The 114,625-nt window shown below is 42.8% G+C and overlaps 1 protein-coding gene and 1 non-coding gene across 4 annotated transcripts; one reads left to right on the top strand and one right to left on the bottom strand.

Annotated features, from left to right (window-relative positions):
- Nucleotides 1-3,796: 3,796 nt before the first annotated feature.
- Nucleotides 3,797-101,945, bottom strand: LOC128892553 (basal cell adhesion molecule-like). 3 transcript variants are annotated; one of them, XM_054153083.1, is made up of 9 exons: nucleotides 101,633-101,934; nucleotides 95,496-95,706; nucleotides 56,273-56,348; nucleotides 43,913-44,039; nucleotides 28,169-28,304; nucleotides 22,470-22,603; nucleotides 13,618-13,730; nucleotides 13,416-13,489; nucleotides 3,797-8,380 (listed from the first exon to the last, which is right to left on the bottom strand). In XM_054153083.1, the coding sequence occupies exons 2-9, from the start codon at nucleotides 95,539-95,541 to the stop codon at nucleotides 8,295-8,297; spliced, it is 792 nt and encodes a 263-aa protein (XP_054009058.1). In that variant the 5' UTR covers nucleotides 95,542-95,706; nucleotides 101,633-101,934; the 3' UTR covers nucleotides 3,797-8,294. The 3 variants fall into 3 exon arrangements, with proteins under 3 accessions (XP_054009058.1, XP_054009057.1, XP_054009059.1); XM_054153082.1 differs by lacking the exon at nucleotides 13,416-13,489 and having other exon boundaries at nucleotides 101,633-101,938; XM_054153084.1 differs by lacking the exons at nucleotides 3,797-8,380; nucleotides 13,416-13,489; nucleotides 13,618-13,730 and adding an exon at nucleotides 22,149-22,383 and having other exon boundaries at nucleotides 101,633-101,945.
- Nucleotides 101,946-111,934: 9,989 nt separating this feature from the next.
- LOC128892572 (U6 spliceosomal RNA) lies at nucleotides 111,935-112,040 on the top strand. Its single transcript, XR_008461101.1, has one exon. It is a non-coding gene; the product is annotated as a U6 spliceosomal RNA (small nuclear RNA).
- The last annotated feature ends 2,585 nt before the right edge of the window (nucleotides 112,041-114,625 follow it).

Genomic DNA, 114,625 nt, shown 5'->3' on the forward strand with positions numbered 1-114,625 from the left:
GTACGATACGCGTAGTGTGTCTGACCATTATCTCATTCTCCTTCAGCTCATTGCACGGAGCGCAACGCATAGGATTTTTGTTTCTTTTAAATTATTTAACCATGTTCCAGGACTCCGATCGTTCTAAAACTTTTGCATGTGTCAGCTAAATAACCGATCGTCATTCCTGATTTTTTTGGTAGCTGTCACTCACAGAGTTGTTTGCAATTACCACTCGCAAAAAATAAATTGTTTCATTTCTATCCTTAATAAATAAAAAAAATACCCTAAAAAAATATACGAGATGCAGTTATAAGTATAAACCGCGTATTACACGGGTAGCTTCTGTCGTGATTCCCATAAACACTCGCTCTTGATAGTATTCTCACGACAAAGAAAAGTCGCAGACAAGTACACGATTTCCTTATCTTTTGTTTTTACAAATGTATTTCTCTAACAGCTCTCTGAGTTTGTACATACAGTTTGAAACGTGTGTCATTATTTTCGTATGCCATAATAGTTAATAGTTGCTACGTTTTCCGACTTTCCATTTGCAAGCTATCTAAAATTGTCGGAAACCGAAAGTTGAATTGGAGCGTTCAGGGACTGAATAATGTAGCAACCAAATTACATTCCTGACATGCATGTTCTGATGTGGATGTGTTGTAACAAAACTTCATTTCTGTATATCAATATTGGATAGAGACTACTCAAGTATTCCAACATGATTATCTTGTAAGTTAACATTCATATCCTCAGGAGTTAGAGGAAGTGTCTCGGGTTGACAGTCATTTATCCAAGTATTCAAGCCATTTCTCAGATTGGAATATTTTTTCGCGTGATAAATATAAAATATTTCTCTCTTTGAATTCTTTATAAATATACATTTCTGCAAGGTCTAATTATATTGGAATATATTTGAGAATTATTTAGAACAAGTAACGAGTGGTTTGATACAACTTCGCTCAGAGTTATAACACGTCCCAGTTTCTATATTGAGCACGTATACTCTAAAATTGAATGCCAATGTGTTCTGTGGTTGGCCTAATGCCTTTAGCGTGTTGACATGCATTTGAACCTTCTCGGAGAAAGCCCCCAGGTTAGAGAGAGAATCGCGTCTAACTCTGCGGAAGCATCGGAGGCAGCTTTAAATGCGCTTGTACTGTTCGGTTACTTTCGTACTACCACGGTTTTATGTATCGCCTTTGAAATTCATCCCAAGCCGCGGCGCAATTGTGTTCCGATGCGTTGACGGATGCAATTACCAATGCAAGCTCACCGTGTAGCAAATTTGTAAGAAAATGGAATTTCTTAACCGCAAGGCAGATCTTTGCTATCGCGCATCAGAAATGGGAGAAAGGTTACTCGAATTAGGTCTGAGATAAAAGTTATTCCATTCTGTGGTCCAATTAACACGACTATACTTACCCTGTATAATGATTTTCGGGAGGCCGAGCACTCGACACGCATTGTACTCTCTTCGTAAGATCGTAAGTTTTAATTATTGCTATTCCAGAGAGATTATCAAGCGCTCGGGTATTCCGCGAGGAATCTCATCTAGGTTCGCAAATATTTATTATTCGTTAGCTATATTTCCAAAGTTATTTTGAACAATGACTTGCTGCTGTGCGCAGTCGAAATTCATCGTACCGTCGAGAGAGTGAAACATGCAGATCTATTACCATTGTAGTTTGATAGGCTCACCTTTCCACGTACAAAGAGCAAGTTGTGTTTTAATGTTTCCAAGTGTCGTTCATTTTTAATCGACGACATGTTGCGATGGATATCTGGGATTTTTGTGAAATTGAAACATGATATTGCCATAATTTTAGTGGGATTAAATTCGTTGAAAGGAAAATACAGGACGATCGATTGTAGTAATTTTTCGTTAAAATTTTTCGAACGAACGCGGGATTGAACAAACAAATTAAAACCGTATTAAATTTAAAGGAAAAACAGATTGTACAAATGAATTTAATATGATTTTAATCCATTCGTACATCACGTTTTCGTTCAAATGTCATTTTGCAGGTTTATTTAAAACGTATGGTATGTTGAATTTTGTGATGTTTGACTATTTGAACGTAAAGGGGTATGTACAAATGAATTAAATTCGAATTAAATTCTCGTATCTTCGTTCAAATACACTCGCAACATTCAACGTTCCATGATTCCGAATTAAACACGAAACCAGCAAAATAACGACTTAAACACCTGCTAACTTCACCGTATTGCAATTTCAACAAAATCTTTGATACGTACCGCAAAACACGATCGATATGGCGTGGAATGACCCAATTGTAACGTGGTTCTATTATGTAGCGTCCGGTATTACGTGCATTACGCGAAGCCCACGATGGAGAAAGTCTAATGCAAATTTCTTCGTATTGTTTTCCATAGTACCAACCCAGCTGTGTCTGTTTACTGCCATAACTGTGGTCCCATGCAGCCAGTGCTCGGATTATCGACTCTCGAGCGACGTCGCGCGACAGTTGACCTACTCTTTGTTCATACACAAAACTAATCTATCGGCTGATTATCTGCCCTGATATTCCGCACGAAACGAGCGTTCGTGTTTCTAGCTGAAATTTAAGGAAATTCAATGGGTTAGATCGAATGTTAGGAACGCTCCTTCATTCCGCGACTTTTCTTCTAGTGTAGTTCTCCGCGGCATTGGAACAGAAGGTACCTGGATCTCGTCGATGGAAACGACAAGATCTCTTGTGACGAAAGAGATTCGTCATCTGATTTTTTCATTTCAAGTGACTATACGCACGATTATAATTAGATAGATGATGTCTTTTCCTCTTTGTTTGACTGATTCAGATAATGTAGTTGCGTGGATTGCGGAACAATTAAAAGGGATACGAAAAAAACATAGCCACATCGAAAGGGATATTCTTTGATAGAACAGTGGGCAGAGCAGAGCCAAGACGGGCCGTCTGGCACGGGCCATTAGCATCGATCGGCTTCCGGGACTCTGTCCGCTTAGACTAGCCGTTTATTCGCTCCAGAATTTCCCTCGTATCGGGTAAAGGAAGAAGCTCCATCGACGAGCCGCGACCCGTATTGTCTCGTGTCACGAACGATCGTTAATTAATTCTTTCCTGACCGCTGGAGACGCGGCATGTTGGAACTAATCCCTCGTGGCCAGCCAACGGAAAACTATCGTCCGGCGAGGCATTCTGGAGCGGCTAGATTCACTTGTCTCTTTCGCGAAGCGGTTAGAAAAGGGACTTTAATCCTAACGACATCATTCTTTACGCTTAATTACGATCACGTGTACTTTGGTTTGAAAATAAAAAAAGTAGCACAGGAAATGGAGTAAACCCAAGAGTTGAAAAGCGATTACGTTTGCAAGCTGGTATTTAACGGACCAGTTAGGTCATCGTACACCAGACGCCCATAATCAATTAACCATCCGCTAGACACGTGACCATTTGTCACGTGTTCGAGGCACACGGCTTATAATCGTAGCACGATACAAAATTGTTGCGATACCTCAGGATTTCTAGCTTTAGAAAATATCATATTTTGCCGCGGATACGCAACTGGTGTGTACTCGCTATAATTAGTTACAGTAAAAGCTGATAAAGCCCATCGCAGGGCGAGTACAGCAGGGTAAGCTACTGACCTGTAGTCCACGCTCTCGGTCGAGGGTTGAACGGAGAACCGGAGCACTAACCAGTTGCGCACGCTTACGAAGAGTTTCGTGAGAAAGGGAGGCGAAGAGGGATTCCCTTTAAGGACGAAACGGGACAAAACTGGAGTTGGAACACGGGCCGGGGTGCGTGTATCGAAGAAACGCCTGTAATGAAATACGATTTATTTACTAAATATGCGAAATATATACATTAGGCCATACACACAAGTACGTAATCTTTCCGATGGGTTTCGGGATGTCGACGAGTGGCGACTGCTTGAAGATCGTAGATCGGAATTCGGCGTCGCGATCGTTTCAGCTCACGGCGAGCACGAGAACTTGTCGAGCCGCTAGCTGAAGCGGTCGTGGCGTCCATTTCTGCAATAGAAGTTCGCGTTTTTCATCCAAAGACTGGACGACGCTCGCCGAACGCGATCAGAACGAATTCTCGATTTTTCCGATCGATTCGACGATCGTGTCAACGTTTAGGAAATGATCGTAATCGAATCTTAATAGACGCCACCGGTCGTTGCCTATACTACGGAAAGCGCGATAAACTTCGCTTCGATGCGATCTTCGGATTCTTTTCTTCTAATCGGTAAGGTACGTCGATACGACAGGTATAACACGCGCGTCGCAAGTATGTACAAAGTATACACGCACACACACGCACGCACACATGCACGCACAGGGTGGCACTCCGGGGAGGAGGAAGAGCCGCGAGCGGAGATGGGCAAAATTCTCGAATAACGATCCATTACACGTTGACCTTTTCACCGTTAAATTAATGAGCGTCGGGAAAACCTCTGGGCTGAATCGATCTCGAAATTTATTTTCCAATAAATCAATTTATAACTCGAGTTAAACGTTTGAAATGCTACTTTAACGAGATTGAAATATGGCAATTGCTCGCTAGAATTTCGAAATCAATTCTTTAGAGTTATTACAGCACCTGGCGTTTCTGGAAATTTACACTTTGTTATTAATAAACATGACAAGTACGACGGTACCGTGATCTATTGGCGAAAGGTTGAACAGTAATTAGTAAGAAATTAATAGTAACGGAAATCGTTCGATCGCATAAAGGTCCCATGAATGTATCGATGCACGTTGGTTTCGTCGGTTATCTATCATTCGAATCGAATGTTGTCAATCTCCAGTCGCGTGGAAGGCGAATCGGTCGACGGCGGGCGCGGTGCGGAATCCGGAAGCGGTCGGTCGGCTGGTCGCGCGAACGAGACGCGCAATTGCGACTACGAGCTAGAAGAGTGGCGGCGCGAGGAGGTAGAGCGCGCGTCGTTTCGGAAGTACAAGTACCGGGGAATGGAAGCTTCGAAGCCGTAAACGGGGACAACACGCGTGTACGCGAGAGCGCGTAATGCGGGGGCGCGTAATGCGAGAGAGCGTAAATGCGAGAGAGACGGCGGAATATGGCGGCGGAACATCGAGACGCTTCGCTCGCGACCCTCGCTACAGGTGCGTGTTCACGTGACATTAAGGGTGCACGTGCATGCGATCCAGAAGGCCGATGCTTGTAATTTCTTTTTTCTAAGAAAATTAACGAGCGAACAATTAAATTTATAAAATCAGGATCGCGCCCATTCGAGCGCTTTAAAGCGGCCGTTTGACATTGATGGAAACAAGGGGGAGATTAATGGATCTCCTTCGAGTTACCTCTTATTACGACGCGAATGGGAAACCACTTAAAGTACGGTTTTTCGAACTTATAGAGCCATTTGTCGAGTCATGAAATGTTTCCGAAGAATTCCCGCGAAGTAAATCCAACAATAAATTCGCGAAGATCGTAAATTCGCAACGATTGTCGTTCCATTACCCGTTTAAACTTGACAGGGTTCGATGATTCGTGTCGACGGAAACGGGGTCAGAATAATGTTAACGGTTCGATTAAACGAAACTTTTCCACCGCACATGCGGAATGATTTTTGCCGAAATAACATGGGCATTTTTTTTTCCACTGGTTAAAACTAAACCGTGTATAAAAGGTATCGCGTAAATCGAGTGATTGTTGATCGCGCGAAACAAAAGCCACGTATAACAAGTGCCGTGTAAACTGAGGGACCAGTGTATACAATTTCACATACGGGCAGTATATACAATACTGTTGAAAAAATATATCTACAATGTATGGATTGTTTCCAGGGGTTGCGAGACGGAAATATTGGAACAGAGTGAAGCCAGGCGTTTACTATCGTGGCATTAAAATTAAAAGTCTTGGTTTTACGTTCGGTGGAAACGAACCTTCGATGGCGCGTGAACTCGCAACTTACGACCGACTCTTCCGTCGCGCGGAAACGAACTACGACGAGATTTGCGTGGACCGGTCAGGATCGTCGACGATCGGTCGGAAGGATCGCCCGTTTCCGTACAATTTCAACAAATGTTTGCCCCAGCCGTGCACGTCGAATTTTACAAATTAATCGGCTTATAGTCTCGTAAATCGTACTTTCGAGTCGCGTGCCGCAAAACGAGACGATAATCCGCGTTGGGCCGGTCCAGCGCTCGGCTGCGCTCACGGATCGCGTATCGATGCTCGCGCGCGCTATGGCGCGATTTCAACGCTCTCGCTAGCTTGTAATGGAAGCAGGGTTGGGCGTTATTCGAATAAAACGTCGAACACACTTTCTCAAATAAATTCTGCTTTAGATAGCATTCGATTAGAAGTCGCAAAAAAAATGAAGTCATTCGAGAACGACGAGTGATTCTTTTATTCGAATAAAATGTTGAACGAAAAATTAGGAAGAATCGATGTGAGAAACCGTTGATCTACTGCGTCGCGCTGCAATATGTGATGTACAATAGACGACGGCGACTTAACGAAGACGCTTACTCGTCGTTGAGGCCGTTCGAATAACGAATAAACTCTCGGTGAAATAAATCTGTTTCAAACAACGCTACAGATTTATGCGCGAACAGTCGTTTTTCGTCGAATGAAATCGTTGCTCATGGATGAGTCTTTTGAGTCTTTATTCGTTAGTTGAAATAATAACTCTAAGGGAAAGATTGCCTAAATCATACGAACGCTTTGAAATTGATTGAACGAACGTTGAAAATGAAAGTAATGCCGTAATTAAACCGACCAAATTGGAGCAACCAAGTGTAATTCAATTTAAAAAAACTCGACCATCGTGGAGTTTCTACCTCGTGCGCCACTTTATTTAGCCCAAAGATCTTTTCATTAGTATGCTACAGAGTGGACCGAAAGATCTGTTACGATTACGATTATAGTCGTTGCTTTTATCTTTTGCATTATTAGCAATTTTTGATTTTAGTTTTGTATAATTTATCGATCCGAAAATTACTTGGAATTTTGAGTCTAATTGCTATCGTTAAACGCTCTCGGTAGAGAATGAACGTTTTCGCGTTTATTTATAAGTATACTTTGCTGCAAGCTCTCATCGACTCTCGGTGGAAAATTTGAAAAAGTTATGATAGATCGTACAGTTCTAACGGAACTTTCGGGCTACCCTGTATAAAGTTATCATACTATATCATAAATATATAGAATATTAAAATATATTACCTTCGGGGTTGTAAACTTACCAGCTGCGTGGCTCTGATATTACATCAAACTCCTCGAAATTAGATTTTACCGCGTAACAAATCAAGTGGTGCACTTTCCAACACGAAAATCGGCCATGTACAGTAATATGGGCATAACCTTGTAAGCAAACGCGATAAGTGACGTTATCGTACTAATTTCAATTATTTAACAACGCGGTCTAAGCGAGGCAAACTTTCCCTACGCGTCTGGAATGCATGCATCCGGACATCGCGACTCGGAAACAGGAGTGCCGCGTAAAACATTCGCGCTCGATAGATAGTACCCTGTCATTGAAAGCGTTTTCTCGCACCTGTCGTCTCCAAATTCCCGGCTAGGGTCGCCGACTAGAGATAGGCAAAATTCTTATTTTATTCGTTACTCTTACAGGGTTACGAACGATTGGATAGTCTAATCTAAAGGGAGGCTCGATTCTACGATTTGTTTTTAGTTCGAACTACCCGTTCTCTTTTGAATCCTCGCACACTAGTGGAAAGCACAAATAGAAGACAGTGACGACACGCTCTGAATTATTTAATAATCTTTATTTTTATCTAGTATACATACGAACTGTACTTTCCACTAGTGTAAAAGTAGCTTTAAAAAAAATAATACTCCCGCTACATAGACCCGTAAAATCGAGCCCTCTCGTTCAATGTCCTACCGCGCGTAATCCTGCGGATAAAAATTAAAATCTGTACTGTACATCGAAGTATTTCACAACGCGCAAAGCAAAATCGAGTTGCTCGATCGAACAAACGCCACGAATAAATTGCTACACGTTAGTTTATTCGTTACTTGCTATTCTCTAAGATAGAATCGAACCGTGCCCATCTCAGTCGCCGACCATTCGAGCGAAGCGGGCGGTAACGACCATGTTTTGTTTCGATTTCGCGACTGATCGTTTTCCTGTTGCTAAACGTCCGCCGCGATACCATCCCTGGTCTCCTGTCGGTGTCTTCCCGTTCCTCCATCTCCATCGCCATCCGCTTCAGCTTCTCCTTGGCCATCCGGTTCGGCTAGTTGCCGCGAGTCCAGTCGCTATCGCGAACGCCAGCGCGAGCGAGACGCGGCGGGTCGATAGGTCGATTCGCTGGTCCGCCGGTAGATTCTCTAAACGGGTGGCAGTAGTCGCAGCATCAGCGCGCTCGCCACTGTCAGGCACACGGAGGGCGTCGCGACGCTCGCATGACCCTCCACTGAAACATCCAAGAGAACCGTGCTTCGTTGACTGCCCTGTCATGGGCACGATTGGCTCCCAAACGCCGGAAAAGTGACGCGATATCAGGTCTCTCTTTGAAAAATTCTTTCTTTTCCTCATCATCTAGCACTGGCGAGAAACATCAACCGCTACGCCGATTTTAATGAAACTTGGTACACGTGTCGAACATTGAAAAATATTAAACACGTATTCTTTTATATCGGATGGTATTCGTGTTCAAGGGGTAAAGTTGTGATTGTAGTTTGTTTTTCATCATTCATACAGGGTGAGTCTTATAAGGTGACGACCTCAAATAAATCGTAAGATATTTGTTGTACGACAAAATGTTTCAAACAAAAGTTGTATCTAGGGGGACATACAGTGCTGTAATCTGTTTTTCATTACCTTACTTTTTTATTCAAATATTAAGGTTATCTTCATTTTTTTAAATGTTATGTCTAACGAGTTATTTGAGGTCGTCACGTTATAAGACTCACCATGTATATGAATGTATGAACAATCGCACCCAATTCCTGTTTCAAATTTATTATTCTATTTATGTTGCATCACTTATAATACAATCAGTCTTATGAGTATTCGTACCCTTCATATCTAGTGACGAAATTTGTCTAAGTTAAATCGTAGGTTTCATGTTCTTAAGTCAATTTTCCATTATAAATATGTACATGAATAAATTTCACACATGTATATATTCATAACAACAAATTTATTTGGATTATAGAGGGTACGAATACTTATGGGACTGACTGTATATATACATTGGGTATTCGAGAAAGTTCGTGGCGTTTCTCAACCATTTGCATGATTTCATCACAGCGTTCTGTGATTGGTCGACCACAGCGTGATGCTTTTTTGACATCCAAATTTTGATAGAGCATTTAGTGCGTAAAAACCACACATTTTTTCACAAGCCTGGGTAGCATTCTCGCCTTGATCGAGCGACAAGACGCCACGAACTTTTTCGAATACCCATTACATGTGCATTAATAGAAAGCCAATTCAAAATTAAAATAAATCCAAGCAATAGTAATACCCCTAGCGAAAATTACTTTTGAAGTTGTAAACGAGATCCCTATTTAATTACATTCCTGAGAAACCAATACAGAATATTTAAATTTAACATTTGATCTGCCTGTGTATCAAATTTCATCGAAATCCGAATGTTAAATTCGGTTGATGTTCCTTTCGAGCTTTCAGAATTTTTATTGTTTTATCTAGTATTTTATTTCGTCTTATTTTCACGGTTTAATTGCAAATCTCTTTTGAAAAAAACCCTCGCAATCTCACCAGTGTGGAGCCGTTTCACGTCGAATCTGATTATCTACCACTTTTCAGGTGTACGGTCTTCGCGACACCGATGGCTCGCGCCCGCGACCCGCGCGACGGACGAGAGCATCGTTCGAAATTTTCGCGACAATTTGAAGCTTCTTAGCCGAGGCAGACAAAACTTTGCGTCCCGTCGCTTCGTAACTTTGCACTTCGGTTGAGCGACGTTTATCCTCGATCCTTGCCGCCAGTCGGCCGTGAAAGCGACGTCGACTCGCTGGTGAGAAAGGAACGAGCAAGAGGGTGCAGGAGGCTCGACGTCGACGGGCAAGCGGGGGTGGCACGATGGAAAGTTTCGACGTACGAAATTTGGCCGCGGATCTATTCGAAGCGAGCCGATGTCGGGGGGGGGGGGGGCGTCGGTGGTTACGGCGCGTCGCGACGTACGACCGCGTCGCTTCCAAGAACGATTCCGACTAACGAGAAAATCGAGGATCGTTAAGAGCAATTTTGTCGAGACGTTCGGGCGTTCCTTCTCTTCCCTTCTTCGTCTTGGTCGCTAGTTTTTCAATCCCCTCGGCGATTTTGTAACCACCACGACTAGTGACAGGGAACCTGTGGCCTGTAGAATGCGGACTTTCGATGCTTGTTACGTCATTTGTGCACGGTTAGATGATCTTGATAAAAGTTGCAAAACGAATTGGCAAAATTCAAATGAAACTCCATTAAAAATTTGAAATAATATAGTCCGTCGCAACGAAATATGAACAGAAATAATCGACAGTTCCAGTTATAAGATCTAAAGCAGACATGAGCAGACATTTTTATCTCGTAGGAGGGAATATTTTAATCACATTTTGAATTTATGTTCGAGACAATTCCAAAACTCGAGGGGATGGTAATGTATATTATGACTCGAAATTGATAAATGGACCGTAAAATATTAAGGGTGAATTGATTTATCGAAGTAGCAAACTGATTAATCATAACAAATAATGATCGTTTGTTCGCTATTTTTATTTTAGAAAATCTTGCCGCGTTGCTGGCGCGGTTCGAGCGTAATTTGTTTATTGTCTTAAAGTTTGTACACAGTGCGCGAGATGATTAAGTTAATGGTTTTTACCCGAGCCGTCGTAATAATGAAACGTACAAAGAGGCTGAAAATTTTCATTTTCATTATGCCATAATGTACGTTAATCAATTTTTACCTTTAGAAATGTGTCAACCTTTGAACGAAAGAAGCCTGCGCGATGCGCGGACGTGCGCGGACAAAGAAAAAGTAATTAGTAATTAGCTATTAGTCACGTTACTGCAGCTTATACAGCGGCAAACCTTTACAAAGGGGCTCATTTTTTTTGAGAATAATGATGTTCTTAATTCGGTGGAGCTGGAATTGCTAAAATAACACACCGGCCGACGGTTTCACGCGGCTCGGAGCGGTTAGTTTGGACACAATCGCATCGTTACGCGCGGATCCGGTGGACCGTTGCTTTCTGCGCTCGTATTCGCGAGATACGTGCCTTGGCATAACTAACTAACGAATTCCGCGATTCGATCGCTCCGATCCCGCGCATCAGGCGTGGGTGGTTGACTCCCTTCCCCATTTTTCCGTCCTGTTCTTTAAACGGGAACACCAGCCAAAAGAGTGCCGATATTTGGGAACTTTTGCTTCGACCATTCGCTTCGAATATTTTTGAGATAATCTTGTCCTCCGCTGGGTCCAGAGAGACCCAAATTAAGCCATTCGAAGATGTAGCCGCGGGAAGGTCGACGCGAAGGGTTGGGAAAGGTAAACGAGGGTAAATTATTGTTTTAATTTCGATGGATCGCGATGTGGTCTCGAGGGGGACCGCGGAGCCGACTTCTGCGGCCGTCGAAGGCAGAATAGCCAAGGCCTCCGTTTCACAGGAACGGGCGAATGGCGATCGTAAAGCATCCTTAATTCGTCGGAGCGCACAGGCGATGCTTAATTTCCTGCGAAAGTGACTCGTCGCGTTCTCTCGCTCGTTCCGCGCCTCTTTCGCTCGGAAATAACGAGGTAATCGTTTCTCGTGCCGTCAGGTTCGCGTTAATTAACGCGTCCGTCGCTTTACTGCGTTTTACCAACCCCACTCTACCGTTTTTGCGACGAAGAAAGAAAAGCGGGGTACGAAGAGAGATGGAACGGAGGTAGTGGCGCACCCAGGGGGTCGGCAAGGGAGCAGTCGCGCACCTCCTCCGATATCTATTTTTTTCGAACGGTAGAATTTTTGTTTAGGCGAGCGTGAGTCTTTGGGGAGGTTCCAAGATGTCGATCGTCGCGATAGTTGAAAAAAAAAATTCGTAAAAGGTGTTCCAATCGACTGTACAAAGAGCTTCTGCTGGCATTTTCGTGAAAAATATCGAGTCATTGCGTGAGAATTGCACGTCTCGGGAATGTTTGCTCAATCCTCGGTCTTGCCAAATGCACAAGATGCTTCGGAGAGCCTGCACGTCGTAAATAATTCTTAATTAGCTTAACTTTGCTAAATGACCTCTCTCGAGAAGCTACTGTTGCTGGAATTAATAATAGTGTTTTCGAGCCAACACAAGCATTTGGAAACGGGTCACCAAGTCTATATTCTGTTAACAAGTTCAGCGGTTCTAATAGCTTTACCGTGTATTTACGAAATGTACTTCGCGCGACGAGGCCGAGTGTCGCGATTCTTCTCAAAAATTGCCACCATTAAGGTCAGGGACCTTATTATCTTCATAAAGTTAAATGGAGTAAATGTAACGCTATTTAAGAGGTGACTCGTACTAATGCTGCGGTGAAAGTAACGACATTTTTTATATCTTTACGCTTTCTAACACAAAATCCTTTCATGGATAAAAATGGCTACCTCCTGTGTTTCTTCTATCCTTATATATACAGGGTGTTCAAAAAAAGCATTCAATATTTATATGGTGTATAGGGCACACTGTACTGAGTACAAAAGCTTTAGTAAAAACATAGGTCTAAAGTTCAACCGTTTCTGAGATATAAACATTTTTGCTTGCTAGTATCATGATTGACTTACTTGCTTTCATTGCATGCGATGTCTATGTCAGTGTTTATAAATTGCGTTTTGAATGTTTCCATTCAAGAACCAGTTGCATGGCTTCCTCGATCCCTCGATTGAAATCCTTTGGACTTTTTTTTATGGGGATATTTAAAAGGCCAAGTGTATTCCAGCCCGATAAACGACTTAGAAGAACTACGTAACCGAATCCACCATGCTTGTCAAATAATTCGACAGAAATATGGGATTTTCGAGAGAGTTCGCGACTCTGTACGAAGAAGATTCCAAGCGTGTACAGAAATGAGCGGTGGACACGTGGAAAATCTTCTATAAATATCGAAAACCTAGTAGTAAATCAATCATGATAATAGCAAACAAAAACGTTTATATCTCAGAAATAGTTGACCTTTAGAGCTATGTTTTTACTAAAGCTTTTGTACTCAGTACAGTGTGTTTCTATACACCATATAAATATTAAATGCTTTTTTTTGAACATCTTGTATATTCGTAATTCGCAAGAATTTCAAAAAATGTTGCAAACAAATCTCAAAAGGAATTAAATTCTACGCAAAAAAGTTTAACAAACTTCGTCTCTATCTACTTCGGTAACGTTTCCGTAAAGTATCGAAAAGTAACGCGGCGTGTTAGGCTCCCTTGTTAAAAGTCTGAGTGCGCCACCGAACGGAGGAGTGGGGAAAGGGTGCGCTGAATCGCGCTCAGGCTTACCGAAAACTTCCGTGGTGCGCGTCTCGACGAGCGGCGCGTCCGAGTTTGAATCCAATTCCACGGTCGCCTCGCATCTTCGACAAAATTTATAGAGACGCATTAATCGTCGAGAGCTGGACGAAGACGATGGTGGCGTGGTTGTGATGGTGGTGATGGTGGTCGTGCTTTTGTCGGGAGAGGTGATTGTCCAGGGCGAAATTACCTGACGTTTATTTTGTCGCCTGCGATGTGATCCGATTCCAACTGGAGCCGTAAACTGGATATCACCGAGTAGAGTCCGTGATGGTCGTACACCGTCCTCGAGTCGGGCATCACCTGAAACGGACCAGCGACGAAACGTGTTCTTCGAGTTCTATCGAGATCGTGACTACGATCGGGGCTTTGGAAAGGGGCAGAGGTGCTTAAAGAGACCGGTCAATGAAATTACTCCGAAACAAAGTTCTCTTTGAAAATTAATTTCCGAGGAAGTGAATACTTATCGCGAGTTTTCCTTTCGAGTCGTTTTCACGGGGATCTTAAAGACTGGGAAAGTATTTTCTTTTAAAGTGTCGAATTCATCATTCTCGCAACGGTGTCGTCGTTATGAATTTCCTGAAATTTCGCAAGAGTCGCGGAGCCTTAGCGTTGCGCGATCGCGATCGTGTTCAACCGCGGCAAACTTTCGGCCGAATTTACAGCTCGGAGCGGACCGAAACGAGTTACGGATTATCGCGACCGCGTATGGAAATTGTCGGGAATATTTCCCGACGCGTAACGCGACGCGACTCGCTGGAACGACGACGATACGACTGGTTGCAATTCAAGGTAATGGGCTGCAGCCGAGCTGGGCGGTCGCAGGCTTCGAGACGTCGCGACGTCGAGATTTCCTCGGAGAGCGAATGATTCGCCGCGGGCTAACCACGGATCCGAACGTTTCTCTGCGCGCGAACGCGTTTACCGAGAAAAGATCCTTATTCAAAATAGACGAAATCCTTCGCATACGAATTCGCCTCGAATTCTGCATATTCGCGGATCTACGCGGTCGTCATCAATTCCCTTTTTCAATTTCCTCTGAGTTAATAATAATCGCTCATTAATATGACAAATTCCAATCGTCAAATCAAGCATCGCTCATGTATATGTAGTTTATCCACACGTTTTGACTATTACACGAGTAATCACGTTGTTAAAGGTGAAAGAACAAATCTTAATTTAGATATGAACAGGTTATTTAATTCACCGTCAAGGGATATTCTGATGTGAATAGTTCTCATTAGGAGAACTAATAAATATAGAAGGTACAATTAAAAAGGTAGACTATAAGCAGACACTCGAGCAATACGCCGTGCCATCGTTGCCGGTTAATAGGCAGAAATTCTATTACGCAGCATGATAACGACCCTAAGCACTCGTCTAAATTGCATAAAGGGTTCTTATTACGGAAGGAAACGGAGGGGTGCCCGAGGAATATGACATGACCAGCACGGTCGCCATACTTGAACCCAATCGAGCTCTTGCGGGAGGAGCTCGATCGGAATATTCAGTTGCACTGTTCAACGTCAAAACGACGTCTTTGTTAATTATCATAAGGGGATGAAAAATGTAAAATTACACAATTGAATAGCTTTCGAACCATGTTTAATTCTCTCGTCCCGCGAAAGTTTCTGCTGTTTTATTTGCACGCTTTTAATTGTATTTTTCAATATGAGGATGCAAAAGAAATTCACTCTCGCGTTAGTCCGTGTTTCTTCCGTTTCGTCTCGCTTCGCGAAGTTTCCGCTATCGCTAAGAACTCAGTCATCAGTCTGGAAGAGCCGTGTTTATCTGAAGTTACGATAGAAGTTCTATATACAAACGGAATGAAAGAAAGTAAACAGAAAATATACGCTGGTGTCGAAGCTGGACTTTGCCTCTAGATATATCGTACGAAGAAGTTGGACTATTAACGTAAAAGCACTTATCTGTCTTATCTTTCATTTCACTTTTGAGGTAACAGTGAAAAGCGCTTCTCGAAATCTTAATTTATTCGAAAGCTATGGTGAATTACGTAATGTATAATTTATGTTAATAGATGCCACAGTCGAAAAGTAGGTTGAGAGCTATCATATGTATTATTTGTCGATACTCGAACTTGCAGTTGACATGTTATATGTGCTTCTGCCTTACTTTACGTTTTATACGTTGTCGACACAACAACTTCATAAATCTTATTCTCCATTTCATATAAATATACAGGGTGTTCAAAAAGAAAAAGCATTCAATATTTATATGGTGTATAGGGCACACTGTACTGAGTGAAAAAGCTTTAGTAAACAAGGTTTGCTAGTATCATGATTGACTTACTTGCTTCCATCGCATGCGATGTTTATGTCAGTGTTTATAAATTGCGTTCTGAATGTTCCTATTCAAGTGCCGACGATTTCGTCAATTTCATTTTTTCAATTTCGTGTACAGAAATAAGCGGTGGACACGTGGAAAATCTTCTATAAATATCGAAAACCCAGTAGTAAATCAATCATGATACTAGCAAACAGAAACGTTTATATACCAGAAACGGTTAACCTTTGGACCTATATTTACTAAAGCTTTTTTACTCAGTACAGCGTGCCCTATACACCATATAAATATTGAATGCTTTTTTTTCAACACCCTATATTCAATTTTCTCCTTTACGTTCTCAAACCTAAAATAGTTACCATCTACTCATTCGGTGATCCAAAAATGTTCGGAAACCGTTGATCCATCGCATCCGAGATCGTTGACGCTCTGGCTCCAACGTTCGTGATAGTTCTTTCTGAATCTCCATTAGCGGCGGTTAGGGGAGCGGCGAGAAGGGCCGCAGAGATAAACGAGTCTCGAAATTAAATCATTTTTAAGCCATACTCGTCTACTCGCAGAGTATCTTTCCCTTTAATCGCGACCGCCCTACTTTTGTCCTCTGTTGTCCGCTTCGCTAAACCGCTTCTCGCTTTCTCAAACGTCTGCCTCTGCTCCCTGGGCTCGAATTCCTCCTTCCGCCGCAATGCCCCGACCCCTATCCGTCATCCGATTCTTTAGAAGCTTCAACGGGGCTCGCGCGCGTTTTGCGATGGGCAATAGCTATCGATTCGCGTGGGAGGGGGGCGCGAGCTCGTCGAGGGGCTTCGCTCGCTCGCGCGGAGCCGAGTAATTGAAAGTGAATCGAAGATTAACCCTAGGAAGACTAGAGGGCCATGCCGAGTCCCACTGTCGGAAAACATTAAAATTACAACTGTTTAGGAATTAGTCGCACACGAAATTTGACTTTCATACACTGATCTCTCTTCCTGGTTAAAAACTAAACTCTTGCAATCTTCCAGTCGCGTCTTCTTCTTACCCTTATACATAGACAACACACGCTCTCTTATCATTCGTTCCCAAACCGACGCCTAGCACTCGCTCCCTTAACTTAAACATTCGCTCGATTCCATGCGCTTTTATCCATGCACACTTCAAACTGTCGAATTCGTTCTCACACTCTACACCCAATCACCCTGATTTGACATTTGAGCCGTTCACTGCACATATCGATTAATTCTACTTTTCGAAAATTTTTAAATTCATGTGTCAAAGCACTTGGTATAGTCATAACCTTTCATATTTATAATAACTTTCCTGAATAATAAAGATTAACACCATTCAACAAGAAAATTTTGTTGGCCATTGAATGATAAATAATTTATTTCAGAGGCCATTTTGACCGCATTTCTCAACTTTCTGTTTTATAAAGTTAATCAATTCGTGTAATGAACGAATCGTTTGGCTTCGAATCTCTTTAAAATCGTACCCTACAATAGTATAATAGTAGATAGCTTAATTGTGCACGCGACTCGTTGCACTTACAAACGAACCACGAAGTCTCCTATTTCTTCTGATATGAACCAAAAAGCAAACATAACATGTTCCCCTGTTTATTGCAAATTGTCTATTTTCTGATAGGCAAAAGTGCCCTTTGGAGCGAAGCATTCCACGGAAGAGCATCTTCGGACCTCCAGATTGGTCCCTCCCAAGTATCGTAAAATGTTAAGGCGTGGGTCATAGGCCCTTATCAGTCTTTCCATAGTTAATAGAGACGCTAGAGGCGAAACGACCGATCGTTCGTCTCCAGGGGCTGTCGAGACGCCGGATGAAAGCCGAGGCGAGACCTCGCTCTAGGCGCGAGCCTCTCGGAATCTTCCGAGACTCGCGACACGGAGAACGTTTTCGAAACAATATTGCTCGCGTTAAGTGCCGCGCTAAACTCGCTCAACTCTTAATGGACATCGTCGACAACGTCGCCAACTTTCCAACGAGGAAGCTCGCGCAGCGCGAAAAAGAGGGACGGCTTGGGGATAAGAGGAAACTTTTCGAGCCGGCGGGCTCGATTCGTCGCGAAGCCCTAAAGGAGCGCAGGCGTTCATCGGCGCAGTCTTTAAGCCCGTATAGTTGCGCGACGGCTCGCACCACCCGCGTGTACGCGCGCTTCCGGCATCAACTGCCTCCACTTTGCGGATTATATTTAAATCCGTTCGCCGATGGGACCAGGGTTGTCACGTATTAAACGCCAATCTCGGAAGAACAAACGAGTTTTCGCTCGTTTCACTTAACGACAGTATTTGCTGAATTCGGTCTTGCTCTATTGGTAGATCTGCATTTAGTGTCACGTTGATCTTTCAACGTGAGAAAATGGATCGAAAACGTAGAGTGAAATTTTTTTGCGCGGGGCTTTGCTCTCGAGAAAATTGACATCGAACATTCCTGAGCTGCGCGACTTGTCTGTCGCGTCTGACCATTGTTGGCTTTTTCTACTTGAATCGGTGTTTGGTGGCACTGACGACGCTGCAGCGTTGTCTGTTTCGATTGGGCGTAACTACTTACAAATCCAGAAGGTTAAGGGAACATGAATAGTAATAAAAATATGCGGGAGAATATTTAAACAAATTAAAAAATAATAAAATATAGGTGCAACCTGTCTTTTGCAAAAAGTAGGATAAGGCAGACCAAAAGTAACTTACTGTTCAACGTGTTGATTTATGATGAGAAACTTTAAATAATCTTTAATATAATCTATTCTTGTGAATAATAAAGGCACTTGGAATATAAACGTATTCTTTATTAAATGGCGGGAGTGAGTATGACTCTTTTTGGGTGGAACCAAGATGTTAGTCCCAGAAAGGGTCATAGCCGAGTAAGTGGTCCACCTCCTAGTGGTTCCCGCCGTGAGTACCCCTGGAGACATGTTTGGAAACGTGTAACATATTTCCAGGGGGAAACAAAGAGCCACCTCTGCGCGTAAGAGTATAAAGTACACCCAAGGTGTTTTATACGCACCATCTCGGTCGTTGCTTACAGATATCCAATTTAACAGGGTGTCTCATTATAATCTTTCCACGCGATTACCTCGCAAAATATTCACCATTCGAAAAAAAATGTTTAAACGTAACATGCTCCATCTGAAGGGGGACATTCAATGTTGTACATTGTTTTTTTCTAGGTGGACGCGCCTCCGAGATTTGAAGGTCACCTTTGTTTTTTTTTAATGGAAACGTAGTTTCTTTTCACGCTAGACACATAGCTTATCTCAAGACGAATTCATTGATCTGTATTATGTTGACCTTGAAATGCCATTCAAGGTCATTCCCTTGGCTCAAAGTTTTCCTCTTCACTGCACGTTATCTTCTAAATTCAAAAGTACAACCTTGAACATTTATGCAGCACCTGATTCTATCCCTAAACGACAGGTCAACTTGGTCTAAAGTTTCGCTAGCAATTTGTCTGCAAGCATTTATTATTCGAGCCTTCATATCTTCGGCTGTTGTTGGCTGCTGCATGTAAACTTTATCTTTTGAAAGGTATTGGACTTCCTCTACCTATCCATCGTCTAGGAAACATTTCATTTAAAGTTTGTCGAACGCGGCGATCCTAATGAGTTGGAGCACCGTCATGCTGGAACCACATCCGCACTCTGGTGGCCAGTGGAATGTCTTCTAAAAGGATTTGCAACTCACTACGAAGAAAATTATTGTATCGTTCTCCAGAAAGTATGAAGGCTCGAATAATAAATGCTTGCAGACGAATTGCTAGCGAAACTTTAGAACAAGTTGACCTGTTATTTAGGGATAGAATCAGGTGCTGCATAAATGTTCAAGGTCGTACTTTTGAATTTAGAAGATAAGAAACATTTTCTGGACGTGCAGTGAAGAAGAAAACTTTAAGCCGTAGAAATGACCTTGAATGACATTTTAAGGTCAACATAATACAGATCAATAAATTCGTCTTGAGATAATCTATGTGTCTAGCGTGAAAAAAAACTACGTTTTCATTTAAAAAAATAAAGGTAATCTTCAAATCTCGGAGGCGCGTCCACCTAGAAAAAAACAGTCTGCAACATTGAATGTCCCCCTTCAGATAGAGCATGTTAAGTTTAAACATTTTTTTCGAATGATGAATATTTTGCGAGATAATCGCGTGGAAAGATTATAACGAGACACCCTGTATATACTCATTTTTATAACTTCCAAATTTCGTGTCGAGTACGAATTTGATTAAATAATACGAGATGTATAACGCGTCACTGCGGAACGGCGCAGAATCCGTCAGCCAAGAGAGGTTGCCACGCGACAACGAGTCACCGATCTCGCTGCGAACTCGTACGGCCTTCTTCGAAGCCAAATTGGATTCCTTTCGTCTACGCGACGCAGCCTGCATAATTAGCAATTAACAGAGTTGGCCGAGTTTCGGCATTTCGCAGACTACCGTCGCTCTACTCCACCCGGCTCCCACCGTTTCTTTTGTTCATGCAAACGTTTGACTTTTTTCTACCCGCGTTTCGCCTGGTCGAAACTCCGGGTTATGGACACTCGACTCCTGACGGAGGTCCGATGAATGGGGAAAAGAAGTTGCGCGGGGGTGATTCGGGGTGCCGCGAGACGAAAACCTGACTTTTCGGTGCCAGTGGTTATTCCCTCGATGCTGGGCAGGCTACGAAGTTGATATTAGAAATGTCGACGCGATTTAGCTTGCGTTTTCAACGTGACCGTTAGAGTATTTAGTAGCACGGTTCGATAAGGAAAATACCGAAAAGGATGTAGAAATAGGAATATATAATTGCATATAAATGCAATCGTTTAACTTTTCTCTAATTATATTTCTTCTAATGGAGGTTCAATGAACAAAGAAAAGGGGTTGCGTTGGGGTGGTTCGGGGTGCCGCGAGACCAAAAACTGACATTTCGGTGCCAGTGGCTGTTCCCTCGATGCTGGGCAGGCTGCGAAGTTGATATTAGAAATGTCGACGCGATTTAGCTTGCGTTTTCAACGTGACCATTAGAGTATTTAGTAGCACGGTTCGATGAAGAAAATACCGAAAAGGATGTAGAAATAGGAATATATAATTGCATATAAATGCAATCGTTTAGCTTTTCTCTAATTATTTTTCATCTAATGGAGGTTCAATGAACAAAGAGAAGGGGTTGCGTTGGGGTAATTTGGGGTGCTGTGAAACGAAAAACCCCTTTTGGTGGTTCCCACGACGATGGCTTCTCTGCGAAGCCAAGGGTTAAGGCGCTCTGGCGTGCGTTTCGGTGCCGCTCGTTAATTGGGGCTTTGGCTCATCAAGTATCGCGACGGTAGACCCGTCTCAGTAGTTGCGATGAAGGTAAGCCCGTTCGCTCTCGCCTTCCCTCTCGTTTAACGATCCTTGCATCCTTGCCGATGCTAACTCCGGCTACCTGTACCGCCTGGGCTCGAAATTGTATCCATATTTTCGATCGCGGCTTGCCTGGACTAAACACAGCCGTGGATCCAGAAGGAACTTAACACTTTGCACTCGAGAGGTGACTCTCAGTCACCATTAGATTTCACGGAGCAAATCTACAACACCCAAAGTTTTTAGGTTCAATTTCTTCGGAGCTCGACGTATCAATAAAATGATTGTCGGCGAGGTAAAGGTGCCCTTATTCTCAAATCTCGATAGCTTAGAACTCATAGCAATAGAATGTTAAGAAACATCTCAAGTTGCTGGTAGATACTAGAAAAAAAGGCCTCGAGTGCAAAGAATTAATATTGTCTGGGATACAATGCAACTCATTCATGTCTGACCATTCTCGCCAATTCTACTTACGGAGTTCGTTAACCCTTTGTACTCGAGAGGTGACTCTCAGTCACCATTAGGTTTCACGCAGCAAATCTACAATACCTAATGTTTCCTTAGGATTAATTTTGGAGCTTTATGGGCTTTAGGAGCTTTAGGAGTTCGAAGTGTCAATAAAATGATTGTCGGTGAGGTAAAGGTACCCTTATTCTCAAATCTCGATAGCTTGGAACTCATAGCAATAGAATGTTAAGAAACATCTCGAGTTTCTGACAGATAGCAGAAAAAAAGGCCTCGAATGTAAAGGGTTAATATTTGGCAATACATTCTTATCCTCACTTTTTTTCTAAAAATAAATCCTTGAGATCTTTAAAGTAAAGTCTACTGTAGCGATGAATTCCAAAAATCGTAAAGAGTAAAAAGATTTATAAAATATTTGTAAAACGCTATTCTGGCTGTAATTTTGGTTCGAATCTGTAAGTCATATTGTAAAAGCAGCATTTTTTAAAACGGAAAGTAAGACAGTCTTCTTTTCCATGATAAACGAAGCTTTTCCACCTTGTAGTCGTCGCTTTAATCATTTTCGTTTCATTTCTTTTTTCACGGGTTCAGCCTGAAATTACGAGATTCCGGAATAACCATCCCCCAAGGAAATTTCGTTATCTTTAATTAAAGTTCAGATCACTGCAGAACCGACAAAACTTCTTAAGGATGGCTCGTTAATGAACCACTTGTAGCGTTATTTTTATGTGTATACAACAGTGACCAACGAAATGATATCCGAAAAGAACGTTCCCAGTAAATTTCTAAAGAAGATTTTCATTTTGGAGCAATTTTGCCACTCGGATGTTGATTCGATCGAACATTTAAATTCGTGTTCGCTGTACTCCATTCGATATATCTGTATTATCAGGGACGAATGACTGAACAGAGAGTGGAATAAGGGGGATAGGGCCGAAGCGAAAAAATACGAGGAGTTTCACTCACCTCCGCGCCATTGATGAACCACTTGAGTTTCGCGGCTGGATGAGACTTGTCGCTGGTGCAATTTAGGCCAAGGACGTCGCCGGTGGCGTAAATCTTCTCCTCCCCGGTTATCGTCGGTCCGTCTTGTGGAAGAACTGCAACAACAGAGGGACCATTTACGCGCGATCGCATTCCTTTTAATACACTTTGAGTCGCAGCCGAGTGGGGCGTTTTAATAAACGGTTCCTTTTATAACGCGATTTACACGAGGGGGAGAGGGAAGCGTCGAGGGCTTGCTCGTTAACGACAAACTTTACCGACGTTAAACGCTTTCGTCGACCCTCGTCCGACTCCGCCACGCTTCGAACTCGAGACTCGAGACATCCCTTCGCACCGAGACGGATCGTGTTTCTATTCCGCAAACTCGTAACGTCGTCGTGTTCGAGTTCGCACACGATTAGACGACGGATATCCTAGTCTCGAGCGTCTTTGTGAGACCCGCCGTGTCCCCGTTCAGAGATTTACAGGGTAATTCGAGCATTTCTGACGACTCTGAAAGGATCTGGTAGCTTTTGTTTGGGCACTGGTTTTACGCAGTCCCGATTGCTCGCGTTTACTTTAGCATAAAGGGAGACTCGAATTGTGGGTTGTAGATTATTCAAATTTCCACGTTTTCGCGTAATCTTTACTAGTGGATTAATTAATACTTAATTTGTAACCCTCGTAATCGAAACGCTGTTTTATTTATTAAGATATAAGAGCGTTAAATCTAATCGAGTTAGTGAAATAATTTTCTTCTACATTTCCATACAAATACTCTGTTGTGATAGCGACGGTGTATAGACTCGCACCGGTTACGTTGAATGGAAAATTTCTACGCCCTGAACCTTTTGGTTAGCAGAAAAATCGTTCGTTGATTCACTCTCGAGAATGAGATCGCGATAAAAGTTCATTCCCTCACGGAAGCCTGCGAAGCTGTCGCAACGCTTTGCTTAGGATCGATCTTTCGAGGCGCGCGAAGATACACGGTTCGGATTACCACGGTACAACGAACCCCTCTCTTTCCTATTGTTTTCTAGAAAGATCTAGGATGGAGATCGAAATTGACGCGAATCATGGCGCACTAGTACCTTACTTCGACGTTTCTCGGCTTTTTTGGCTCGTAGCCCCCATTCAAATTTTATTAATATAAGATCTGCTTCGGTTACCTCCTGTAGTTTTTATTAATTATTGAAGATGGTATAACATACTTCAAGAGTTGTTATTAGAGGGACCAGAATGTAATTTCACTTTTACGATTGCCAATACTTGTTTATCATTTATCAGCTCGTTGTGTACCAATTGATTCTTATCGATCAAGTATTGAAAATTTGCACGCTAGATACCAAAAGGTTGCTGATAACGAGGACGAACACATAATTAATTAAAAGTAAAAACTTGTAATAAATTTATTTGTTTGAATTTAATATACAAGAAACAACATAACTTTCTGGTGCCTCTACTATTTTGTCTTGTTAATATACCGCGTACAAAACTATACGTTGCTTCAACTGGCATAAATCCTAACGCATCTGTATCTATTTAGAGCAAACTCAGTGCTGTTTCGACCTTGTCGCAGTCAGATGTTCCTTCTCATTTCTCAGTGAACAGACGGTAACAAATGTATTACCGCAACATGACCACTATTCAGCGGGATCCTTGCGTTTCATGCAAACTAGCAAGCTCTTGAATATTTGGTTCAAGCTTTGCCACGTATAAACAAAGTTCCCATCTTCGCGATGCCAAGATGGTTACGAATTTCCACTAACGGATGAAGAACTAGTCTAAAGTCAGGTTCCATCGAATACCTAGCGGGTAGTCGAAATAATTTCACTGTCGATCCAGGAACTCTCTTCAGCGCGTTTAAACGTATCTTGACCTATCAAGATGCACCGTAATCGAATCAGAGACTCTTGTTACGAGATGTCATCGTCAATTGCGTTTGCCTCGAATGAATTCCATCATCCAATTAAGAATACCCTGACTGGTCGAAGAATCCGAAATTTTATACAGGATGCCCCGGATTTTAATGGACAAACTTGGGGGCATATCCTAAAATGTTATTTGAAGGTTGCTCAGGAACGCTTTATTACAACGTTATAAGCAAATAAAGTTAGAATTGATGACGATGAATTTTACTTTGCCGAACATTGAAAGATCGAACGTGTCTATCTTATTTGTGTATTCATGTTACGTTTACTATTTTGATATGATTTCCTGTTAGCGTTAACGACCAGTTAGATCAAGAATACGTGGTGAAAATGGCTGGAGTGTTTTCGAACGAGGTATACAGTGGGTGTAGAATGTATTCGTACACCGATCAATTTCCCCAAAAAAACTTTTGTGTGAAATTGTAGTTTCTTAACTTTTTTTTTTATAATCAATGATATTTTGCATATTCTTGGGAGTCTCTAAGATAGATATAGTATTAGCAATATAGTAGAAGCAATAAGTATTTGTACGATTCTTATGACGAACCATTTACAGTAGAGTTTGTAACGTAAACACATTAGTTTATTGCTCCGATACGAATTAGAAAACATCAAATTTCCAGTAAAGTATTAGGTTGTCCCGAAAGTTTCTTTCGTTTTATTAATAATTAATATATACATAATATTTTATGTTTTATGTAACATTACTGAATTGTGTACGATTCATTTCGCTTCATTACTGTTACAGCATCAATGTCTAAGAAATTAGATTGTCTATTTATATAAACACTACCATAGAAAATAATTGAATGCAACTCACGAAAGAAACTGTTGGAACAATCTAATACTTATAACAATCGCTCTAATAGAGGAATGGAAGAAGATCCCACTTTGAATAACTAATAATTTAGTTAATTTAACGCTTAGAAGAGTTGCAATAATTATAAAATCAAAAGGAAATCCCACGAAGTGTTATATACTTGTAAATTAATGTAAATTTCTTTTTTTTGAATGAAGTTTAAAAAATTAAACAGTTGTACGAATACTTATTGCTTCGATGTTTCTATCGATTAATTCCTTTTTTTCTTGTTAATTTCGCAACTTACATAAATAGCTATTTTTTTGTAATCTATTTATTCTAGAGATTTCCGAGAATATATAGAATGTCATTGTTTATGAAAAATAAGTTAATAAATTACAATTTTACATAGTTTTTTTGGAAATTGATCAGTGTACGAATACATTCTACACCCACTGTACCCTGATATTTTTATTTATGGGGAACTTTAAAAGATAGAGTTTACAGTGCAGAAGTTACTTTGTGTGAAGAATTAGAGCAACGGATAAATATCTCCGTTGCTGAAATGCAACACAATAAGAAAGAGATTTATTCTATAATGAGCTCCATAAAAAATCGTGTTTGTCCCCAAGGATGACATTTTGAAATAATCCGATAAACACGTTCGACCTATAAATGTTAAGTAGAGTAAAATCCGCCGTCATCAATTCTAACTTTGTAATAAAGCGTTTTTAAGCGAACTTCAAATAACATTTCTTTCTTATTTCCACTTGTAAGATATGCTCCCCGAATTTGTCCATTAAAACCTTGGACACCCTGTATAGCTACGATTTTTCTCAATGATAAACCTTTTTACAAAGATCACCAATCAATTCTATATCAAAGGTACACAGTGATGGAAATTGGACCGACCCGCGACGACCTGAATTAATTCAGTATAGATTCGCTGTACCGAGTAAAGCGGTAATAGCCTCTTTGAGAAGTATAAAATTACAATTGCTTCCTTGTTCGCTCGACAGGCTCGGTGTCTCAAATATATCGAATAAATCGGATACTCCGCACCATCAGATTAGGGAGTCTTTCATAGTCTTCGTTTCGTAGATAAAATTACTGTGACAAGGGATCTCGAATTCTTCCACAACATCTCTCATGAATTCCCTCGAAAATTAAACGAACCAAGGGTGGAGTCGAGGGTCCAGCGCGACATCCCTTTCACCCCCGTCGCGTGGCTTCTTTTAAACAGGCTCGTGACTCCGATGGGCACGTTCGAACAGACCCAGATCCATGACGAGGGAAAACGAGGATCGTGGAACGTTAAATTTTAGGATCGCGTAAAGACGACTCGAAACGCGCGATAAATATTACGACATCGTAAGTCTTGGGTCGTAACGGGAGCTGCAGACGCATGAACGGTTAGATGAACGCAGGTTAGGCGATGGCAGAAGGAGGACGAAAAGGAAAGGCCTCCGCGGCCGTAAAAGCGTCGACTCGGCTGGAGAAGCATCGACGAGCCATCGGTCTCCCTCATCGAAATTCGTCGCATCTTGGATTGCGACGAAAATTTCCTTTCTCCGTCTTTCTACTCTCCGTAGTCTAACCGCGCTACCCTATGCACGATCGATAGTCTACCAGGTGCCCCGCCATTACCGTATCTTTACCGAGCTCGTAGAAAATTTTGTACGCGACAAATAACCCCACGGGCATCGCGTGTCGGCCGAATCTCGTATCGTCCCTTCTCTCCTCTGGCCATTTCTGTTCTCCTCCTTCTCCCGTTAATCCCCCGGATCCTGCCCGTGTCCTTTTTCTCGCGGAGGTATTTGTCAAAACTAGCGCGAAAAGAAACGCCGCGTTAAGGTGTGAGTTACGTTGCAGAAATATGGCCACTCCGCTTAACACATAGTTGACCGACAATTTTACACAGAAGCGACTTCGTGTCACCGGCTATTATTTCGTAATTGAATGTGATATAGACGTAAATAATGGGGAAAGTGTATTCTACTGTTAAAAAAAGAAGACTAAGCACGATGAGCGAAGCTTTTGCAATATTCTATATCGCCCTGGGTTTCGTGAATTGAAATGGATAATGCAAGTGCAAACATGAGTTTACTCGTGACCGGTCAACACTGTGTCAATGGCGCAGTAATGTCACGGTTATGGATCAAATTCGTTCTTTGGATTCGGAAGAGAGATCCTTTTTTTTTATACTAGACTAATTGGATATCGTTGGGAACTCCTACGGAACACTACCAGCCACCCTCGCCCTTGACTTTGTGGGTCCCATACCCGGGGGGAGAGAAGCCCCCCCGCAAATGACTTAAACACCCGGAAAAGAGATCCTGGACTCTGTTTGTATCTTGTATACTCACGATTGAATAGCCATTTTCTTGAAAACGTGGCGGGAATGTTTGATTCCAGACACAGAGTATGTTCTGGTAACTGATTAAACTGAAATAGGCTGCACTTAGAGGCCATTGAATAGGGTGTAACGTTGATCCTCGAACCGTATGTTAATTAGTAAGTCGAACCTCGGCATAAACTCCATCTACGGGACCTAGATGCGTGAAAAGCTGGTCGAGTCGATTTGGACCCGTCTATCTCAGGATCATTTACCTGTTTATCCCCCTTCGGAATTTACTAAAATCGTAATCCCATTCGCAAAGAGATTCGGTAACCGAAGGAAATCGTTTGGTCGAGTTGTCACGGTGCTAGTCGTCGGTTCGACGATCGTTTTCCTTCGTTTGGCTCGACCGGAGGGTTCACCGAAACTCACAAATGGCGACGGCTTTGCTCGAATTACGGGGTTCGATGGCCGCGTTCAAAGGATCATTAATTAGCGGAATGGAATGGGATGTGGGACGTGGATGGGCGACGAGGAGGGCAGAGGTGGACGGGGATGCGAACGAGATGGGGGAGGGATGGTAAGAGAAGCGGAGGAGCATCGGTTCGCTCACCTACGACTTCCATGCTGGCTTCGGCGCTGACCGAATTGAAGTTTGGCGCCTCGCCGCTCACCTCGCACTTGTACTGTCCGCTGCTGTGTAGGCTCACATCCTGCAGCAGGACTTGCTGATGATCGGACCGTCGATGCTGGAACAAAGTTGCAATGGATTCGTCGGTTGGTGCAAAGAAATATACAGGGTGTCTACGTATACGTTCGGACATACGCAGGGTGTCAATTCTACAACAAATTTCCAACAAAAAATTACTCCTAAAAATTTTCTTTGTGTCGTCTTATTCTCGAGTATTTTCGCTTTTAATATGTTTTCTGCGTTTTCGACTTGACACTCTTTAACCACTTAACCTATAAGTACGTGCGGGACTCGTAGTCTTGTATTTGGGCCAATTGTAATTATTACGGGCTTGGCCCGTAATACATCGGTTGCGATTTGTAACGTGATCACAATCAGTTACATGTTATTCTTCGTCGCTAATTTTTTATTATTGATTTTTGTATAAATGCTAATTGTATTTTTGATTTTTGTTATATTTTATTAATTGATTATAGACCTTTTGTAGTATTATATCTACCACAATTATTATTATACATCAGGTTGTAATTACTTATCAAATATTTCACAAAATTAAACAAATTGTATATTACACATACAGTAGTGCGTTGTTGGTGCAACTTAGGTCCGATTTGCCGAACCGCGGAGTGGCTCGAAGGCTGAGCGATCTTGTTTACGTTTTGGGCCCAGACTGTTGGAACGTAAATCGTAGGTCAAGGGGTTAAACGGCCATAACTCCACCAAATTACAGTCCAAACTTAAAACTAAGTATACCATTCGAAAGAGCGTTAAATATCCCATCTCTCTGGTGCCAAACTAAAATTTATTACGTACATTTAACAAGTGAAAAATTAGGTCATACTTTACATTGTGGAAATTTAAAACAATTTTACTTTTTCTGTATTTATTTTTCGGTTCAAAGACATAGTTGTGTGGCGGGCACTCTTCGGGAAAAACTTCCTCGAAATCTTAGATTTTAAATGGTATTGTCAACAAAAATTGTACGGTGATATTTTCCAGAGAAAATGACGTTTAAATGCAGAAAAGCGTGAATTTTTAGGTGAAAATCGATATTTTCCAACGAGAATCGACTTGACACTTTAAAATTAACTTGACATCGGGTTTGATGTATTTTTTAGTGACACTCCTGAGCCTTCTTGATTAGTAAAAAAACCGATTTGTTGACACCTCAAGCCTCTCCCACCCATGTGTATAACCTGAGTGCGAGGTGAATAATAATTGTTTTTGAACGTATATCCATAGAATTTTCGTTACATAGAGTTTTTAGAGACTATTTAATCAAAATCAACCTCGGTGTACCAATAAATGATATGGAGATTGATACAGAATCGATTTCACAAAGTAAAAAGTCGATGTTTTCGGCACAGGAGAACCGATCGGTTTTGATTTAGTAGGCGGGCATTTTGAACGTTTTTCTGCATTTAAACGTAATTTTCTTCCTAAAATACCACCGTACAATTTTTTTTGACAATACCGTTCAAAAGCTGAGACTTCGAGGAAGTTTTTCCCGAAGAGTGCCTGCCAAACAACTATGTATTTGAAACCGGAAAACGGATAGAGAAAAAGTCAAATTTTTTTAAATTTTCACAATGTACATTTTACTTAATTTTTCACTTGTTAAATCTTCGTAATAAATTTTGCTTTGACATCAGAGAGATGGGATATTTAACGCTCTTTCGAATGGTATACTTACTTTTAAGTTTGCACTGTAATGTGGTGGAGTTATGGTCGTTTAAGGAATGTCAAGTCGAAAACACAGAAAAAATATTAAAAGTGAAAATTCTCGAGAATAAGGCGACACGAAGAAAACGTCTACGAGTAATTTTTTGTTAGAAATTTCTTGTAGAATTGACACCCTGCATCCGAACTTATACGTAGACACCCTGTACAGTGGTACCACGTTAACCCTTTCAGACTTGAATTATCTCTTTTTTCTTTAAGAAAATAACAAAATAATCCTAATAGTGTTGTTTTCGAGGAAAATTGGGCTTTCTTCGTGTGCACAAATGAGGACATTCGTCCTAAACGATAGTGTCGGTAATTTTTAAATTTTCCGTCCTCATTTGTGGGCGCCAGGTCTGAAGGAGTTGAACTATCGCCAAATCAGATTCGCTTAAACTGTCAAATGTCGTAGCGATCAAGCTACTTAAGTTTTCGTGATGTTGCGACATCCGACTGATATGCATCGGGTGGAGCGGGCAATCCGATCCCTTCCAGTTTGTAGACACTCGACAACTTATGGTGGTACCGCTATATATAGAGAAACCTAAGCGACCGAGTCAATCCTAACAGAAATACCACCCGTTATGGAACGGAAGGGCGGAAAAACTTTTCCTTCTGTGGCCAGAAAGGCGCGGAAAATCAACATTACTAGAGTCACGGGACAAAATATTCGATACTATCGTTTTTCATTTTTGTTATTTGTTTATTTATTTATTTATTTGTTTATTTAGCTTTACTCTTATTCTTTTTATATTTTATTTTTGGTGGAGCCTGGATCCAATCCATGAGAAGTTTGATCGAACATAACTCCCATTGGTAAACAAAAGATCTATACTAACCCATGACTACTCTCGACCATGCATCTCGCACATGACTGCTCCTAAACCGAGCTGGATTACGGACCTTTGGTTAACTCCCCGTGCTGTAGAATATTTTTCAAAAAATTTAACTACCGCACGGAGACTACTTTCTTAGAATTTCCCGCGTTCTCGAAGACGCAGCTCGCTCGAAATTATTCTTCCTCGACAGAATATTACACTATTAGGCTGGTAAGAGGCTTACACGCTTATATCGATTTATTGCCGTGGCCGGTAACCACTACCGAAAGTTATTTCGGCGAGACGGATGGTCGAGCGAGCTTGTTTAGGCTGTAAGTAGAAAGGGTACAGCGTTGATCCGACTTGGCTCGAAGGAGCGACCGTTAGATTGGCTCATAGACCCACGGACGTGAAAAACGGTCTATAACGGACATGTTTACACTCATTTTAGCTAATTTGCACCTTGATATCGTGGTGTAATCTCCAAGTGTGTAATTATAATATTTTAGAAGAGCGAAAGGGAAAATACAGTAGAGACTCCCATATCTGAACTATTAGGAAGACAAAAGTGGCCAGATAGGGAAATTTTCGGATAATAGCACAATTACTTTCTTTTGCATCAAACATTATTTATTCAAGTAGAAATAAACAAAATTAAGCTTCTTTCAACATCTAAAGGTCTCATATCGTTTTAGCCGCTGTCAAATACTATGACGTGCTTTTAATAACCAACCATTACTAGCTTTAAATGAGTTTCCCTTTAATCTGTCGTTGAACTCTAGAGTTTTTTCACGTAGTATCGGTCCAGATATCGGTATGCCTTTGTCTCTTTGTTTACGAAATTATTGGAAGGCAGCATCATCTACACTTTTATTTTTTAGATTCGTTAAACTTTTCCCACTGGTACTAGCATCCGTGGAATCTACATTCTGTATATAATTTTCAATATTGAGTTTCAATTTTTAATATCTGTGATCGTGGATTTCCCAATACCATACATTCTCGATAATTTCTTTGCACTTTCACCACTTTCAAGATCTTTAATTATTTCATATCCCTTGAATAATTAAAACTACACATTTTCGCTTACTTGCCATTATGATACTGTTCTCTGCTTCGGACTGAATTGATATGATTACATTTAACCGGCCGAATACAGAACAAGTACTTTTTGCATAGTTACCACCTAGACAGTTAATTAGTTTTAAATGTAATTCAACACATTTAAATGAAAACATTTGAAAAAAATCGGTCAAAGCGTTTTCAGGAATTGACGGGGTTAAACAAATTTTTTCAATAGACATAGAGGGCACGAATATTTATGGGACCGACTGTAAAAATAGCAGGGCTCAGTCTATGACAGAATCTAGAAATGGCACCACTAGTTCGCGTGCTCGCCGCGATCTCGGAGCCAATCTCTGCTCCAGACTATTCTGCGGGCCTTTAGGCAGACCGAGCTGACTCACAGTCTGGTTTTCACGCGCCATGGAACACCCAGCAGACGATTGATCGTCTCGAAAGATCCGAGACGCGACGAACCGTGAAACGGAGGTGATCCGCTGTTACTTCCGAACATAGCAACGAGATTACACGTTTAGCGAGTTAATAAGGAAAGACAAAGCGAAGGCAGTCACTCGCGATCTCTCAGCGGAAATTCAGTATCCGGTCTGGATTTGCCAAGGCTTTGTCGCTTCAACATCGGAGAAAAAGAGAGACCAGGGGGGGGGGAAACAGGGAAAGCACGAAGCGAGAGAAAGAAGACCCGCAATAGATGGAATCGCGACGCTGATAATCCATTTAGCCCGCCGCGTGCGGGTCTTTTCACTTTTGCGTCACGAATATTTCGCTCCGTGCGTTCTAGTTTCTTTCTATCTCGCTTTTTCATTTTACACGGCTCGGTGATCGTCTCCAATTTCTTTTCGTGATAAAACGAGAGCCGGCCCCACTGGAACGACGCATGGACGGATCCGCGAAGGCGACTGCGAAAGCCCGGGAACCTTTCTCCTCTCGGACACGGTCGAGGAAAATTTTCATCTACGGTAAATTTCGAATAACGAAGAAAATAGCGAGCGAAATATTCGACGGTAAAGTTACCGAATCAATTCCCGAATTCGTTAGGGGATGGTCGAGCCCTGAGTATCGCACTGCGTGCCATCTAATCACTATGTTCAAGGACCACCCAAGTTGTACGGCTGGGACCGTGTATAAACTCGGACACGTGAAGATGTTACTTAAATTAACTATATTTATTGCGTTGTGGTGTGAATGTGTAAGCTATCTGAACTGTGTACGAATAATGACTGTTTGACTGAAAGATGTCTAACTTGACTCTACCACGCTGTGTGCTGATCTGCTGGCCTTTTCTCAGTTCGTCGCTGTCCAAGGCCCGTGTCCTCCCTTCCCTTATACCTTTAGCGTGATACCTTGAGGAAGGGAAACAGAGCCTCCCGCATAATGGGCCTGACGGAGGACAGCGACTCGGCAACTTTGGGGTTTTTCAATGGCTAACACGTGGTGATTCGCTGCCGCCGAAACCGTTAAGCGTCCCACAGACTACTCTGACGTGACGTGGGCCCACGTGAGACACGAAGCGGTGTCAAATTGGCGCCTGCGTGTAGCTCATAAAACCAACCGTTGCACGGCATCGTCAGTTGATTTCATGAGCTACGCGCAGACGCCAATCTGACACCGCTTCGTGTCTGACGTGGGCCCCCGTCACGTTAGAGCAGTCTGTGGGACGCTTTAAGCCGACGACTGACTTGCAACAGAACGCTGTAATGTAACTGCTCGGCACGAATTTTACAGTTCGACACCAACGTTACATTACAAGGTCCTTTTTGGAATCACGAATGTTCGCTTCGAACTCTCGGCTGAATTCTCTCTCAATGCTTCCTACTCGGTTCAGTGAAAAGTAGACGATCAAAGAGGTTCGTCAAAAAACCGACAGACCAGTGGAGCACGCAAGAGCGCGAACCGAGTGCAAGAACGGCTCGGTTCGTCGCTCGCTAGTCCGCCAAACTAAGCGAATGCTCGCGTTACATTACAATGTTCTGTTGCAAGTCAGTCGCCGGCTTTAGGCTTCGAGGCCGAGTCACCCCTTGGACCAAGATTGGTTTACGACGGGCCCCAATATATACTTGAGTAACTCTGCCAGATGTGGCCGTGGTAATCGGAGAAAGGAGGGTGTTAAGAAATGGCCATTTTTGGCATCGCCTGGAAATAAAAAATTCATGCAGGATCTTCTAGAGTGTCTCTCAAGGAACAAAAAATGTCCTCGTCACTTTCCCGAGAAACGATGGGAAACTTGTCAAAAATACGTTCAAAGTATGAATGTGACGATAACGGAACTTACGTATATTTTATATTTCGTCGTCTTCTTCTTCGGATATCGAACTGTCCTCGAAATATTTAACGACTTTCTATACGTCCTGCGATTACTTCGACATTATATTGATATTTTTTAATGAATTTCAATTCAGTAACTTGTTCAACTGTTAATGGTTTCCGAGTTTCCACTACAGGGAATCGAAAGCCACGATTCGCAAGGAAAATATCACCCGGTTCAAAGTAACTTAATCGAGAGTATCGAAACGTCTTAAAAATGATTAATAAGAATCATGAATTGAACCTAATAAATCTTACGGATAAATATATTAAGGGTAGTAATGGAACAAACTAGAAGTATATAATCATTGCTACATAGGATTAAATGAAAGTTGTCAAAGAAAAGATCAGAGAAAAGAGATATTGTAACTAAAATAATCAGATCTGTTTTCTTTCTTGGGATCTAACTCTTGTTTATATCGCAACCTCTCATCGTCGCGACGTATCGGGAAGCAGGTTGCAGGTGTTTATGGTGAGGATCAGTACCATCATACAATATTGATTTAAAAAAATACCAGATTGATGTGGAACCAATTAACGTCATTTTACTTCAAACGAAACTGCATTCACGACATTCAAATAGTTTAAAATACTTTGTATATGTACTAATTGATGAAAGTAAAACCACACTGGAAGCCATACTTGCACACTCATGTGGAAGCAAAGCCGGAGTACGCGTTGTTGGTTGCTGTTCCCATGTACCTAGCCATGATTATATGATACTTTGGATTTGCTCGATTTCAAGCTTCAATTCATCTCCCTGCTGAGTTCCTTAAGGGAGTATTATCGTCTAGAAACTTCAAAAATTCGAGACACTAAAAAATCCTGCATGAATTTTTCATTTCTAGGCGATGCCAAAAATGGGCATTTCTCAACACCCTCCTTTCCCGATGTCACGTAGCAGTGAAACTCTTCGCAAATTGTCCTACCGTAAACCTCTCCTGGTCGATTCTCTAACAGAATTCAACGGAACACCCAGTTGTAAACCGTCCAGGCTATCGATCCGATCTTCGACCTATTAAAGCCACGATACAAATAGCGAAATGATATTACACGCCATTGAACAACAGCTCATCCGCATAACCGTCCCGCGGCGCGAGCGTTACAGATAAATCGCTACAGGGTGTTTTCTCGAGTCATCCATTATTCGAACGAAACGTTGGCCATCTCTGCTCTGGGGGATTCGATAAGAAAGCACGATTGCCGCAGCACGCTGTTCTCCGTAAATTTTTAGCGATCGAAACGTTGACGTTTATTTCGCCGCGGCGAGACGTCGTCGGTCGCAAACTTTCTTTGATCGACAAATCGATTTACCTCGAGCGAGCAAAGTTGCGGGAAAACAAGGAACCAAAGAGGGACCAAGGAGGGAGCGGAGGAAACGCGCGAAGGGAGCTGGAAACGTTCGCGGGAATCGCATTACCTCGGAGGTTATTTCGTTCTGCGGAGGCGAGCGCTCGGCCGATCGAGCGGTCGACCGATCAACCAACAGACAGACCCACGCGGGGGCGTTGACGTAACGTCTCGAGCAGGGAGATACGTGATCCTGTGTGGAAGATGTAACGTTACATCGACGTAGCGTCTCGATGGAACGTGACTCGCTTCGAGCGATGGGCGTCAGCCATCGGGAGATCTCGTCGCGCCTGTTAGCAACGAGCCATTTCGAGAGGATGTTTTGAAGCCGGATAGCCGGACGCTATTTCGCCGTGTGGAAGTTTATGGCTTGGCTAGGAGGTGTAATAGGACCTTGCCATAGGCCATGAACTTTCACGTAGCTAGATCCTGAGGAGCGGCGACTTGTCATTGCGTTGATGCAGGGATGCTATCCGGTAAGAGGATTGTGACAAAAGTCGCTTACGATTCCGAAGTCGAATTATAGGTAGCCAAGTCTTGCGAAAATAAGGCCCTAAACTCAAGGAAGAAGAGAGTTTTGTACGTAAACCACGTGATAACATTTTTTTTATCGAGAAACCAATTGCAAAATCGTATTTCTCGCCTCAAAAATCGTTGAAAACCATATTTTGAGTGAAATCTAAGAATAAAAATTTTTGGTCAAAAAATAGGCAAGTAAAAATGCCCCTTGAAATTTTCAGCTTTTGCAACTATTAATTTTTTTACTTCAGAGCCGTAAATGGGAATTCGATGAAATTTTTACCGAACGTCCACCTTGATAATAGGTACCCATAAAATAATCGGTGACCCGCTAAAACAATTGTAAGGGCCTAAAAAAAAATTCGTAAGTGTTTTTGAGGTTCGTGATATTTGACTCGAATTTTGAGGGTGATAAAGCCATCTGAGCGTCTTTTAGCATTGAACAATTTTTATTGGTCTTTAAAAGAGCTTTTCAATGACATATTTATTGAGTATATCGGTTAAGAATTGAGCAAGTTATGGACGTTTAAAGTTGACAAGCCAATCTTGAGTCACGATTTTGGTCAATTCCCAGGGTCATTGCGGGGAGTAAAAGTAATATTATCCAATCATCACGAAATTCGGTATCTATAGATGTTTTTGGCTGCTGAATCCGAATACAATGTTATTTTTGCGTTAAAAAATTTTCCTGGGGTAGTTTAATTAGCTTACAAATGTTGTTAGTATCAAAAGCGATTTTTTGGCGATAACTGGAGAAATAATTTTCCTAGAATGTTTTAACTATTTTTATTGAATTTCTCGCATCGATTTCAGTGCGAATCGATAGAAATACTGGCAAAATTAAAATATCCGTTCTTTTGCTTTTTGAATTATTTGATTGGGCCCCCTGAGGCCCATTCACAAAAACCCTCGGACACGACGAAACTTGTTTAGGATCTAGGATCACCAAAAACTGTTTGGACCAGGTCCAAGGTTACATGATCGTGTCCTCCCCCTAATAAGATACAATTGTAGGAATCTAAGGACTTTAAAACGTATTACAATTTGACAACGAATTATTTATTATCTGACTTTTACAACTGTCTCGACCGAACTGAACTCCAAATTATTATAAATAACAAACCACACCGCGTTCACACGCAACCATTGCATACACGGATACACTCAGACAATTAACCTCATATTATATATCACACTCCTACACAATGAAGTATTTCACTTTGGAAGTTTGCGATAATTTGTTTGTCGTGTTTAGTTTTATCTCGTCCGTAGACTGTCGTTTTGGGACCTGATGGGGATGTTGGTGGTAGGGTAGGAGCGATGTCACGTAAACGTATGAGAGTCAGGTAATTTAGTTTATTGACCTGTGAACAATCCAACAGTTCTTGAAGGCCTTTGACCACCTGGTTGCCAAACGTCTCTGGCGATAAAGAACTTTCAAAAACGATTGGTCAACGCGACAGTAAACTAACGAATAATACAAATTTCCACTTACAATTCTTGTTCATCGAATGTCCTGCCAATGCACTGTCGGAACAAACTCGAAAGAGATCTACTTCGATTCAAGCTGTTTGCTAGATTACAGATTCCATTAACCTATCCAGGTCATGCGTTATACATTTATACCGAGTGCCCAGTGTAAATGTATGTCTGTTCCGACTGCGTCAGTAGATTCGCCAGGCGCTGGCTCGGTTTTGTACATCGGTGGTCCGAATAAAGGGGCTCGTTTGATTAATCTCGGAGTGGCATTATTAGAAATTCTCCTGAGTAGGACGCGGTAACGCTTTTCTTCGATTTTAATTACGAAAGTGATATTATTTACGCTTGTCGGCAATGTGGAACACTTGATCGATAAGGCTGGTAGTTTTGCATTTATCATAGGGCATTCTGTTGACAAAGTTTTCTTTCGGAGAAATCCTAGGATGAGCAGGTACAATCCAAGCAAATTTACCATGGAATTGAAAATGTCGAACAGGAAATTCGGGATCTTGTCCCTGGAGAGTCTCGCCCACGGAATGGGAAAACTTATTTCTGGTGAGAGGACTATGAAAAGCTGCATGGTGCTTACCCCGCAACCTTTCAATCCCGATGTACTCTCTGTCAAATAATAAAAATTCTAATGCACCTTTTTCCTCCGAAAACGCGTAACAATGGCGGACGAAAGCGTAAACTTCTTTCCGTGGGAAAGTTTCGCGAAAGAATCCGCCCGCGAGGACGACGAAGGCCGGAGGAAGGTCGAGAGCAAACTCGTTCGACGAAGCTCGAAAGTTGGAGCTCTGGTCGGTCGACTCGTTCAAGACCCGTTTAAAGCGGAATAACGATAAAGTCGGCCACTTGCTTTTTCTCAGCGAGAGAATTAACGAACGACGAATTATCGTTAATTCCTCCGAAGGCTCGATAAGAGGTCTGCTGCTGTAAAGAGTTCGTTGCCTCCCCTATTTTGCATATCGGACGATGTACGATTTTTTTTTTTTATTACATTTAAATCAGTATATTGAAAAGAGGGCAAAAAATTCATTTTTTGCATGAATGATGTAACGTGCAATTAAGGCAAGGGGGTGATATTAATCAGCATGTACGTGTAATGTGCATAGCACCGTAGGAATTAAAGAAATAACCGGAATATAGAAGTTTGGAAATAACAGAAACGTAGGAGATCCATACGCGGAGAAAGGATCAGGGCCATTCCTCGCGAGGTCCTTGGCGAGTAATCTCGTGACTCCTCGGGGCAATTCGTGCGGGAGCTACCTGCGGAAGAATGCTTGCGAGGTAAGTAAATCTCCGCGAGGGGGACGCGATTAAATATTTTTAGATAGCGAAATTAAGTGGCGTTAGGTAACGGAGCAAAGGGGCGCACGAGAGGGAAAATTAAAAGTCGAGAGCCACGGAGTGTAGAAATATACGACTCCGCCTGCTAAATCCACTTAATTCCTGCTACTCCAATAAGTGTCACGAGAGCGTATCCGAGCCGTAGGGTGAAAAGACACGCTCGCTTTTGTCCACGAAGAAATTTCTTTGTCGATATCGGAGAGCCATTGGACCGAGCCAGATTAATAGCCGTGCTCTCCTCGATCTCGAGAACGGGGCAAAGGGATGAGCCGATTCGACTCACGTAATGCTCGTTACGCGTCGGCCGATATTAACGAGCGCCGAGGAAAACGGAACTTTCGTGCCTTCCAAAACGTGAATCGGAAGCGGACGTACCGTGCCGTGCCGTACCGTACAACCGTACCGTATCGAGGATAGGTCGAGTCCCGCGAACCGTTTCGCTTTTCTCGGGCTCTGAGACCTGGAACACTCCTGGAAGTCGATCGTTATCGGTAAAAGGACACGAGGCGGCTGTGTAGTCAGTAGAAGGATGTTGTTTTATGATTCACCTGTACAAACGAACCTAAGAATCTTACAACGCAAGAGAGTAGAGTTCAAGGAGGCTTCGAGTAGCTCTTCTCGGTGGGACGAATAACGAAGATGGGGTTGGTTTTAATTAGACTGCGGATCTTTATGCATTTATAGCAAATTTGAATGTGCAAGAAACTACGAAATGTACAGTACAGTAAATCTACAGTATGGAATAATATAAAAGAATATTGAAAATAACGTTTATATTTGCAAAGTAAAATAAATTCCTACTGTTTACCTTCGACCAATGGGCGAAAGGGAGCAGGGATTGGACCGGAGTATAGACAAAACGAGAAACACCTCATACAAATTATAGATTTATTCTTGATTTAAATACGACACTTTGTCCCGTACGTTAGAATACACAAGTATTGAAAAGTCGATAGGCGTACCCACTCCGAGTACCGTTCCATTAGCGATTTAAGGCGTCTGGCCACCCTGAACGCTCATCAGATGGGTACTATTCTTAAAAAAAAATTAATCAAGTAATCGCAAAAATCCATTGCTATTCTTCAGATAATGTATCTAAAAGTAGTGTGTACAAATCTCAGAGCAATCGGACCGCACGTTTACTTTCTTTTGGGATTATCTCGAAACTACATTTTTCGAAATGGTACAACGTAAATCTCGTAAACTATCGGTCCGATTGTTCTGAAATTTGTATACACTACTTTTTAGATACATTATCTGAAGAGTAGCAATGGATTTTTGCGATTACTTGATTAGTTTTTTTTTTTTATTAACGATTTTCCTCGTGAAATTTCGGTGAAAAAGAAAAAATAAATTTCTTTTCTCACCATAATTTTCTTAATGTTAAAAAAAAAAGCCAATTGCTACTCTTTTTCGACAAACTCCAGAAACAAACTAATATTTTTTTTTTCTTTTTCACATGCAACCTAAAGAATATGCTGATGGTACAGCCCACGCGCGTTTCGTGCCGAAGGCCTACACCAAGATTTTCGAACCGCCGTCATTTTTTTTTTTTTTTTGGTATCTCAAACAATTTTTCACGTGTTCATTAAACCGTTTTTTAATATGTGTCAAAACATAAAAATATTTTTTTCTATACTTTTGCATTTATGAATTTTTTAAGAATAGTACCATCTGACGAGCGCTCAGGATGGCCAGACGCCTTAAAACGTTGGTCGCCACGTCACTCATATGTGGGTGACAGTGCTTTTCACTGAAGAACTAAAAAAATTAAGTCTGAAAGTTAAGTTTGAAAGGAAATGAATTTAAATGAAATTCGTGTATTTTGACGAAGTTACAAAAATAAATACCACGACGGATGTTTGATTATGTAGTCTCCAATAATCTGAATAATATTTAATTCTAGCAGAAATTTTCAAGAATATTTCTCTGGCAGTCAACGTGTTAAACACTTCTCACATAGTATCAATGTGACCATCGAGTAATGGCTAACAACCAATCCAGAACTCTTGCCATTGAGTTCACCCAAGCACTCGACCTCGCCTGGCACCAGCAGCGAGGTATGCTCGACAATCGATCACGAGACATTGGGCCGTCCAACCAGGGCCCAATCATTCCGTAGTCGACATCGGAGCACGAATACTGGGTATTATAATTCACCAAACCAAAACCGTTATTTCATGTCCGAATAGCCAGGGAACGTGCCATAATTAAAACAACAAACAAATCGGTCTGGTAAACTCGGGGTGGGTGCGCGCAACTTCACTCATCCTTCGATACCTACTTTATTGTCGAACGAACGTAATACGACTGAGCGCTCCTTTCCATAATCGCTGTGCCTTACCTCTCTATATCCCCACTCCCAAACACCTCACGGTCAAATTGTAAATGAAACGGAACGCGAAAATTACAGGAGAAACGAACAATATAAAGTACAATAACTATAAGAGTAACGAACAAAAAACAAAAACTATAAAAGAAACGAACGAAACTTATTGCGATTGCGTTGACAACACCTATTTAGGTTTAATTTTTGTAGGTTCGTTCGCAAAGATTTTATTTTACGTAAAGGTCCGCAGTATAGTTATTATAGACTAGCTGCGCTCCGGGGTCTCGTCCGTGTGGAATACTATTTATTTTATATCGTTCACGTTCGCCAAAATTTTCTTGAAAAATATTGAGATTTCAAACCGAAACTTTATTTTTATCAAAAGAAACTCATGTAGGGATAGTGTAAGCTTTCTACTACTGAACAAATGTTTAGAATCTGTTCAGTAATTCCAGAGATTACCCCCTACGTACAAAGAAATTTTACCTCTTTGTAATATTAATATTACACCCTTTAACAGTGAACCTACCACGTCGAATGACCAATTTCAAACTTCTGTATACAGTTCTTATGTACAATACTTGAATTATATACAATTGTTTCATGCATCATTCGATTCAGTTTCACATAAAAGATTTTTGCATTTAATTAAAAAAAGCGACTTTATGTCATTTGTCCCATCACCGTAGAAATAATTAGGAACGAATGTCGGTACGTTTACGTTTCGTGTTAACTACATGAATTTTATTATATCTTCTTGGTAGCGGTACCATAGTATAGCAAACATTTTCAATCAAAAGCGGTATTTCATACGTCTATCCAGCGACTTTGGCAATAGCAAAGAAATGAAACAGCCAGGTGACCGGCATTAGGCGAGTCTCTTCTACCCGTTTCTTCGTTTTCATTTCCCGTGACGCGCAAATACGGTCGGAACGAGCGGGCGGTAGTTGGACTTTATGTTTATCGCGATTCGGAATGCTGCAATATTCGAATAGTTTGTGGTTTATCGCCGCGTTGCCGTGAGCGTGTTCGCTTTCGCCTCGCGTTTCACGCTCGCGCGCCTTTCAAGTTCCGCCGTCCTGTGTTCGATCGTGCTCGTCCACAATTTCGACGCTCGCAAATTCGACGCCCACGAGATCGTCGCGACGCACGCCAGAAAGCGAATTCAACGTCCACGGTAACAGCAGTCGTCGAGTCGTTTCGCTTCCAGGTAGACGCCTTTACGATCGCGAAGCCAATTTCTCGCGAACTCGGTTTCTCTCGTTGCCTGACCACTACGACGCGTCGTTACGACGCTGTGCGTCCCAGCATCGGTGTGTCCTATCCACGGTACTGGATTAAGGGCGTTGAAACGACGAAAAGATTGGCTTTCTCGTCAATTTTTACCCTTATACTATGCTTGAAGAGAAGAATCTTGCGAAAGAAAATTGTTTCTTTGGAAATGGGCTCAGAGAAATGATTGTATTCGTTAAATCAATTTTTAAAAAATATCAGCTTATAAGAGACGACGAGTCCAAACTTGTTCATATTTACATTTTATTCATAGAATGCTTAGTTTCGAAAATAAACATTGAAAAGTTAGAAGTTCGTTGGAAAAATTGAGTTTTGGGAAAAAGGTCTTCCAAGTTCGTAATTTTTATCTCTGAAATTAAACGTCGTATGAATAAACTGTAAATATAAAAAAGGTTTCGTTTTGTCATTCTCTGTAAGATGATATTATTTTAAAATTCGCACGTCTACGCCTCTTAGAATTTCTGGCAAAAATCGTCCCCCAGTCAAAGGGTTAATATTGAAAATATGAAGACGTTCGATCATCATAAACACAAGTAACTCATTAATGCACATTAGAGAAAGAAACATTAGAGAAGAAGCTAATTCATTGTTTATTACTAGGGTTTAGATATCGCAAGCTTGCAGTGTTTCATGCCCCTACCCGAACTCATCAAATTTCCCCAAATTAATTTCTGGAGGCCATCCAGCTGGCGTAGGCCCCTGCGCGGCAAACCCCAAACTCCATACCCTAACTCAGCTTTGCCTATTCGCAAAACATATTCGTGATGAGGTAATTTCACTGTTGTACCTCGGGAATTTCACGATATCAAATTTCTCCCGTTTACAATCTTACGATCGCTCGATGCCCCTCGGAACGGCGAAAATCTCGTTTACGGTACGTTCCGCTACGTCGCGTCGATCCAGCGTATGCGTTCGCCAAGCAAAGGTAATTGCGCGCGTTTCAGCGCATCCAGTAATGCACAAAGAAGTCTACATGCGCTGGATATTAAAGTTGGATGCGAGGGAAAGGAGCCCGGTAACCACACTCTTTCTCTTTACTTTTACCCGCCGCCCGCAAATGGAATTTCCCTTGGTTTTCGCGGGGCTTGGTCGGATTTCAAAACGCGCGGAATTGCCTCGCGCGAATATAGACGTTCATTCACCAAATGTTGAACGAAGATATTAGGGTCTTCTTCGACAGAAGAAATTATTAGCCGTAGTTATCGTTGACATCGAAAGGCTTAACGAAACGTACCGAAATCGGAAAACCTAAGCTTTGATGATCGAGATCTCCGTGTAATGGCAAAGACGGTACATAAAGCTGAAAGGGAGACTAGGAGAGAGCCGATGTTGGCGCGGTACTCGGCATTGCAGAGATCAGATATACCGAAGTCGGAACAAGGCTAGGAGACGTTGCAGGGGACAAGAGAGCTTTCGACTCACGTCAACTTTAACGCCCTCGACGGGATAGCTGTGCTTGGTAGGTTCCCCTCTAGGCACGTATCTGTAGAATTCCTCGTCATCCTTGTACCACGTGATGGTGTAAAGCTTGTCCGTTTCTAGGTCGTATCTGAAACAAGAGAACAAACGGTGCGCAGCTTATTACATCTGCGATACGCGCTTACGTTTACGCGATGACGACGCGTTTCAGGAGTGAAAATTCGTCCTGGAATTTATATTAGGATAGTTTCTCTAGTTAACGCGTTCATTGCTACAGTAATACTCGTGAATATTTTTACGAGTATTAAAGTTTGCTTCGAGACAATTGAAAAGGACAGAAAACATTGGGATGTCTAGAACGTTCGTGTCAATTTTTTAAAAAAATTTAAAGGCACATTTGAATGTTGATGCACAGTCAGTCCCATAAATATTCGTACCCTCTAGGTCTATTTTATAAATTTGTTTAAATTAAATGGTAGGTTCGATTGTTCCAAATCTATGTTTGTATGAATATATACATGTATAAGCTTATTCATATACATATTTATAATGAAAAATTCATTTGGTAACATCAAAACTATTATTTAATTTAGTCAAACTTCTTCAATAGAGACAGTGAGTACGAAAATTTATGGGATTGATTGTATATTTATTGAATTATATAAATAAACATTTTGTTCCATAACCTTTCCACTTTTTGAGGAATGTACACGTGTTATTTGTTTTCAACTATAATCTAACATTTCTAATAATTTAATGCAGTTTTTATGTGATGCAAAAATTCAACCGATAATTCACTTATCTTATTCGCTCATCTTTCCACTTCTGAAAGAAATTTTTCGCTTTATCGTAGAAATACTGATTTTCTGTTACCAATTGGAGAGGTTAAGAAAGGAAATATCCTTCAACGATTCACTGTCCGACAGAGAATTATCGGACAAGACAGAGGAAGTATCCGATTCTCTCGAGTCGTATTAGATAAGATTACAGGATCGACGCTCCCTTTCCACAAGCTCAGGCATGAAATCCTCTTGCAATGGGTGGTCTTTAAGAGATTGCGCAATCGAGGTCAGATGTTCACAGGTACCATCGTCCTACTGTTAACATTCAAATTTGATGGTTTCTATGTCGACTTTGAACGCTTTCCTCCTCTTCCACGTCGAATTATCCAGCTACGAAATACGATTCTTGCGAACGCCAAAGTTTCTACATCTAGATGTTTTCTATGGAACTCGAAGTCGGCGCAGAGACACGATTCAGGCAATTTTATCAAGACGAATTTTCGTTTCTTCGTTATTCATTCTCTGTTATCCCATTTTTACGAGATTGTTGTTTTTATCCCATTAAGCAATTCTATTAACTAAGTCTAATTCGTTCTATTCCACGCACGTCAAGAATTTCGTATGTTTTCCCGATATTCCGCGAAATCTCTCGGCGATGGTTAAATTTTTGTATCGGGTTAAATTCGGGTAATTTGATGCTGATTGGGTTGGCTGCGGAGTCGGACGGGTTAAGAATAGAGATCAAAATGATCGAAGCCTCGCTTCGTTGGATAATCGAGACAATTGGCGGTGCACAGTGGGCACAAATGGTAGCTTTCTTAGAAAGATCGTGAAACGGTTGATCGAAATGAGATAATCTAAAAATTCTCACGGGAGCTTGCAGTCACACATTTCTAGAATAAGAGAAAAATGTCGAGGAATTTTCCGTTCTGGGAAATTGGTAAAAAGTAGGACACTTTCCAAATTAATACCAAACACATTTTTTTCGTGAATTTTGGTACACCTACTGAATATACGTAAAGTTTATAACGAGTGAGAGGAATACGATTATGAAAGCAATTTCGACAACAGAACAAACTCATCCAGCTTTGAGTTTTTTTAATTACGTGCAAAAAATGAGCTATCAATATTTTTTATTTGTATAAAATATGATACAGAGTGTTTTTGTTCTTTATTGAGACTAACAGAGCGGACGATTTTTTCCTTGCATTTCTTTCTATAGAGATACATTTCTGGTGTGGTAAAAACTGGTTATCGGAGAGTAAATATGAAGAAGGCTATGTCAACGGTCGTTCTACCCATTAGTAATGTCAGGAATTTCTTCCTGTTTAATCCTATCGCGAAATTCGTGGCACAAGCTCTAACAACAAAAAGTGCCGAACTTGAAGTGCTATCGTGCTAAAAGGAATACAACTTAGAAGTAAAATTTTCCACCGCACCCTGTATTGGCGAAAGTCTTCGACCGACGAGAGGTCTCCCAAGCCGATTCTTCCACGTGTCGCGATGTCACAATTTCTAGCGTTCCAAGAAGATACGAATAGCAACTCTGCTTCACTAAATGTCGCGAATATTAATTGTCCCTCGCAATGTGGAGTAGCCTGTTGCGCTCAGCGATTTTATCGACGACTCGATCGAGGCACCAATCGTGTTAGTATCTGTATAATGGACGATTAGGTCGATCGCACACGGGCGCAACTGATCAGTTTCAAACCACTCTGAAACTAGTTGCATGCGAATGTGGAGCGAGGTAAAACAAAGATAGTGGAGTAGGTAAAACAAAGAGCGCAAACGGTTTGCAACACTAATTTCAAATCGGTTGCGCCCGTGTGCGTTCGACCTTGAGGTCTATTTACACATATCCGCAACGTGTCAGGTCCGTATCCGTACCGTATCAATAACGTCACGGAGCGGTGTCGGACGTGTGTAAACATGCCCATTCAAAAACAACAGAAGAATATTTAAAATCACTGACATTGATGGAACATTACGGAACTGAACGGATACGGAACTGACACGTTACGGATATGTGTAAATAGACATTTACTTGCTTGAAACTTGACCGACATGTCTGACCATTGCTGGCTTTTTCCACTTGGAAGAGAAGTAAGGAGTCCAGGCAGATGTTAGATCAGACATGGCCAACTGTTTTTCCCCCCGACCCGGATTGGAAAAAAAGAATATTTTACTGATCATACCGAGTACAGATGAGCATAAAAGTTTTCATTCTTCACAATGGAATCTTTTTTAAAAAATATAAAAGTATCGAGAATTCATTCGATTAACTACTGGAAGTTAAATGGTAATATTGAGAAATTGTTCGAGGGTTCACATAAATTCATTACGCAGGCCGTATGGTGGGCATGCCTGTGTTAGATAGAAGAATCGAACGTCTGTACAAAAATTTGCGAAATCCAGAATGTCAAACATCCGACTCGGAATCCACGAACGTCTTTCATACCTAAGATTCTCAGCAGGTGAAGTGACAGTGTTCGATCGATGGTTCGGTCGTGTTCGGTCCATCGAGGGAATCGAGGCGACGTTCGTTGGACTCTCTTGGAGTCAGGATTATCGGGACGAAAGATTTCCTTTCCGGCTTTTGGCGAACGAACGCAAACGAGAATCCTCCGGGGCTCTTTCGTTTCCTCTCGCAAGACCGATAAACGAAGAGAGGACTCGATTAGCAAATTGATGAAACTCGGAGCCGCGTCGGTACACTTCGATCGCGGATGTTGATCAATTACCGTAATTGTACGTAGTTTCCTTCATTGGAGGACTGTCACGCGAACGAGGCCAGACGATTCCTTCGTGAGGGGCGTCGAACGCCATGCTTGCATACACGTGCGTCCCTTCAATGGTGCTCGAGGACAAAAGTAGGATTTTTCGTGTAAAACTCGCAAAACTTTCGATGGAAAAGAGGCAATCGAGAAATTCTCGAGGGAGCTTGTAAGCAAATGTTTCCGGAATGAGAGAAAAATGTAAGGAAATGGGTCAGGATATTTGTCAGTTTGGAGCTTGAAAATTCAGCTAAAAGAATCGGGAATTATCTATTCGGAGTACTTCTACAGGATGTCGCGTAACTGGTAGTACAAGCGAGTAGGGGGTGATTCTTGGTAAAAAATTGAATTGAAAATTTGGAATAAAGTGTTTTCATACGAGGCTTTATTTTCGTGAAAAATAAGTTTGAAAATTCGTCGAAGTAACTGTGCTCTCCTTGTTAAATTGCATCGATCGTTATCTAATTTGTCGTTGTGCAATTTTAATTGTTCAAACGCCGTAACAATTTGTTACACGATAGACCTAACAAACACCACAAATAAAAATCTAAAGGTGGAAGGTTCCAAGATCGTGATAATTCATTTAAATGGCATCTTACTTCTCTACTATAGTGTGATGGTGTTCCATCTTGTTGAAAAATTAAACTATTTCAAATTATAAGAGGAACATTTTCCAATAATTAAGTACAATAATCAAGTGTACTCGACAAGTTTTCAAACTTATTCTTTTCGAAAATAGAGCGTCGTATGAAAAAAATTTTATTCTACATTTTCGATGAAATTTAGAATCACCCTCTACTCGCTTGTATCGCCAGTCAAGTTTGAAAATAGTCCAAAAGCTTTCCGAAAAACGAGAACGATTTTCAAAACAAGGATTTTTCATAAGACCAATTTTCACCTCTATTTCTGGCAAGTCGCGAGTCGAGCTGAGATCCCATTTGCCTGCAATTAAGTTTCATCCGCGACGTAGATGGCACGATCGATCCTCTTCGATGGTACGCTCCTCTGTAGTCGTGCAAACTCCGTGTCCCCGGTGTAATCGTCTTTCTGGATCTTCCGCTTGGGTCCTTGCGCCTCCCGTTTCAACTCGTTAAATTACGTTTGAGTAGACTTCCTCGATCGTGCTGCGCGAAGCTTTCCAGGTATCGCCGAGGCGTCACGAAATGCGCGTCCTTGTTCGCGGTGACTGGCGCCGATAACGAACTTGGCAAACAGAGTGCTAGGTGCACGAGCGGTGGGATTCGAACTCTTGACGATCTTGGGTAGTCCTGGCTGCCGGTCAACCGCTCCGTCCACTCCGCGGCATTAAACAGCCTCGGGCATTAGCATTCCTTTTTCCGATCTGCAGCCTGAGATCACGTAGAGGTAGACATCCGACTGTATAACTTTGACTGCGCGGGTAAACGACGGGAGTAACTATGACTCTGCTGTTGTACTCCCATAGATTTCGATTATAGACATATGAAAGTATAGACCGAGCCTTTATACGAGGGGTAACTGATAATCAGTTATCCTCAATCTGTTTTTTCTACAAATTGAAACTAATATTAACCATTCTGTAACACTATTTTGGTTATTTAATATATTTTTGTATGTGCATAATAATAAAAATACTACAGTATTTTTTATCATCTTTTACCAAAATAGTGTTAGGAAATAGTTAATATTAGTTTTAATTTTTAGAAAAAACAGATTGAGGATTACTGATTGTAATATGCGACTATGAAAAGCCGTACATACCCGAGCGATTACGAAAATAGTCGAAGTCGGATACGTTCCCCCTTGCCGCGATTTTCAGTTGTCCCTCGTACAAAGGCTCCGTCTATATTTTCATACGTCTATGGTTTCGATCGGTGTTTACGTCCTACCGGCCCGCTAGATTACGCACAGAAGCGAAAGGCAAAAATCAAGCGAGACTGGATCATTGCTCCTTTCTCAGATTAAACCGAACAGGCAAGGATCCATAAAAAGGTGTCGTCGATGGGAATAGACTTTAGCAGAAATAAAACAAATCCAGCACCAACTGGACCCAAGAGAAAGAGTCTTTACAATTGCTTAAGACCAGAGTTTAAACGCGAACTCCAAGTACTTGCCTCGGGGAAATGTAAAATTGGCGAGGTCTGGTTTTTCCATATTCTTTCTTGGTCGGCCAATAGAGGGTTCGTTGAAGAAAGAACCCCCGCCAGTGGTCACTGGTACTAACAATCAGTTATTAGGCGCCCGTTTGTCCTTTTACAAACCCATCACCTTCGAGTGGGGTCAGGTATTGAGGATTCAGGATCTAGTCTAGGTATTGGCCCATGGAACACATAAAAGAATCACTGTATAACTGTAAGCATTTCTTACGATCTCACGCATAAAAGTAGCGACGTCAGCCAGTGTTAACACGTGCCGTCAATTTTAATTGCTACGATCAAACCAGCCGAAATCCATCTCAGGTGTATCATCACCCTGAGAGGTAAGCAAACGAATGGCCTAGATTACTCGTCTCGCAGGCGTGGTAACGATTCAATTAAACGCTCGTCGCGTCGTAACCAAGCATCCCCTCGATCCTCCGTTTCGTCACCTAAATTCACGGGTCTCGGTTTCAACCGCGTGTATTTATAGCGAACGACGCTGTACACCTGTAGCGAAAAGCTGAGAAGATTCGAGGTTTCCTAGCGCCTTTCTAGTAGAGTAGGCGCACGAGTGTAGCATAGATCGAGGGCGTTCGTGGCACGTTTATCGTGAGATGTTGCTTCACGGTATCGCATGATCGCGGCAGCATTGCGAAGCGATACAGTCGCATCGTCGCCTCGTTGCATCGACGTAGCCAGGCTGGGGAGGTTGCATCAGTGGGGGTTGGCTCGATGGCGAGGATACTGGCACCGCCACCGCTGCCGTCACCGTAGCTCCCTAGTTCCCAGCTGCAGCTACTGGAAAAGGGATTGCCGCATTCGAGCGTAGGTACACAATTTGGAGGGCTGCGTCGTGGGATTGATTTGCATCCTCCGGCTCATTTGTTGGGTCGTGTCCTGCGGGAACTCCCCACTCGACTTCCCTCCAGACCCCCCTCTCTGCCCCTCACGCTGCACCGCCTTCCCATTTTCTTTCCCCTTTGCGGCGGATTTTCCAGCTTTTCCTTCCGGTAGATCCTCGCAATTTTCTCTCATCCGTTGCGCCCCGTGTTCTATATTCTCGCTAGGTGTCCCACGTTCGCTTCCCTTTCTCGACGTTCCCCGTCGTAAACGCCACAGCGAAAACGTTTCGCTTCGATTCGTTGAGTACGCCTGCAACGTCACGTAGACTTGCACGGTCGGCCACATTAATTCGTTTCCGCCTTCAAGAGACAATCACTGGCATTCGACAACATCACGCTTTCCACAAATTCTAAGATGGTGGTTTAAGCCTCGAATATCTTCAGATCCAAGAATATAAGCTAGTAACTAACCTTTTAATTTAGATACCAGGGTTGCCTCCTTTAGTTGGACTAGTTATCCTCTGTCGTATATGGCAGTCGCAGTCGCAACGAAAAGGGAACAACGCTTTATCAGCTCGCGTTGCATTGTTCGACGCAACGATAGGTTTGGTCGAATAGCGCGAGTGACGGCCATCCTTCTGTGACGAGAGAATTCGACGGGGCGCAATTTCGCCTTCTTCATCGAAGGCCTTGTCGAAGATCCAAGAAAGCGAGTCCTCGTGGCGCGAGTTTCGCGAGGGACGACAAGAATGGATATCCCGAGAATTTGCAACCGAGTGTGCGACTGTTGACGGGAAAAGTTACGAGACGGAAGGAGTACGTCTGAACATTGCTGTACTATAGAAAACGAAGTACGTCGCTTTGAGAAGCTGTTCTCGGTCGGACTTTGCTCCCGAGTCGAAGATCCCGTTGAGCGAGGACGTCGCGTTACTCGCGCTCGAACGAATCCGGTCGATTTCTGTCGCCGTAAAATTTGCCGGAATTTCCATGGTGAAATTAGAGCGACGAAGGGAGAGTGGGGCGTACGCGTCGACGAGCGCACGACGAAACGGGTCGCAGAGGAGGATAGACGCAAGGCAGCCCGGCGCGACGGATAAACCAACGAGCTGGAGTTCGCCGAGAACGGTAAACTAATTTGCAATTTATACCTACGTCGGGGAACGATCCTGTCACTTGGCTGCGAACCGACGTTCGACTGTCGCCTAATATCAAAGAACCCTTGACGCGTGCCACCCCTCGTCGTCGAACTCTTTCCCTTTGCTCTGGAAAGAGGTACAGATTAGGCGAAAGAAAACGGAACGAACGGGTGGATTATAGACATTTTTTTGGGAACATTAAGTCGATAATCACAAACGTGATGGGAACTTGCGGCTTCTGCATTAGGTATTCTAATACCTGGTTTGCACTGGCTGCCTGTGCGACACCGCTCAGAATACATCGGCTCCCAATACAAGCGTATTGTAGAGCTTTTTAACTGGCTCAAAACTGAGGTTAAAATTTCTGCTCGTCATCGTTGAACCGATAGAAAATGTACACCTACGATCGACGAAAGGAAACGTGGTAGCAACTGTGTTCCTGATCGAAGGTTGGCAGAAAAGGCGAATTGCTCTCCTTTCCATGCGATTTCTCGAGATATCGCGAAAATGCGCACACTCCAATTTGCCGAAGCTTCGCGCACTCTTCAGCATCTCGTTTACGACGTTACGTGGAAAGCATACAGCCGCTTTGAGCGAACGATACGTGAAAATCGAAAGAACGGTTTCGAGTTACTTTGCTCGTTGCGTCGATGGATCGAGGATACGCGATCGCGTTCCCATCGTTTCCATGACTATAGCTGGGTCAACGAATCGCTCGAGAACAGGCGAGAATGTGGTCCCTGGAAAGGAGAAAGAGAAAATGTTCTTGGACTCGTGGGGCAAAATAGATCGAGGGAGAATCAGTAGTTTATACAAATTATTTTATTATTCCTGAAACGTGTCAATGTCGCGGAACGGGTCGTCTAGTTTTTTTTTTTTTCGCATAGAGTCGATACTTCAACAACGGTAGTCGTATATTGGATCCGCGACTCGGGGTTTATTTTCTATTGGAATTTAACTTTTGTCGAACACATTTCTCACGTATCTAATTCTGCCGTCCAATCACTCGGATTCTTGTCACGCGCATCTAGGGATTATACTCATCCGGTAACACTGAAGCCACTGTATATAATGGTCTTATCCCGCCGTACCAGGAATATGCATCAACCATTTGATTCTCGAGTAATAAAAATAACTGAACTTTATTGAAAGTATCCAACGTGAATATTTATGATTAATCTTGCACCGAATGAAACCTCCGATGTCTCGACTCGAAATAGGTACAATTTTATTCGGACAGTCTCTGCTGTTCGCTTCGTTTGCTTAATTTTTATGAGTAAATAACTGCGAATGACAATAATATCGACAGTTTTCTTACTCGATAACGGATATATTTGATTAATCTCAATTCAAAGCGAGACATCTGTTTGCTATTTGTACATTCAATTACTGCTTCGAGACAATGAAAAATGTAGTATTGATTATTCCTCGTTCTTCGGCTTGTATTCATTCATTTCGTATCATGTAATATGCGTACAGAATAGATGTAATATTCAGACGTGATAATAACAATGATGATGACGTCTGTACAGTTTGCATATATCTTGCGTATTTGCATGCGCTCTGCGTATAAATACAAATTTGCATATAAATATAATCCGCGGTCCCACTCATAATATTCACCGTATATAAGTGGCTTACTTCTCAATGAAATTAAATAAAGAAGTAAATCAAACTTTAAATGAAACCCTGTACACCTCGTTGTCGTTCGTACCTGAACTATCGAGTGTCAAAGCATCGTACAGTTGATTCGCGAGCACACTGTGTCGAAGATGCATCGACCCAACCCGACCCGAGCTGACATGGCTGTTGAATTTTACTTGCCAACTTTGTAATCCAATAACTCGTCGTCTAGGTTAGAACGGGTCGAACGATCGAACACCGTGCCCGATTCGAGTCCCGGCATTTCCCCTAAAGGTTCGTTCTCACGACTGTTAATTCAGTACCATTAAATATGACCCGTCTTCCAATAGAAAATCCTCTACCTGTACTTCGCATATCGATAACCAACGTTTCCAATTTTCGATCGCTGTCCACTCCTTGCGACAGTATGTTCGCACGACAAAGCGGTGCAAATTCGAGAGGAAGTTCTTAGATGGATAAGCCGCCGTTCCCACGATCCCTCCCGCCTCACCTCCTCGACCTTTATCATCGCCTCGAGCCCCGAAGACTCTGCTCGCGAAGGTTGTCGACGATCGTCCAAATTAACTCGCTGGAATCGTCCTTCCCCTTGGCGCGCGCGTCTCGAAACGAAATCCCTAGTCGGACCTCGTTCCTGACCCTGTTCCACCCCCGTGCGGGTCTTCGTCGTCTGGCCGGTAATTACAAGCCCAGTTAGCGTCGAATCGAAGTTTCTTCCGGTCGGAAACGACGGGTGTCACGGAATCTGTATCGACGGACCTAGATCGAAGCCTCGAATCGACCATCCAGCCGTGGAAAGCGAGAAATCCAGAGCGTCCCGCCGACGTCCACGGTCAGAGAACCACGCTACCCATCCCTCGAGGGGATTTCGCGGATACTTAAGTTGCACACGACCATGTTAATTAAAACGTAATGAAATTATGGCATACCGTCGCGCGTCCTACAATTACGGCTAGCCGGAATATGCATTCTAATTAGTGGCGCACGGGTTGAACGAGTTTTCACGAAGAAAATAAGGTCGACCGTTGGGGTTCTAGAGGGTGCTCCGTATCCCTGAGAAGCGCGCAGCAAAATCTGTAATCCGCGACGTGTTTAGGCCTCTCTATACCTGGTTAGGTTGCGGGGGAAGCGATGTTCCAAGGAAACGACAACTGGGGGCGCAGGTGATTCTGGGTAATTGGGGCGTATCGGGACTGGGAACAATTTGGATTGATTAGTCGGCCGTTCTGTTAGTAGGAAGTCTCGTGTAAATAAGTTTTTCCGAGGCGGATGGGTCCTTTGAAGAGAGACTATCCTTTGGTCAACACACAGGGTACAAATATTCTACAGCATCCAAAAGGAGCAACACGTTCATGGATAATTAACGCCGCAACGTCGAGGTATCAAACAAATTGATAACGAAAATCCTCCTGAGCTCGCTTCGAACGAAAGAACACTGTCGAGCTCAAAGGAGAGAAGTCCCGAAAAGCAGCTCTCTTAACCAGGGAGTATAGAGGAATAAGAAGAAGCTCTTCTGCTCGAGTCGCGGACCACGATATTGCGAGTGATAAATAAATAAAGCGCGAGGAGAGGATATCGAGATTCCTTGCTTGGAGGGGATTGACGATCCATCCTCTTCCTCGTCTTATTTTTAATTTTATTTACCGTACTGCTTGGACGCTCAGCGTAAACTCGATACGTTATTGGCTAGCGTCTTATCGATGTCTTTACGAGTTCTTCTCGCCTGGCTTCCTTCTCAACTGTAAATAAAAGAGAAATATCGCGTCTCTTTCGTTGCGGTGCTCCACTATCGACATGGCTCCGCTTGGCTTCCGCTTGGAACCACTGGGACCGTTTGCACTTGCTGGTTTTTTGCATGCTTTTCTACACACGATCCCAAAGATGCATCAGCTAGAGGCAAGAGACCCCCAACAACTCCTGGCAGTACCCGCCAGCATGATTGACGATTTGAATGAAAAATACTCGCGGAAGATTTAACGGACCCGAAGAGTCACTGCGCGACATTCTCGCGAAGGATGTAATTACCTGGACCGTATTTCTTAGCGTCAAAGAAGCTGTTGCTACAGTCAACAACCGGTTGTGTAGAGAAATGCTGGAAGACGTTTTCTTTAGTGGGTTTAAAAGCTTGGACTGGAGGACACGTGGAAGGGTGTAACAGCCAAAAGTAGCGAGTTTCAGATGGTGTTTGCGCTGTATAACCCCGTAAACGTATAAAAAGATCAAATGGTTCTGAAACGTATAAAAAGATTCTGGTCCTTATTCGAAATCAAGACGTTTCGCGATTTTGACGATGTGTAGCAGCTAGGGGTGTGCGGGATTCCCGAAAGTGTTGTTATTCTTGAAAAGCTCAGCAATCCAAATATTTTTGTGTTCTTCGAGCTTCATGATCATGTAGCTAAGTTGACAGACCTTGTATACATTGCTTAGTAAACTTAAAATAGAGAAACCTAAAATGTCGGGAATCATAGACGTTTTCGGGATCTTCCCGACCCGACCCGGATCTCGCACACTCCTAATGCCAGCGGCGTTCAGAAACGTTGAGCCGAACCGTTTGTTTTTGTATCGATATGTGATGCAAAATTCGAATTTAAAAGTATTATTTTGTGATCGCGTATTGTTAATTAACAATATCTATAAATGACGATACTTTGATTAAAATAAGTACGGACATCGTTCTTCAGAGATAAGCGAGAACGATCCACCAAGTTATTCGTCGCCATTTTGCACCGTCTTCGATTACCTCCCACTGTCGAGCGAATTTATCGATCTGATTATCACGGAACGAGTGTTATTGACCACGACTGGGGTCAGTAAATTCAGAGTTACAAATGTCCCCAACCGAAATGGCGAATGATGACGTATTCCCTTCGGTGGTCCGCTGGGAATACGGCAACGACGATTTCGGCCACGCGATGCGTTCCACGCGAGCTCGTCGTGCCCTCGATAGATCCACGGAACGGATCGATCGATCGATGAAGCGAGACGCGGACGGACTCCCGGCGGAGGAACCCTTGGACCTTTCGACGGCATTGCTCGTCGACGAGGTTGCAGCGCGTCCAACGTACCCTTACCTGCACTCGAGGAGCGCGCTCTTGCCTCTGAGGGTGTACGGCGGTACGTTTATGCGAATCAGCTTCAGACCGGCAACTGCAACAGAAGGAAGAAACAAATTTTCAGAGATGATCGTAAGCTGCTTTGCTCCGGGCAATTTTTCCGTAAATGGGAAGCGGGTAGTAGCAGAGAAGATTGGGACGTCCGACTGGGAAAACCGCAGCGTCCGATGCATTTCCGTCGCGGGAAGCCTCTATTCGTTGAGGATACGGTTCATAACGCTTGACCCACTGAGAACGACACAATGGAGGCATTAAAACAACGGCACTTCGAACGTACAACGTCGGCCCTCGGGATATTTCGACGATAAAATCTCGCGACGACCTTCGAGTCGACTCGAGTCCCTTAACCTCTCCCTCCTGAACGTGGGAAGAAAAGCTTGGAAAGTTGTGATTCGATCGGGCGACCGAGAGTGGAGGGCGAAGGGCGCGAGTCGATGGATCGTACTAGATGTTCAAACAATGGTCCGCAAACTCCATTGTGCCGTCCTTTGTAGCCGTTCTCCTTTTCTTCCTCCTTTCCTTTCCGCGGGTGTTCCTCCCTTCTAGGTCAACGCCGCGCGCCGCTAACCATGAAAAACGCGGCGTGATGCAATTATCCGAGTTGACCGCTGCCCGTTCTCGTCCACTTTTTCGCCCGACGAAAACTCGATGATTCCTCCGCGTAGAAAAAAATAAAGGGAAGCGGAGAGACGAATAAAGAAACAGGATAAACGATTTCCAATCGATCCCGTCGAGCATCGCGATACTTGCAAAACGCGAAACGTCGGCTGTATGCGCGAGCGCGCGCGCGGTCGAGCTTGCGATTCGCTCCGCTCAAAGTGGTTCGCGTTTAATTAAGCCAGCGCGATATTTTACGACACCGTCGTCGACGTCGTCGTCGACGGTATGCGTGGATATTCCACCGAGGGTCGAGCTTTCCTCCGGATCGTAAAATATACCATCCGTAATGCACCATTACGCCAGACCGGGCAGAAAGTGGCAGGCGAGTTTGGTTGAATTATTCCCTCGGAGGGACACAATTTTTCGTACGTGCTCGGCGTGATTTCGATGCGACTGCCTTGCACTCGGACGGCACGCCTACGAGGAGCGAGTCTACCCGTATCACGTGGCACTACCTCGCTTGTCGTTCGGACTTTTTACTCGAGAAGGCGCCAAGTCCCGTGTATTTGACGTTCCCTCGTTTATTCCTGGATCTCCGCTTTCTTGCGAGTTCTCGCTCGACCTGGCATCCGAATGTGCAGGTTTCAGGGATTCCATTCAGTCGTTAGCAAGTGTATACCCTCGTTTGTTCTAGCACTGAATGTCGTTCCAACCGTTGGTTGGCTGTAGAACTTCCACATTCGATAACGAGCTAATCTCCAGTAATTGTTTACCTTTTTCTGTTTAATAGCCAGTCGAGGTTTCAGTGATTGTCTAGCTTTTGCCAAAATCTCAAGAATGGTTCTTTGAAACATATTAACTCTTTCTAGGCCTTTTTTCTGATATCTGCGAGCACCTCGAGATATTTCTTAGCATTCTATTGCCATAAATTCTAAACTATCTTGTAGATTTGAGAATAAGGTCACCTTTACCTCGCCGACAATCATTTTATCGACACTTCGAGCTCCAAAGAAATGAAACCTAAAGAAACATTAGGTATCGCAGATTTGCTGCGTGAAACCTAATGGTGACTGAGAGTCACCTCTCGAGTGCAAACGGTTAAAGTCACCCTGTGGTATGCATTAGAATTTCGAATAGGCAAAGTTCGCGATTTGCGCGTTCCCATTTGATTCGCGGGAAACACATGGCACGGAACGAACTTGCAGCTTTTTCCATGCAGGTTCCCCTTAAAATTCCTTTTGTTACTCGGATTCTACGGTGATCGAATCGTGTGCTCGCTTTGTGAATATATTTTCAGGGAATGCGGGCAACAGGTATTAAAATTCTGTACAAAGTGAGGTCGGCTTGGATATGGTCCTGGCTCTATACGTAGTAACCACCGCGAGACCCGGATGATCGATATAATTTAACGTGTAATTACTAATTACATTAACAGCAACAGCGCAGTGGAATCATTAATTACGCAGCGAGCAATTTGAACAAATTAGCTGCGATCTTTTACGTGCTGTTTATAATAAGCACAGATTGATTATATCTCACTCGTACAATGAGTGACTATGGTATGATTTTAGGATATTCTACCTACTTGTTTAAGACAGAAATCCTGAATAATTAACATTGTGTTTTATTTTAATTACTGTTGTTGATACTATTTAAGGAAGTGACAAGGGCGGTCCATCGTCTCTGTGTCGGCTCTAAATACTCACAATACGGTTCTAAATCTTCGTTCACGACATCCGAGGGAGCCGATACCGCGCCACGAAGCACCGTATCGCGCTTTCCTCGAGGGCAATTTAACGTCGGTGACTTTTGTCCTTTGTGTCTCGGACGTTTCGCGTACGTGGACAGCTTCTAAGTTACCCTCCCAGAAAAGAACGGACCGTTCTCCGCGGTTAATCTCTCCTAGGGCTGTACCGTTTAATCCGCCACTCACGAGCCACGATGCATTGTCCTTCTAATTACCCCGGCTACGATCTTAATGGACTCGGGAATGTCGGGTGAGTCGGTGTCGGGGCGCTCAAATTACGCAAACGTGCGAGGACTCTTTAATCAAAATTCCGGCCACCACGTCGGGCACGTTATCGCATTTTTAATACGCAGGGCAAACGTTGTGACGTTTGGCGCGTTTCGAGGTTGCAGAGAGACTCGCGACTCGTTCCAAAGGTGCCATCGGTCGTGCTCGGATTGGGACGCGACCAGGTGCGTATCGATTTGCATCTCTGTCCCCTGCTGTATCGGTGGGACGAGTTTCCATGAATTCGCCTAATGAAGATCGACTTCGAGTCCACGTGACACTCGAGACGAACGTAATTGGGAAGGGGGAGCGAAATAATTGATAAGTTTCTCGAATGTCGAACACGTTGGTCTGAGCACAGGATCACGAGAAGATGGGTTCGAAACGATAGTCTTCTTATTTCTTTTATCCGTGTGTTAAAAAGACAATGATGAGAAATTAGGTTCTTCTTCTTGGGACTTGCAGAGGTCTCGTAAACTCTACTATAAGGAAAATCGATTATTCGAATCTTAGTATCCGATGCTCTGTCTCTTCCCGCAATTTAATTTTATTGAATGGCGAGAGTGTATTTCCTCCAATATATTCATAATTCGTAGCTTCATTCATTGACTTTCATCGCAAAACTCATCGGTAACTCTTTACTACTGCTCTCGCAAGTACATAATGGATAATTGTACTTCTATCCAATGGTTACAACCACAGCAAAACGCCCAATTAATTTGTTCAATTTTTTCTTTTCCTCGCTTCTGTCTAGATCAAGCTAGAATTTGTGAACGTCCTGGTACCTAAAGTTGAGTTTATCCTTTTGTACGTCGGAGTTTGCTGGTTGTGTTCGTATGCATGAGTTTCTGTAATTATAACGGTCGGTTGAAACAACGTTTCACGTTACGCTTTTACAATGTTTCGCTAAAACTTGGTTTTTGTGCTAATCCTTTTTTTTTAATAGAAATGAATACGGCACACTCAGCGGTTGATTGGCATAAAATAATTAAAAATGATGGCTCTTTTTCCCTGAATTTTCGCAGCGTATTCTACCTTCTCTCTGTTCCTCCTCTCGCGCTCGTGTATAACACTTTTTTCATACAAGATATCGTCCGGGTTAAATAAGTCAAATTCAATTAATTGATAATAATACAATCGCTATGCAACAAACGAAGGGCATGCCGTGTAACACTGCTACTCATCGAATTGGTTAACTCGATTATTACAGGTACCTCGATTATCGCAGGAATGTTCATCCCAATTTTCTGCATTAAACGAGGATCATGTGTAATTATTGCGATATTATTTCTCTGATAGCTCAAGTACGTTATGCAATAATAGAGATTCAAGTGTAGCTAAATCAATGTTATTCCCAGGAAAGCTGAAGAATATCATACAGTAAATCTTTGAAACGATGCTTCTTTAAAAACACCTTTCAAATTTCACGTGCAAGTGCAATGCGCATACCGTGAAATAAATTGCTGAGAACAATTTTTTCTTTTGGCCTACACAGCGTCATCAATGCGTGCTCTGCTAAATCAATGTTATTCCCAGGAAAGCTGAAGAATATCATACAGTAAATCTTTGAAACGATGCTTCTTTATAAACACCTTTTAAATTTCACGTGCAAGTGCAATGCGCATACCGTGAAATAAATTGCTGAGAACAATTTTTTTTTTTGGCCTACACAGCGTCATCAATGCGTGCTCTGCATAACGCTCCTTCCTTTGATGTATAATCCCCATCGTTTTCTCTTTTTTCTTTTCATTTTACCTCTCGTCCGTTTCTCCTTCGACGAGGCTCAGGCGACTCGTGTTTTTTGCCGTCCATTGACGAGCACCGAAACCAGTACTTATTTGCGTCACCTGCATTATCTTCGATATTCCCATAGATCTTTCGTTGAAAAAATACATTGCTATTTGGTCTACAGTTTCAACTACATATATCAAAGCCAGAGTGCAGCTTTATCCACGACAGATTTTACATTCATAGCGCCTGATGCTGCGCTACGTTTCTCTGTTTCGACAATTCCGTATCTCGATCCACGACGAAGACGACGTTTTCGAGAATCGAGAGAACTCGATGGCCTGGCGCGTTAACCGACGATAACTCGGTTCACGAATGAATCGCGATTCGCGACGAATCGATAACTGCGCGCCGAGAATCGACGTCTCGTTCTGGCTCGGTCGCGAGCAGTTGGAAACGGTCTGGAACTACGACAATACCGTCACTTCCGGTGTACGTAGCGGAATCGTCCATTGAATTAGAGCGCCCGCGGCGTCGTTATTCGAGATAAGCGAGTTCGAGTCCCGACTACTCAGCTTTTGGCCGAACGATCGTGACGCGGGTCACGAGTGCGCCCTATCGGTCCGCCATGACTCGGTTTCCCCTCGCTCAGGAATTAATTGCACGCTGGTTCGACTTTGAATAGCCACTCGTAGTCGGTTCTCTAGCGAACTCGGTGCCTTCTATGCGAACGCGGGTTCCGCGAGTCCTCTTCCCTTTTCTCTTGACCATGCCTTTCGTCGCGGGCGACGCTGTCTACCACCGCGCGGTAAATCATCCTTCGACGTCGGAACCGACCGAATTAACGTCCACGGAACGCTCGATTTCACCCCTCGGCGAAAACGTCCGCCGCACGAGTGTACCACCACACGGATCCCTCTTAATTCGAACGTATTCAAAGGCAACGTTAATTCATGGCTACGACGCCGATACGCTTGTCGAATACGCTTGAGACCACTGTAATTCTGACCGGTTGGCAGACGTAAATATTCGGGAATTTCTTGTACGAGTGCTATGTCATGTAAAAAGTCGACATTTGAGTATAAAGGGAGTGGTCTAAAAACGGAGTACTACTCTCATTTTTGCCGAGTACGTATATAGCGTAAATAGTTACGTATATAGCGTAAATAATTGTATATATTTAAAAAAGCAAACGGTGGAAGAAAGTATAAAAGATATTCTAGGTCAGGGCTTCTTAAACTTTGGTTCGCGAACTCACATGGGGTCGCGAGATTTTAATGTAAAATATTTAATATACTCATTTATTTGTGTTATTGCAAGAAATGCAGTATTGATGAAAAATAGGGTATATAATTTTTGTAACTATATTAAATACAATTTTACAACTTTTTGTCCAATTTTGAATTTCATATTTTTGTATGTTTTTAAACAAATTCTAAAACTATAACTTTTCATAAGTAACATAGAACGTATCTATTTTGAGTGAACAGGTACACCACTAGCTACCAAAATTGTTGAAGTAAGCTAACAATTTCATATGTTTCTGAAAACTGTACATCCGATATATATTTAGGATAACCGTTTTATTCGTAGACCTTTTTATGACTGTTAGCTAGCCAGCTAAGTACTAGGAAGTGCAAGTTCTACCATCGCACCTTGTTACCTGGCCAGTGCTTCTTAAACTGTTTTCAATCACGACCCCATTTATGATTGTGATTTTTTTCGCAACCCAAAAAATATAAAATAATGACATGTAAGTATTTCGTGATGCTTTATTGATTAGGTAACAATATACAAGGTGTCTACGTATAAGTTCGGACATATGCAGGGTGTCAATTCTACAACAAATTTCCAACAAAAAAATACTCGTAAACATTTTCTTCGTGTCGCCTTATTCTCGAGAATTTTCACTTTTAATATTTTTTCTGTGTTTTCGATTTGACATTCTTTAAACAGCCATAACTCCACCACACTACAGTGCACACTTAAAAGTAAGTATACCATTCGAAAGAGCGTTAAATATCCCATCTCTCTGATGTCAAAGCAAAATTTATTACGAAGATTTAACAAGCGAAAAATTAAGTCAAACTTTACATTGTGAAAATTTTAAACGTCATTTTTTCCCTAAAATACCACCGTCCAATTTCTTAGTGACAATACCCTTCAAAAGCTAAGACTTCGAGGAAATTTTTCCCGAAGACTGCCCGCCAAACAACTATGTATTTGAAACCGGAAAACGGATAGAGAAAAAGTCAAATTTTTAAAAATTTTCACAATGTAAAGTTTGACTTAATTTTTTACTTATTAAATCTTCGTAATAAATTTTGCTTTGGCATCAGAGAGATGGGATATTTAACGCTCTTTCGAATGGTATACTTACTTTTAAGTTTGCACTATAATATGGTGGAGTTATGGCTATTTAAAGAATGTCAAATCGAAAACACAGAAAAAATATTATAGGTGAAAATTCTCGAGAATAAGGCGACACGAAGAAAATGTTTACGAGTATTTTTTTGTTGGAAATTTGTTGTAGAATTGACACCCTGCATATGTCCGAACTTATACGTAGACACTCTGTATATTGTTACCTAATCAACAAATCATCACGAAATACTTACATGTCTTTATTTTATATTTTTTGGGTTGCGAAAAAAATCAGAATCATAAATGGGGTCGTGACTGAAAAAAGTTTAAGAAACCCTGGCCCAGGTAACGAGGCGCGATGGCAGAATTTGCACTTCCTAGTACTTAGCTGGCTAGCTAACAGTCATAAAAAGGCCAACGAAAAAAACGGTTATCCTAAATATATATCGGGTGTATAGTTTTCAGAAACATATGAAATTGTTAGCTTCCTTCAACAATTTTGGTAACTACTGGTGTACCTGTTCACTCATAATAGATACTTTTTATGTTACTTATTCGAAACGCTAATAACCAGTTCTAGCCTTTTGTACTCGAGGCCTTTTTTTCTGGTATCTACCAGCAACTCGAGATGCTTATTTAGCATTCTTATTGCCACGAGTGCTAAGATTATATTGACTTCGAAAATGAGATCTGTAATTTGAAATTTGAGAATCAGGTCACCTTTGCCTCAACGACAATCATTTTATTGGCACTTTGAGTTCCAATGAAATTAAACCTAAAGAAAACCTAGTGGTGACTGAGAATCACCTCTCGAGTGCTAAGGGCTAGTTTCCCAAATCATACGATCCAAAATGAATGTAAAAATGGCTGGTTTTCATGGGGCTCGATACTTTGAGTGAACAATTGGGAATTGTACAATCTCGTCCCGATTGCAATTAATTTGTGTATGGGGACAACCCACGGAAGAAGTTCCGCTAATATAGAACGCTTGGTTCGCGTTCATTCATTTGAAAGGTTGCTGCATTATTTGTGGCTGAGCCCAATCATACCGCGTCCTCGTTAAATTAAATGTTAATTTAAATATTGATCAGTGGGTATCCATCGAAGAGACCAATGAATATATTGCGGCAAGGTGCGGTCAAACTGTATTCGTTAATATAATTGATGACCAGTGCCTTCCCGTCGAAGAGACTCACCCACACACCGCGGCGAATCAAAACTGTGTTCGTCGATATAATTAAAACGCGCACAGATTAATCGGTTTCCTTTTTACGTCCAAATGCATCTTTAGAGTCGAAACAATATATTTTCTTCGCTATCGGGGTCTTTACCATTCGTTTTGTAATATCCGCGCCTAACATACCTAAGATTAAGGAGTGAAACGACAACACGAAACCTAAAGTACGGGATCGGTCGCGTAGATAAAGCGGTCGAGCGTGGATCCGAGGATCCTGGGTTCGAATCTCTGTGCCCTATTTTTCGTTTATGCTCCTACAATTTTACAAACTCTTCATTTTATATCCTTAGGGGTTGCAGCTATGATTCTAGCTACAGTACGGGGTTGGCAATCCCGAGGTACCCGAGCTATAGGGCGGGGGTGGGGGGGGGGGGGGGGAGTGTAATAGAATCAAACAAACTATTGACATCCCCAAGGGGGTGTCAGAGGATTACGAAGAGAGGTATTGTAAGCATAATGCGAATGCAAAGCAAGAATTTTATACAGAACGAATCTATCACTGTCTACACCTCAAGTTATATACGACTTCTCTCACCCTTATAAATAAAACTCACTGTATTCGTTTTCAGTTTCCTCCACCTTTCCCCCAAATTCTTGGAAAAGCGTTAAAACCAAATGCAAATATATTTAATAAACAACGGAAATAAATTAAGTTAGACGCGAGGAGACGAAGCGTCGCTCTTGCAGCTGGCGCTGCGCGATTTCCCATTGGCTGCGCGAATCGACAATGAGCTGGTACGATGAACGGTAGTTTCTCGTCCGAACAAAAGAACCTCGCGTACAATTAAACGACACTCGTGTCGCGTATAACTACGCGCGATTCGTTTTGTCCGTCTCTAGCGTTCCGTTCGAGCGTGTCATCCTTGAGTTCCGCCTCGCTTCAGATTCGCAAAACCGATTTATCCGCGATTTGGGCCAAGTGAAATTAATTGACACGGCAACGAGCGGACGAGGAGCGTCGCGGATGGGGGAGGGAGGGTGAGCATCATTGAGTTCCGTTTTTCGTCCGGAAACGTCTCGGTCCTTTCGAGCACACGACTCGATCGCGAGTTCGAGCGGAGAAGACTCGGTCGACGGAAGAGGAGAGAACTCGTCAGCATATTTCCCTTTTTTCGACGATTTTTATTCGGTTTCCGGATAAACGCGGAAGCCCTTGTCGTTCGAAACCTTCTGTCGACGCAAGTAAGTTGCTTTCTCGGCCAGCTCGTAACGAGCGACGCGACTCCCGAGCCTCGTCGAGCGTGTAATTACGCGAACCGAAACCCATCGTTCGGAAAGGACGTAGAAACGGGAAAAGCTACTCGGAAGGAAATCGCTACAAACCGCTGCGCTGAGACCAGCGAGGCCCAATTTAGTCGCGGCATGTTTTTCTTGCTTCGTTCTTTGTTGCGGATAGGGGCGGATGGGGTGGTTTGCTCGTGTTGTTAAATGTAATTGGCATTCTGGTTTCGAACGTTCACACAAATATAGAAAAATTGAGGAAATGGCGCGGAGTAATTGTCCAATATGGACCCTAAATTCTTGTAACCCAGAAATGATTGCTTTCGATCACGGTTCCAGATGATCGAAATCGATCGTAATATGGGGAATACAGTATTACGAGAGAAGGCAAAGACTTCTCGGAGTAAACGCGACCGATCGACGGGATGGTCGAACCAGATCGCGGCACGAATAAAGAGAACCGAGGCGGACGTCCGAGGAGTTGTTATCTTATCCAATAGCAGCTGTCCGAGCAGGTAGGCAGTTAGCTCGTATCTGCCGTCACGCCATGAGCTAAATTCCCCCTTACGTACTTATCGCGAATTAAAGCGCTCCTCCAAAGGAGGCCGGAGACACGGAAAGGTAACGACCGTCGAGTATTATCGCGTTCGGATGGGTTTCACGCGACCGCGCAACCGTCGCTCGACATTAACGTTTTCATTATACGGTTACGACCAACCCCTCCTCTCATCCCTCGAGACAAATTCATATGCAGACGTATGCCAGCCTTCTATAAAATATCATTTCGATAGCTTTCGATGTAGATGGTCACTGGCGTCTCTCGGACGCGAGGAAACGAAATCGTTCACGATAACATGTAATACAGCACGTCCTTTTCCTTTATCTCGGTTAAGAATACAAATTCTGAGTCATCTAAGTGCTTAAGCGCGGGTAATGAAATTCTCGCCGCATTCTTCTTCGTTATGTTCATCGAAGACCCTCTTGAATCGTTTGAATGCTCAAACAGGAGCTAAATTCTCCTTGCATTCTTCGTCTGACTTCACCGGCGGACTCCATTTTCATATTCCATAATGAGCAATTGAAACAATTTTCTTCTCTTTGAACGTAACGAGACGTTCATCGGAAAAGGAACGATATCGCGCTCTTTCCATCCTTGACATTCTTAGGACAGAGGCTAGTCTACTCGAGGAATGATTATTTACGCGTAATCGGCCGAAATTCGACGGCACGCCGGTGGCCGTAATAGGATGGAAGCTCCATAAAAATGGAGTTGTCTCGGAGATGCCACGAAAGCACACAGCCGGTGCTCGCTTTTCCAATCGCACGGACGGACAAGCTGGAGGGCAATTTATCAAACGGGGGTTCCCGGAGCGTGCGCGGAGAGACGCGTGGGTGAACGAGAGCAGTCTGGCGGAATATAAGTGGCGAGCACGGAATGTGTCCGATAGCCCGCGGCCTGGACAATCGGGTAAACGATATAAAAGCGCACGGGAGTTTCCCCCGCCTCGTATCTTTGGGAGGTGGCGCGCGTAACCTTCCTCCCCACGTGTACGTTCGTCGGTAGGTACGGCGATAAATTTATCCAGCGATAAGAGTCCCGATTTTTGTCTTTACGAGCCTCGACGGGCCCCTCCGGCTGAGGGAAAGGGTCGCTTCCGGGTTATGGCGTGACTGCGTCACCCTGCGCGTGTACCCGTCGACGGGGGCGAAAGGTAAAAAGCCACGAGCGAAAGCGAAACAGCCTGCGCGAAAAAGAAGGAACCGTGGCTGAAGGAGGACGCGACGAGCGAAAAGGGACGGCCGCCGAAACCGTCGGTCGTACACGTTCATGGCCCTCGCGTAATGCTACCGAGGCACATTTTACCCTCCAACGCCTGCTGGGCGACCGAGGGTGCCAACACCACGCGACGAGCTGGTGTTTGCGCGTATGGTTGGCGCGTAGAAACCATCGCGTAGCTCTCGTTGCCTTCCGCTAACAAGGGTGTTACGAGCCAGGGCGATAGCGACGCGCGTGTGAGCCCAGCGAGTGGGGTAGATTTGAGAATTGAACCAATACGATAAATTATTGTGTATCAATGGTGCCGAAGGCTGAGGATAGATTAGACAATGCAGACGACTCTGACGTGAAGTCAGATAGTTGCAGGAATCGGTATCTCCCAGTAAAGGGTAACCGCAGGATAGGTTGAATTAGGGAATTCGGGTTGAATACACTGAGCTTAAATCGTATCGTTGATGAATACTACGCGTCGCGGATAAAGCCTCGCAACTTATTAATTTAATTGAATAACAACTCGAGCGGCAAAGTTATTATGTTGTGAGATCGTTACACAGGCTAGGATTGCTTGTTATATCGTGAAGGTTTAGTAATTGACTTAGGAAACTTTGAATTTACACAAAAGAATATATATATTCAGAATAACTATACTAAGTTACAAATGTGCAGTGTTGTGTTGTCGCGGTCGTGTGTAGTAAACGTTGAATTTAATTACCTAATTGTTGCACGGTGTTAACGCACTGGCGATGCGGGGGTCGAGTGTGATTCTAAATGCCGTAATAGATGAAAACCGTCTTCGCGGATCTATAAGGTTAACTTAATCGAAAGGGAAACTGAAGCCCGATCTCACTAAAGCACACTCTGCAACGATGGACGAGATGTGACTCTTCGTAACTCTATCGTTCTAATCCCCTGAGCAACGAAAATCGTGGGTTTATATACCCCTAAATGTTGGTGGAGATCCGTCGGTGATTTCCATATTTGGAAATCTGACGGTTAGGATTTTCGTGGCTCTGAGGTGAGCAGCTGCGTTCCCTGGAAAAGGGTAGATAAGAAGTCTTCCCACGCAACGCAAGTCGAAGATGATGTTAAGAGTATGCAGCTGCAGGATGCACTCCAGGGAGACCGAGCTCCAAATTCCAGGAGGGTAGATAAAATAAAATTGATGAACGCGAGCTTCGGAAACAAACAGCGAGTTTCTGTATACGTAACAAGGGACATCGCCCGAGTATTACACGCCGATTATGGACGAACTCGGCATACGGGTACCTAAAAATGCCGATCATAGTTCTTTTATCGTTGGAAATACGTGTTTTAGGAGGCGAGATTACTCCGCACGGTTGGGGGTTTGGGATCCGAGAAAGAGATTTGTCAGGAAATGCAGAACGAAGCTTTACGTTTCCTGTGGATGCCCTTACCAATTGGGAGCTTTGTTTTACAGTCTGTCTCACAAGAGCGTGTCGGCGATATCTACGAAACCTGCCACCGAATGAGGGCGAGAGTAAGAGCTCTTTCACACGACGATACGCGTATGCAGGATACCGATGTACACATAATGTTATGGAAGATAGTATCGAGATACAGTATCGCGATACTGATTTTCGGTATCCGCGGTTGGTCAGCCGCCGGCAACTTTTTCTGCCATCGGGGCGTCCGACGAAACATTGAAATAGATGCGAGCGTTCACACGACGCTGCGCAGTATCGTCGAATTCGTTCACCTTCCTCATAAAAAAATTTTAGACATAATAATTGAAGAATTTACATGGATCGTTACAAAGTTCTTTGAATAAAATATGAGAAGCTCCCGTTTCTTCTCTTATATTGTTAATAGGATGAACCCAATATTTCCTTTTAACTTTTCTCCTTTTAGTAGCTTTTTTATGTAAAAGCCAAATAGATAAAGCTTCAGTCTCATCCATTATTTCAGAAAGATTTTCGCTAACTAAGAACGCGTGTTTCTCAAACGAGAAGAAGATATGTTTAACTGAAAAACAAATGATCAACACCGAGCTACGAAATTAGTTGGATACAGTATCGCATAAGTATCTTGCTAGCAGATACGTATCGCATACGCGTATCGTCGTGTGAAAGAGCTCTATGAATATAAACAAATGCAGACTCCTCTATTACGCATTGGTTGAACATCATTCAGTTTCGTTTGAGACATTGTACAGAACAGAGCTTTCTAAAATGAGTGCCATATATTCGAAATGGTTTGAAGCTGTATTTTTATGTTGCCATCCAAAAGGGCCAAAATTGAGTGCTGCAAATGCTGCTAAATACATTCATAAGTCGTCACAGTTTGTAAAAAGTGGGTAAAACGATACAAGGAGACAAATTATGTTCATGACTTCCCAAATCGAGGGTTAAAACCAAATACTGGTACTCGAGAAAATAAAATGATTCTGCGGTGTTTTGAGAATGATCCGACTCTTTCACTGCAATTAGGGCAAATCCTATTGGCTAAAAAAGGAATAAATATAAGTATAATGACATTGAAACGGCGTTTAGACGAATATGGTGACAAAATAGTGATCGTGAATGGAGCAATATAGTGTTCAGTGATGAATCTTCGTTTTGGGCTTGGTGTCCTATTAGACATGCTTGGTCTGTTTGTGGAAAAAGATTAATACAAAGAAGTGTGAAACACCCCATAAAAGTGCATGTTTGGGGTTGCCTTATCGCACAAAGAATGCTCAAAATATATCAAAGAGGACTTCTCACATCCGTGAAATGTTGGTTCAATCAAGCCAAAGACCAGTGAATATTGCAAGAAGACAACGACCCTGAACGTCGAAGTCGCGTCTGTACTAGATGGAAAGAGGAAAACGCTATTACCGTACTACCTTGTCTATCGTAGTTCCCTGATATAAACTCAATAGAAAATGTGTGATCCATGATGAAGTATAAACTGAGGGGAAGGTGTATCATCAAAATAAAAACGCTTGTTTGTAGACTGCTAGCGGTAAAAGACCAGGTACACGCGGTACCCTCGACGTTCGAATGCGCGAGATCGGCTTGGGAAAAACGTGGACGTGACGCGAGTTTGCGAGTCCCGTTAGAAGGGACTCGAGCAGGTCATCGCGGAAAAGGGCAAAAATGCGGAAAAGCACGCGTCGCTGCATGGTTGATGAAGTCAGTTACAGCGTAGACCTAGACCGTGAAGGGTCGTATTGTGTATTGCCGCGCCCGTACGACGACGCTATCGTTTGTCAACAAATTATATTAAAATAGTAGTAGAACGGACTCCTGAACAGTTATTTAATCCCGCACTCTCTATCCATCGGTAGTTTCCATATGATAAAGCCTACATGTTCATCATATTCGAAAGATATGGAGGTCGTTACCAGTATTTTACGCCGAAAAATTAGTAGAGAGCATACCGAGATGGTGCCAAGCTATAATTGCTAATGGAGTATATTGGAGACCTTCCTAGGTAAATGCGTATTAGTGTTTTAAGTGTAGATGTAACCCATATAACATTTTGTACAAATATATAAATATTAACAGAAATATAGCCGACACGCTCTTGTGAGACAGACCGTATGTGTTTATCGAGACACTAATTTGTCGAGAGTTAAGCCTTTGTGCTTCAAAATTGTAGTGTTTTGATATTTTGATACTACTACCTTCTCGTCAAAACTCGTCGTCTGTCCTCCTCGTGGTACATTTGATATACCATATTCGTCGGAAAAGTCAATTACAGCGAAACAGATCCACCAGTAACTCTTCGTGGTAGATAAAATTGAAGGGAACTTTATTCATCGGACGAACACACGTAGACACGCACGAAATATCTACACAAAGCCGTAAGTGGAAGCATAACCGTGTAACTCGAGGACTGGAGGAGGTGCACGTTTTACGAGCATCGATTCTTTCCAGGCCGCGACACCGCGGCGAATCCGAGAGGAACGCGAGGGAGAAAACGAAAAGAGGCGTCGCGACGCGATCTACATGCAGTCTCCGTTGGCTGACTCAGCTAAAACGCTACGACGGAACGCGACATTAATATTAATTATCGCGTAGAGGACGACGACGCGTTCGTGTCGCGTCGCGGCTGCACTCTTTTGCGACGGTCCTCTCGAACGAAGGACGCGATCACGGTTCGACGAAAAAAATCGACCGATTCGTGCCGATTCGATCGCAGCTATAGACACGACGCGCGACAAAGGGGTAACAAAGTGGCTAGCTTTGCGATTAATTATTACCGTGCGTCATCAACCGGAGCACCGTTCAGAGAGAGAGAGAGAGAGAGAGAGAGAGAGAGAGAACGCTGCGGTGAACGCAGAGCTTTCTGAACATAGTGAGGCAAACTTGTCTGAATCGTTCCCCTCTGGAGGACCGTTGCCTTTGTCGGCCGAAGGTTTTGTTTAACGAAGTTACAATGTGTATGAATATTAACTTTGTTGATTACTCGACTGTGAATAGTAATTCGTTCAAAATACGCAAAAAGCGTGTGTACCTTGCCTATACGTAAAATATGCGGAATATGCGATGGAGATATACTTTAAATAATATAATTCTGTCTGTTTGAGATTTTCCTACAATCAAATTTTATCCATTCGTGGAGAGGCTTTATTTTTAACTTGATATTCAAATTCACATCGATTGCGAACGATATAAAAGATCCAACAAAATTCCAATATTTAACGTAGCTTTCAAATATCAACGACAATTCGAAACCTTTGCACGGTTTTATCGTTTCTTCTATGAAATTGAAGTAATTAAATAAAGTTATCGGTGATATAAAATGAAAACCTATGGGTTGACGATTTCCTCATGGCTTTTACTATTTCGCACAGGCACTGTTGCGAGAGATTCGATTTCAAGTACCTCTGACAAAAGGAACGGTCCACGAGCTTCAATTCGCGAAATTCTGGTTGAATTGCCAGAGGGGGTCGAGGCGGACACGTCCACTCACGTTTGGCGCCGCGTTGATGGGACGTTTGCGTTATCGAACGATTTTTCGGTGGGTTACCGATCTTGATTAGAGTAAGCGCGCGCACGGGGGGAAACGAGAGCGATGAATATTTCGATAAAAATCTCCGCCAGCTGGGAAAGTTCCACGAGGAAAGCGGGGATGGACGGGGAGAGTAGACAGCGCGTACGGGTCACGGGTGCGAGAAGAACGAAGGGAAAGTTTTCTCGTTGCATCGGATGAGAAAGGAATCAAAGTTTGCCGCGTACTTGGAACTCGTTTTCGCCACGATCTCGAAAACAACGCGTAACTGCAGACGCCGCTGAATGGGCGCGGAGGAAACACAAGCGTGGAGCTGGATAGCTCCGCGCAATTAAAATCAATCATTCGATATTTATGGAGAGCTCACGGGAGAACGGCTCGCTCCGGCTTCCGAATGGACCCGCTGTTCCCCGAGGAGCACTATGCTGCTTCGGTGCGCATAACCCTTCCATTTGCCATGATACGATAATGGCGTGGCTTCGTGCATCGCTATAGACGGAGAAACGGAGACGAATGGCGAGCGTGACTGCTCGTATGCCCGCTTAGACGTTATCGCAACGGACTGGAGAAGGTATCACATCGGGAAAGAATAAATTTCTTTGTAAATTACTTTCGAGGTCTAAATTTGCCAAGTGTGAAATTTATCGCACCCTGTATGCCCGCGACATTAGCGCGATAACGAAAATCCCTATCAACTCGAATCTTTCTCCTTCTTTGGACGCAAGATAGAGGCTTCATCCAAAACCACGTTATGGTCGCAACGCGTTGGATTCGTTCGACGAATCGGACACTCCGGACGTCCGTGATCCGAGCGCCAATTTGTTCGCATCGTTCTCGTTGATTTTTCGAAGGCGATTCGATGCGCGCTCGGTCGAACGTCATAGAGCGTCGGCTGAGTAGGTTCGTGCGCGACACGAGCATCGAGGGGGTGGTGACGCTCGACCACCCAACGCATTTCAATGTTTAATGAGGACCGACGATGGGTAGCCACGCTGGTAGTTGTCGATTAAATTCGTCGAGCAGAAATTTCCATTTTAGGATCGTGCTCGGTTCAGGACTCCCGTGTTTCCATACGCGGAACCACTTTCGTTGGTCTCGCGATATTCCAATGGCCCGGTTGGAAACCGTATCGCCAGGATAGATGGTACGGCGAATACCATCGTCTGGATTCAGCTCGACGACCCGTGCAAAGGGGTTCCGGCTCGAGGTACGAGCACAACTACGAGACACTCGATATCCGTCGACGAGGCACGATAATGCCTCGTATAACGTCCGAAAATCAGAACCGCCGATTATTAACGCGCGAACGGCTAGAGCGTTTATTTTTTGCTGGAACTGTGGCTGCTACGTGAATCCAGTAATTTTACGAGGACAGAGGTTGAAATTGTTTAGGTGCGCTAGCAATTATCCGTGACTCGTCGTAATGTTGGAGACGAGGAGACGGATCGAATTCGACAAGAGGATTACAATCGTACAATAAAATAAACTTATCCAGGTTTCAACTGGTTAACACTTTCAGACATGAATCATTTTGTTTTCTCGTACTAATGTAATCTCATTTTTAGGGTTACTTGGACTAAAATTAGTATGGAAAAAATAAAAAAAAAATCCTGATAGTGTAGTTTTCGAGTAAAACTGGTCTTTCTTTATGTGCACGAATAACTGTACAATTGGACACGTTGCTTTCTTCGTTCGCTCTAAACGATAGTGTTGGTAATTTAAAAATATGTTCTCAATTGTGGATGCCAGGTCTAAAAAGGTACAATGGGACAAATCTTATTCCAAGTGAACAAATAGTGGTTTGATACTAAGCGGATAGCCACGCTCGCTATTCGTCTACGTTTCGTCGTCTATAGCGATATGCACGAAGCTACGCCATTATCGTATCATGGCGAATGAAGGGCTTATGGTTTTGCGATCGGACCGCAAAAGATTGATAATAAGAATATTTTAGCCTTTTACTCCGCTGAATTTCCTCTACAATTGTTCCCAGTTGTTTCCCGTTCGTGCCACGTCCGCCGCCGGACGTCTTTAAAGTTTGAAAAGACGCATCGCCGGCGAACAATAGGGAGGTCGCGGACGAGCGCGCGCCACCCCCACCGTCGAGCTATCGAACCAGAGACACGACCCATCGACACTGGCTCTCGTCCAAAGCGATTTCGAATTCCGCGTCGGACGCGGCCGCGTCCGTTTTTGCGACCACCGGAGATCGAACCATACGTCGAACACGCTTTCCCCGTAATTCGTTCGATACCGTTTTCTTCTCGTTTGTTCGAGTCCGGTCCCTCCCTACTCCCTTCTCCAACCCTCCGCAACCTGGCTACGAAACAGAGACGGAGGAACACCCTTACCTGGATACAAATTTCCAGCAACGAATCAGAAATAAACAGCTTTCGAAGCAGAGGAACAGAAAAATAAAATGGGTACTTTAAGGTTTCAATGAAGTAAGTTTATATTTACTCTACACTGCGGACCATAAGTACAGCGGTACTTACAGTGGGTGTAGAAAGTATTCGTACACCGATCAATTTCCTAAAAAACTTTTGTATGAGATAGTAGTTTCTTAACTTCTCTTTTTATAATCAATGATATTTTACATATTCTCGGAAGTGTCTAAGATAGATACAATCCAAACAACATTTACTAGTTGATATAATTTGTGAAATTAACAAAGAAATGCCAAACGTGGGTAAAAGTATAGAAGCAATAAGTATTTTTACGGTAATTAAATAAAGTACTATAAGTACGATAATTACTGACGAACCATTTACAGTAAAGTTTTTAACGTAAACACATTAGTTTATTGCTCCGTACGAATTAGAAAACATCAAATTTCCAGTAAAGTACTTTTAAAAATGGCTCTAATAGAGGAATTGAAGAAGATCCCACTTCGAATAACTAATAATTTAGTTAATTTAATGCGTAGTAAAATTACAATAACTATAAAATCAAAAGGAAATCCCACGAAGGAAGTATTATATACTTATAAAGTTATGTAAATTTCTTTTTTTTATTAAGTTTCAAAAATTAAACAGTTGTACGAATACTTGTTGTTTCGATATTTCTATCGATTGTTTTTTTCGTGTTAATTTCGCAACTTACATAAGTAGCTAATTTTTTTTGTACTCCATCTATTCTAGAGATTTCCGAGAATATGTAGAATGTCATTGTTTAGAAAAAATAAATTAATAAATTACAATTTCACATAGTTTTTTGTGGAAATTGATCGGTGTACGAATACTTCCTACACCCACTGTATATTCTTAAACGTTTTGGATTTTCGAGTTGGTGTAAAACAGAATCGTATGAATTGGTCGCGTCAGGACCAATAATGTCGAATTTTTTCGTCTGAATGTATGTGGAAACCAATAAGGGATAGTTGAGTTACTTGAAACTCTCTCAGCATAAAATTAATTTATGTCTTTCCAATTTCTATACATGTTTTATGGTACGATGATAATGTTCTAATCTAGATGCTTTATTCCGATTTGAAGGTTAAGATGCAAACTTTCACTTCTGTCTGATAACGTTAGGACCTTTTTTAAGAACTGGATGTATAATCCATCGAGAACCATTCAGGTTATATTCTCTTTTTGCTCACATAATTGGTCTTTCGTCCTACTTGAAAATCTGAAACACTTAAAAATATAGGTGATGCTACAGTTGCGCTCCAAGGGAAATATATTCTATACCACAGATTGTTTACGGATTGTTTATGACGTTTTGTCTGTTTGGAATCGCTGGTCGATTCAAGAGAACAAGTCAGCAAGATTGCACTAGAAGATCCCGCGAGAAGTTTCCTCTTCCGCGGTTAATTTCTATTTGGACCATTACAGGGCCACCTTTTCTTGCCAATAAGTAACTTCTTTTCCATCTTGAATCATAACTCGGGTCACTGCATGCCTAACTTTCCTCGCAGCTAAAGTTGTTCCAAACTCTCCGAAGTAGGAAACTGTTCAAACGGTAAAAGCGTGTCTACGGCAGGATCTGATAGCATTCCTCACCGAAGAATCCACTAGTAAATTCAGGAGTAAACACCCATTCTCCTGGCGCAAAAAAATCCACATCCAATTGTGCATCGAGACGTTTGCAAGGTAGCCAACTAAAAATTTAAACGTTTAATCGAATAGACATTGCAAATAAATTCCTGCATGTTGTTCGTTATAAATTATTTGTATAAAATGTTGCCTGTATCTCTCTTTATAGACGACGCACGAACAAATTCTCGTGGTTTTTAGGATTGCAGTGGGAATAGTGCGGTCGAATGTATCCAATGAGGTCGAGAAAGAATCCACGTTATCGCATAAATTATTAGCAGTAACCCAGATTCCTGTTATAGGACCGAGGTTTGAGAATTCAGCTTCAAAATAAGGAATTTTAGACGTAGCCAACTGCAGAGCAGCATTAAAATGTATCAATAAGCATAAATCCTATGCTTTTGTGTCACGGTATGCGCAAAGTATACGTAGAATATATTTCACGCGTTAATATAGTAAAATTAATATTTCACTTTGCGTAAAAGAACGTATTACTGATACATTCAACGTGTATGATTTTTATATTCGCGTACGCTAGGACGCTTAGACTCCGCAGTCTATCGATCAGTCTTAGAGGACCAGAGGAACGCAAAAGATCCCACACGTTTCTTATGGAAAAGTGATCCTGGTCAAATTGCTCTATTCTGAGAGATATTCCGAACAAATATCTTCGTTGTCGCAATCGCTAGACGTGACACAGAAATCACCCCACGCTATCACACTCCAAATATATACCGATCAAAAAGGATTGATTTATTCTCCTCCGTAATAGGTCTCTTTTCAAATACATTGCTTGAATCTTTTAGCCATCCGTTTAATGGTAGCAAAGCGAGATATTCGAGAAATGAATTCTTTACGTCCTATCTCATATTTTATTCCGGTTCATTTTAACCGTAAAATATAAACCTTCTCGCAAAGCGTCCGCTTTGCGATGATTAAACTTTATTACCTTTATAGATTATAGATGGAATGGCGAAAAGAATCGATTCCGCCAGGAATGTCCAAGCGAATCGATCGACGTGAAATAAGAACGAGGTTTCGTTTGAAGAAAATAGACGTGACATTTAGATATCTATTGAGATCGCATGTGAAGCATAGTTATGCTGGCATTAAGATGCCCTCCTTTAAAAACTTTTAATCGGTTGTAATTGCTCGGTGCAATATATTGTGCCCCTCGTATCTTTTGTTACATTTGACTCATAGTCAATATCGACGATGTCCCGCTCTAAAATGAAATAGGATCTGAGAATAAGCCGGAAGACATATTTTCCACGCTCGATTTGGCACTCTAAATCCTATTACAATGAACAAATCCTATCAAATGATAGTCGACAATGTATGTTTTCTTTTATTTTTCAAAAGGACTCACAGGGATTAAATCGTAAATAACTAAATCGTACATGCTGTTATTTTTTTTTTTTTTTTTTTTTTTTAACAAGCACGGATCCATATCACTAGCACGCTAGAGACAAATGCGACAAATGCAGCTCGGTTCGAGGGTTTCGAGTACGAGCGTCGATTGTCGCGTTGACGACTTTCGACGTCGTCGAAATATCACGCGGATACACCAAATCGAATCGATGGTTCATTCATGGCAATGCACTGTTCCATATTCCTGCGGTACTCCGGTCGGCCGTGTATCCAAATTTGCCTGCATCGTAACGCAGCCGTACGAGGAGGTGGAGAAAAAAAAAAATGGTAATTCGCGGTTGCGTCGGGGGAAGGAAAACAGAAACACGAGGACTCCGCGTTTTACGCGCTGCAGGGTTTTATGTTCCCTGCCCTTTCGCGGTGTGGTTGCTTTCGCGTATACTTCATCGTACCGCGAGCAATGAAAGTACTATTCCTAATTACGCTGGAATATAAAAATAGGAATGGCGCTTTTAGCGGGGGAGTTCGTTTCTCCGTGGGACGGTCCCCATCGTGATATCCACCAGAGTACGCGCGACGCGAATGAAGAGGAAGTTTTCCCTCGCCTGAGTTCGAAATTCTCCGTGTGTTATTTCAGCATACGATCTCGAATAGGCTGAAGAGAGTCAAGTGGAGCGACACGTTGCATATTTCCACGAAGAATTTCTCGGGGCAGTGAAAAGGTCGTTAGGGGGGAAATGTAACCTGAATAATGATTTATAAATGGGAAAACGAATTCTTCAATATTGCATTACATGCGGCAATAAACAGTCACTCGTAGCGATTAAATCGTCACCGCGAGATTAACGTTTGATTATTCAACAAATAATCCTACACTGTGTAGTTATTAATAATCTATTACATACATTGTGCGTGAAATATTATACATAAATGTTCCTATGCATAATAATAATTCACATTGGCCCTTACGTCATTCGTAAATAATTATCGTGAAAATTGGCATTTGACGACTGAGACTGAGACATTTCACCGATGAGTTTGAAAAGGTCAACCGGTTGACGGCGATCGTTACGAATTGGTCCCATCGACGAGACCGCGAACAGGAGAAAAAAAGTTTCAAGTGAAATCGATTCAAAACGATCCGAGGACGAGGGGCGCGGGACGAGGGCGAGGGGCGCTAACGATTTGACGCGGTGGCACCAATCGTTTTATCGACGAATTAAGCTGAATTAAGGTTGGCCCTGCGGGACGATCGCGTGCGATTTCACACGGGTGCGCTCTCCCTTTTCCATTGAATTTCGAAAAATTGTTTTATCATCGTTTCCCCCAGCCTCGCAATATCTGTTGCGTCGATGCACCACTTTAGCGCGCGAGAGACCCGTTCGGGGAAATTCGACATTGAAAGAATCGATCTTGGCGTGGCGATAGTTTTCAAGGCATTCTCCAAGATCCTCCGTCGAGGAAGCATGCGAACCATGGCTTCCAGAAGACGACTCATTCAATCGACCCTTCCCTGTCCTATATGACTGTACTGAAATTGGAAAGTCTGGACTGCAAAGGGTTGACACTAAACCTACGAGTTTCTAGACTTTTGTGTATAATTCTTATATACGATATACATATAAGTTACAGACAGTCTCATAAATACTCGTATCCTCTATGTCTATTGAAGGAATTTGTTTAAATTAAATGGTGGGTTTGATGTTTCGAAGTGTATGTTTGTATAAATATCTTGATGTATATATAAATATTTTCATGTATAAGAATATTCACATAGATATCTGTAATGAAAAATTCATTTGGTAATATAAAAATTATTATTCAATTTAGTCAAACTTCTTCGATAGACATCGAGTATGAATATTTATGGGATTAACTGTATCTCGTACTATCACTATTTATACTATTTTACATTAACACTAAACCTACCACGACCTACCATGACCATTCTAAAACTTTTCTGTACAGTTCTTCTATACATATACAGTTGCTTCATGCATTATTAAATTTAGCACCACGTGAAATATTTTTGCATTCAATTGAAGCAAGTGTCTTCACTCTTTAGACTTATTCGTTCGATCACGGTAGAAACAGGTAAAAATATAACCATGTAGGTTTAGTGTTGGAACATCCATTTCTCTCTGTAAAACTTGCTTCAACCTCTGACAAATTCTCTTAGACCTTAAGGCGTCTGGCCACCCTGAGCGCTCGCCAGATGGGTACTATTCTTAAAAAATTCATAAATGCGAAAGTATAGAAAAGAATATTTTTCTGTTTTGACTCATACTAAAAAACAGTTTGATGAACAAATGAAAAAATTTTTGAGTTAACAAAAAAATAAATGGCGTCGGTTCGAAAATTTTTGTGAAGGCCTTCGGCACGAAACGCGCGTGGGCTGTATCATCATTATATTCTTTAGGTTGCATGTGAAAAAAAAAATATTAGTTTGTTTCTGGAGTTTGTCGCAAGAGAGTAGCAATTGGATTTTCTTTTACCATTAAGAAAATTATGGTGAGCCATAGAAATTTTTTTTTTATTTTTCACCGAAATTTCACGAAGAAAATCGTTAATAAAAAAAAAAACTAATCAAGTAATCGCAAAACTCCATTGTTACCCTTCAGATAATGTATCTAAAAGTAGTGTGTACAAATTTCAGAGCAATCAGACCGATAGTTTACGAGATTTACGTTGTACCATTTCGAAAAATGTAGTTTCGAGATAATCCCAAAAGAAAGTAAACGTGCGGTCCGATTGCTCTAAGATTTGTACATACTACTTTTAGATACATTATCTGAAGAATAGCAATGGATTTTTGCGATTACTTGATTAATTTTTTAATTAATTTTTTTTTTTTTAAGAATAGTACCCATCTGGCGAGCGCTCAGGGTGGTCAGACGACTTAAATTCTTACTTTTCATCTAATGCATTCAAGACCGTGCTTGCTGTTATAGGAAACGTAATGCGTTCAAACAGGACGGTCGTTCGCGGGAGATAACAATTTTCCCGATTTTCCGACTAACGCAAATGCTCTCGAAAATAATTCCTCCGACTAATTTAGACCGCTTTACCCTCGCCCCCTCCACTCACCGCCGTGACGTTTTTAGTCCCGGATGAAAAACGGTGGAATGGAGGGAACACGGAGAAAACAAAACCCGACGAATTAATTAGAAATGCACCGGGCGTGCAGTATAGCGGAGAAAATAGGAAGCGGTTACGATTTAATGAGCTCGCGTTACGTTTCGAATTGCGAAATTGCGAGGAGAAAATTACGCCGGTGTGATCTCTGAATGTTGACGCGAGCGGCGAGCGAGGAAAAATCAAAGCGCGCGCACACGGTGAACGCCTGTCACCTGTCGGGATTTGGCCAGAGTTATATCGCGCGGCGTCGCGACGATAATTTTTGCGTACTCGTTATCCGTGCTTTTTTCGGCGTTGTCGCGTTAAAACCGATCTCTCGTACCTCGTAGTTTCCCGCCGAAGTCCGACTCTGTTACGAGAGAATGGGTTCGCTCGATCTTGGAAACTTGCGAAGATGAAACGGCCGCCATCGGTTGGTTCAGCGGTTCTCTGACCTGCGGTACGCGCTATGCAATGGCTATTCCGAATTGCAATGGAATAACTTGGACCGTTATTATTAACTTTCATATTTGAAATAATCATCGATTCAAACAATGAAGTCACTTCGGTTATTTCAAACAACGTCGCAGGAAATACATGTAATTACTGCTTGAAATATGTAGTTATTCCGATAATTGTACGAAAATAAAGTTTGCTCGTTTCCGATATAAAGGGATGAATATTCGACTGGCCTGGTGTTAAACCTGAAAGGCCTGGTTTTCAGTTCTAATTCTGTTGAAACGATTGAAACGATTGAAACGTTATTTCATTGAACGTGTACAGCGCACATTTCGGAAATAAACAGTATCCGAATCGTGTTCTCAGCGATAAATATAAATCGTTGGAAAACATGTCGATAATCGAGACATTTAGCACACCTCATCGCGGATCGGTTATACGGGGGAAGACCGAGAAATTTCACCAATGATCCCAGGGTCGCTATTCTCGGGGCTCGCCAGCGATCCACCCCTCCATTTTCCGCCTCTGTTTCCGTCTCCGTTCTCGCTTCTTTTTTTCCCAGCTACCTGTATGTGCGCGGAAAATTAGAGGATCCGAGCAACGAGGAACTGGCCGGGGAACTCGATTTACATACCTCGGCGGGCCTGGATCGCGTCGGATCAAGTTAGCAGGGGCGACGAGTGAACTTAATTAAGCGCGTGCGCGAATCGTGGTTCGCGGCGTACACGTGCGGCACACACTTCGTTAAATTTTATTCGCCGTAATTGTGAGACCGCGCCGCGTCGAGGCCTGGCCCTCGATCCGAGCCGAACCGTGTCGAACCGTCTCGCTGGGCTACGGCCCGGCCTTCTCTTTAATTACATCCTCGTCGAGGCTTGAAGCCGACCCGCCCGACCGACGGATCCTCCGCGTCGCTGTACACCGGAAGCCGACGCGCGACCGTTCCGAAACGATCGCGAACGCGGCTGACTGGGACTGCGCCACCGTGAAAGACACACCCTCTTGTAAACGGATCTTTTAACGTCGCTCTCTCGTTAGTCGTACGTTAATGAGAAAAATCTTCGTTACGCGACATTCGACCCGGCACGTACGCGAAAGCTAGTCGCACGACTGTCGCGTGCCCGTCGAAGATGATAATTTGTCGCTGAAAAAGCCGGTCAAAAGCGGAAACCAGGTTTTTTTATCTGGGGATCGCGGCTCGCTTTTCGAATCAAGGCTCGAAATCAAACATGGGAAAAATCCTTGTACAAGAATTTTAATGATTAAAGTTTTCTGTTGGATTATGTAGGTTGAAGTACGTGCAATTTATTAACCTCGGCTACCACTAAATTTGACTTAAGGGGTTATTATCATCTAGAAGTTTGTTTTTTCAGTAATTTTTAGGAATTAATTTTGCGAAAACTATCAAACCTACAGTATCAGGGTTTCTTTTGCATAATAAAAATTTTTATGAAATACTTGATTGAAATCTATACAAGTTATGCGCTGTTATGCAGGTTGTGACGTGAGACGCTCGTTCAATTAAGCGCACAGGCTGTGGCGGTTCTAGTCGTCTGAGACAGAAAAACAAATTGCTTTTTCAATCTATATGAATGTAGTTATCGTCTGAACTAGAATGAAGTAAGTACTCAATTTTTTATCGGAATCGCAGCTGTTTGAAAATTAAGATTTAATTTTCCCGGAAAATTGTCAACTAAAATATGAGAGCAGGGCTAAAATATTCAAGCTATGGGTATAATTCTAGTTCAGACCATAGGTGATGGTGCCCTCGAAAGGTGTGGAAAACCAGAAGTCAGTCGGTCCAATAGTTTTTGAGAAAAACGTGCGCCCGACTTGAAAAATGTCGTTTCGAGAAAAACGCGTTTAAAGTTTACTATACATTTAGCACTGATACTGATGAACAGCCTTTAAGCCTCTGTAACTATGAGAGTTCTACGAATTTCAAATTAATATTTTAGAGGGACTTTCTCAAAACCCCAAATGATAAGAAAATGCAAAAAAAAAAAATCGAATTTGAAGTTTCTAGACGATAATACCCCCCTTAAAGCTAATCAAACATTATTGCTGGTTAATTCGCTGCAAGTTTTTTGGAACTCGAAGTGTCAATAAAATGATTGTCGGTGAGACAAAGGTGACCTAATACTCAAATCTCAAATTGGAGATCTCATTTATGAGGTCAATCTAAACGTAGCATTCGTGGCAATACAATGCTAAGAAAGCATCTCGAGATACTGGTAGATACCCGAAGAAAAGGCCTCGAGTGCAAATGGTTAACACTAAATCTATCGCGACCGGTCAAATGACCGTTTTCAAACCTTTATGTGCAGTTCTTATATGAAATATATGAATTATATACAATTGTTTCATTCACTATCTTATTTAGATCCACGTAAACATATTTTTGCGTTTAATTGAAAAGAGTGTCTTTAACCCTTTTGACTCTGCTGTTTTCTATTTGAATTCTATTCGTTTTTAGAAATTAATCGCATTAAAGTAGAGTTGGCTATAAATCGAAGGCTGTATATAGAGAAAAAAGAACAATTTGTTCTAGTAGAAGTGATCAGTTTTTTTTTTCTTTTTCTTTAGCATACGTTTCTGTGAGTCTTAATTGTAACTTGGTCAATGCCAACCAGATATATTCTGATATTGCTGCCCTCAGGGGCTGTAGCATGCGTGTACTTACGCAGTTACAGTACGGGTTTAGCGACCCCGGGGTGCCCGAGCTATAGGAGGGTTAGCAGGCCCCCACAGATACGAGAGTTAAGAGATACTACAAACCGTATTAAAACAATGCAGGGGTCATGTAAGACAAAGTAACGATAAGAAGGATGGAAACATTATTTAAGAAGAACTTTTAGTGAAACAGTTATTGTATATGGTTACACACTTTAACGAATAACGGAACGGATATATTCACTGGGACACGTGCAAATAATCCCATAAATATTCGTATCCTTCATGTCTATTGAAGGAGTTTTACTAAATTAAAAAATAGTTTGAATATTACCAAATGACTTTTTTATTATAAATATGTGTATGAATATAAAAAAGAATATGCAAGAATATAAAAAAGATTGAAAGTAAAGTTCATGTTATAATATCTGCAGAATAAAATAAATTCCTATTTAGATTGAATTTTTGCAGGCACGTTCGCGAATATTTTACTTTGCATTAAGATGCGCAGTCTATCTATATACATTTAATTTAAACAAATTTCTTCAATAGATACGAAGGGTACGAATATTCATGGACTGACTGTACGCCCAACTAAGGTCTAAAGGGTAAAAGCTAGTCATCTGTCCCGCTACGATAGAAATTGTTACAAATGAACGTCGATACGTTTAGTGTTGAGAAGAATAAAACAAAATAAAACACCAGACCGATTCAATTTGCCCGATTCTTCTTACGGCGTCCAGCGAATCTTTCCGTCGCTGGGAGGCAACGGGTCGAGCATTTTGTAATCCTGCGAGATCCTCGTCTCGGGTCTTCACGGTCTTTCTCGATTGTCGGCAAATGCGAAAAGTTTGACCGTTGTCGGGTCGCTCTTCCGCGTAAAACCTCGTAGGACGAAGTTTCGATTCGTCGCGGAAACCCCAGTCGAACGATTTCGCATTCCTTCTCCGGCGGCTCTTTACTCTCGTCACTTTTGCTCGCATTAACGTCGTTTCGCGTGACCACGCTTCCACGGCCGTTTCGATTAGCCCGGAATTGAAAATTACTCCCACACGAACGCGTTCGAAAACGCCGCGGCGATTGCAACGCGAATATTTAATGCAACGTCAATTATTCGAATTCGGTTGGTAAATTGGCGCCATATCGATTCCCTGGTCGCGTGGAAAGGCATAAGCGAACGAGCACCGCCGCTAATTAGGTATTTTCGGAAGCTGGGTCGGGGAAGAGGAGGTGGCGGTGGGGGAACAACGAACGTTAAAAATAACGGGCCGATCGACCACCGGAGAACGACAATTCCACGGTACGCGTGGACAATTTTTCCGTTTTCCGATTTGTCCTTTCTTGCGGAAACGGTTTATTGGCGGGCGACGCGCTGGAATGGAAGGAAACGAGCTGAATTAGGGATGCGATAAAAAGCTAACGGGTGGCTGGGAGCCCTGGCCGGACCAAGAATCGAGGATACAAAATATGGTAATGCAACGGATTCCTCTAACGAAAACCCGGTTCTTTTTCCGCTGTAAATAACGAGTCGAGAACGGAGAGGGACACGTACGTTCGACGGAGAGCCACGACGACGGAGAATTAGTACCGCGAATGAAAACGCGCGTTCGACGGTGCGATTGGTGAAACACGGGAACGATTCTTCCGTACAGAGCTTTACATGTGTGTTGGAGGTCCATATGAAATACCGTTTTTTCTCCGTTTGAATTATAACCTCCGTTTTAGTCTGCTTCTGTACGTTAAGTACCAAAGAAAATTTCGTTATCGTATTTATTCTTCTTGAGCGTGTATAGGCACGGGTCAGAGTGGTCGTGATACGAATTTTTATTTTTGTTTGTATTGCCTCGCGTAAATGCTTTCAATTGATGAGAAATTAACGCGTTGAACGCGGCGTCGGTCCGTTGGGATCGGCATTGAACTTCCCGTTTAGACGGTATCAGTCCGTAGGGATGGTAACAAATTTAAATAATACGTTTCATTGAAACATTCCGAAGGTGGATGACGTTTGCTTTTACACTCGTTAAATAAATTCGTGTGTTCGCCGATTAAATTTCCTACTGTTTCGAAACGAAACAGGCTGATCAGGGCAGGGCTTGGGATCACTGTGTACAGCGTGTTTCGTTTATATAGCAAAGTAAATATCTCGTGACGCACTGAAGTTACGAAAAAAATTTATTCACAAAAATTGTTCGGTTTGTAGGGTACAATCATATGATGTAATTTTTTTCGAGCCTGGAATAGTAGGAAGGATGGATTTCAAAGTCAAAATAAGTTTTTTAAATAGAACTATATATTTTTTTTTCATGGCCTGATAGCTTTTTTCGAAACGAATTCAACGGTACATCACATTATTTATTTTGCTGTTTCCAAACGTTAAAAATTATATTATGAACTTGTAACCTTTTGAGTAGGTAATGGTAACACATATCGGGTTGCCACAGCTATTAGCTGCAACACTGTAAACAAAGATCGACCTTCTTATGTCTCCTGAAGCATCTTAAGTCATTAAAAAAAATGAATACAATATTTATAGTTTATATCATTAGAAATTGTATTCAGTATACAAGAAGAAAACGCTTTGTTTTTTAATTAATTAATTAATTTCATTATTTTTGTGCTTACCAATCTTTAATTTAAGAAAAAGAATTATCCTTCTACGTGACCAACATTGTTTGAAATGCATTTTCCTACCCGTTGTAAAAATTCGTTTTCGGTATTTTTTAGCATTCTCTTGTGATTTTTCACAAGCGACTATAATCCTTCTTCGCATTTCATGGACATTTTCAACTGGAGTTTTAAATACTTGTTCCTTTAGATAAACCCAGAGAAAAAATCGCACGAAGATAGATCTGGAGATCTTGGGGCCCATGTTATTGGTCTAACACGCCCAATCCATTTAATATTAAAATTGGTATTCAACCAATTTCTAACTGCGACGAAATAATGTGGGAGAGCACTGTCATGTTGAAACCAACTATTTTGTCTCGTTATTAGTGGCATATCTTGCAAAATATCTGACATGTTTGTAGAAAAGTTAAACATTTTTCTCCATGAATTCCTTCTTCAAAAAAATATGGACCTATTATTTTTCTATCGTGGATACCACACCAGACCATTAATGACGAATGATATTGGACGTTGTTCTGTAGTATCCAATGCGGATTGTTTGTTGCCCACATTCTTGAATTTTGATGGCTGACCATATCATTTGTATGAAAAATGCTTTCGTCAGTAATCATTAAATTTTGAATAAAATTGGCATCATCAACAATTTTATTTCGTACCCATAAACAAAACTCAATTCGCGGTCCTTCGTCTCGGGGCAATATTGTATGCACATTAGTTGGTTTAAACGGTTTAATTTTATTTTTTTTTCAGAATTTTAGAAATAATTTTTGTTGAAAGGCCGCATGTATTAGCCACTTTACGGATAGGTGTTCTGGGATACGCAAAGAACGCAGCCAAGACATTTATTTCGTCGTTCTTTGTCCACGTACAAGGTCGCTGTTTCTGTGTCGTAACACTTCCCGTTTGTTTGAATAAATTAACAATGTTTCTTATTGTTGACACTGTTGGATAAATATCTATCACCACGCAGACAAACTAATTCGGCTTTTTCCTGAATTGATAAGGACATTTTTTGGAAATCAATAATTTCGTCAACGGGTAATAATTAACTCATCAAAACAAATGACAACAGTGTTACAGCTAATAGCCGCGGCAACCCGGTATGTCTTACCATTACCTACTCAAAAGGTTACAAGTTTATAATATAATTTCTAACGTTTGAAAACAGCAAAATAAATAATGTGATGTACCTTTGAATTCGTTTCGAAAAAAGCTATCAGGCCATGAAAAAAAAAATATATAGTTCCATTTAAAAAACTTATTTTAACTTTGAAATCCCCCCTTCCTACTATTCCAGGCTCAAAAAAAATTACATCATATAATTGTACCCTACAAACCGAACAATTTTTGTAAATAAATTTTTTCGTAACTTCAGTGCGTTACGAGATATTTACTTTGATATATAAACGAAACACACTGTATATGCGTCGCAGCGTTGACAGTTTCTAGCGACGATAAAACGACGCATGGAATCAAATGAGATTCCTCAACGAATGAATATGAGTGGACTGTAACTTGATTGAATGCGAACTTGTACTTTAACTAATAGCCTTCATTTGGGTTGTCGGTGGATATTAGATAAAAAGAGCCTCGAATGCAAAGGGTTAAACGTGATAATTCTTTGTTCACACGACAATGTTTAGGTCTCTTACGCATATACGTACGCGCAGTCTTTCAGTGTCAAAAAGGTTCTCGACCCTGGACCCTTCGCAATCGTCTAATTATTTCTAGCAGAACTTTTTCCGTTTACCGTTTTGCCGCTTCGCGACTATATTCTCAACGGTGGCTTGTTATTGGTGGCACGCACGGTAGTAAGCTCTAATAGCTTCCAGCGTTTCGACCCCTCATCCTTGTTCTGGACGGTTTCCCTTTCTCTCGGCGCAGGTCTCGGTCGTTCTGTCCGCGTTCCTGGAAAGGTACTCGACGAAGTGCGATTTCAGCGCTTTTCAACTTCGATTCCCCGTCTACTTGAACCTCCTCGAACCGGAAGCGAAATGTCCGCAGTGGCTCGGAGCAAGACCGCGCGAGGATTTTCTTCTCTCTTCCTCAACAACGACTGATCGTTCCTCGCGGTTCGCGCTACACGCGCGTTCGTTCCATCTTTTTGGCGCGTAATAGCTAGCAGCTAAAGCACCCGGAGTGTTTCAGTAGGCCACGGTGACTGATCATATTCGAAGGAAACGATGGATCGATGATACAAATGAATATTTATTATAGATTGCTCTGATTATAATTTTTCGCTTATAGTATATTTAATGATGAATATAAGAGAGATATAAGAATGCAAGAGTATTATACAGAAGAACGCTTAGCTTCCTATGAGAACATATATAGTTGCATGATATCGATACCGTCGATATGATCCATATCGCCGCCATTAGCATAGCCGCCAAAATATGAATTGTGTAAGAATGCTTAACTATAAGGAGTTAGTGAAGCATTACTTTAACAGACCAGTTCTTGTATTTTTGTTTTCTGACGTGTCACATCATTTTTCATCTGGACCTGTCTCCTGGTTAATCTCTGTGGTAGTTATTTATACGTTAACGTTATCATTGATTGCAATCGAAGCAAGGAAGTGCAACCGTTGTTTTTCTTATACTCGACGAAGGTAACGGAATCGACAGTGTGTTAGGTCCCTTACCTGTAGCAGCAATAAAGACCCAAAATGAATCGGTACATACCGTCGAATACTTTCATTTTTACTACTAGAGTCACACCTGGCAGTCGGAACCCGATGTGTTTCTTAAGATGAGGTCCCATGAACGTAAGTTCGGGGGGCGAGCACGAGCAACGTCCACTTGAAACTGTCAACTCGTCGCGCAGGAGGGTCTGATGGACCCAGGCGAGCTGGCACAACGAGCGGCGAACACCTAAACGAGCACGGAATCCTGAAAAACGCCACGCACCATCATCGCAACGAGCGGTCGACAAGGGGATGTCATAAAGAATTGAAAATACCAACCTCGACAATTTTTATCGGAACTTTGCGGAATTAACTTCAATCGATTCCTGATGCTTCTACGTTCAAAATGATATCTCACATCGCGTAAATCAGACTATTTTTAACGAAATTATAATGGAAAATCTGATTGCATAATTGAAAAGTTATTTCGTTAAAAATAGTTCGATTTACGCGACGTGAGATATCATTTTCATCGGGAGAACACCAAGAATCCAATGGCATCGCGTTCACGTTGATAGGATGAAGAATAAAGAATTCGATTTGATCAAAAACTGATGAGTCGATCGGCCGTTTGACCCCAGACTCTTGAGCGAACCCAGGTAGGCGCCTACGGTCTCGGTGAAAACAAGTATTGGGGGTCTCGCTTCGAACCACTCGAAAGGGTCGATTTTTTTTCATGGAATAGTCCCCGTGCTCGCGAGCCTAGACCATGGGTCGAGACCCAAACGCTCGTAAAAATCCATCCTTTCAAGTGGTTCCAAACCGTTTGTCGTCGCATTTAGCGACCTTTTGGACGCTAGTAGGAACGTGTTTTCGAGCAAAATCCGGCGAGCACGGATAATTTATTGCCCGAGCACGAGCATTACGTTCATGGGACCTCACCTTTATGATTCTATTGTCCCGAAAGTTAAGCTACGATTGACTTCGAAGATGTAGTCCGATTTATGATCGCAAATTAATGTGAGATTTGAGAATAATGTCACACTTTTACTTCACCGACAATCATTTTATTTATGAAACTTCGAGTTTAAATAAAATTAAATCTAAACAAATTGCTGATTGATTTACTCGAACTTGATGGTGACCGACAGCCAATTCTCGGGTTACTCCATTACGTTTAAGATGCGATCGATAGCCGCCTTTCGAGTGCAAAGGGTTAACACATGTGCTCCGTTTATTACTTCCGTTGATCTAGGATGCCAACTACGATGGAATTCCCTCTCTAAATATTCGTTTGCTTTTAAGTACCATCAGGCACATATACGAAATACACGGTACATTACGTTTTACATTAGTAGAAAGCCCCACGAAGCCAACGAACAAAAACTATTATTTCCTTGATGCGATAGTCTTGTCCCCGGCAAATTGCTGAAATACCACACCGTGCACCGGGTTGACCGACGAGGGGAAGCGTCGTCGAGCGAGGGGACGGGGCGCGCTCAATTACGATACTCTTCCGACCTAATGACCCGTCGATAAGCATACTTCTCGATTCCCGATGGAAAGAAGGACGACGACGACGGTACCGCTGCGCATTTGTCAACTAGGGAGTACGGTTCGTATCAACGGCGACAGCGCGACTCGAGAGGCGGTCGGGAAAAGAAACCGCGAAAGAGAAAGAGAAAGGGTTGGAAACGGAGCGGGCGGAGAAAGCGGGCAGAAAAATGATGAGCCAGAAATAATTAGGGGGGTTGCAGAGCGTGGCCGACCGAACGCAGATGTGCCAAGTCCGTATGAAAAATTAATGACATCCCGTTCTCGGCATTCCCCTGCCTCGCCCCTTCCACCGTCACCACCCCCGACCCTTTTTACTTCCCCAGCGGTGAGTTTATTCCCTCTTCGGTCGTGTTTTTTTTCTCTTTCTTTTTACTTAAGCCCGGCTTCCCTTTATTGCCAGCCCTCTTTCGACGATCTCGCGTGTCCCGACGAAATTTAGCCGCGCCACGATCCCCGATAGGCTCTATAATTATCCCGTTTTATCTTCATCAGGCAGGGGTGGCTGTAGGGGAAACGACTCGCGACCGAGGAAGCGATATAACCGCCGCCCAACCGCTTACTCCGAGTGCGTTTTCGATTCCCGAGTCCGGCGTATGCTCGGACGGTGGGTGCTTATTTCCCGTCTCGTCTTTTCCGCGTTCCTTGCACTCATTCCCTTGGGATAACACCGTTAGCTTTCACCCCCCTCTTCGTCCGATCGAGGACGCAAGCGCGAGCGAAACAGCGGACACAACACGGGGCGAGGTTCTTCTTTTTAATTTGTCTTCGTTATGCGCGTCAATCATTTTTCGTTTTCCTGTCCTGTCGCCTCGTCTGGCCTGGACTGTCCTCGTTCCACTGCGCCCGACCGCCAACTGCCTCTTTTCGGCGTCGTTTTTCACGTTTTTGCTCCGCATGCCGATCGATAAATCACATACGCAACAGCGGTTCGACCTTCTGCTTGGTAACGAGAAAACTCGCGCGATCGTCGCCCATGAAAAGGCAAACTGACGATCGCTCGTCAAATTAACTCTTTACCGCGTGTCGTACGCTTTTCTCGGTTTTTTTCCCTGCTTTTCGATCCGATCCTTCTATCTATCGGGTTATCGGTGTCTATAGCGAACGCACTCCCGCCGTTGGGACTCGGTAAAACCCAAAGGCACGGTGAGACGTCGATGGGTAATGCCTCGGGTATCGATAAAATTTGCTACTCGCGTTCGCGATCGGGTATCCTCCGCGTTACCACGAATCTAATCGCGAGTGTTCGATATATTACACGTTCGAGCGGTACGGTATCCCTGGCCAGGTCGACGCACCCCTGAATTCTAGCGTGAACCCGCCTACAAGATAGGCGCAGCCAAGAGCTCGAGCCGCAGGTGTTACACAATGGATTTAATGCATTATCATCCTGTAGCACGTATACTACACGTTCGAACGGTGTCAAAGGTGTTATCGATATGTGTGACAAGCAAAACACTTAGGTGTCAGTTTCAGGTGCACCAGCGAGCGTTTAAAGAAACTTAAAATCGAGCACGCGCAAAGTGTTGGCTAAAACGACACTTACCGCTGATAAAGCAACGACGTTATAGAATAACAACTGCACTCGCATTGAAACGGCGAGGAAATATCCAACTGGCACGAACGCGTTAACGTGTCACCTATAGAAAATAATATCTATCGCGAGATTAAACTTCCCAACAAAGCCGCGGCTCGTCGAAGCCTGCAGAATCGTCCAGTGTGCCGAAACAATCGCGTTCTCTCTTTTTTTTTTAACAATTCGCTTTACTTTTCGACTGTGGTGGTCGCATAGAGGCGACGCAGCGGCACGGCCAACGAAAATCAAAATTATAGGTTTCCCGCGTTCGGCCGGGGCTTCGTTTAACGTTTATGTATGCGCGATTGTCGAGCGTGGCCGCAAATGGAGCGACGGACAAATATTTACAGTTAATATTATCCCGTTATAAAAGCGGTGACCATCCTGTCGCGCTCGACGGGACGCGTTATAACGCAACGGTATTGATAAACGGCGGGGCGCGACGCGCGTCTCTTCGGCATAATACCGATAATTTATGAACGTGACCGGTCGACCGAGTTTCCCTTCTCCTACGCAATTAATTTGTCGGTTTCTATCCCCCGCGGACGTCTTCGTCGTTGTTCGAGGGCTTTCGATAATCTAGCTTGGCGCGCGTTTTATTTATTTATGCTAATCCATTCTCTTCGACGAGTCGTTTTACCTTCGAGTTTATCGTCTGAAAATTTCATATCGGTCCAACCCTCTCTGACCCCTGTTCCTTCGAACCTCGTAGATATACGGAGCTGCTTGCGATGCTCGGCGCGCGTTTGCTTCAATTTCGATGCGACCGAAAACGCTTCTGCTTCCCTTATTTCGTCTAGCGCCAGACAAGACGCTATCACAGAGATCGCTTTCTCTTTGAATTTTAAACGTTCATCGACGATACGCGACTCCGCCTCACCGCACAGTGGAGCAATCAGCGGATACAAATAGGGAAGTCAAACATTCGTGTGGGAGCAGCAGAAATTATTTAAACGTTAGGAAATAGGTGCTCTTATGGGAACTTTCCGTTAGCGAGCGAATACTGGCACCCGTGAGATCATCCATCGAAAACGTACGCGTGGCATGTTTCACGAATTTGCGTAATTTTATAGTTGGAACCAACGTTTCTAATTTCTTTTAATTGTACCATAAATTTTTAGACGTACTCGCACCTATCAGTTGCAACTCGATACTTTTAATACCTGTTGCGCAAATATATTCATAAGAATATTTTACAATGGAAAATATTCACCGAGGAACACGCATTCCATTTCATTTCGTTTTATACGAACGGATTGATTTTCAATAGTCTGCGGCACTTCGGTTTAAGCTTTGCTCTGGACGTTTAAAATTTTCTCTAAACGCGTTGGGTTATAGGTAGAGTATACAGTCAGTCCTATAAGTATTCGTACCCCTTCTGTGTCTATTGAAGAAATTGGTCGATATTAATTGATAGGCTCGACGATTCCAAATGTCTATTATAAATATATAGATGTGCAAAGTTTATTCATGTATATATTTATAATGGAACATTTTCGGAACCGTCGAGCCTATCATTTAATTTCAAATTTTTTTATTAGACGTAGAGGATACAAGTACTTGTGCAAAGACGTGCAAAGTTTAATCACGTATACAATTTGTAATGAAAAATTTATTTGGAAACACGAAGTCTGTTATTTAATTTAGACTTACGAGACTGACTGTATCTCGAATATTTCAATTACACGCTGAATACGTTTTATAAATTAATACAACGATACTAAAATTCCGTTCGCCTTAGCGCGTGTATTCTGCATTCGTTTAGCATAAACGGTAATTCGGAAAACAGCGAGTGCCTCTACCACCCCTATCAAATTCTAACGACCAGTTTCATTTTCTGCAAAACAAATTGAAATACATAAATTTATAATTGAATCGGGGATCCCATATTTCGCCCTCGGTCCGTTTCGTTCGCGACGTACCGAGTTAACCGCCGATCTCACCTACTTCCGTTTAATTTCTACTTTTCCACCGCGAGATTTTTATTTCTCTGCCCTCTAACGATTCTCGCCTCCTGCTCCCCCGTTTCTCTTTCTCGCACCCTCGTGAAGCTCGTGTACCGGAACGTCATAAATTCCAGCTATCCTCCTCTCGGTTCTCTCGCTAGCGGGACCCTCTCTTCCTCTTCCCTTTCCCCTTCCGTTTCCTCGTCCTTTGACGCTTCTTTTCCCTCTTGCTTTCGTTCTCCTCCCTTGTCCCATGTTTCCGAGTCGCGTCCCGCCTTCTTTTCCCTAAGTTCGCGGGCGTCCCCGCCACGGGAAAACCGCGATAACACGGAAGAAACGGCGGAACGTAATTAGAAAGAGTGCCATTTTTAAACCGTTGCCCCGCCCCATCCCCCTCGTTCAGAAGCCGAAACGACAGTCAGCGTTCGCGGAGACGATCCCTTTTAGACCTTCGTAATTTTTACCTTCCTTCCTCTCCGAGGGAAGATCTTATTCAGCCGTGGAGGCGAGGCAATAGGCATTTTGAAATTAGGCGAACCGTCGGGTACTTTGTTCCGGACGCAAAGCGAGAAAGTTCGATTTACGAACGACTTTGCTACGGGAGAGAGAGAGAGTGGTTCGGGTGGTTTGCGCTGTAGGTCGTCCAACATGTGAAAGCTCGGCTATAGCGTTGGGTGAGGTATGTATTTGCGGTTACTGTCGCGCGTTTCGACGCGATTTATGGCAGTGGCCGACTGAGCGCGAAAAATCGGGACCGGAGATTCGCATTTATCCGGGGTTGAGGGCGTGAATTCGTTTCAGAAATCGGCATTTCTTATCTCGGACTGGGAGGCAGACGTTCGACGCGTGGCGTCTTATTTACGGCGAATTGATGGGTGAAAATCGATTTTCAAGATTTTGGTCAAGGTCCGAAAATAGAAAAAGAAACGGAGCGGACCATGGCATTTCGATGAACACTTTTCAAATCAGTTCGTATCGTTCGATAGTTTAATTATCACGGCGCATACATGGATCGATCGATAAGAATCGCGCGAAACACATCGTCCCGGAAAAACGTAATACAAGTTTGAAGTCAGCAGGAAACGCGATAAGCCTGGAACTGTGCATGTTTAAAGAGATAAAGAACACCGTGAATGTTAATCGAGACGTTGTTTGAACATGGAATAAACGCGACACGGCTATTATAAAAGCCGCTATTCTTTACCTACTAATCATCGCGCACACCGGAGCGCTACGGTATTCGTCTCTCGGCGCGCAGTTTCAATTCAAAATTCAAGCGAGTAAATTGACTTACCCTCTTGCTTGAGCAGCAGGGCGAGCAAGAGTAGCGTGAGATCCATCGTCGGGTCCCGCGCGCTGACTTCCTCCAAGATTTAACCGTGTTTTGCGTTCGTCGGTCCAGCGTCGTCGGTTTCCTTGTCCTTTACCTCTATCCTTGGCTCCTTCCCACCCACTTCCTCCAAATCCTCCGTGTCGTTGCACGCGAAAGACGATCGTGAGGCGATCTAGGATAAGCACGCACGTTTGTACACAATCACTGGATCGAAAACACGAGTCTGTCGATAAACGCGCCACGACGATTCGGCAATTATTCTCGATGGCATAACGAGCGAAACGGGCGAAGGATTCGCGATGCCTGACCGGTGCATCGATCAAAGAGTTAACGAAATGGAAGGGAGAGTCTGCGCCTCGTTTACCGTCTTAATTGGCGGTGGTAAGGGTCCTCCGTCGATCGAATTTAAGGGGTCACGTCTCTAACTAAATGGGTCAAAAAAATAAAATTTTCCTGCTTCCTTTTGAGCTATTCATTACGAAAGTGGGAATTTTTAAAAATGTGCTGGAGCATCATCACGTTGAAAACGTGTTTCCTCTTTTTAATATTAAAAGGTTACTCGATATTATTATATTAATTAATTAAATTTTTATCTGTATTTGTATTTCGTCGTTTGCCGTTTCTGGAGGCCTTTCAATTAATACAAAAAATGCTCGACAAATTTGTTGAATTTCGTTTTCGAAAAAGAATTTCTCTTCGCACAGTTTCGCAGTAATTTACATACGTGCTTCCAGAAATATTGCAACTTTGTTTTAATCATTTTTCGCTACCTTTTGTAATGTAAAAGGGCGTTTCTTTTTTCCTAAATTGCGAAAGTACGACACAGTTCCTAGCTTCGATCAATTACCAATTAACAATTCCCGCGTTTGCATAGGTTCCTAACCAGATGCAATCCCAACAATCAACACGCAACAATCGAACAGGCGAGAATAGTGGAAATACCGCGAATACCATCCGTGATCTCAAAGCAGAGCTCGCAGGAGTTTCAAGGGTGCCCGGCACGAGCACCCTTGCAAGAACTCGAAAATATTTTCGACCCTTGTCTCGAATCTTGTCCAATAAACTTTGCGGGACGAATCGAGGAGAGCCGTCGGTGCTTTCGGTGCAAATACCAAGGGAGACGTCGCGAGTCGCTTTCGAGACAGTGGTTCTTCAGCTCTTCCAACTCACATCCGCGCTTCGACTCGTTTCTTCACAAAATTCCACGTGCTACGTGTGCAAAACTAGTCATTACTGTAATAATATACAAAGTTTCGGGATTTTTGAAAGAAACCACTTGTCAGAAATGAGCTAAAGAGAAGAATCTTAACTCTGCCGAGACTATTTCTAAAGAGAAGAACGAAGAAAACAGTTCCTGATGTCGAATAATTACGGTACCAGCCTGGAAAGCATTCGAAAAGAAGGATTCGTTAGGTTCCTTGACAAACGTTCGCGACATACTTCAATCGTCTTTACGACACGCCGAAGTGCGACGGTACAGTGGTTAAGAATCACTGCTTAAGGGTATTACCCCTCGCACTCTCGTTCGCGGGAGTTCCCAGCCTCGTTTAAAACTCGTCTCGATGGTTAAATGCTTTCAGCCGAGGATTTCGAAGTTTGCGCGATTTTTGAGCAGCGCCGCGTCATCCGATCTCCCGTCTGATAGCGTCGACTGCCATAGTTTGGCACCGAGACAGATCCAGCCGGAGGACGGGGTAATTTTCAGCTGAATCGCGGACAACGATCGCAACGTCGACGAAATGTACGAGTCGAGGATATCTCTGTTTCGTCGCGTCTAGATGGATTCGAGGAGACTCGAGGCGGATCCTGGGCTGAAAGATGCATGCGTTGGCAGCTGTGCAGGACCCGTCGACCGGCTCGTCGCCCTAAATCAGTTTGCCCGATAATTACCCTCGGGAAATGCCGTCGCGACTCGAGACCCACGTAACGAGATATTTCAAGAAGAAGGGCCCTCTCGACCTGTCGACATCCGGCGGAGGGCGGGCAGGTGAAAGCATCCATCGTCGAGGCAAAATACAGGAACATGTTGGCAGTAGTTGATCGCAATTCTTAATCGTTTTCTGTAGATTCTTTACATCATCGAATGACGATGTATCGATATTTAAATCAAGAAAGTGTCCCAAGTATCCCTACTTCGTCAAAGAAGCGAGAAGTGAGCGATATAGCGTAGAAAATGGCTTGCTTGATCTACCAACGAAGTGACCATACGAAGTAAACAATTATCGATACGCGAAGTACGGGAGGAGAATTCTTTCTTGAAATTGGTCGAACTCAATCGGGCCGCTGGAAGAGGACAATGAATGGGATACGATGGGATGAAGTTCGACGTGAAGGGTTTTGTTTGCACAGCTGCCGTCCACTCCAATCGATGGTCGGTCGAGTTGAAGAAACATAAACAGTGGTCGCGATAACTCTCGATCGCGAATCCGAATAACAAGTTTTATAAATACAGCGAAGTTTCTGCTGGAGAAGTTTGTTTGTCGGTGGCAACAGAAACGGGTCTATACGCATCCATGTACAGGAGTGCCTTGTATAACGCTAAAAAAATGACGAACCATCAATTGGCGGAGCAATGCTCGAATATTTTGTCTGAGAACAGATCATCAATGAATGGAATAAACGAAGGCGTTCAGAACACAACAGGGTTTCGGTTCAAAATGTATGATTATTCATGGCAACGAAAACGAGCTTCCCGTACGGGTTAATCATTCAAACATCCCAAAGGCAACATTCCGAGCATAGAGAACGAGCTAAATAACTTATTAGACCGTGTCATCCATTTGGCACGACAAGTAAATAATTCATAACAAAGTAATAAAATAGTACCACTCGTAGCGAGATTATCAATAAGTTGAAAACAAAATTCCGGTTGCATCAATATGTAAAATATTACTCGAGGTTCTTTTTGAAATATGCCATGATAAATCATTCCCATCGCTATGTACACTCGTGCCACTCGAGCAAGTAACATCTGGATATAACAGAGTCCCATTCACTGTCCTCCACGAACTCCCAGCTCGAGTAGGACCAGTTCTGAGAAACAATTTTCAACCCGTGCTTCGCATATTGATAATTCCTGATTATTCGAGCATTATGCGAGGGTGTACGTGCATACACATTCTACCATGTAGAGCCATGTCTTCAATGGGTAGATCCGCCGAACTCTCGTGCGAGGAATAGTCGATAGCATTAACACGAGCACAGCCCGGCCTCTCAGCGGCGTACCTAATGGCAATAGGGCTGTACCTGTATGCGGGACATGGACCGTGAACTTCTTATCGAGTCCCATCCCTAAGCTGACGAGCGGAGTATAGCGCAAATCGGCTTGGAAAGGGCGACGATGCGACTTCGGTTCGTGTGTAAGGCGTGGGAGGCGGAGGATAGGACAGAGAGGAAGGAGAAAGGAGAAAAAGGAAAGTATGCCGGCGTGCGGAGGGTACGGCTTTTAAATGCAACTTGTTGCAATCTCGCCCAAAGCTCTCAGCTCCTTCGACTGCGGCCGCGCACGTGTGTCTTTCGTGCACGCGTGAATCGATAATCCGGACCAACGTGTGATTCTCAGGAATCGCGGCAACTACTCCCACTTTAGGCTCGCTTTCGATTTGGGACGGACTTGGTGATCGTCTTTTCCGTAGACTCTTCGACTATCGGTACGCGAAGCACGAGTAGAGAACTTCCTCTCGGAATTGGTCGAGCTCAAACGAACCACTCGAAGGGGACAGTGAATGAGGTACAATAGGATAAAGTTGACCGGACTCGGTTTGTTTTCGTAGATATCATCCCTTTCATGCGGTCGTTCGAGTTGAAGAGACGAAAACATGGGGACAACTTCTCATCGCGAGAAGAAGCAACAAATTTGTTCGATACAGTAGCTTGTGTCAGTTACAGACAGACATTCTGATTTTCGAGGCATTACCGTATCGATAAAATTTGTCGCTTGGACTCGCGGATCGGATGTCATGCCAACCACTGTTTATGTTTCTTCGGCACGAAGGGCCTTTGATTCGAGAGGGTGGCAGCTGTACAAACAAAACCCTGCCGGGCGAACTTCATCCAGTCGTAATCCATTCATTGTCCTCTCGGTTCGTTTGAGCCCCAAAAAAATATTCCCTATCCGTCCTTCGCGTTTGGATAATTGCTCACGAATTTCACACGGAGTTCACAAACTACCAACTGTAAAACTATAGGTCGATGTACTCTTTCTACCCTCCCAACCGGTCCACTACACCCGCGGCGGAGGCTCGATCGAATAAGCGAGACATTCGGAAATTCCTTCGTAAATGTCAACTATAAATGTCAATGGTCACCGGTACGTTGGAACTGGCGCAAATTGCCGACCGAGATTCGAAGGATCGATGATCGCGGAAACGACTAATATCGCGTAACAACGGCGCGCTTTGTCTACCGCCCTGGAATCCCGAGGCAAACCGCTACCAAGAGGACAAACGAGATCGGAATTATTAACAGGGTCGGGTGTTTACCAGGCGCGAGACCGTCCGCCACGACCGCTCAACCACGACCCTCTGTTTTTCTCCCGTGACACGTGCACCAGAGTACCCGTCCAGCCAGTGACACGCACGCAACCCGATTTCTCTCCCCGCGGTGCTCTATCGCGTTCTGTACTCTGTGCCCCCTCATGCCCCTCTTTTCCCAACCCTACGTCGCGAATGCGTATTGATTTGACCGAGACTATTCCCTTTCGAATCCATTCAAAGAATGGGGGGTGCGTGGTCGGTCCGTTTATTTGTTGACACGGTCGTATCGATACAGCATCGACTCGCAGCGACCGATAGCCACGTTACAGCTGATAATCGCGCTATCTCTATCGGGATTCAGTTTCAAATGATTATCGCCCAGTCCAGGTTAACCCTTTTGCTGGGACAGCGGCGGGTCGAAGAGCTCCCATGTTGCGCGCAGTGTACTAAGCGTTCGGTCGGTACTCTGCAGCACGCGTACGCGCGATTATGTTTCATTATTCCAGATACAGAGGGTCGTCGAATTCGGTTCCTATGTTGGTACACGGCTGTTGCTTCGCACGAGTGTTCCTTTGTATTTCTGTTTAACCGTGGTTCACTGGAGTAAAGGAAGGTCCCTTGGAGAAATTCCTACTTAAGCAAGAACAAATGTTCGGAAGATCTACGACTGGACGAACCTTACTCGACACTGACGATGGCAAGATAATTGACCTGTTTGACAGATGATGGCGACGAACCTGAGGGAGCTTTCTTTGCCAGAAGCCCACGCTACCGAAATCACCAAACTTATTACTCGACACTGTTCACAGTCCCCTGCCAGATGATACATTATCCCCCAAGAATGATTTCTCTCCCTACGGTACGTGATTCGAAAGCTTCTGGACGAACTCGAGGACTCGCCATACAATCGTTACCCTCGTCATCTCCCGTAACAAATACAATTCCAAAACGTAGTCACGTCGATAGTATCCGATTCAGCGATTCTTGAATGCACAACGTTTCGTCGAACTAAGGTCGCTGTTTGTAGCGAAAGGGTTTAATCCTCGAGTCGTAGTCGCGCGATCAACGATCCTCGCGATCTCCGGATTCTACCCACAAAAACTGCAATCTACTCGACCGTCCTCCGAGGTTCCCCGAACCCTTAGGACACTCGTCCACCCCGTGAAATCGAATTCCAAAGTCCGTTCATGGGTGTTGGCGTCGATTTGCGATTGGGATTCGAGAGCGGCTGACCGCAACGCCGCTGGTAGCGGTTACTTCACCGAAGACTACTTCCGTCCACCGAGCGTGCACGTCCATTGTCCAAAGCGCGCGCAGGGCGATGCGATCGGTTGGTCGACGGATTAATAATGGAAAGACGAAGAATTAGAGAAGGAAATTACGTTCGCGAGATTTCCGTGGGGATAGAAGTGTACCAGGAATCCTATGTCGCGATCAGTTATCGTGGAGGATTGTCGTAGAAGATCTGTACAAGTTTAAGTATCTTTGAAGATATGCAAAGAACATCCTATGCGTCAGTTATCGTGGAGAAAAGCATCGCGGAAAACTTGGCGAAACTCGTGTAAATGGCAATGAAAATTGTTGGAATGGGATAAAAATGAAAGAGGGGACCTTTTTCCTTACTTGTTTCGCGGTAGACAGTAGTTAGCGGTGTGAACAAACGCGATTGTCAGCGACGCGACGTGTCGCGACGCGGCGCGGCCCAGCACGACACGGCTAGGCGAGGAGCGTCTCCGAGTGAAAGTTCGCGTCGCGGATGGCCGATGCCGACTACGAAAGCTCGACGTCGCGCCAGTTTAGGTCTGTGCGCCGGTAGGTCGTGCACCTGTGCGCGTGCGCGTTGCACGTCGAGCAGGTGCAAAATGCACGCGACTCACCACGGAGAGGTCTGACGCGCGTGGAGCGGCGTCGAGCAACTGCCAACCACGGCCACCAGCCGATCTATGGCTTTCGACGCTGGATCGAACGGAATCCTCCTCGATAACCTCCTGCTCACCTTTCGCCTTTGGATATTTCCGTTCCGTGCAACTCAAAGATATCGAGAGGTCAAGTCGATACGAAAATATCGCGTCCACTGCCACGATTAATTACGTGTTACGCCATTGGCGATGCTGTAATAATCAGTTAGAGATTGGGCAAGAAAAACATGCTGTTTGCCGAATGATCGATGGTGCGAAGACAGGAACAAAAATTTAACTTCTCTATGTATAATAGATACAGTCAGTGTAAGAAGTATTCGTACAGCAACCAATTTAAAATAAAACTAATAAGAAAAGAAATAAGAGGTTCACATTAAAAGTAATAGACTTTAATTCTATTAAAGTATATTAATTCTATGGTTTAAATTTACTCTAAAAATATGTAGGAATGTCGGTTAATTATTTCTTCCCCTAAAATTTATTAATAAAATAAATATATGAAGTTTCATTTTGTATCGGTTCCTGTACGAATACTTATTACACTGGCTGTACGTATCTACTCCTATTATCTACTTCGGAGAATTAATTCTTCCACGAGCATGACCAAGAATCCCTACAAGATTTGCTCGACTGATTCTCAAATCCAAACATGAAATATACATATGCATGGGCGTGTATGCGCCAAGTTATTGCTACGCAAACTAAAATCCATAGGAGTGAGCGTGGCAAGTAGGTAAGCATAACGATGAAATTTCATAATAGCGAGAAGCAAGATACGATCCCTCGTTTACGGTGCACGGGAAGAAAATTCTGTGAGAGGGAATACTTTTTGCGGAAAAATATCCCGACTGAAATCAACTATCGCGTCGTTCGTTTGAAAAGCTTAGTAAAATGCTCGAAGAAACTGGCAGCTTCAACGCGGAACGGAAACGACAGGAAACGTGTATTGTGTGGAATACTGCCGGTGTTCTTGCGGTTGTTAATCAGAATCCGTATATAAATACGCGTCAAGAAGGTACAGAAATTAATAAGAATTCTTCGTTTCTCGAGGATTTAATCTTTTTTTTTGTACCGAGGTGGTGGAAAATCTTCTAGAAGACACCTTCCAAGTGTTGTTGAGGGGTAGTGTGGAATTTCTACTGTAGCCGCTAGCGCGCATCTAAAATAATGGTTCACGTGCAAACAGAATGGCTTACGACAAGCAAACGACAAAGGTATTTCTGAGAAAGCCGTCTTTTTCCGTTATTAACAGATTTCCTCGCGATAATTACCTACAGCCTCAATAGCATATTGCTAATGTCGTAGACCATAGGTCTTCCGAAGGGTTGCCAGGCAAAGTCAAGCAACTCTCGGCGGGCGACGATGCGAGGCCTGAGGCCCGGAGGAAATCCCGCTGTATTGCCAAATTTCCAACGGTGGTACTGCCCCACCTCAGCACACCCCCTTCTCGGGGAGACGCGTTAAGGGCGCAAGGAAGAGGTGGTGGTGTAAGGAAATTTGAAGGACAGTCTTTAACGAGTCGTCCTCGAGTTACAATAAACAGGACTGCAAATCGAATCCTCGTTGTTCTATCACCCTCACGTCCTACACTACCCACTAAAAACCACCACCTAGGTCCCCTGAGACTGAACTTACCCGGTGGTATTACATTGCCCCAAGGGGAGTCGCCAGTCGGCCGACCGCACTACCCTGTGCCCACAGAGGGCCTTCTTTTCCAAAACTCTCTACACACGGTCTGTTTAAAAAGAAACCGAACTTTTGCTATAAAAAGAAAAAAGTACAAGTAAAGTTTTTACACACACGGTTATTCACTCAAAATAATCTCCCTCTGCGTCAATACAGCGTGTAGACCGCGTAATTAACATTTCGAAGGACCTTTGCAGCTCCTGTTTTGGTACCTCGTTTAGTACGGCAGTACCAACGGCCTGAATCTCCGAAACGTTGCTATAATGTGTCCCTTTTATTGGAATTTTCAATTTTGGGAAAAGAAAATAATCGCAGGGAGAGAGATCAGGCGAGTAGAGTGAATGATCCAAGGTAACAATGCCAATTCCAATGAAAAGGACTTTTATAGAGCAACATTTCGGAGATTCAGGCCGCTGTAACCGCCGTACTAAACGGGCTACCAAAACAGGAGCTGCAAAGGTCCTTCGAAATGTTAATTACGCGGTCTACACGCTGTATTGACGCAGAGGGAGATTATTTTGAGTGAATAACCGTGTGTGTAAAAACTTTACTTGTACTTTTTTCTTTTTATAGCAAAAGTTCGGTTTCTTTTTAGACAGACCGTGTATATCCTTCCCGGTCCGGGCCGGGAAGGGACCCGCTCGGGACTCCCCTTAACACTATTCCTTACCCCTACCGGACGGTACCGATAAGGAGTCTTTAAGGCGACCGGGTGTATATGGCCTGGCCACAGATCCCATAAAGTTGAGGGAGAAAGTAAACTAACCTAAAATAAATAAATAAATAAGTATTCAAAAACGGGGAGGCGCTTTTGCAGTCCGGAACAAATAGAAACGTAAATAAATAAATAAATAAACAGACATACACATACCCAAACATAAATCAAATACATAAAAACAAAAAGAAGGGTCAAAAGATAAAAGACGATAAAGGTGAATAAATAAAAACGTCACAGGTCAACGGTTGGATACCCGCTAAAAAGACAATGAGGTCAGAAAATAAAAATAAATAAAATAAATTACGTTAATAAGTAAGGGGGGTATGTGTATCGAGGATTTCATCTGTAGCAACTTGCACTCGAGAGTTCCTTGAATTTAAATACGCAGAAGCGATATACAACGAGGCAGTTGTCATCTTCCGTTACGAATACTTTATACAATGAATTTCCAGGAGTAAGACGCGTTAAATTCCAGCGCGGTACAGTCTATAATATTGATGGAGCTTTGAATTTCGACGCGGATATTGCACCCCTAAGCAGTGCTTTATCGTTGCATAAATTTGATGCCATTAAGACATTTATCGCGAACATTATACGTTGGTACTATAGTATCGGGCTATAGTATCGCCCGTAAGACTGATGCAGCTCTACGTTCACGCACGAACCTATCTGTTAAGCTCAACATAGCTCGAATTCCAGCGCTAACTCGGCAAGAAGATCGACGGGGTTAAAAATATAATCGTTGGTACTGCGTATTCAAACAGCCCATTATCACCCTATACTAGAAGTACCGCCTACACGTTTACATAATAAAGTACTGTTAGTGACAGTGATCAGCAACGAATTGAAGCGCAAACCCGTCTACTAGATCGATGTAACTTTGATTTCTAACGCGCAGTCGTCGTTAAGCTCGGCTAAGAATTCAATTGCAGGCATTACACGTGCGAACAATGCATTATCATCCCATAATGGAAATACTTCACATTTGAATGGTGCATTAGCGTCTGTCAGATCAATGCAACTTCGAATTCTAACGCGTCTATGTCCGTAGTGTTGATGCTGCCGCGAGTTTCCAGCTGATGTATTGCTCATTCAAACGGAGCGAGTTCGCGCGTTACACGATTTACACGATTAAGAAGTGCAACGCGTGTATTACCTACGCTTCGAACGCAAGACAAATCATCTGTCAAATTCGTACAGCTGCGAACTCTGCGTTTAAGATTCGCTCTCAAAGGCCGAAGGATCATTTTCTATGGAGACCGCGACTACGAGTTAAAGTGTGGCTTTCACACATCCGAAAAGTGTGTTCGCATTCTATAAGCTTGACGTAATTAACGAGTTCAACTCAAACGTTACACGATCCGCATTTACTATGTTTTGGAACGTGGAAGCTCATTAGTATTCACAGTTCGATAAGCTCAAGCTTCGAAATTTATAGCGTACTCTCGAATAAAATAAATCACTCCGCACGGTACCAAAATTTTCTGTTACGGGCCGACTAGAGAAATAACGAGCAAATTTTAATATCACACGTGGCACGAGTTCAATGGATGTTTTCACGGAGATATAGTGCAATAGTATGCGTTGCGCTTGATGCCGTACAGTAACTTCCTTTGAAACGCTTCTTTCGCACAACAGAGAATTCACGGATATTTCAGCGCGGTTCCTCCTTACATAAACGAGTTTGAAACTACACATTTTCCAGCCAGCTAATCGAAGCTCGCTCCGAAAGTACGGCGAGGATGTAGCTCTCGGACTCGACGGTATTCCGCTTATCCATTGCTTCTAGTTCCCAGGCAAGAATTTCAGTCCCATTACTTTTCTGACACACCTCGTACTCGAACACACACCCACACGCTCATACGTTCCTCTCGCTCGTTGGAGCGATACTTTGGACAACGCCAGGTGCCGTAATTATCAATATCCTGACTCGTTGTCAGCCGTAGCTGGCGAACGCGGATCGATACGAAACAATAGTTAATTCCACTCTGATCGTTGTTAGTATTCACGGCCCCGGTAACGCGCCCCATTTCCGATCGAGCGGCTTCAGTTTTCTCGGGCGGGTAAATTGAAAATAGTTGGTCGCGTAAACGCGGGAATTCCCGATCGATCGGTGTTTCGGTAGTAGCGATCGCGACCGCCGGACGGCGCGACCCGCGAGCCAGACCACGGGACCGGGAGCAAACTTGTGGAAATATTCTCGTCGCAAAAGTAATTTAATCGGCGCCTTTGCCGAGAGTGTGTTCGCGAGTCAGACTCTTGTAAATTGATCACCTCGGGGATCCGAGGCTGGGGCTACGCGGACCGTTCGGCCGACTAATTGTCGGAGAGATCGAAGCAGCTTCCCCGACGATCGTATCGACGTTGAAAACGAGGGGGGCGGCACGGAAAGCGAAGAAGGCCGATAGTCGAAACAATTATTCCGTTGTTCCATTACCTCTTGGAAGCCGATGCGCGCGAATGGATTCGAGCGGTGCTTTAAGGGCGATAATAAGCTGGGTCGTTTGTAAACGGATTCCGCGGGGAAATCTTGGCGAATGCAAAAAGAAGGGGAAAAAAAGGAGACGAGGAAGAAGAAACGAAGAGTAAGAAAAACAAAAACGATGGATGGGTGGCTGAAGCGGGGGGAGGATGAGAAATTAACTTTGTACCGTTTTCCTTCCATCCATCCGGTTTATTCACGCCACGGAGGAAAGGAACGATGTCCGGTATCCTCTGGGCCGGAGTCTCCCGGATGCAACGAGGGATCACGAGCTAGGCATAACAATTTCTTCGTAACGGTATAATCGTTTTTTCCTGACTCCCCGGACCTCGTTCGCCTCCACTTTGGTCCACTTTGTTCGGCAAACTGAAGCTGACGCGATGGCCAATTCCGTTCGTTACGGTAACGATAATGGTAATCGTTAACCGCGCGTTCTCGACGCTGAAGAGCGCGCGGTCGACGACGGAAGGGAGCCTCGCAGAACGATCAAAGCACCGGCTCGGCTCTTTTCCATTGTTTCGCGTACGCCTCGGCCTCCCGTCAGCCGATATCGCTTTTACGTCCGATTCGTGGACGGGAAACCAAAACTCGGACGTCGCCATACGGGCGAAAGAAGGAAAAAACGAGACAGAGGAACGCGCGGAGCAAGATAAATAGAAAGAGAGAGAGGGAGAGGAGATGGGAATCGGTGGAGGTTTTATCGAGATGAAACGATTAAAAGGGATAAAATGGCCCGAGCGGTGTGTCTCGATGACAAGAATCGTTACAGTCGCATCTCGGCATATCGAGGACGTAGGAGGAACGCGGAGGAACGCGTCGAAATCTCGTTCCCTTTATGCCCGTTGCGGTGCTCCTTTGAAAACAGTCCGGGGTTCGAATCCCGTTCCGTGGCTATAGACGATAAATTCCATTGTGGTTTCGAGTGGATTGAGAAGACAGCGAAATTGTTTTCGCTGAAAACCGCGCGTATCGTCGATCCGACGATTGGCGGTTACGTCATCAAAGACGTTGTACTTTGGCGGGGCAGTTTGTATGAAATTGGCGTAAATCGATTATCCGTTAATTAATCGAGCCACGCGGCCGATAAACGATCGAGTCCGCGGGACAGGATCCCAGGGCCCGGACGCTCGGAAATTACGCCTCTCGAAATACCGTTTCGAGAGGGACGAGCGAAATCGTATGTTCTCCTTATTGGCGATTCGTCCGAATATCGACGTTCGGCTCCCTCGACCCCTCGCCCTTTCCGTTTCGTTCCAGTTCCCGTTCTGGTCTATCGTCGTTCCGCCGTCACGTTTACCGAAATAAGTTTGCCTCGCGCGAAACCTGGTCCAACGTTGCGTCGTCGGAGTGGCCGACGCGACTTTGAATTCGACCTCGAGACAGTCTCTATGATTGATGGCGTTAAGTACGTACGCACTCGAATACTTAAGGTAGCGAATGAATACTCAGGCCAGGACGTTGAAAATAGGGCATTTTTTTACGAATTTTTTTAAAAATAACGTATCAAGCCTTAAAGAGTTTTTAATTTTTGTCTCGAACAAAGAAACTAAAGATTTTCTTAGGCCGAACGTACACGGGCGCAAGCGATTTGAAATTAGTGTTGCAAACCGTTTGCGCACTTTGTTTTACCTACTCCACTATCTTTGTTTTACCTAGATCCACGGTCGCATGCAAATAGTTTCATAGTGGTTTGAAACTGATCGGTTGCGACCGTGTGCGATCGGCCTTATTTATCGTATAATTACATTGTCGATGGAAAATATTGAAGTTTCTTTGAAAACAAATTATTTGCTATCATCAATTATCGAATAAAAGGCTCTGTAAATTTAATAAAGATCCGCTTGATACATTATTTTTAGAAAATTCATAAGGAAATGTCTTATTTTCAACGTTCTGAACCGGGCTTCCTCTTTAAGGCATACATATTCCAACACTGTATTGTCATCTTTCGCTATCATTTACGCCCTCAGGGGCTGCAGCATGCGAATAGCCAGCTACAGTACGGGCTTAGCGACCCCGGGGTACCCTAGCTAGATGGGGACCAGTGGGCCCCAACAAACGTGTACCAGAGACAAGATTAACGTAAATGTACGATACTATATGTACAGAGTTACGATAGCGCGAACTACAGTGATCAATAAAAAAAAGACATTTTGCAAAAATAAACGACAAAAACTTCAATTTCTGTAATATCTTATTAAACTTTAAAGAAAAAACAAAGGATAATTCCGTGACCTTTGAAAACGATACAAATAATTTTCACCCATGTTCTATTGGAGTCCGGTCTGGTCTGACCACGAACGGCTGCATCTCCTTCGTAACGTACCGCTCCGCTCTTGAACGCTGATTTCGTCCGGTCCACTTGCTGCTCTTTCAAATCTGCCCCGATTTGGCAACGAAAGCGTGATTCAAAAAGTCTGATTTTTTTGGAACCTGCTAACGAAGCATTTGCGCATCCGCATCCGCATCGTGGTCGGCGGCGTTAATTACTTCAGATACGTATAGTATTTGTTTGAGAAGTTTGTCAAGGACCGAACTAGTCGCGCGATATTCAAACACTTGGATCTGTTTCGATCCATCAGAAATCATTTTTGCGGTTTATTTTATTCTAACATCTTTATCGTCAAGGGTTACGTCAGTGTGACATTTTTTAGACCCATACTGTCGACTGTTCTAAAAATCGATCGCCATCCCTGACAACTCATCAAGCGTTACGTCAGTGTGACATTTTTCAGATATGCGGCCATACTATTTGTAAATGATTTTCAATCACAAAAAACCAAGGAAACACTATCATTTACACGATTGACGAAGCTCCGAGTCAAGGGCAATTCTGTCAACAGGTTTGACGCAGCCGTGAGCACTAGGGTCAATTCGTAAACCAAAGTTAAGTAGCTGCACGCTCATGCGCAGGTAATAGACATTCTAACACTCCATTAGGTGTATTATCTTCCACTGGGATCATTATACCCTTGGGCGGTACATCATTCTCTGCAAGAGTATTGCAACTGGAAATTCAAAAGCAAATCCACTCACAAGATCGATGCAGCACCGAAATCAAACGCAGAATCGTTTATAAGATTGATATCGCTCTAATTCCTATCGCGAACTCGCCAACAAAATTCACACGTGATCATAGTTCAATTAAACAACTCGCTTTGGTAACAAGTTTTCTACAGTTATTAGGTCTACCGAAAAGTTCTGCCCATTTTCAGAATAATGCAAAATAATAAATTTCTCATACCTTGAATAAATTTGATTGAATAATATAATTTTTATCATTATTTTTGACATCTTGTCAGCATGATTGCAATTTGTATATCGTTTTTAATGAATATTCGCATACTTGTTAAAAACTTGTTGTAGCTGGAACGGACAGAACTTTACGGAAGACTTAATACTTGCAGAAGCAATAATGGACAGTTTCTGATATCGGATATAGCTTAGCACGCGAAAATCGGTAAAAGTCATCAGTATTTGTCCAGGGACGGATTTCACCGTCGCCTAGCGTTGTACTTAACGTTCCCTCTCGCAGATGGCGGACCACGGTGGTCCAGCGACGGAATGTGCGATCGTTCTTTGTTAAAATCGTGTTTATCTTGGAATGAATAATTCATCGTTTCGTTTATCTTTTCCTAGCGGCGCGGCACCGCCATAATATCAACGGTAAAATAAAATTAACGTAAAACGAGGCCACGAACGTGATTTAGCGGCGCATAAAAAAGTTCTTGGCGCGAGAGGATTCCCTGGCTGCGGAGCTCGCATCGTTAATCATGGAATCGTCCCGCGAAATTAGTTTTTTACCAAAGAGGCGACGAGAGCGGGCCAGCGAACTCGCACCGTTTATTCCTTACCTAAGCGATCCGGTTTCGCGTTATCGTTATTAATGACGCGTTTGAGACGAGATGCAACCACGACACGGTTAATCGTCGATGCGCCAGCTCGGGTTATACCTTGTATGCAAATTGACGCGAGGTGTGTCGCGTTGGCCTCGAATACCGCTGACGAAAAAACGATGTTTTGGCTTTAATGTATACTTTAGTTAGGGTTGAGTCGCTTCTTTCAGAATTTTATCTAAATAGAAGCTGTCTGGAGGACTCGTAGATTGCACGTTATGAATACGAGTCACGGATACGAAGCAACTGTGACTATATTTGATATGTACGAGGTGACATGGAAGACGGTTTACTTTTAGGCGTGCTTAGCCATCTGACCATTCGCATGCGGTACCCTCACCTTGTCACCTGTGCCCGATACTCCCTTCATAGTGCTGCCGAGTCGCCAGTTTTTAGACGTTACGAGACGTAACAAACGAAAACAGTTGAAACAGAAAGCGTCAGCTTTCTCGTCTCTTCTGATCATCTAAACAATAATAAACCTTCGGAGAAATGAAAATTTCTCAAAGAAAAACTAACGCAACGCCCGTTTATCGGTGGCCGGCGAAATCTCTCGGTTTATTCCTTACCCGGGCGATCCGGTTTCGCGTTATCGTTATTAATGACGGGTTTGGGACGGGATGCAACCCCGCCGCGGTTAATGTCGATGCGCAAGCTCGGGTTTCATCGTCAATGTAAATTGACGCGAGTTCTGTCGCGCTAGCCTCGAATCCGTTGCGACCCATATGAAATAGTTAACGGGGCGCGTTAAACATGTAACCGGGTGAATTGCTAAATGGGACGAAACGCGCGCGCTCTCTCCCTTTCTCTCTCTATGGCAAGTATCGCGAACAGTCGATAATTGGCTTCCCTCTTTTAACCCCTTGACGCACGGGCTCCATATCGCGTACGGACACCGAGTTTTTCACGTGTCACCAACGACGGCGAAAGATACGGACTCGTGCGACTGGCTGTACCGTTTACCTGTCGAGAAAAGTTGCGATGCTATAGCAAAAGAAAAATTTTATTGGTTGCGACGATCATGGAAATTGTTTTTACAGACGTAAAGCGATTGTGTACGTCTCTATCGAGTCATTTGGGAGAGGAGAATGCGTGTTTTTCTAATAAGACCGTTATTTACTCGTTTATTCATTGAGCCGCTCATTGCATAAATCGATTAATTTGTACAGGGATTGTATATATGTACATATATGAGAACAATGGTGTACTATATGTATAGCATATGTACTGCCGAATCAGTACATACACTAGAATTGGAACAATACAGAGAATATTAGCATGGATCCTGCGCAAGCATGACACGCAAAGTCGTGAAGCGTTCCACATTTTAGTATAAGTTATATTTAGTATGATTCGCTAGTATATACACCCTCGCTCATAAATATGTGGACACTTACTACTTTCAATAAATAATTAATATAAATCGTAAATTATTACTATACAACTTTTGTTACTAAATTCTATATTGGATGTGTATTTAACAACATTTAATAATATTAAATGTTTTTTTTTTTATAGTGGAACTATGGGATCGTTTAGACGGAAAAGTTCAGAAAGAATGTTCAATATATCAATAACATTTATTTTTGTAATATTAAATATTACAAAAATTAGATAATGTTACTTCGGATCTACTGAAGAAATTAACAGTATCCATGTTTGATACTAAACTAAACTGAAACTAAACTAAGATACCCACAAGCAATACCAAGCTACGATAACTAAGGGAAACTACACAAGGAGGAACGCGAGACGTTGACGCGCGATCGCGAGATCCATACCGACCGAAGGATCGTCGAAGAATGAGACCGCGCCCTTCGTCTATCTGTGTCGAGGGTTGTGGTAAGCTTGTACCTGTCGAAGTAGAGAAGGGGAAGGGTGAACAACAACCGTGTGACGGTCGCGTCGAAGGCTCGTTGAATCCATAAAGACAATAATTCGTGAAACATTTATGTCACAGCAAAATTATATTCCCCATCATTGTTTAAATAATAAGCATTGTTAATAATTAATTTAACTATTGTCAGAAATTAATATATAGTTGCTGCAATCATTAGATATTAAAATATTGACAAATTTCTCACGATTAATGTCTCGAATGAATACTCATTCTGAACCATTATTGTTATTAATGTTTAATCAAACACTGAATAATGCTGTATATATCACAAATGTTTAATTTATGTCGGAGGTATTAAGCTTTAATTGTTCCAATCAAGAGATATTAAAATATAGAAAAATATCTCACGATTATTTATTTAAATTTTATTCCCAACTTTTCATGTTCGGAAATATTACTTTCTTGGAAAACATTGTACATCTCCGAATTAATTGAATATTTAGAATGCATATAGCAACATTCCGTCTTCGATTAAATATTAAGATTATATAAATTAAGAATCACGGTTCAGAATAAGTATTCATCGAACTGTTACGTGCCGACAATTTAAATTTAAATTTTTCTTGATTTCGTCGGCAGGAACGTGTTCGAGATGGTTTACCATCCCGAATTCGTTCTAATCGAACACAAACCTAGCCTTTGACGGTAGTTTGCTGAATTCGTTATGAGAAAGAATACACATTCCCTCCTTGAAATCAACGTCGTTACGCCACTTTCGCCCTGCTGGCAATACCGCGCCGCGGGTAAATCTTGTAAATATGTTTAATATGTTTAATATGTTTCACATTGTAAATATAATAGTATGTACGCGTTGCGTCTTGCGAAAGTTATGCGTTAATTGTTATATATGCGATATAAATATTCAAGCGTCGTGGTAAAGGATAAGCACACAACGTATCACTGCTAAATTCAAATATTACTCGTTTCTCTTAAATATTTGATACGACGGTTACAGACATCGTTTAAAGGAGAGATGTATAAATACCACGAAATCGAGTTAAGCATTTCTTTCGGCATTTCTTCATTTGGAACGTTCTGGAAGCTAAGGTATATTTTGAAGCGGCCTTGTGTTCGCACTCGCGTAACGTTGTCGCGTGGACGAATTGAGCAGTTCGGTGGCGCGAGACGCGAAGGAACGGTACCATTCGTCAACACAAGACTCTCGCGCGTACCAAGTCGCCGAGCAATGTTGGTAGTTTTTATATCAACGAATCTTCCATCACGTGCTTCTAGATCCTTTGTCTTCGAACCTTCTAGAACGTTCGACAGAGTTTACGTAGTTGAGCAAACCGCGAGCCGAGATCACTTCTTCTCGTACAGTCGCATAGAGTGCGAGAGTAGTCCGAGCAAACCATTTAAGAGTTAGAGTGCGTTACCCAGTAGTATTTTAATACGAAGTAAACGGTAGGCAAAACTCGGGTCGTTCGTTAAACAGTTTTATACCAAATTCATTTATTTAATTTTCACTTCTCATCGTACAGTCGCGAAAGCGTGATAGTAGTCCGAGCGAATAGTTTAGAACAGAGTTGCCGTATTAAAGTAAATTCATTTTGTGAAAAGTGAGTGTCAGGCAAGGACTCTTATTCCTCGTTAAAATAATTTTATTTCAATTTATTTAAAGCATTTTAGATTTATATTTTCTTTTTCCTTTCTGTAAATATTAATTTCGCTTTTGATTACGTAAATTATAATTCTTTCACGTGTGTGTGCTTTACCTCTGACCACAGCATCATCGACGAACAACACCCACCAGTCTCAGTATTGTAGCTGAATATTGCAGCGATAAATTGTATCATAAATCTTAGTGGTGAGTGTTATCCTTCAGTACGATATTGTTATATGTACTTTTGCATAATTGTGACCACTCGGAATATCAAAAATGATATTTCATTTTCGGGTGGACCAAAATTCATGTTCACGGGTGGTACCTAACCGATTATTGATTATTGTGCATTTATTTCGATAGTCATATATATTATATATATAATTATCGGAATAATTGTACAATAATCAAT

This window comes from Hylaeus anthracinus, unplaced genomic scaffold (assembly GCF_026225885.1).
Source record: "Hylaeus anthracinus isolate JK02 unplaced genomic scaffold, UHH_iyHylAnth1.0_haploid 12002, whole genome shotgun sequence".
NCBI classification, from domain to species: Eukaryota; Metazoa; Arthropoda; class Insecta; order Hymenoptera; family Colletidae; genus Hylaeus; species Hylaeus anthracinus.

What these genes read in the sequence shown, in the direction of transcription:
- LOC128892553 (XM_054153082.1), bottom strand. Translation starts at nt 95,541, where the DNA reads ATGGATCTCACGCTACTCTTGCTCGCCCTGCTGCTCAAGCAAGAGG. An exon ending in CCTGCTGCTCAAGCAAGAGG is followed by an intron (nt 56,349 to 95,495) that starts GTAAGTCAATTT and finishes CTTCTGTTGCAG; the next exon opens with TTGCCGGTCTGAAGCTGATT. An exon ending in GGTTCATCAATGGCGCGGAG is followed by an intron (nt 13,731 to 22,469) that starts GTGAGTGAAACT and finishes GGTCCGTTTCAG; the next exon opens with GTGATGCCCGACTCGAGGAC.